The 139,700-nt window shown below is 36.8% G+C and overlaps 15 protein-coding genes, 3 long non-coding RNA genes, 1 other non-coding gene and 1 pseudogene across 39 annotated transcripts; 8 read left to right on the top strand and 12 right to left on the bottom strand.

Moving 5' to 3' along the window:
* Positions 1-10,468: 10,468 nt before the first annotated feature.
* LOC103404655 (developmental protein SEPALLATA 1) lies at positions 10,469-16,919 on the bottom strand. 2 transcript variants are annotated; one of them, XM_008343585.4, is made up of 8 exons: positions 16,234-16,919; positions 12,152-12,233; positions 11,945-12,009; positions 11,721-11,820; positions 11,315-11,356; positions 11,186-11,227; positions 10,875-11,017; positions 10,469-10,772 (listed from the first exon to the last, which is right to left on the bottom strand). In XM_008343585.4, exons 1-8 carry the CDS (start codon positions 16,416-16,418, stop codon positions 10,688-10,690), a joined length of 744 nt encoding a protein of 247 aa, XP_008341807.2. In that variant the 5' UTR covers positions 16,419-16,919; the 3' UTR covers positions 10,469-10,687.
* Positions 16,920-27,136: 10,217 nt separating this feature from the next.
* On the bottom strand, positions 27,137-28,219 carry LOC103404654 (uncharacterized). The gene is made up of 2 exons (XR_011578215.1): positions 27,986-28,219; positions 27,137-27,609 (listed from the first exon to the last, which is right to left on the bottom strand). It is a non-coding gene; the product is annotated as an uncharacterized lncRNA (long non-coding RNA).
* Positions 28,220-28,221: 2 nt separating this feature from the next.
* On the top strand, positions 28,222-28,295 carry TRNAI-AAU (transfer RNA isoleucine (anticodon AAU)). The gene has a single exon. It is a non-coding gene; the product is annotated as a tRNA-Ile (tRNA).
* A 1,611-nt stretch (positions 28,296-29,906) lies between these two features.
* LOC103404859 (MYB-like transcription factor EOBII) lies at positions 29,907-31,199 on the bottom strand (annotated as a pseudogene).
* A 4,174-nt stretch (positions 31,200-35,373) lies between these two features.
* On the top strand, positions 35,374-40,700 carry LOC103404653 (tRNA (guanine(26)-N(2))-dimethyltransferase 2-like). The gene is made up of 13 exons (XM_070816829.1): positions 35,374-35,534; positions 35,689-35,916; positions 36,691-36,993; positions 37,102-37,189; positions 37,447-37,568; positions 37,691-37,830; positions 37,924-37,996; positions 38,345-38,433; positions 38,632-38,737; positions 39,163-39,375; positions 39,463-39,657; positions 39,907-39,984; positions 40,174-40,700. The coding sequence occupies exons 2-13, from the start codon at positions 35,821-35,823 to the stop codon at positions 40,408-40,410; spliced, it is 1,740 nt and encodes a 579-aa protein (XP_070672930.1). The 5' UTR covers positions 35,374-35,534; positions 35,689-35,820; the 3' UTR covers positions 40,411-40,700.
* Positions 40,701-40,997: 297 nt separating this feature from the next.
* On the bottom strand, positions 40,998-44,133 carry LOC103404652 (probable UDP-arabinopyranose mutase 1). Its single transcript, XM_008343581.4, has 4 exons — positions 43,545-44,133; positions 42,003-42,253; positions 41,745-41,913; positions 40,998-41,562 (listed from the first exon to the last, which is right to left on the bottom strand). Exons 1-4 carry the CDS (start codon positions 43,854-43,856, stop codon positions 41,224-41,226), a joined length of 1,071 nt encoding a protein of 356 aa, XP_008341803.3. The 5' UTR covers positions 43,857-44,133; the 3' UTR covers positions 40,998-41,223.
* Positions 44,134-46,052: 1,919 nt separating this feature from the next.
* Positions 46,053-48,989, bottom strand: LOC103404651 (cytochrome P450 85A-like). The gene is made up of 9 exons (XM_029097603.2): positions 48,581-48,989; positions 48,075-48,396; positions 47,743-47,892; positions 47,402-47,647; positions 47,219-47,305; positions 47,054-47,132; positions 46,591-46,697; positions 46,353-46,477; positions 46,053-46,266 (listed from the first exon to the last, which is right to left on the bottom strand). The coding sequence occupies exons 1-9, from the start codon at positions 48,769-48,771 to the stop codon at positions 46,179-46,181; spliced, it is 1,395 nt and encodes a 464-aa protein (XP_028953436.1). The 5' UTR covers positions 48,772-48,989; the 3' UTR covers positions 46,053-46,178.
* Positions 48,990-68,161: 19,172 nt separating this feature from the next.
* Positions 68,162-71,212, bottom strand: LOC103404649 (PI-PLC X domain-containing protein At5g67130-like). Of its 2 annotated transcripts, XM_008343579.4 has the most exons (8): positions 71,001-71,209; positions 70,782-70,904; positions 70,036-70,173; positions 69,724-69,822; positions 69,307-69,610; positions 68,655-68,878; positions 68,432-68,518; positions 68,162-68,318 (listed from the first exon to the last, which is right to left on the bottom strand). In XM_008343579.4, exons 1-8 carry the CDS (start codon positions 71,088-71,090, stop codon positions 68,286-68,288), a joined length of 1,098 nt encoding a protein of 365 aa, XP_008341801.1. In that variant the 5' UTR covers positions 71,091-71,209; the 3' UTR covers positions 68,162-68,285. The 2 variants fall into 2 exon arrangements, with proteins under 2 accessions (XP_008341801.1, XP_008341802.1); XM_008343580.4 differs by lacking the exon at positions 70,036-70,173 and having other exon boundaries at positions 71,001-71,212.
* Positions 71,213-74,981: 3,769 nt separating this feature from the next.
* On the bottom strand, positions 74,982-76,224 carry LOC103425898 (uncharacterized). Its single transcript, XM_070817374.1, has 4 exons — positions 76,065-76,224; positions 75,677-75,765; positions 75,317-75,573; positions 74,982-75,091 (listed from the first exon to the last, which is right to left on the bottom strand). Exons 1-3 carry the CDS (start codon positions 76,086-76,088, stop codon positions 75,426-75,428), a joined length of 261 nt encoding a protein of 86 aa, XP_070673475.1. The 5' UTR covers positions 76,089-76,224; the 3' UTR covers positions 74,982-75,091; positions 75,317-75,425.
* Positions 76,225-84,274: 8,050 nt separating this feature from the next.
* LOC103404647 (COBRA-like protein 4) lies at positions 84,275-86,482 on the top strand. 2 transcript variants are annotated; one of them, XM_008343576.4, is made up of 6 exons: positions 84,275-84,448; positions 84,538-84,617; positions 84,809-85,265; positions 85,380-85,527; positions 85,618-85,898; positions 85,980-86,482. In XM_008343576.4, the coding sequence occupies exons 1-6, from the start codon at positions 84,397-84,399 to the stop codon at positions 86,258-86,260; spliced, it is 1,299 nt and encodes a 432-aa protein (XP_008341798.3). In that variant the 5' UTR covers positions 84,275-84,396; the 3' UTR covers positions 86,261-86,482. The 2 variants fall into 2 exon arrangements, with proteins under 2 accessions (XP_008341798.3, XP_028952997.2); XM_029097164.2 differs by having other exon boundaries at positions 84,279-84,448; positions 85,621-85,898.
* A 78-nt stretch (positions 86,483-86,560) lies between these two features.
* Positions 86,561-89,749, bottom strand: LOC103404648 (COBRA-like protein 1). Of its 2 annotated transcripts, none has more exons than XM_008343577.4 (6): positions 89,403-89,749; positions 88,893-88,972; positions 87,921-88,377; positions 87,681-87,840; positions 87,315-87,592; positions 86,561-87,150 (listed from the first exon to the last, which is right to left on the bottom strand). In XM_008343577.4, exons 1-6 carry the CDS (start codon positions 89,506-89,508, stop codon positions 86,858-86,860), a joined length of 1,374 nt encoding a protein of 457 aa, XP_008341799.3. In that variant the 5' UTR covers positions 89,509-89,749; the 3' UTR covers positions 86,561-86,857. The 2 variants fall into 2 exon arrangements, with proteins under 2 accessions (XP_008341799.3, XP_008341800.3); XM_008343578.4 differs by having other exon boundaries at positions 88,893-88,969; positions 89,403-89,709.
* A 6,736-nt stretch (positions 89,750-96,485) lies between these two features.
* LOC103425896 (uncharacterized) lies at positions 96,486-99,793 on the top strand. Of its 3 annotated transcripts, XR_011578213.1 has the most exons (7): positions 96,692-97,092; positions 97,432-97,813; positions 97,904-98,100; positions 98,603-98,747; positions 98,866-99,019; positions 99,242-99,467; positions 99,563-99,793. XR_011578213.1 is itself a non-coding variant. In XM_008363994.4 (6 exons), the coding sequence occupies exons 1-6, from the start codon at positions 97,052-97,054 to the stop codon at positions 99,265-99,267; spliced, it is 945 nt and encodes a 314-aa protein (XP_008362216.3). In that variant the 5' UTR covers positions 96,486-97,051; the 3' UTR covers positions 99,268-99,793. The 3 variants fall into 3 exon arrangements, 2 of the variants coding, with proteins under 2 accessions (XP_008362216.3, XP_017185203.3); XM_008363994.4 differs by having other exon boundaries at positions 96,486-97,092; positions 99,242-99,793; XM_017329714.3 differs by having other exon boundaries at positions 98,600-98,747; positions 99,242-99,793.
* Positions 99,794-99,875: 82 nt separating this feature from the next.
* Positions 99,876-101,445, bottom strand: LOC103425897 (probable methyltransferase At1g29790). The gene has a single exon (XM_008363995.4). It carries the CDS (start codon positions 101,443-101,445, stop codon positions 99,982-99,984), a length of 1,464 nt encoding a protein of 487 aa, XP_008362217.4. The 3' UTR covers positions 99,876-99,981.
* Positions 101,446-101,596: 151 nt separating this feature from the next.
* On the bottom strand, positions 101,597-102,831 carry LOC103404645 (uncharacterized). Its single transcript, XM_070817373.1, has 3 exons — positions 102,362-102,831; positions 102,200-102,247; positions 101,597-102,105 (listed from the first exon to the last, which is right to left on the bottom strand). Exons 1-3 carry the CDS (start codon positions 102,713-102,715, stop codon positions 101,917-101,919), a joined length of 591 nt encoding a protein of 196 aa, XP_070673474.1. The 5' UTR covers positions 102,716-102,831; the 3' UTR covers positions 101,597-101,916.
* A 199-nt stretch (positions 102,832-103,030) lies between these two features.
* LOC139193750 (uncharacterized) lies at positions 103,031-104,662 on the bottom strand. Its single transcript, XR_011578214.1, has 3 exons — positions 104,532-104,662; positions 103,908-104,003; positions 103,031-103,170 (listed from the first exon to the last, which is right to left on the bottom strand). It is a non-coding gene; the product is annotated as an uncharacterized lncRNA (long non-coding RNA).
* Positions 104,663-108,133: 3,471 nt separating this feature from the next.
* LOC103432089 (receptor-like protein kinase FERONIA) lies at positions 108,134-111,203 on the top strand. The gene has a single exon (XM_070817369.1). The coding sequence runs from the start codon at positions 108,414-108,416 to the stop codon at positions 111,090-111,092; it is 2,679 nt and encodes an 892-aa protein (XP_070673470.1). The 5' UTR covers positions 108,134-108,413; the 3' UTR covers positions 111,093-111,203.
* Positions 111,204-114,173: 2,970 nt separating this feature from the next.
* Positions 114,174-120,375, top strand: LOC103404646 (receptor-like protein kinase FERONIA). The gene is given in 6 exon segments (XM_070817372.1): positions 114,174-114,781; positions 115,508-115,717; positions 118,032-118,814; positions 118,817-119,012; positions 119,014-119,468; positions 119,471-120,375. Coding segments are annotated over 6 exon segments (2,460 nt in total). The 5' UTR covers positions 114,174-114,609; the 3' UTR covers positions 120,115-120,375.
* Positions 120,376-120,497: 122 nt separating this feature from the next.
* Positions 120,498-122,272, bottom strand: LOC139193749 (uncharacterized). Of its 2 annotated transcripts, XM_070817370.1 has the most exons (7): positions 121,944-122,272; positions 121,428-121,578; positions 121,231-121,340; positions 121,062-121,148; positions 120,871-120,940; positions 120,638-120,727; positions 120,498-120,512 (listed from the first exon to the last, which is right to left on the bottom strand). In XM_070817370.1, the coding sequence occupies exons 1-5, from the start codon at positions 122,178-122,180 to the stop codon at positions 120,929-120,931; spliced, it is 597 nt and encodes a 198-aa protein (XP_070673471.1). In that variant the 5' UTR covers positions 122,181-122,272; the 3' UTR covers positions 120,498-120,512; positions 120,638-120,727; positions 120,871-120,928. The 2 variants fall into 2 exon arrangements, with proteins under 2 accessions (XP_070673471.1, XP_070673472.1); XM_070817371.1 differs by lacking the exon at positions 120,498-120,512 and having other exon boundaries at positions 120,516-120,727; positions 121,226-121,340.
* A 5,566-nt stretch (positions 122,273-127,838) lies between these two features.
* Positions 127,839-132,619, top strand: LOC103415284 (uncharacterized). Of its 5 annotated transcripts, none has more exons than XR_011578211.1 (6): positions 127,839-128,158; positions 128,348-128,423; positions 129,100-129,138; positions 129,476-129,567; positions 129,675-129,783; positions 130,047-131,608. It is a non-coding gene; the product is annotated as an uncharacterized lncRNA (long non-coding RNA). The 5 variants fall into 5 exon arrangements; XR_003770959.2 differs by lacking the exon at positions 129,675-129,783 and adding an exon at positions 132,422-132,619 and having other exon boundaries at positions 127,919-128,158; positions 130,047-130,195; XR_011578212.1 differs by lacking the exon at positions 129,675-129,783 and having other exon boundaries at positions 127,901-128,158; positions 129,422-129,567.
* A 2,370-nt stretch (positions 132,620-134,989) lies between these two features.
* Positions 134,990-139,270, top strand: LOC108170441 (uncharacterized). 10 transcript variants are annotated; one of them, XR_003770948.2, is made up of 8 exons: positions 134,991-135,232; positions 135,516-135,655; positions 135,867-135,931; positions 136,026-136,112; positions 136,877-136,976; positions 137,072-137,224; positions 137,813-137,942; positions 138,960-139,270. XR_003770948.2 is itself a non-coding variant. In XM_029097895.2 (6 exons), the coding sequence occupies exons 1-6, from the start codon at positions 135,129-135,131 to the stop codon at positions 137,161-137,163; spliced, it is 588 nt and encodes a 195-aa protein (XP_028953728.1). In that variant the 5' UTR covers positions 134,991-135,128; the 3' UTR covers positions 137,164-137,390. The 10 variants fall into 10 exon arrangements, 1 of the variants encoding a protein (XP_028953728.1); XR_003770949.2 differs by having other exon boundaries at positions 138,985-139,195; XR_003770946.2 differs by having other exon boundaries at positions 134,990-135,232; positions 137,813-139,270.
* The last annotated feature ends 430 nt before the right edge of the window (positions 139,271-139,700 follow it).

Below are 139,700 nucleotides of genomic sequence, written 5' to 3'. Positions count from 1 at the left end.
CACAATAAATCTAGAAAATAAATATGTACATCTAAGGATGGAATCTTAGGTCGAGCTCTTTGAGCACTGCATATATTCAACCACCTATATATCAACAACTATTAAGTGTTGTTCATATTATTAACTATCCATATATTTTAATTACATAATTATCAATATCGTGGTGATATGTTTGTTTAAGAAAATTTACGTCAAAAAAAAACAAATTTTGATGTAACATCATCGTATTAGACACAATGTCCCAAGTTTTTCTAATTAATAACATAAGCGTCAAAATCATTTTGTAATGTTGAAAACTGCGGATTAGTCAAACTCAATCAATTGAAAGGGGAATTATGAGGTAACTGTGGAACGTGGGTGCTGCCCCAACTATATTTGGGAAAGTAGTTTGGTAACTATATATTTTTTTAGTTAAATAAAAAAAACAACTATATTTTGGGAAAGTAGTTTGGTAACTATATATTTGCCAAAACAAAACGGAGGGATCATTATTTCTCTTTTCTAATTGTTACCAGCTGCTGGTGGGTTGGTCTCTCTTGTCAAATTAATTAAATTGGTTTTGTTTTTTTGTTCGTGAGGTGGCTTCTTGTGTTTGTATTTGCCTTTCGGCCTTTCGAAAAAGGAAGAACTTACATGCACTCTTCGAATTTGGTCTCTTTCTTTCGTTTGGGAAGTCATGTGCCACAATAACGTTTCGAACCCATATGTAGAATTTTTTTTTAATACATCGATATTTTTACACTAAGGAGAGAGGGAGTTCGGTTAAGCCACACAATGGGCAACTTAATTTGGTATTGAATTCGTCAAACACGAGATTCGAACATAAGACCTCTCACTTCCAAATGAAGAGGAATACCACTAGACCGTAGTATTGAGTGGCTAACCCATATGTAGAATTGAATAGTTGTGTCTCGTGTGTTCCCTCATTCGGAAGGATCTCCTAGAATTGAATAGTTTTTTTTTGGGTAATTAATTTGTTTACTTTTATGTTCCCTTTTGTGGTGGTTTGTGGCCGCAGCTGGCCACTAACTTAACTTCTTCATGCATCATGTAGACCTTGTTCACTAATTTTATATTGGGTTAAACTCACTTTACACCACAAAGTTTGAGGATCATTTGTAAAATGAGCCACCAGATTTTAATTTTCGCATATTACATTACATGATTTCTGAGTTGCACTAATTTAACGCTTTTGTTAATTTCACCGTCTAATTAGACATTAAATGCTCACGTAGCAGAGACCGGGCCCACATTTGAATCATATGTTGACCTTCAATTTCATAAAATTATTGAAAGAGTGAAGTACTAAACAATGAAATTATGGTCAATGTTGCTTTAAATGTCAGCGTAGTCTATGTCACGCAACACTAAATGTTTAACTAGACGGTAAAATTCTGAAACTAATGGAGATGTTAAATTTGTGCAATTCAAAAATTACGTGGTATAATATGTGGCTAAGTTAATTCTTTTTTTTTATTATTATTAAAGAGACGAATCTTGACAATTCCTATTTTAAGGAAAGATAACAAAATAAAAAAATAAAAAATAAAAAACTTTAAAATGATAGTAAAGCATGATTTTCATTTTGTGGTCCAGGCTTAGGATAAGTAATGAGAGTTTTCGTTGGTTTCAAAACTCAGACGGAATCTATATTAGGGTCAATATCTATTTTTTTTCGAGTGTTGCTTTCGGTCTTAGTGTCACGAGATGGCTTGAGAGAAAAATAAAATAGGCGTGCGATTGTTGGAGGCTGCCAACAAACATTGTTTGTGTTTGACTGTGTGTGAAGTTGCACGTTAATATGACTTCTTAACCAAATGATTGTGCAACGAGTGAGACGCTGGTTCAGTTAAGTTCTTTTACGTGCCTCAAGCGAACGAGGACTTAAGGTTTAGTATGGTTTCGTGTATGCTTGCCTAAAAAAGTAAATAAAAGCGAAATAGAAACTAAAACGAGAAACACAATGTAATCATTCCATGATGGAGTCAAGTTTACAAAACGTTCACAAAAGTAAAATATAGGCAGATGAGTCGAGCTACATAACTTGAAATGTAAATTGACAGAAAATATAAAGAAAGCAGAAAAAACCTAGCAAGATTCAGGCTATGAAGAGCAAGATAATGCTAGAGGAGTCCAACGATGTCACTGGTGTCAGGTTGGATTTAGTACAAAGCATGCACCTCAGAGAGAAAATCAGGGTGGTTGAATTTGCACATCAAGCAAATCATACCACAGAGTGGCAGAGCTATCAAGTTTTAGATCTCAGGTATCATAGGCAATGTTTGCTTTGAAGGAAGCCTATGAGATTGTAGCTGAAAAGCTACAAGAGTTTTGCTGAAGAGCAATTGAGTTTGTGCTAAAAAGCAGTTGGATTGATTGAAGAATCACTCAATCAATCAAGTTTTTGTTTAAATGTAGAGGTTGAATTTGATGAGCGTATCGAGCTTGAAGGCTTTTGGTTCTATTCATAGGCAGGGGAGAATGAGCAAACTTGATCATATGGCTGAGCTAGATCAGGGATATATGACAGTAATTCCTAGTAGGCGACCTTCAACTGTGTCTTAAGGCGGTTAACACGATGCAATAGTGATCTGAGTGTGGCAAATGACGTGTGTGTTTGCATTTTAGGGGGCAAGATATTCCATAACCCTAGACGTCCGCGTGGCAAACACGCCTCAAAGAGAACATGTTCGAGCCCTCAGACAAGTTAGAGAGAACTAAGATGGTCGTCTAAGTCTTGGTTTGAGCTTCGAAGTTTGTGGGCCAAAAGTCCATTTGAGTAAATAAAAATAGATAAACCCCATAGCAGGTCTTATTTATAGGCCAAATGGTTTTGTTGGTAATTGAAATTTATATATATATATAAGTGGATTTAAAGATGACAATATATAATCCCTTTTTTTTTGCAATATATATAATCCTTAAGGCTTATTTTTAGGTTTGTGAGTTTGTTTTCCTATATATGTGTCTCGTTTATATCTTTTCCGTAATTTTTAACACATATTCCTTCACTTAATTTTAAATTTAGAATGGTTACTTTGCATAAAATTTAACTAAAAATAAAAAAACTGAAAAATTAAAAAAAAAAAACAAAAAACCACTGCATAAATTTAACAATAACCTCACCCAATGTAGCATTGCTGCCACCAACCCCAACCTCCCCACCATGCATTTCGGCCATATGGCTCTTCCTCATCGACGCGAAGCTTCTTTTCCTCTCTTTATATATCTCTCTCTTCCTCTCTCCTGCCGGCGAAGTTGTTTCGACATTAGTCATCGTCACGTAGCATTCAATTAAATATCCCCCAAATTTTAAACTTCACACATTGTTTGTTGTTTGACGGGATGGATCGATCATCATGATCTAGTACCAGAATTTCAAGAGAAAGAAAAGAAAGGGAAGAAAGCTTTGCCGTCTACGAGGAGCACCATCGACAACGATATTGTGTGGTTGCAGTGTGTGGTTATCGACGGTTGGTTTTTACTTTTTTTTTTTTTTTACTTTTTAATTCGTTTATAAAAAATTCAGTATTAAATTTGGTTTTAAATTGATAAAGAGGGTCAAAAAAAAAAAAAAATCAAATTGGGGCATACCCTTGATCCATTATTAGTGGTCTGGTCCCATTAGTACTAAGACCTTTATTTATTTTTTTGGCTGGACATTCGTGGCGCATCTGCTACCATCCTACTCTTGAACTTGAAATTGGTATTTATAACTCTTTCAAAGCACCGTATTCTATACCTTTTAATAATACAACTGACCTCGTACGGCCAGATGCATAAGAGAGGGGACCATTCACTACAAAACAATGGAGTCCTCCTAAAATGTCGAATTAGTAGGGTGGAGAACAAGTGCGATAAAAAGGAAGATTTCTCACTTTTTTGGTGGTTGTTCACATTTATTTATTTTCCATTATTTAGTTAGTGGCATTCGTCTTCAAATTTTTAAAAGGATGATGTTAGGAACACTAAATTTGTAGATAAAATTTACAAACTAAATGATGTGTTATCAATAGAAACAAACATATTTATCAACGCTTAAGTCATAATCCAATCATTAACTTTCATGTCATTTAATTTACAAAATTTTGCGTACAAATTTATTCTCCCTAACATTACCCTTTCTAATTAAAATGAACTTATGGGATTTGGGTATGATGTTAAATTCCGTTAATGAGTTTTGCATCCTCCGAGCGCTTAAAGTGCATGGTAGGCCTTCAAGAGCGTCTAAAATCTATGAAGTTTTTAGTATGAACCTTTGGTATTGCTACTGCCTTGTAGGCAGAGCTTCTAGCCATAGTTCATGTTGTCAATATGGCTTCGGGAAAAGGTTGACATTTTTTTTGGATTGAGTACGATTATGCTCTGACAATGCATTTTCTTTCTAATAGATCCTTTCAGGAGCTTTGGCGTAGCATGATGAGCCCAAGTTACGGTAGCTCCAAATGAAAGGAGAATAGGGGGTTTTAAGAAAAGGGATTTCCCGCGGACCTAAAACCCTTTATCGTTTGATTGATCTAATTATTAACAATTATCTTTTCCATGGGAATTTGGCTTTCTCATATATATATATATCGTGAAGGTAATCAAATGGCTAATTGTTTAGTAAACTTTGGTGTCGTGTTGGAATTCATTGATGAGATTCTTGTCTTCCGTGTGATGATGCAGCTTTTGTTCATGATCTTTCAAGAGTTCCGAACTTCAACTTCTTTTAAGAGTTGTTTTTAATGGATTTCTCATCTTCTAAATTTGAGTTTCGTTGTTGGTTTAAGCTGGGATCATCCCTTTCCCCGCGGTAACACTTTTTTTTTTCCCAGAATAACAGAGACATGATCGTTGCTGGCATGCTTCACTTTTGAGGGAGAAACTTTGGTGTTACAAATGCAACGTGCCAATGAACTCTTGCGTATGTGAGGAGTTTTTTATTTTTTTTATTTTTTTATTTTCAAAGCGTACGATGGCAAGTGCCTTCGCCCATGAGCAGTAGGTCTCGGGTTCGAGACTTGGGAGCAGCCTCTCCATAAATGGAGGTACGGCTAGCCGACATTCACCTCTCCCAGACCCTGCGTAAAGCGGGAGCCTTGTGCACTGGGTACGACCTTTATGTGAGGAGTTAGATAGGCAGAAGGGTGCAATGCATCCATGGCAGAGAACTTATTTTATATATAGCATGTGTGTCTCGGAGCTAGAAATAGAAATTATGGGGGCCCCTCCAAGTCGTATAAAAAAATATTGGACAAAAATAAAATAATTAGTGGAAGAAAAAGGTTCATTTTTTGTAATGTAATGAAAATTTTAATAAAAAAAAGAGCAACGGAGCCACAAAAAAAAAAAGAGATATCATAAGCAATTAAGTTTTTTTATAAGTTCTTACATACAAGTTGAACAAAAATTAATAATCATGGTTCAGGATGCAGCTATGAAAATTGTCTTTCAAAATAAATTCTTCATGTATTCCATACATGTGTAGTTTCATTGTAAAACAAATCATGCAAAATGGTGAACTAACTAACTAATAAGGAAGGCTAGTTCCTATAAGGTTATTTGGGAAGAAAAACACATAAGTCGAAGAATGTAGAGTATTCAACCAAAACCATACAAACAAAAGCTATAAGGTGAAGAAACTTCAGAATAGGCGCGGACCTTTCCTAGTCCTCAAGTGGCTTCGCCACTGTGTGTCTCGTGAACTCGTGATCATTGAATTTTCTTTCTGCATGCAGGTTGGTATACATATCAATGAGTGCAAACTCGATCTGCTCGATCAGGAGAAGAAACTAGAGAGGTCCGTTCAGAACTAGTCTATAAATATCAATGCGAAAATAATAATCAAAGTAACTATATATAATATCAACTATACTCTAATTATTACGTTAATCCTCGTAACATTATAATTTGTAGACCTACTCCTAGCTAGATAGGAGTATAAAGTGTTTTTTTTTCCTTTTATAAATTTTGGTTTATTATATTAACACCTCACGTATTGTTGAATAAACCTCACATACTTAATACACCATACATTTGTTTTTTTTTATTAAAAACTATCTTAATACACCCCACATACTTCCCCATAATACCCTCATACCCTGCATTTATCTCACATTTTCTCCATACACCTCACATTTTCTATACATCCCACATTTTTCAAATCTTATAACACTCATTTTTAAACTTCTTATGATTTTGTTTTTTGTTCATTTCTAAACGGCTTAGTTGGCTCATTGAACTGTGACTCGAGTTTACTGCTTCACCATCCGAATCATGTTCTAACATCTTAGAAATTAAACGTCTTATGATTTTGTTTTTCATTCTACTCTGTTGTTCAGGCAAGGGCTTGCCTAAGTAGCCTATTAATTTTCGATGATGATTTTGATACATGTGAACTTTTAAGTTGTGCTTGGATGTAGTATCTTACGAAGCAATATTTGGCCTATGTAATGAAGCCAAAAGCTCTTACGAATTTGTAGGCATTTTTCATATGAAAAATTATGGTTTGCTAACAAATTTTATAGCTATCGGATATCTATGTTCATCCAATTTGTAGTATTCATGCTTCCTAAATGCTCTGTACTTTCGATTCTATTAGATAAATCATAAACCTAGTTGAAAATAACCATAAAAAAATGGAGGGCGGGTGAAGTTTTGATAGTTGAAGAAGATAAATAATAAAAGTGATTTGTGGTGTATTTAGAAATTTTTTATTTTTTAAAACCTAATAAGGTCAAAATTGTCATTGCATAGTAGGATACATAAATCATTTAGTATTAAAATTTAATGTGGGGTGCATTCAATATTTTGTGGAATGCTAATATAAAAAGTCTAAATTTTCTAACTAAAACGATTTTTTTCCAAACAAAAGGAGAACGACTAGGTTATTGGCCATGCCATTTTTTGTTGTTGCTTATTGCCTTCTTTTTTCTTTTTTTTTTCTTTTTTTGTGTGTGTATATATCAAGATTAATATGATAGAATAATAGTAGTAACAACAACAACAACAACAACAATAATAATAATAATGTATATTCATGTTAAGATCTCTACTTATCAAGATTAATACGATTGATAGACCCACTTGGTGACTTGATTGAATTGTGGAGAATCTAGGGCTCTCGTTCCATGCATACTGAATCAAATCATCGCCAATGCTGATTTTTTCAACAGTGCTTCCTGGTCGCATCCGTCGAAGATAATGGTTTTTTTTAGGAGGGAACGATGAGTGTGCATCTGTTGTGCACATGAGTAACCAGTGCTGGGAGGTATTCAAGAAAAAAGAGATGGGGCTGCTGCAGAGGTATCTCTCCAATAATATGGTAGATGAAGGAATATTGTAGAAAGGGGGCCGCAGAGCTTTCTATTTGCCGGAATTTGGGAGATGGTGGTGGGGGGAGGTTTGGGGATGCAAATGGCAGCCCCCGGCCGGGGGGGGGGGGGGGGTGTTGGGAAAGGCAGATGAAGGGTTAGTCAGGTGATAAGAGAGAGGTGACACTGTTAAATTGGTTTAAGTGAGTGGACATGTATCACAAAATTAGGCAGGTCACACCTTTTTTGGGTACAGAAGATTTGAACTCAGTGATGTAGAATTTTATACAAAGAGATATGCAATTAATAGTGGATAATACTCAAGGATGTCGGATAAAGTTGCATAATATTATTATGAGTAAATTAGTGATGATGCTAATCAAACATTAGTTAAATAGAGTGGTCCTTCCTTTAGCATTATCCTTATATAAGTATGTACATTTTGATTAAGTTTCTATGAAAGTGGTCCTTTTTTCCAACTCGATCGTTATTTGATTGGATGTTCTGATTTAGAAGATGCGGCTATGATACCGAGGCTCAGAGCAAAATGGATAGATAAAGACGTAGGAAAACTTTAAAAGAAACTACAAAAAAATATATGGAGTCACTGGAGCTACAGGAAGACTTGAAGCAAAACAGAGCGTAATGACATTATAGGATTTCTACAGCCGACCTCACTTAATGGGGTAAGACTTGGTTGTTATTGTTGTAGTATTTGATTGGAAAAAAAAGGGGAAAAATTACGATAATTGTAAGCAAACTAAACGGTCCCAAAGAATCAAACGTTGTTAAATCAAACCTCGTAAAGCTATATGTATCTCTAATCTCTGTGACCTAGCACATGCATATACGGGACCATATCTCATATTGCTTTGGAATATGCACCTATGTATGGGGTTTATGTATCAATGTATAGGGTGGTAGATTCAATGAAGGATCCTCAAGTAACGTTACTTGAGACACTCTTAAGAGTTCACTCCGTCTTCTATTTCCGTCATTCAAAGTATTTAGCTTTTGGTCTTTCTTCAAAAATTACCAATGTAGTAAAACATCACTTAAATATGAAGTCATTTAACCATTCAATTAAATGGTTGTCATTTGAGTGGTCTGTATGGCCGCCTATATAAGAGAGTTGATCAGCAATGTAATCCGTATTGTGTGTAAAATTGTATGTTCGTCTCAATGAAAGAAAAAATATATATTGTGTTCGTCGAATTCTTTGTAAGAATGATTTTTTAACGAAAGATTAAAAAACAAACATTAAATTCATTGAAATAAATTTGGGAGCAAGCCCCACATTACTTCTCTCTCAAATAAGGTGATTTAAGGAATTTTTCAATAGAGCTCCATGATCTCTTCGTCCTCCAATATATCCACATACTTTTTTTTTTTTTGTGCAAACAATATTATCCACATACTTCTTTAAAAAAAGTTAATTTATTCATACCTATCTATTAATAAAATTTCTTTGTCGATTAAAAAGGTGTAAAAAGACAATTTAGCTATATATTCACAATTCAATACAGTGGATGCAAATTTCTTCCTCTTGATCTTGGACAAAATTGCACCTACAAAACAATTAACACCTTAGGTCAAGGCCAAGAGCCTCACACGCCCACGATGAATGGGGGTGGCTTTGGCCGAAGAACCTCCGATGTCAAAGTTAGAATTTAGAGAGAAAAAGTGTTTGAGAATTCTAGAGAATTTTAGCAAGAGTGTTGGAATTAGCTTTTGATGAGAAATGTGGGGCTTTTTATAGAGGAGTGGCCGGCCTCTTAGAGTGAGAGAGAACCGGCCACATAGCCTTGTTTGTGGGTTTTGTTCATGATTTAATATGATTTTGGGAGTTATGTGATTAATTGACTGATTAATTTGGCAAAATAGGATTATTACCAAATGAATTAGCTAATTAATGGGATGAATAAGCAAAGTATGGCCAATTCCTTTTCTAGCAATAGATGGCCGGCCATTTAATGCATATTTGGGGATATTTTGTGGTTAATTGGGATTTTATGAAATAATTAGCTAATAATTCCCTATTTATCTTAGCTAATTATTATCATAAAAAGGAAAGATATGGTAGAAAATGTGGGAAATAAAAGGAGATGGCCGGTTCCCTTGGGAGAGTGGGTAACCGGCCAAAAGAGGTATTTTTTGGATGTGATTGGTGATTTAATTGGTTGATTAATGAATTTAGGAATTAATTCATTAATTAGCCAATTAATCTCTATTTATATGGAGTAATTTATAGGTTATGAAGTAATTACCTAAAATGAGGATGGATGAGATAATTTGGAATTTGTTACCTTTTTTGGAGCATTTTTGACTTGGTTGAGGATGATTGTCCACTGCTCGCGCGTAGAAACTTGGTACGCCTCAAGGGTATTTTTGTCTTTTTACCCAAAAATCCACGTGTTGCCTTATGATTATTTTTGGCTCCACAAATACAATATTAGAAAAGAAAAACCATGGGCTTAAAGGGATTTCATACAAAAAGAATTTTACTATTTTTTTTTCTCCTCTCCCACATGTCATCAAAACATCTCTCTCTCTCTCTCTCTCTCTCTCTCTCTCTCTCTCTCTCTCTCTCTCTCTCTCAATAAAACTAAATTGACCCACATTTGTCTCCACATTTGCTTCCCATAAAATTTTTAAATTTTTTACTTTTTTATTTAAATTGGGCTTAAGTTATAATCAAATTACATTAGCTTATGAGGAAAGAAAACATTGTAAACCCAAGGACAGCACAAACATATAGGCCCAACTTTTGTTTTTCAAAAACTGACTGGTCTTAACATAATTAAGAGACCGTTGATTCAACTAAGGCCCAACAAAAGCAAACGACAAACTAAAAGACTTTTCTAAGATTTTTCTCTTCTCAATACTGAAAGATGATGTCTCAATTTCGAACCCTCCCTACAAGGTCTACCATCTTTATGTACAATATTTAATGTGCATGAGAATAAGAATATAATATATATGTGGGTTAGGATTCGGAGACACACACTTTGACATCCATTTTGTATGGCCTACTTCGTAGTGTATTTCAATGACCTGAACCGTGGATGTCAAAATGTGTAACAAGCGTGTATCCCGAATCCTACCATATATAACCATAGTCTTCTTTTGAAAAAGAGGAAAACATTTTATAACCATAGTCTCAAAGCAAGAAATGAGTTCTCAATATTGTGAATTTCTGCAAAGCCCTCTGTAACTAACGTTAAAAGGACTTTAGGCCTTTGAAAGGTCCCCTTGAAATTCAGTCACTGCTGAGTTTATGTGAAAATAAGTTACATGCATTTTATATAATATTGCCAGGAAAAAAAAAAGCATAATTGGGCATGCTTTCTTATGAGTGATTAGAGGCACTGATCAGATTCATCAGCACATGCTCAAAGCATCCATCCAGGGATGAAACAGTTCACTTGCTGGGCATTAGTTGTAGCACTCATCTGCTCTGACCCCACTGCAGAGTACCTGTAAATTAATCAAAGTAATTAGCATCTAATTAAGCTATTAATGTAGTTTAACATAACTTATTCAGATGAATAATTAAAAATTAAATACTTGTATAATTACCCCATTTGCAAAGTGGGATTGCAATCTAAAGGCTGGAAGAATCCTTGGGATTGAGCATGGTGATGCTGGGTTGCATATGCCATACCCTGGTCACCACCTTCCCATGATTGTCTAAGTTGATTTCTTGAACTAATTTCATCCAACTGCAATATATTCATATGGTAATTTTATTTCATGTCATATATTCTAAATTAATAAAAAGCGCATATTGGAACGTCGTGAGACTTGTTAGTTTTTGCATACTAATGACAGCGTCGCAATCAAAAGAGCACATTAATAATTTAACAGTGAGCCATGAGACAGAAATTTACCTTCATTGTCAAATCCCTGTTGGCTTCTATTAACAGTTGTTCCTGTAATTAGAACAAGGTATATTATTGACTTTTAAGCACATGAAACTGCAATGCTTTCATTTCTCAGCAAAACTGAAAGGCACATACCTTGTTCTGAAGGTCAGAAAGTTGGTCCAGCATGTACTGGGTCTGCAAAGCAAGATGAGATGAACGATTAATGCCACATCTCCTAAAAGAGCTGAAGGGGATAGTTCAAGCCAATACTTCATTAAAGTCTGAAGGGTTTGCTTGAGAATGCTTTCTGAATGGCTAAATGCGCTTCCAAATAACAAAAAGTGGTTATGGCTATGCTAGGCATAACTTAAAAGTTGTTTGAATCCTAAAAGCACTTTTACTAAATGATTTGTTGTGTTTCTATTGAATCACTTCGAGCAGGAGCACTAATGAGAAAAAGTATTTTTGACATCAGGAATCTCAAACGGACCCTAAAAATGCATGATGAAATCTGCCATATGGTGAATGCGTAACTCATTTGATTTTAAACTCGTGTTACCTTAGTGGACCTAACTTGCTTCAAGGAGCCCTCAAGTTGACGCTCAAGCTGCTCAAGTTCCTTTGTGTTTAATGGACCCAAGTCCTCACCAAGAAGGTTTCTATATGCAGGAATTCATCATAAGTTGAAATTATTCTTCAAAAATGTTAACTTCTAAGCGGTAAACAATTCCATGAAGACCACAGTTCATTCTGCTTCATTTATAATCACAAATGATTATTTACCTCTGAGTTCGTTGTAGGGACTCATATCTACCTTTGAGTTTCATGTACTCACGATAGCTGCTCTGCTATATATACATGCATGGCAACAAAAATGTATTAGCCAGTTTCTCCTACGCGAGAGGAATCTATAAGCCAAACATTCTAAAGGCCGAGTAAAAGGTTTTAAATTTATACACAGTACAGAAAACTAGCAATTTGAAGTGTTACCTCAAGTTCCTTTGCAGGTCTGTTAACTTGATCCACTGCACCATAACTGCATTTTTGGTACCTGTCTAGTGTTTTGAGAATGCTAAAAAAGGGAGGAGAAAAGGAGGAAAAGAAAACGACCAGTTAATTAGGATAATAAAAGATCCAAAGTTTTAGGTATGAGAAGAAACCATAGCATGCATGTTAAATCCATGTTGTAGAACTATTTTCTTCCCCACAAAAGACTAGCCAAAAATTTCCTACTCAATTGATTTAAACTTGGTCAAGGGAGACTGAAATACTTCTGTGAATTTTTCCGGCTCTCAAAATAGTGGACTACCATAACAAAACCACCAATAGGTCTCTTTTTTTTTAATTTTTTTATTTATAAAAAGATTGATATAAACTTGGCACGTTTCAAGCGATTGCTTAGGCTTAGCTAGTTGTATATACTCACTCATCATACAAACGTAGATACGATTTATAGTTACAAGAAAATAGGAACATCAAATATAATATCTTATTACTTGATGTATTATAAATGAAAAGTTTAATATATGATGATAGTAAAAGAACAAGCTTGTGAATTTCTAATTTTCCATGCATAATTCTGATACATAAAATTAATTCTACAAAGTATAAATTAATGCATTTATGACAGAATAGTCATCTTAACTAATGTATTTAGCATATCAATATGCCGTGTATTCTTTTATCATTGCATTTTTTATCATCACCCTCAAGTGGTAGTAACTCATCACTCTATCACCATTAGATTAGTTTAAATTTTGAGATTTATGTATATCCACTAACAGATTTTGAAAATTAAACACATCTAACGATGATACATAGTGTGATGAGCATCATCATCACTTGAGAGTGATGAGCAAAAATATTCCGAGATAAAATCTTTTGCACCCAAAATGGGTGTGGCCTCTCTGTGGCCCTAATCATTGTTTGACATATATTAAGTTTATAACAATAAAACTAAAAAAAGTTAAGTTTATATTATGTGTCAGTCAACAATTAAAGTCACAAAGATTGCAATATTTTAACTGCAGAAGATTTGGTCTCAAATATTCCCATTCTTTCATGCTAGCAACCAATAGTGACATAGTCAGTTACCCTAATATAACTCCATTACAATTTACAATAAAGCAAGGAGTTGCTCATTTTACTCAAGAAGGGTTAACTAACAATATATTAATACTTACATAGTTATGTGGATATATTATTTCTCATACCATTGTCAGACTTTAAAGTTGGACAACTGAACAAAAAGGTACATGATCGACAACTGAAATTGACAACCTAATACAAATTTTTTCCCTACATCCTTATAGTTAGTATTAACAACAAATATACTAGTATTTTTCTTTCATGGCATGAGAACATAAACATAAGAATTTTATTTCAAAAAGTAAAGGGCTTTCTGTTTGAAATAAATTATATTAAAAGAAAAAGATAATGACACAAACCAAATTCATCATAAGATAATGCTAGAGACACCAAATTTTTAAATCACATAACCTATTACATTAGGAAATAAATATGTTAATCAATACTTAAATAATAATTCAATTATCAATAAATTACAAAATTTGACCTTCTGAGCATTACTCTTTATCAAATATCTTCATAAAGATTGCAAAAATAGCTTTGTTGAAACTTTTTACTTAAACCAAATGTATGGTTAGCCAGTCAGTACTACGATCTGATGGTATTCCTCTTCACTTGGAAGTGAGAGGTCTTAGGTTCGAATCTCGTGGATGATGAATCCGATACCAAATTAGGCTGCCCATTGTGTGGCTTAGTCGAACTCCTCATTACCTTAGTGTAAAAATATCGATGTACCAAAAAAAAAAAAAAACCAAATGTATGGTTCTGATTGGACATCTTTTCATATTAGAAAGTACGTATATACCAAATTAATTAGTTTGAAAACTAATTGCCTCTCATTACTTGCATTGGATTTGAACCAAATTTTATGGCCATCCACTTCTTGGTTAAATCTCTTTGGTTTACGAATCCTGAACCCCCACACGGCAAAACCCTAAATATATATTTTCTCAAGAACACAGTGGAAAACTATAATTTGCACCGTTAAAACTTAACAAACATGATTTGCATGCACAACAGACATACATATATAATCACAAAGAATGCTAAAGAGAAAGGAAAAAAAAAAGTCTTTAAGAAGGGGTGAAGCAAAAAGAAAAACTTTAATTTCTCTTTAACTCATGATTTGAAAGATGTAACACAGCTTATAATCCACTGTACAATGGATAGAATTCTTCATTGATAGATGTGTCAAAATATACGGATTTCAGAACAAAAACAATCACAAGGAACTCTTTCAAAGCCATGCAAGAGAACTCTGAGTCCCAAATTCTTTAGGGAAAGAAATATAGGATAATTATGATCTCAGGCGTTTGATACTCACACCTCCGGAGCCAATCCGCCATACTTTCTTTCACTCAATCAATTCACGCAAGGAGACTAGCTAGAACAAGATAGTGCAAAAGATGAACTTTAATTTTATCTAATTAAATGTCTATATGAATTTTAATTATAGAATAATGATCTTTACACTCTCGTTTCCTCCTTTTGCACTTCTTCTCTGGTTTTTTTCCCCTATAAATCCCCTTAATTTGTTCAATCCTAAGGATAGAAAAAGAGTGAGGAATGAAAGGAGAGAAAATAGGAGTGCGAAAATCAACTTTTAATTATAGGATTTTTTTTTTTAAATGTCATATGAACTTATACACATTTTTCAATTCGTAAATTAAAATTTTAAGCGATTTGTCATACTAACTTTCCGAAAACATTAATTTGTCATTTCTTATTATCTGAGCTTCTATGTCGCTGAGCTTCTCTCTCTCTCCTCTATCTGTCAGTTTCTTTGCTTCTCACACTTGATTTCGGAAAGTTGGTATGGCAAATTGTTAAAAACTTTAGTTCAAATGACAAATCTAAAAAGGTTTATAAGTTTATGAACTCAAAAAAAAAAAAAAGGTGTATATAAGTTTATATGACATTTAAAAAAAAAAACCCTTAATTATATATATATCACAACTAGACTCTAGACATGGAAAGGGGAAGAAATTAATTGCAAAGAAATAAAAAGAGATTTTTTTTCATATAACAAAAAAAAAAAAAGGGGACAATCCTTTCTTGCAAAGAAGAAATCAAGTTAGAAGAAAAAACTCTAGAGAGCAACTAGTAAAATGGGAATATTTAAGCTTCAGATCCAGTAATACAAGAACTAGTACCCAAAAAACTGACAAAATATCAGTTTGTGCAATCTGCTGGTACATGAGATTAGATGAAAAACTAGAACCTTAATTAGCTATGCAACAATTAGTATCCCAAAAATGCAAGAGTTTGCCCCAAAAAATGAACAAAGTGTCATTTGGTGCAATCAGATAGATGGAAATAGATGAAAACCCAACACCTTAAATATCTAATGCAAGAATTAGTATCCAAAAAATGAAAATAATATCACTCTGTGAAACCAGATATCTGAATTATATGAAAACTTAAACACCTTACTTAGCTAAACAACACACACACAAACACATATATATAGCACAAAAATTAATTTTAGAAAAGGATAAGAAAATGAATCTTTTCTGGTAATGGAACTTAAAACTAATATCATCAGCCTTGTGAGACTGTATTATGAATTTTTCCAACATATATAGAACTAAAATTGATTTCAAGAAAAAGGGAAAATTTAGAAATAGATGCTTATGAAATTAATTAATTAAACATAAAAGAGAGAAAATTTATGAAAGAGGCTTTCACTTGTAGAAGCAATTAAAATCATATATATGGTTCCAAATGAAACCATGAAGAAATCAAAATTTGTATCATCAGCCATATGAAAAATAATTAATTGAACAATTAAAAAGAGAGAATCTTTGCGAAAGGCTTGCACTTATAGAGCCTAGAAGCAATTAAAGTCGTATTATATTGATCCCAATGAAACCCACGAAGAAATCAAAGAAACTAGAGAGAACAATTAACAGATCCCGACTCAAATCCCGGAATTAAAGAAGCAAACAAACGATCAGACCATATAATTATGCATAAGGAATTACCTAGAGCTGCTGCAAAACTCATAGAGCTTGCCACGGTTGGAGAAGATGATGAGAGCAACCTCAGCATCACAGAGAACGGAGAGCTCATAAGCTTTCTTCAGAAGCCCATTTCTTCTCTTTGCAAATGTGACTTGCCTGTTTATCTTGTTCTCTATCCTCTTCAGCTCCACTCTTCCTCTCCCCATGTCCTTAGTTACTAAAAATATTATTTTGTGTATCTAATCTCCAAAAGTTTTGATCTTGACAATATTTTCTTTCCCTTTCTTGTTCTTCTCTCTCTCTTTGGTACAAACTGATCCTCCTTTTCTAGGTCAGTACCAAACTGTAACCAAATTTGTGAAACACAAGAGAAAGTTAGATACTCACTCAGTTGGAAAACCCTACACAGAGAGAGAGAGAGAGGGAGAGAGAGAGAGAGAGAGAGAGAGAGAGAGAGAAAGATTAGAGCTGATTGTCTTGTAGTTCTGTCTCTTGAGTGATGGCTTATCTTCTTAACCTCAGGTTCCAATCCTGATTTTTCTTTTGGGTCAATAACCTCAGGTTCCAATCTACACCCAGAAACTCTGAAATGAACTTTAGGGTTGTGTTCTTTCTAGTTTCATATAAGGTCTCCTTTTTTTTTTGGGTACTATTTCTTTGTTTGAGAGAATTCCACAACCAATCACAGTTTGAGCGCGTTTGGCTGTGTCTGTATGTCTCCGTACTTACCATATATCTTTGTAAGAAAATATTTTTGTGAAAATGAAAACTCACATGTACTGTTCTGAAATTATGTCATTTACTATTTTGACCATTACAATTTTGCAACATGAAATCATTATTTTGGTTGTCCGTCGTGATTTTCCTGGCGAATTTGAATCAAATTATTATGGTTGGCCATTATATATCGTTTAGCCTAATTTCCACCCCTTATTTCCTGTTTAGGGTGATTACAAAATTGTAGCTTTCAACGACATCCTAAGAATGGATATTTTTTAGAGATTAGTAGTTGTATAGAAGAATGGATATGATATAGATATTGGTATTAAAATTACATCATAAGGTTTCAAAATTGTATCAATCTATATTTTGACTGCTTGGATGGTTGATCCTTTGTTAATTGAGATTTTGTCACGGTTGGTCTTTGAAATTGAAAATCAATCAATAATTGGTCCCTAAAAATGAGTGTGGAAAATCAATTAGGTTATTCCATTGCCTTTCTGAAATTTTTAGTTTCATGAACCATTTTGATCCGTGTGATTTCAGGAACGTATCGTGATTAAAACCCTTGTTAGTTAGATGTCGGGACAGATGATGTAACATTTCTGGGGTGTAAAAGCCACACTTGAAACATTATGGCAAACTATGTAACTAGTTGTCGTTTTGGGATACAAACTTAGCATGGGTTAAGAAGAAGTTGAAGCTTCGTGATGACTATTTTAGGTCCATGTAATGAAGCACCAAAAAGGTTAAATATCCACAATGCATAGATTAATATAATTTCAAAACATTTGAATGTCATGTGAGAAAATAAAAACTTTGTGGCTTGACCATTTTGAAGAACTATCCTAATCACGTCAAGACACTTGTGAACAAACATTTTTTAAAGAAAAAAAAAATCTGCAAAGAACATTAGCAATGAGCATGTCATTTAGTTGATTAAGAGCATTATCTTGATGTAAAGATACTAAGTTTGAATCTCTCATCCTCGATATTCTTAATATAAAATAAGCATTAAGAAAAAAGAAAAAAAAGATCATATTTCACAAATGATTTGGGAGGTGGTATTACACGCAATATGGCGCGTGGTCATTTGTACCTGTTCGAGTTAAATGGCCCGTTTGATATCTATTATTCTCACAAGTAGCAGAACATCGGTCACTTTGTGAGATTTTTTTTAGTGTTTAAAGAACACGGTTTGGTATACTAAGTATTATAATACAATAGTTAGAATTTTTTTTTAAGTATCCAACCACTTTGTATTATAACACTTGATGTACCGATCCATGTTCTCGGTACACTGAAAAATCTCTCGTCACTAACCTTGAAACAGGTATGTTTGTGCCTCATTGGCTTGATCTTTCTTTTTAAAAATAGAAAATAAAATTGGTGACCAAAAAATGCACCCAACATAGCAGTTTTTGCCTAATAAGAGATGTGAAAAAGAATTTGAGACACATAAAATCCTAATTATAAATTTATTAGCCGCAAGAGTAAATAATATTGTTACACGCTTTACAGTTATTGGTTACGTTGTAAGAGTTAGTTTAGTTGTATTTTTCTTCCTGCACCGAAAGAATTCTCATTCAAACTTTATTTTCTTTCAACCTTAATTTTTTAGAATGTAATACCCCCAAACAATGTATGACCATTAACCACCATAATGTAAGAGAAATAACCAATGAATTAACCACCAACATTAGAATGAAAGAACCATTTCAAGAACAAAAGGGTTACGAAAGCGTCCTTAACCTATAACTTTGACATAGCTGGCTAACCAGCCTTATATAGAAGATAAACTTTGTTTGATAGGGTTACATGGTTATCACGATTGTCACATAGCGTGAAGCCATCATGAGGGAGACCAAAATAAAGAGTTATGTGCTTGTTACTAGATCATGCATCATCCAGTTAAGCATTTTTCGCACGGAACGACATTAAGATGAGCTCATGCGAAATCAAAATACGGAGATTCTCAGGCTTGTTACCAGGTCATCATCCAACGGCTGACATTCACAGTAGGAAAGTAAATCACATCCATTGCATATAGTGGGGCCTTCAGCACTGTCAAAAGTCTAACCAGATGCATAAATAGGATGCCAAGGATTGGTTTTTCTACAAAGCTAGAAATGGTACGTTGCTTCGACCAGAGGGCAAACCAGATTTGCCGATACACGGAGGGCATTCAAATTGCATGGTTAAAAAAGAAAAAGCACGTACTCGAGGATGGGTAGTTCGGTCAATTCACAACCACATTGCCGTATAAAGACAGCCCACGTGGGTGTAGGATAATCCAATACCCAAAATGGAAAAAGATGTTGGGATTTCCTTCCAAGTTGCAACAACTGATGGAACGTATATGGCATCTGTGACAATTCCAGGCAATTTTTTGCGGTCACAAAAATAAATAAATAAATATATATATATATATATCAAAAATTAAAAAAAAACCTCTGGTAAGTTTCTCATAATCTTTTTCAAAGGCAGTAGCCTTAAAATCATCATCAACCTCCACAAGTCAAAAAATTGATCAATTATTATTAGAATTAAAGAAAGAAAAAACAATCCAAACCATAAATCATCCAATGGATTTGGCTAGTGCCTGGTTCGTCTGAAGAAACTAATTTCTTTAGTTTCTTGAGATAAAAGACATTCTAAATACTACAAATATAAAAATAAGGATTTTCAAAAGAATGAATTTTATGAAAAACCAAAACATCCAATATATAAGATGCAGATAGGTTTCTTCATAAATAACTAGCATATGGGCATACACAAAGTGTGTGAGAATTTTTTTTTTTTTTTTTGTTTTAGAAATAGAAGGAGAGAGGAAGAGAGTGATTGAGAATGTGGGAGTGGGAAGTTTTTTTTTGTTTTTTAATTTTTAATTTTTTTTTAATTAGAGATATGTTAGGGTTACATGTAGGTGAGGCTTTGAAAAAAAAAACAGTAAATTTGGTTGTGTGAAATTAAATTTCTGCTCCATATTTCTTATTCATGTTCTATTTTAATTAGAGGGTTAAACTGGTAATTTCATAAAATTTTGGTTGACAATGAGTGTTTTATTAATTAGTAGAGATTAAATAAAAAAATAATCGGTTGAAATATTTTATTTCAGCCCATTTATTTATTTTACATCTACACTGAACCTAAAAACTTCTTTAATAAAATTCCAACTTTGACCTGAAATAAATGAAAAGGATTTGAAAATAATTAGAACTTGTATATGCTCCAACCACCATTAAGAAAAACACATTGGGAGGTTTCACGCTGCCCAGGAAACCAGGACACCGCTCCTTTTTTTCCCGGTGAACACAATTGAAACTTCGACGAACCCAATCAATGCTCTCCTTTCTCTCTTTCTTGCTTCTTTATGCGAACTTGGATTCGATCAATTAGGAAAGAGAGAGGCAGCTGTAAATTGGTGTTGATGGAGAATGGTGTGGAGCCATATTTGAGGTTGTTGATGCACAAAACTGGAGGGGTCTTGGAACAACGTAAATCCGACCGTGAATCTGCAAGAAAGTAAAGAACACAAGATGTATCGAGGTTCATCCCAATGTTTGGGCTATGTCCACACTAAGCGTGAGGGGGAGTCCCCCAGAGAAAGAGAGAGTTTGAGAGAGTTTCTCTGTTTGTGAGCCTTATGGCTTTGTATGTGAGGATGAGACTTGAGGATTGTGAGGGTGAGGATGCCCTTTTATAGACTAAGGGCTCCTCCCCTTTTACATGAATCATGGGCTCAATGTCTGGAAGCCCAAGTAATGAGGTCCAATATAATATGGTACCAACAGAGGTCAACAACCTCAAACACTGACAATGTGTGGTGGTTCATATTCTTCTCAAGGTTATTTGAAGAGCGAGGAAAAGAAAGTGAAGAAAAGGAATGGAAGGAGTTAACCATCGTCGACGTCCTCGATCGGGAGAAAATTTTGCCATTGTTTGGTTTGGGTTCGTCTAAAAAGATGGTGAGGTGCAGTGGTGCAGTGAGTTTAAGGTTATTGGGTGTAGGGAGAATTCCCCATCTTTATTTTATTTTTTCTTATTTATTAAGGTCAAATTTATAAGTTTGATTTTATTTAGTTTGTGGCTAGGGGATACCGAAATATCTCTGTGAGTCTTCCCAGCTCCCACAAGGAGTAGATAATCGTGTCCTGAGGATTGTAACATGAGAGAAGCAAGGGGGTCAACCTCTTTCAAATATACAACATGGATTATGGCAATGCAATGTAGTTGGACTCTTACGTCGTTCTGAATGAATTATCCTTTCCACGAAGGTAAATCTTTGCCTGCTAGGCTAGAGAATAGCAAGTTACAAATTTTGTCTTAGTAGGACATGTATTTCTATTACTATGAAATTCATAAATGAAGTAGTTAATGTTGGGGTTACCTCCGGTTGTCCCCTTTTTTGAGAAAAAAAATTAAAAAAAATTAAATTTCCCTAAAAGATTTCAGAAATTAAAGGAATGAAAGAATATTACAAACCTCCTCACTTTTTGAGGGGAGTAGGATTCTCTCCCCTTTTTTTTCTCCTCCCCTTCTCTTCCCTCATATTTGAACGGTCACGGTTAAGTCACGTGAACATTTTATATTAATTTTATATAGAAAGGGAAAGACAAAATAGAGAATGTGAGAGGAAGGGAGGGAAGGGGATGGAAAGAGGAGGTGAGAGAATCCTAGTCCGTCTTGAGGTCCATTGTGTCCCCACAACTCGCTATCACTTGATTGCTACACAAGGGGTGATAATGTCATAGGAAGATATTTTTCTCTTCCCACGACAAAATAAAGAGGTGTGCTATCCACATATCTTATTTTACTTCACACACACCCTCTTAATTTAGGTCGTCAGATCGACTAAATTAAAGAATATCAAAAAACATAAATTAATAAAATGTGTGTGAGAAGTAAAAAAAGGTTGTGTAGATAGCACATCCCTTTAATTAGGGTTTCTTCATTTATTGACACACCTATAATATATATAAGAAGCTTTAAGGGAAGGAATCCCTTCTTTTTTTTATATAAAAGGGGGATTAGTTGTGGGGTCCACACCACAATGAACTGTAATATAAACCGCCTATTTTTCAAGTTGCACCTCATAAATCATCTTTGCAAAATATTAGCCAAATTGGAAATATTTAAGACATCTAATTGGGTTAAAAAAATAACAAATACTTTGTTATATAAAAAACAATGAAATTTTATCTTAATAATTCAATAGGCAAATGATTTTAAATTGAATTGAAATTTTACGAGGATAATCTATGAATTGAGACTTATAAAATATACGATTTGGATCAGTGAGCCCCACACCTAATTTCATTTAAAAAAAAATAAAGATCCCTTTGCATAAAGAGTCAGTATCTATATATATTTGAATAACACATATATTATCTTTACAATGTCGATTTATGAAATTATATAATGTAAAAATACTAAAATATGCATGCGATTCGTATATGTGATCTTTCACGCAATGTATCTTCGTGGTTTAGGGTTTAACTGTTAGGTCAAAATATATAATTAAGAAGAAAATGGAAAAAATTTATGGCTCGTTTGATAATGTTTTGAAAATGGTTGAAAATGAAAAAAATTAAGGCTCGTTTGATAGCGTTATTGGTGAATATTTTTTGAACTAATCATTAATAAAAATGCAAGTGAATCCTAAAAATGTACTTGAAGTCAAGTGCTTTCTACAAGAAGAGTATATATAATTGGTACTTCTTGCAGAAAACACTTCAAGTACTTTTGAAAATCAAAAATATTTTCCGATCACTTCAAAAGTACTTCCAAACAAACATTTATCTTCTAAAATATCAATAATATAATTATTTCTATAAATAAATAAATAAAATTAAATTAAAAAAAAAAAACTGGTGATATGAGAAGTGACTGAATGGCGTTTCTTTTTAGGAATATTAGAATCCATGGTACATTGCATATGGAATTAAAGTGATGTTTGGTACGTACGATAGTTTTTCTAAGTTGTGAACCACAACCATGCATGGGCATGTAGTTAAAGATGCATGAGTACAATTATTCAGTATGTGGAACCCACCTAAATTATTCCTCTTCAGATTAGACTTTAGAATTGTATATGTACGAGAGATATTTTAGTATACCACTTTGTGTTACGAGTACGCATAAAAATTTATGAGACATGTATATGTATTATGTACATACATGAATGATTTAACCTTATACATGGAGAGAGTGGAAATGCGGAGAGAAACGAAGGCCATATAGAGTAGGGCGGTGGAAGAATAGTGAGAGAGATGTAAAGAAAGGTATACCAAATAAAAAGTAAAAACAAAGGATTTAAAAAATATATTTTAAATTGTTTACATTTCAATATTTTATTCTCATTCATCTTTATTTATTATTTCTTCTCCCTCCTACACCCTTCTTTGTCATTTGCAGTGGCGGAATCAGGATTTTCAAATAATGAAGTTATATAATGGAGTTATGATTTTGACCAAAAGAACTTTATTGGACAATTTCGTTGAGCACCTAGTAGGAACAAGCCGATTGTTGTCAACATTTGCTGAAGGCTTATGCCAATGTATGTCATCAACTACTATGGTATATAGAGGCTTGTCAAGGGTGGCTACATGAATTGTAGAGTAATGTTGAAGATTGTCAAGGCTTTTCAACTGATGAAGCATTTGATGGTGCGTACAATAGAGTCGCACACAAGAAAAGAGAAAAGGAAGACAAATATGATAACAAAAATTAGAAGAAGAAGTAGGAGAAGGATGTTGTAATTTAGTTTGCCCTAACTGTTTATAGGGTTCAAATACAATATACATAGGGTTTTAAAGTTGTTGGAGTCATGGACAATCAATGATCTCACGTCGGCTCCACCACTGGTCCCTTGTGTTCTTTATCATATCTCAAATAAATTAAAAATTAAATTATTTATCAAACGTACTTTTAAGTTATTGGACCATGAAATATAACTATTGTTTAGGAATAATGATATCTAGATATGTATAGGAATGAGTTGTAGCTCGAGGTGTAATGAATTTAAAAGTGTTTATTCTTATGCTCAATGTCATATTTGAATGTCCTCTCGTCCAATCTATTTTATATGTCGTATATGACATATGTATTATAAGAATTTTATTATCGAGGAATTGGCCAACTTGGGGTACTATAGCCAACAATGAACAGTATCATTAACGGAAAAAAAAACGATGAACAATCTTATTTATCCATCTAATACAATTCTTAAATTCATGTGTAAAAAATTTGATGTTTGGAATAAATATTTTAGGAAAAAGGAAATTAAAAGATCAGAAGAAAAAAAAAACGCTAGTTTTCAAGGCCAAAGTGACTGCTGGAGTGTCTGAGCAGCACTCCTCCGACTACGTGTCGACCGCCCATTCGGGGTCAGAACAGTACCAGGTGACGGACATGATTGATGGCGAAAGCGAAACCACCGTGCCGGCGTTTACCCTCCGAACTGTGAAATGCTCTGTACGTCCACGTGTCTCGATATGACAGGGGTAAAAACAGAGTTACCGAGTGTTTACTTTTGGCTGTCGACGTCTTGTCGGACGCGTGCTGGGGAAAGATTGAAACTTGGAAGGAGTCCGTTAGCCCGTTTGATTATGCTTTTTCATTTTTTTTGAGAACTTTTGATTATGGCAAATCACGTATTCGTAAACAATATATGGTAAAAGGAAACAGTACATCATAATAGTAGTACTAGTAGTACCACTCCTAGATTTAGGGTCATGCTATCTACAAACCCAATGATGGATGCATATTGGAACCAAGTGATTTCAAGACTGCTCGGAGTTCAAAAAGACCGTCAAAATGTTTGATGTAGGTCCATTTTGTGCTCATCCAGTTTTTGATGAAATGTCTCTTGCAAGTTGCGTCAACAACACTCTTCAAATTCTTTTAATAGCACTCATCAGAATGCTTCCACATAATTCAATATATGTTAACATGGGTGCAACATAATTCGGCTGATGATAACAAACTTACTAAGTGTTCGATGAATAAATTGAATTTTTTTTTCCACGCTTCGCACTTTGTTTCTATCTGAAAAACTTGAACCCTTAACACTGAGAATCCCAATATTTGAATCCAACCCTTTACTGCACACACCCTTGTCACACACTCCTTTCAATTTTTGACCGTTCGGTCGAATGAATTGAAGAAGATCAATGACATAAGAGTGTGTGAGAAATAAAAATGAATGTGTGAACAGCACTATCTCAAAATTTATAGGGAATGAAAGAAGCATACATACGTTGTAACTTCTAAGATAATAAAAAGTTAAATGGTTCTTATTAATTCAAAGAAATATTGCAGCATTTTATTTTTCGTTCAAAAAGTCAATTGTAAATCAAATAAGTAAATTTGAATTCGAGTGTAATCTCAAGCACTTACCCTATGTCACATACGTTTTCGCGACATTCAATAAAATTGGGCATTATTAAGTCCAATTAAATTGATTTCCAGTCTCGGTGTTAAGTAGACCTAAATGCGTATTCAGAATAAAATGTAAATTTTAGAAAAGAAATTCGAGATAGAATGAAAATACATTTTTTGATCCAAACTCAAATGCAGGTCGCAACTGAACGTGACTCAAAGCTCTCGGTCCTACAAGCCCAAAATACGTTCGAACTCTGGTTTCTTTAGCTTTGTCCCATCAAGTTTGCAAGTATCTTCTTAGTTACTTATGAGAAAGGTATAGCACCTTGCAAAGTCTGCTATCCAAATTGAGTATTTACAACTGGGAAACAGAGAGTAACTTGGCTGTCCTCAGTTGAACACCGCAGCGTTTCCATACCATACGTGATGTATGCTATAAAAACACCGGGATATACATCCGCGCATAAGTAGAAAGAGGAAACAAGTTCCCTACTAATCGCAATGTTGTCCTAAAAATAGTGAGGGCTAATATAGCATAGGATACCCTATACTCATAGTGGCACATATCCAATTCACCACAGCAGAACTATCGTCTCAGTGAACTTGGTCAAATTGGGCTGCTCAGTGCACCAATAGGCAATAGCTGGTTCATGGTGCCTTGTCACTTCGCAACATCTCTAAGTTTATACATGGAAATATGCACGGCACAAGTGAGATATGATTCTTCCAACTAACACAATAGTGCCGTGCTTTAAGCTTCACCTGTAACACATATGACTAAGCTTGGAAATCAAAGCGACATAGGCTAAATGCAAGGCCATTCTGCCACTTACAATACCTCGTTATGTATCTAAGTATAGTTTCAATAGATGAGTGCTAATATAGTTTTTGCAGCAGAGAAGTGAGAGAAGTCAGAGCTATCACCCCCTCCCCTAACCAGATCAACATTTTTACTTCTCTGCCTACACGTAGAAGTTTCACTTACCATGGAAGAAGGGGTGAAGCTTGTATGAGCAGTTCCGATCATATGGAAAAGGGGTGCTTACCTGTTATCCATTAAAACAAGAACCTTCCTACCAATTTCAAAGGGTATATATACTTTCCCGTGAGCTGCTATCTTTGGCAAAAGCCTTCTCTTTCCAGCTAGCAATTCACTTCCTAGTAGTTTTGAATCAACGTCCAATCTACCATTTAATCATACAACACGTTCTCGAGATCTTAATTTCCTAGCTCAAAGAAAATAACTGGGGTGGCGGGGGGAATGAAGAAAGAGCCGTTCAATGTCACTTCTAATAACAACCAAACTTTACTAGGAAACTCATTCATAAGTTATAACAGTGCTTTCAAATGCATGCATCGGGCGCACCTTGAGAGGTGAGGCACTGTATAGACATACTGACCACATAAGAGATCAATAGCAGGAGCAGATGGAAGGATAGGAGGGAAACCGTTCATCTGACCTTCAGATGAACTTTCATATTATAGCCCCCTAACTTCTTGTATATAACATATGCTTCCTATTTGATTCTCTGGCTCCGCTATTCAACAGACAGCATAAAGGCATCAACCAAATTCAAGCACAAAACATTATATCAGGTTTGAAAAGATGAATATTCCACAAAAAGGGGAAGATTAACATAGGACCGTAAGAACATAAAACGAATTCAGCATAATATCATTATCAAGGATGAATATTCCAATAAAAGGGACAAGCCACTAGGAAATTCATCTAACTAGGGGAGCTAGACTTGCAGCAGTAGTACATATACAGCCTCTAGCACTGAGCCACTGACATGTATGGAGATAATGAATGTATACATATCATATGAACCGCTTTCGGGAAATTATTTATTCCAAAGTATAACAAGATTCACAATGTATATATGGATTATGAACCGTTATATCTCTACTGTCTAATTTGGGTTCATAAATTTCACTGCCCAATATCACCGGTACCAAACAAATATGGTGACTGAGGACGAAGAAAGCTTTGACGTTAATTAATCTTTCGAAGATGACACAAATAGCCTGATCAAGTTTTAGTTTACACAACTTAAACAAACTCAAACAGACGTTGGTTTAGAGCAATCGGGGCACGAAAAATGACCTCTAGCTTGACAATAGGTGCAAGAGATGGATCTTACTTTCGATCCTTCACCCCCAAGCGATTCATACATGTCGTCGATGAGATTTGATCCAAGCATTTCACCTTCTTTGATCAATCCAACTCCTCTACATCTTGAGCATGCTATCATCCTCAAGTTGCCACATCTCTTGCACATTCCCAAGGAACTGAACATCCAAAGGTTTCATACACACAACACATAAATCAGAACAATAATCCTCGGGTCACCAAATGGTGCGTTGGTGCATGCATCGAACTCCTTACTTGTTCTTAATAAATAGGGTTTAAAGCAGACGCTAATATTAGTCAAACACTGTCGTGTCATTTGGTTAGCAAATTTGGTGCCCGTGGCAATAGCATTGCTCAAATTAGGAAAAACATCTAATTATACTGAGGAAGTTGGGAACTTTGCATTGAAAAGTGGGTTATTAGTGAAATTCTTGGAAACTAATCAGGAGTTGGTGAAGATTATAAACTCAAAAGATTAGAAAGAAAGAATGGTGTTTAATGAGAATTAAGAAATGGGGTATTAGCAAGTGTTACCTGCGCTGAGAGGCGGAGATGAAAGCGTCGATCTTTGGGGCGGCAATGGTGGCGCAGAGGAGCAGAGTTCCGACTCCGAATCCGGCCAGCTCGCTCGCCGTTATGTTATCCATTTGCTTTGTTCTGTGTCCCTGCTTTCCTTTCCGAAGGGCCAGAAATTGCTGATAAGTGAAAAAGCGCCTTATCTAAAACTAAACTCTGATATAAATCATTATCCGGAGTCATCGAACAACAACGGCCTATTAGCTCAGCTGGTTAGAGCGTCGTGCTAATAACGCGAAGGTCGCAGGTTCGAGACCTGCATGGGCCATTTTTTAAATTTTTTTCTTTTCTGGGCTAAATTTTAGCATTACGGGTAAATCTATCTAGCCCAAGTACATTTTGGGTCTTTGACAATTGTGTTTTGCAGTCCGCGTTCTTCTCTCGTTATAATTCTACGGGCCCATAATTAATTATAACGGTATATTCAAACAATTAATAACATGAAAAATATTAAGGAGGTCATCTTTTAGATTATATATTGTAAATCACCTGATATAACGGTTGAGTTGATGACTGAACTTATCTTTAAATCACCCTAACAACTTTTACCTTTACAACTAGTAGTCTTGCAGTCGATTTCCCTCAGTTTCTTTTCTTTTCTTTTCTACATTTATCTTTTTACCAACTATTGTAAGGTAAACTTAAGAAGCGGTAAGATTTGTATCGCGGTAAAAATTGAGGAACGACACTTAATTTCCATTTAGTTTCAGGGTTAAATTGATTATAATTACATATAGTAGTGGTATATGACCCAACTGATCTGAGTAGAGTGACTACTGACTGGAACCCTCTGGTCTTTTGCCTTCACAATCAATCAGTTGTGGCTTCTACAGCCTGCCTACTTCTTGTCAATCAACTTTCAAATGATATAAACTTGTAAGTGGTCAACTCTAGGTCATTGACTAATTGACTGGTCAAGACTTTGTCACTTTAGAAGTCAATACCGGCCAAAGGAAGAAGGCCAAGGAAGAATATATGATCCATGTTTGACCTATAATCTGTTCAATAATTCTGTTCAGTGGGTTCACTATTTTCTTTTTACCAATAATATGTAGTTAAGGCGTCAAACAAGTATCCATCAATTTTGATGAAATTATTAGTTTCTTCTTATAAAAGTAGATTTTTATGGGGTCTTAATATTGTAACGAGAAATGCTAAGGAGATTCTCTAAAAAAATGAGTTTTTCTATTAACTCTCTTTTACCTCATGTTTTGGCATAATATTTTGTATCGTTGACATGAAAATTAACGTTAAACTGTGACGTGTCAGAGAGTTCACAGAGAATCCTGCTTAGGAGAGTCTCCTTAGTATTTATCTATTGTAATATAAAGCTTGATATTCTAACAAACTACAACAAAAAAGACCACTACATATTGATAATGATTAGTTTTTATTGTGTATATAGACAAATGACTTAGTCCATGATGAGGTTTTGATCAGTGCAGCTACTAATGCGTTTTCAGTCATTTTGATTGGGGTTAATAGTGATAAATCAAAACTTTTTCTCGACCAATTACCATTAATTTTCCATTTAAAACTAATTATTAATTTGTTGCAAAACAAAGTTTCCAATGTTTAGATATCAGTGCCTTTTAAAACAAGCTTAATGCATGAAACTGTGTTTTCTTTCCGATCCTTCTAGTCTGCATGCTGATTAAAAGTCCTTACATACTGTGTTTTCTTCCTCATTTCCCACTGATCACTCGTCTACAAAAAAGTTCAATGGATACATACGCTAGGAATATATAAAAGACCACACCACCGTTATTTATCATATATATATATATATATGCAAATCAAAATTAACAATAGTACAATAACGCTTTCGAAACATAAACCGACATATAGAATTTTATTGATATGCTTATAGCTAGCTAGCTAGCTGGATCAGAAGTTCATCATCGATCGTGTCAATCGGCTACATAAAAATAATTTTAGTACCAATCTAATGAACGATCAGCATTTCTAATTAGAAGATGTAGCCTCCTACGTTGGAGAAAGTGTTGGAGTGTCCTCCTCCCCTAAATAAAGCAGGTGAACTAGTTTCACTTCCATTCTGCAATGATATATTGCTCGATTCCCCTCCAGAAGATAAAGCAAGTCCTTGATTATTGATCTGCATGGCTGCTTTGTTGCACTGGCTTAAGCTTGTGTGTTGCTGCAATGCTGCGGATCCATTCGACCGCTTACGTCGTCTAAGTTCCAGAGCTTATAAAACCCTTCTTCTCCTAATAAATCTGACCAAAATTCCACACTTGCTTGGTGCATCAATTTTGGCAAGCAATATTTGTCTTCCTCCATATTTTCTTGCCATGTTGCTTGTGTTTCATGGATATCAATATTATTCATATTGCTTATTGTTCCTTGGCTGCAGGCTTCCCAATGATCGTGTGGTGCAGTGGCTCTTGCTTTCGTGTTTTGATCTTCCTCTAATTGTTGTTGTTTTGCTTTTAGAATCTCTGCTTTTCGTTTCTCTTGCTTCTGAGTGCATTTCTCTTTCTTTTTGAAATGGGTTCTCCAGAAGTTTTTTATCTCATTGTCGGTTCTCCCTGGCAAGTATCTTGCAATGGTGGACCATCTGTAAATTCATATAACAATTCACATTAGAAATAAATAATATTGTGTACTTTTGATAATTATTTAATCGAGAGAGAGAGAGAGAGAGTATTAGTTAGCTAGGCTATTATTACTTACTTGTTACCCCATAAAGCATGCAATTCAATGATGATGCCTTCCTCCTGAGGTGTTATATGCCCTCTCTTCAGTCCTGGCCTCATATAATTCACCCATCTGAGTCTGCAACTTTTCCCATTCCTGTTCAGACCTGAAAATAGTACTTTTGTTAAAGAAGAAAAAACCCTAAGTGAGCATGCATGCATGCCTAAGATGATCAGTTAATCCGAAATTAAAGCTCTCAGAAACAATATATGACATTTAAATAATTAGAACTGGTGTAAAAAAAGTAGTTAAAAAACAGTCAACAGACTAATTAACTTGATTGATTACCCGTAGACCTAGACACAGAACTCCATCTTCCCTCTCCATGCAAGGTGACATATTCACTGAGCAGCTTATCCTCCTCAGGAGTCCAAGGACCTTTCCTCCATCCTTGTTCTCCAACACCACCCCAACCCATCATAGCTACCATCTTTAACTTCGCACTTTGATCTCTTTCAACTCAACTCAATAAGTAGTACTTGTTTGTTTTCTTTGTATTCTATGGCACACTGGTTATATTGCACAATGCATGGCTATAGGTTAACTTCCTCTTATATATACACATAATACATGGTATATATCCTCCCTCTGAATCAGTGACTTGAATATTTAATTTATTTGGTTTAATGCATTTTGATGATCTCAGTCAATATCTTTGAACCGAATCTCTGCTTCTGTCTCTCGCCATATCATGAATTCGAATTGACCCTTCCCTCTACAAGCCTGAGTACACGTGTTGAGACATGGGTCTCAACCAGCTCAACACCTTCAGCCAATCACAGCACAACGGCTGGCTCGTCAAACCCTACTCCGCATACTATATGACATCACCACCAATATTCCTTGTAGCATAACCAAGGTCTAAAATATCGATAATATCCCGATATTTTTATCGAAATTTCCGTGTGTTTGGAGTACCGATATTTTCGATATCATTGATATTTTAGACCTTGATAGGAACTCTATGTGGTACTAAGTCACTCATATATCTTACCATGCAATGTATGAAGTGTAAAATATTGTATTAATTCATTATATATAAATGATTATGGTGTGTTTAAACTTCTTTCGTTAATTACTACATATTTTCTACACTCACAATGCTTGCCAGCTCGCTATATAATCAACTTAAATCAGTTAAATCTATCATGCAATGCATTTCCTTCCAAATTTTTTGTGATAAACTAATAGATAATTGACTAAATAAACATCCTGCAAAGTTTCAATAAAAATTTCCAAGTTTTTCTTACAATTTCCGTGGTTTTTATTCAATTTTAATCGATATCGATAATATCCCGATATTTCCATCCAAATTTCCGTGTTTTTGGACTCCGATATTTCCGATATCATCGATATTTTAAACCTTGAGCATAACACAAGGCCACATTTCGATAAAAAATAAAAATAAAAATAAAAAAACACAAAGCCACATTGTATAACTTGTCTGTCATTGTTATTTAAGATTAATGAAGAAGTTTCTTAATAAAAAAATGGGTAATGCTAGGAAGATTAAATTTGAAGACTAAATTTACAAACCAAATGATATGTCACCAATAAGAAAAAACACATTTATCAACGTGTAAGTAATAAATCAATCATCAACTTTCATATTTTCAAAACTTTATCCACAAATTTAGTCTTACTAGCATTTCTAAAAAAATTAAGCATAAAATCTTAACTAAGCCAAAATGAGTTAGTGGGTTGTTGATGTCTCCTTGGACAGTGGCTTTTATCCAACTAGGGTTTAACATCTGTGATAAAAGTATTTGCATGCTTAATCAGCATTAATTTTGTTAATGGTTAATGACATCTATTTTTTTAAGCACACAAAGAAGTTTCTAGGATGCTATTAAGGGAATGGGGGGCATAAAGTATTGAATGGAGAGGGGATCGATGAGTCACCTATCTTACACCTGGCCTTTGAGCTTTATCTAAGTAGCTTATTTGGAAAGTTGAGAAGTGCTTAATTGGCTTAACTCATTTGTTTATGCATTCTATGCCTAATATAGGTAATGATGTATATAGAAACTATATATTAGTGCTAATCTTTGAAAAGATTACAAAAGAGTTTCAAGATCTTGTCATGCTTAAAGATTCACTGTATGTAATGCTCGATTTGACGCGGCTGAAGAAAATAAAATAGTTTACAAAAGCTTTTGCTCCTCCTTACCCCTTTGAGTACTATTACTTCAGCAATGACCTCGAAACCATACTTTATGTTGGACTAAACTGGAAACTATCCCTATCAATCTCTAACCCATACATATCTAAACATTTTTGTCCGTCAATTAACATTTAAAATTAATTGAACCTCCTTCATCTATATATATATATATATATATATATATATATATATATTATATGATATTATTTCTGCTTAATTAAGTGGATGTCAATATATATATGGCTTCTCGAAGGATCTAGAAATTACAATTTACACCATGAATTTCATTTGGGGTAGCTAGGGTTTTGCATATTTTATATAGTAGGGAGCATAATCATAGAAAAAGGCTTTAGAATTAGTTAGTGATTAGGTAGGTAGTGTAGCAAACTTTGAACCATATAATGTTCCTAGCTAATAAGTGACATTTGTTTATTGTTAAATTTGAACGACGTAGTATTTTCTCACTCGTTTTCTTCCTTTCGATGGTGGCTAAGAACAAAAGAAGAAATGGCACCCAACTCCCCCTTTTTGGCATACTATTTTGCAGAAGAATAATCATGAATTCGACAGTTAAGATCCACTGCAATATGGAGGATTACCATCAACAGTGGATGCTTAAATCCATGTCTGTCGGCAGTACAACAAATAGAAAATTTGAGAAAATCCTCAAAGCCTACTCTTCGTTTTTCTATTGGGAGTAATATCAGATTTCATAAATCAGTTTATCTAATAAGATGTCAACAGCTGTTTTATGAGAAGAAGAAAAGGTTGGGCTGATTATAAGTTTATAAATGATAAGATGAGAGATGCAAATGCATTCAAATCAACATTTTGTATTTTTGGCTAGCAGAAAACTCTCTAATGGACGAGATGTAAAATACTTATTTCACTCAAAAAATGTAAATAAACATGTAAATTTACATTTTTTAGAGGTGAATCCTGTCAGTTAGAGGGGGAAGATACATGTTTAGGTATGGTGAGGTCAAATTGATGTTGTTGGTAGAACAAGAAGCTCACCAAAATTTGCGCCATTTAGTGGGACAGGTCGATTGAGGGCTTGTAAAGCAATTGATTAATTGGAGGCCATCTTAGGGGGACTTAGGCCATCTCCAACCGAAGGGTCCAGAGGGCCAGATAGCCGAAAATAGCCCTAAAACCGTCTCCAACCGAGGGCTAGGCCAGAGGGCTCTGGAATCTGGGAGGGCCCCACGAGATCGGAGAGGGCTGGAGGGCTGGCTGCTTTCGGCCAGCCAGCCAGCCCCGGGGCTGGCTATTTTTTTTTTTAATGTTTCCTATTGCTGTCGGTTAAAATCGATAGCATTAAAGAGCTTTTTTTTTTAAAATAGTTCTACTATTAGTGTCGGTTATAACCGACACTAATAGTTTGAAATGTTTTTTAATGTAACGGCTAGTAGCCGTTGGATTATTAGGCCTCTCTTTTTTTTTTTTTTTTTAATGAATTTAAACTTCTTTTTTTTTTTTAATGAATTTAAACTTCTTTTTTTCCCTTTTTTTTCCTTTTCATATAAATCAAATTTTTTTTCATATTTTTTTTCCTATAACTTCTATTTCACAAAATTTGTTTCATATTTTTTTTCAATTCTATTTTTTTCGTATAACTTCCTAGGCCATTTATACAACATTAAATTGTAGTTTTTAAATAATAAATTATGTTTGGCCCTATGGCCCTCGGTTGGAGACGGTTTTTTGTGACAGGGCTAAAACGAGCCCTTTGGCCCTCTGGCCCTCGGTTGGAGACGGAGGCAAATATGGCCATGTACTGTTCATTAAAATATTAATATCTTGGGGAATCTTGGAGGGCCAGAGGGCTCAAAAGAGCCCTTTGGCCAGCCCTCGGTTGGAGATGGCCTTACTCTCATCATCAAGTGAGGAAAGATATGTTTTGGAGGAAATGCTTGGGCTTGGGACAGTGGAAATAGGGGAGAAGCATGAGATGCCCGGTGGGTCGGTGGGTGGTTAGGGTTTTGTGGAGTTGGATTCAAGCCTGTGCTTGTTAATTGGGCTCTATTCTTTTTGTTGTTACCTTCTATTTTCCGTATTTTTTTTTCACTTTTCAATTTTTTTATTTGAACAAACGATATCATTTACACTAAGAGTAAATGGTCAGCTTAACCTCATAATTGACTAACAATAATGTATTTAAATTCGCTTTTAGCAAGAATTGAACCTAAGATCTCTCACTTACAAGTGAAGATATATATAGATATATACGGATTGAAAATCCTTTTAATCATATCGAAAACCGTAACCAAATAATATTCTTGATTTTTCTTTATATCTAAAAATACCTGAACTTTTATTCTGAATCCGGCCTTCACGCAGTTATTCACGATTATCGAATTTTACGGATTGAATTGCCATCCCAAGTGATATTAATTACTATAATAGCAATCTCAAATTTTTTTTTAATCAACTATATGAACAATCTCCAAAAAAAGTTTTTGTTTCCAATTTTTTGTATTTGGAGCCCCGGATTGGGAGTTACCCACCACTCTGCGCACTACCTCCATAACTTCCCGTTCATGTTAGCGAAAACCCACCACTATTTTCTAAAGTATACGGGGTGAGATTTAGGGTTTAAGCCGAAAAAGGAGAAGACGAAAGGTTTCAATTTATCCGAAAAATCAAAACTTTTATCGCGATTAGCAGGAAAAGATAGGGTTTTCAAATTAATAAGCATATTTGTTGTCTGCATATAAAAAGTCTTCAGTTTGATGGTTGTTGCACAAACTCTCAGACTCCCTTCACAAATTCGCAGACTCCACCCACAGCTTCCATAGAAGAAGAAGAAGAAGGGGAAGAGAAAGCCTCCTGCTTTTTACAGTTCTGCGTTTGGTCGCGGAAGGAAGAGATTCGGGGGTGGTTTTTGTTTGCATGAAAGTGAAAGAACATGACGACCGATCTCAGTGATTATGCCGTCATCAAGGAAGGAGAGGCTGAGATTCTCATGCATGCTAAGAACCAAGTCTTTTACAATAAAACTCAGGTGCCAAAATCTTCCAAAATCTTCTCCTTTTGTGATTTTTTGAATTGGGTTGTGAGGTTTGATGGGATTTTTAGATGCAATGTTAGTGGGTTTTTTTGTGTGTTTTGAGTTATTCTGAATTGGATGTTTGCTGGGTCAGTGTTAGTTGTTCAAAAGTTGGGATTGGCTGCTGGGGAAATAGTGTAGCAATAGGAAAGATTAACGCTTAGAATTGAAGAATTTCGATATGCGAAAGGTTTTGTTTTTTGATTAGTAATCGTTGAGGAATGTGTGTGGTGGAGCCTTGGAGTGTAAAAGTTAGTTGTGTCTCGCATTTGGGAGCATTTGGGTGGAGCATTTGTGCCAATCCATATGTTGAATTATGTATTGCTCAATTGGCTTATCATTTAGTATTTCTGCTTACGCTCTATATATGGGGCGCAAATTAAGTAAGGGCAGAATAGATGAACAAAGAGAGTATATTTGAAAGTTCAACCTAGATCAGTATTCATTCGATGTGCTTATAGACAAAGCAAGACTAGTTATAGATAAGCTTTAACTTGTCTACAGCCCGGTGGTCTTTGTTTTCGAAGAATTAATCCCGTTTTGATTATGTTAGTAGCAATTTTCTTCGTATAGTAAATATTATGGAGGGGGTGCTTTTCAACATGGGTGATTGTTCAGTTTCTAGCATGAGTATGTGTTGGTGGCATTTATTCACTTCAGTTTGCTGGCTGACTTTTAGATTTTGTAATTTAGAGGGAATGTTGATTTTTTTCAGTCTGTAATTATTAGGTTAACAACAGAGACATATCGGTTGCTGTTCTGAGGACATTCATAACCAAACGCAAGGAGGAGCATGAAGCAAGATTGTCCAAGAAAGCAAAACCTGCACCGAAGGAGTCTGACAAAGATGCTTCAGATTCTGTTGTAGAAGAAGTACCTAATGAGCCTGCTATTTATGAAAAAAAAACCAATGGAGATTGTGAAATGGCAGCAGAGATATCTCAAGATGAACCATGTAGCATTTCAGAAAAAACAGACAAGGTCACTGAGGGAAAATGGCGTGGGGAACTGAAGCCACCAAGAGTTCTTGAGGTTTTTCATGAATTTTGATTCAATCAATTAATTAGTTTCTTTAGTCTTTGCTCTTTACTCTGGAAGATGTCAATTCACATTTCTGTTTTGTATCATTTTCGTTCACAGGCCCTGTCAGCTTCTGGTTTAAGAGCTCTTAGGTATGCTCGTGAAGTGGAAGGAATTGGTAAAGTTGTTGCTTTAGACAATGATAAAGGTAAGTTTTAGGTTGTCTCTAACTACTGCACTTAAATGTATATGGCCATTTTTTGTGTTAACCTTTTAAAGATTACTTTGTTTGTCCTTAAAAGAAATGAAGAACGAATGGGCTTTAAGACCCAAATTAGATGAGATTATGGACTTTTAGTTTCTATTTAAATACATATTGAGATACGTAAGTTGTAGCTGCATATGGGCTTTTCTAATTACTTGTAAGCATCATAACAGTTATCACCAATATTTGTCTTCCTTCAGGTGCAGTTGAAGCTTGTAGGAGAAATATCAAGTTCAACGGTTCAGTTGCATGTTCAAAGGTGGAATCACATCTTGCTGATGCTCGTGTGCATATGCTCACCCATCCAAAAGAATTTGATGTGGTATGCTTATGCTGTTTTATATTCATCACTGCAGATTAATTTCTTTGGGCGGATTCCTATTATTTTGACACTTCATAAACCAGTGGCAGTAACATACTCCTTGCTGGTTATTGGTGTTTCAGGTTGATCTTGATCCTTATGGTTCGCCCTCTGTCTTCTTGGACTCTGCGGTTCAATCTGTTGTTGATGGAGGATTGCTAATGTGTACAGCAACTGATATGGCAGTGCTATGTGGTGGAAATGGGGAGGTTTGCTATTCAAAGTAAGCAGTAATATCTTTCTGCTGATATACTTTGATTGAAGCATTTTATTCTGATTCCTGGACTTACTTATCACGAACTGTTTTATGGATTAGATATGGTTCCTATCCATTGAGAGGGAAGTATTGTCACGAAATGGCTTTGAGGATCCTCCTAGCTTGCATTGAGGTATTGTTATGTCCTTGATTATAGCTTTTAACTAGAACGTGCAAACCACTTGAAAATTGTTATTAACAATTTAGCCCGTAGGGAAGTAGAATTGATACTGCATTTGCCTTGGTAATATAGTTATTGGCACGTCTTTTCTATGGCAACTATTTACAGCTTTATTGTGGGGTGTTTTGTTTGGGTAATGATGATTTGGATAATAATTTTAGGTTTTCAATCAAGTTTAGATTGAAGGTAGATTGAACTTGAAGAGTACCCTTATTGGACCATAATTGTATATTTCAATTAATAAAAATTGTATATATTTCTTTTTTGGTGCACGGATAATTTCTTCTTGATAAAATGCAGAGTCATGCAAATCGTTACAAACGGTACATTGTTCCTGTGCTATCTGTTCAGATGGACTTTTATGTTCGGGTTTTCATTCGTATCTACTCGTATGTGACCTATTTCCTTTTAATTCACTTAATGTTAGCTATCTAGGCTTCTTTCTTTTGCTGTTGCGTGATGGTTCAAATAATTGGTTGCAATTCAGCAAGTGCAATGAAGACCTATTTCCTTTTAATTCACTTAATGTTTGCCATCTAGGCTTCTTTCTTTTGCTGTTGACTGATAGTTCAAATAATTGGTTGCAGTTCTGCAAGTGCAATGAAGAACTCTCCCCTTAAGCTATCCTATGTTTATCAGTGCATTGGCTGCGATTCATTTCATCTTCAGCCTATTGGAAGGACAGTCACAAAGGTATGGTGCTGATATACTATACCTTGGGAGCTAGGTTGTGCTTATGTATTCATGACAAATATCATCTAAGAAATGTTTGTTCTCTTGCTTTCCCTGAACTATATGTAAGTGCCGTCTAAATTTTATTTGTAACGATGACTTTGAAAGTTGAATAGAGAATTATGTTTGAAACTATCTTTTAGGAGAGTTAACCTCAATTGTAGGACACACATTGACCTTCATAGTTATTACTCTATTATTAGCAAACTTTGCCCCCTTGCAGAATATTTTCATATGTGTATGTGTTGAGTGAGTTTGACCACTTTGATTTTTACGGCTTTACCAAGAGTTATTTGTCTGTTGAACTCTTGTAGCTTTAGATAATGGATTTATTTTCTCATTTTAGTTTATATCGATTCTGATAAGGAATCCCTTTACATTTTCAGAACACCAGTGTAAGATATCTACCGGGTTTTGGTCCCGTTGTTCCTCAAGAATGCAGTGACTGTGGGAAGAAATTCAATATGGGTGGACCTATATGGTCTGCTCCTATCCATGATCAAGAATGGGTTACTTCCATACTATCTGATGTGAAATCTATGAAGGAGCGGTATCCCGCTTATGATCGCATCTCTGCTGTACTAACAACAATTTCAGAGGTGTGCCCTTTGTCTTAATATTTGTCCTATTAGACATAAATTAGATGTGCTTATGCAGTTTCACTGATGTGTCTGTATTGTTTGCAGGAACTGCCTGATGTTCCTTTGTTCTTGAGTCTGCACAACCTCTGTGCCACATTAAAGTGCACTTCCCCATCTGCTGTGATTTTCCGTTCTGCTGTGATCAATGCAGGGTATCGTATATCTGGAACTCACGTAAACCCATTGGGGTTGAAATCAGATGCTCCCATGGATGTCATTTGGGACATAATGCGCTGTTGGGTGAGCAGTCTCTTTCAGCTCTCATTTGTTTCTCGTGTCATGCATGTATTAATTTTTCAATAGTAGACAGTCTTTTAAGATCCCTGCACGTAGATTCCTTCCTGCCCCCCTTTTAACAGTATGGTTCTGTTGTTGCTTGCTCCGTCTCTACTCTGTAAATTATGTAGACTTTCTATGAGATTAGTGCTATTTACTAGTTCGTTGCATTGGGTGTGTGATGGTATCTTATTGAGCCTTGATTTTGTGTAGGTGAAGAATCACCCCGTGAAACCTCAGCCAGCGGATCAGTCAGGGACCGTGATACTTGCCAAGGAACCCATCCTTCAAGTATATGTTTCTCCCATTTTTGGATACGAATAATGATTTCTTTTTTTCTTCCGATTATACTTTCCTTTTCTTCTTTTGGTATGTGCAAGTAATTTCATGGACCAAATCACCCCGTGTGTGAGTGCGTGTTTGAGAGGGCAGAGCGAGATATCTAACTTACCACTCTTTCTGACATTTTCTCTTTTGCAGGCTAACTTTGCTCGAGCTGTTGCGTCTCTTAGCAAGGCACAAACCAAGAAGGTAGCACGCTTCCTTCCAAATCCTGAAAGGCACTGGGGGCCAAAGCTTAGGGCAGGTCGTACAATCACCAGCAAACACATCTCTCTCTTGGGTCCGGAGGCTGTCAATGGACATCTTAACCATGAAGATGGTGAGGAACATGATGCCAAGCGTCAAAAGATTGAAGATCAACCCACGCCGAATTGAAGAAATGAGTGGTTTTAAGTTTGTCGACCAAGTTGACCTTGAGCTCCATACTCCCATTACCGAAACAACACACATAATCCTTCTTTCTATTCATTTTAACTTGGAGACAGCGGGTGGAGAGAGCGAGGCTTCTTGCAACCATTAATTACGCCATGAGCAACTGGAGCGGCAACTTTCTATTTAATTAGAAGCCAATTTTCAGCAACTTCTGAGTTTGATGGACGATTTTTATTTATGTTTGCATACTTTTGGAGTTTGTTATCAATTTATCTTGGTCACTTTGACTTCAATTTTGATTCCATCCTTAAATTCTGTCTGATGTTAAATAGTGCAGTTAAAGTTCCAGTTTCTTATCTCTTATGTTTGAGTTATTTCACATCAAACAATTCAAACATGAGTTATATGGGCTCTTGGAGCTCCCCTCTTGTTTATCATAGTTATTATTGAATGACGAGGAGCCGGCGGAAGAGAAAAACTTAGATGTAATCGAGCGTATATGAATGCCAAATTATAAATTGACTCAACAGTAATTCTATTTGGACACGTAAAAGTAAAATTGACATTTCATATCGAGATAGTAAAAAAGCTAGACAATGAACTACTGCATACTTTTATTGCACTAAGCTCATTGGAGAACGTTAAATAAAAATTACATCTGCCGACATGCAACTGAAAGCGATGACCGAACTGGCTCAGGAGGAGGGTAAAAAACAAAAGATTACAGTCACTAAACTAACGATAGATATAACTCCCAGAAGGTACAGTAAAAATATAAAGAGCAAAGTTAAATGAACTTTTTATCCTTTATTTTTTTCATTTGGACTTGCCGTTGGCCAGTTTGGATCCGGGTCCATTAGGGTTGAGCTCATCCCAAGCTTCAATCCATGTTACCATGGCGTCGGCGAGCTTGTCGAAGTAGGGGTCCACCTTGCTGAGCTTCTCCTTGACCTGCTTGGAGAGCTCAATGTAGCATGCTTGCACGGTGGTGCAGTCCTTGGGAAGGACAGCAGATTGGAAGAATGGGATGATCTCTTCCTGCCAGAAGATGCCTTTGTACTCCTTCCTCAGGTTCACAAATGGGTTGCTGGCTTTGCTGTGGTAGATATATGGCAGCCCTGTCTTCACTCCAAGCCCCAAATGATCTGTTATCACCTGAAATATTCATGATAATACATACTGTTAATCTATAGTATCAAGGACGATGGATTGTTCTGACCACCTGACCTAACCAATATATGCAACTAAATATATTATTCACATGAAAGAGAGAACAATGGAAGAATTCGAAGACATATGGGCATATTGTATGGTTAAAACAAGAGAAGAAAGGGAACCTTGGTGCACCAGCCAGCCCACATATCGTCATAGCGTCCAATTGGCTGACCGTCACCCATGAGTCCGAAGTACATAGCAGGGCCGATGAGGTCACGGTCGAAAGCCAAGTTCATCCCACACATTGGGAACAATGTGCCCTTTGGGATTGTCATAACAGCATCCACAAACCTAGTGAAAGCATAAGCATATAATGTTAGGAACATATATTGCACGATGCGTACAATGCAAGATAGGGTTTCTGTAGGGAGTGGATCTACCTGGTGTTTCTCTCAAGTGGCTTCACAAGCTGTGTTGGTGCATCATAATCCGGGATGTTGAGCCAGAGACCGTGAGAGACAGCGGTCGGAACACCCTCACGGAGACTGAAAGGGTATCCACGAACAAAATCCGCACCGTCTCTGAAGGGTTCATACAGCGTGTTGAAGAAAAATGGGGTCGATGGTGCAAGGAGGTTCTTGATGTGTTGCTCCAGTGCATTCACTGGTTTGCCAGATGGGTCTGTTGCAACCTAGAAGTATATACACACAGAAAATCATGATAACTTATAAATATGCCAACAATTTCGGAGTTGTAGTACAAACAAATTGAAATTAAGTGCTTCAGAATTGGGAGGGGAAAGGACAGAAGTAAGTTGCACATAAAACAAATGCATATGCTATATCTTTATCCAGGAACAAAACAAACAAATATAGATATGGAAGAAGTCCAACAGAGAAGTTAAACAAGTTCAGTGTTAAAATTATTTTCCAAATTTAAAATAGTGGGATGGATGGGAAGGAGGGATTTTCATGCAACAAAGATGTCTTTGCAGTGGCGGCATTATACACTAATTTCACTTTGATATGTATGAAAGTTTAAAGGCATGACAATGTGAAATTAGTTTGGACGCTAATCACATATTAATGTGTGAAAAGTTAAAAAACATGACAGTATGTGAGTAGTGTGAGATAACGACATAGTGTTATGTATGCAAGTTTCTCTGCATAAGGAGAGACAAATTGTTATTGAAATTGATTTAAAATAGGGATTTACCTCCACACAAATCCTACTGTGCTGATGTGCAGTTTCACGTGTTTAACTTTGCACGCATAACAAACATTATTCAATCCAGATCAAACTAGATGCCATCAGTGCTATTTACATACAATCTCTTACAAATTAAGGACGCTTATTTCATTTTATATGGGACTTTACACGTATAAGGTAAGGGAAGTGTTATTGGCACTCCAAAAATCTCATTCTACACTCCTCTCAAGTGCATTTTTCTTTCCTAATATAGAAAGTTTGGAGTGTAGAATGAGATTTTTGAAGTGCTAATAACAACTCCCTTAGGTAATAGTGATATAATTAAAATATACAAAATCAACAATTAAACATGGGCGGATCCGTGATACCATTAAGACTTTTATTTGTAGGAAAGAAAATGAGTTATACAAAGAAATCCTAAACTCTTAATCCAACAGTCATATTATTTTAGATTTGGATGATTTTTGGTAGACAAGATCTTTAAGAGAGACCTAAAAAATAAACGGTTCGGATCGTTACGATACGTTACAAAATGGGCTCCACAAAGTATAAAAAATTGGGTAAAAAAATAGTGTCACGATCAATTAAAGAAAAGAGAAATCGATAGAGGCAGAAGAACGTGCCGCATGAATTATTCAGTCATCCATATTTTACGCAAAACCATGAAATACAAGATCCAGACTTTAAAAACTCATAAAAAAAAAACAATTAAAATCCAAAAACAAAACAAAGATTGGAAAAACCTAGAAAAATAAGAAGAGGAGAAGACATACAAAGCAGTCATCGTCGATGGTGAAGATGTACTTCTTCTTGGAGACCATGTATCCGAAGCATCGGCAGGCAGAGTCCTTGAACGAAATGCAGGACGACCTCGGACCCAGAATCTTGTTAATGTCGTTGCGGTTATAGAGCTCGTAGTCGTAGCCGTCCGGGACTTTGATGGTCTTCGACGGATCACCGTCCTGGACGATGATGAGGTGGTAGGGCTGCAAGAATGGCCTCCACATCTCCAGGAAGTCGAGGTTTCTGATGGTGGGGATCACAATGTCGAGCTCATCCGTCAAAAGGGGTGTCGCGGAAGCCATTGGAGGATCGAAAGGCGCAAGGTTGACAGAGAGAGAGGGGGAGGGGGAGGAGTGAGAGGCGTTTGAAGGAGGAGAGGGAGTTTGAATAGGAATATAAATGAAGGGGGACGTGGTGGCACGTGAGGAGGCGGAGGAAGCGGCACGAGTGTGGTTAGGGAGGAAACGTGTACGAGATTTAAAGGTGTAAGAGAATTGTTCAACTCTTACAAAAGCAAGCTGAGATTGAGAACTGCAATTGCAAAAAGACCAGATTTTGATTTTATGAGTGTTTAAAAAGGACTTGATTTTAGCTTTTTGGACTCTAATTCTAGTCATCCATTTTGAACCTTCCACGTGTGGTTTACGAATAGTTTATGGTATTCGATACTAGATTTTTTTTAGCATGACCACCACACATCACGTGTTGTTTACTATTAGTATAGTTTTGGTTTGAGGGAAGAAAAACTTCAATGTGGCAGTGAGTCCCTTCTTTAACCTCATTCTTTCTACAAACACCCAAAAATATACAATTCTAATATTTTGGTTAATCTGACACTTCTCGTGTTAACATGATACATAACATCTTTATTGAGTTAGTCTACATGACTGACCACTTTTTATCGAAGATTGTTTTTTAGTTTCAGATGTATACTTTGTCATTCACATATATTATAACATGTGGATTAGTAGCAATATGTAACTGTGTGACTGTCATACTCAAAATTTTCTCTATTTTTTGTCACTGCATTAGCAGTATTTCAAACTAATAATACATTGTTAAGAATGTTAAAAGTTACGACAGGTTTTGGAATTTCTTAGTAAACTCGATGACTGAGAGTCTATCTATCCCCACAAAACAGTTACCAGCTTTTCAAATTGGTAAAAAGGTACTTTTCTGCGTTGCTTTGAACGTCTAGGATAGATTGGTTGCTTTCATGCATAAATTTGCAAGGACGATGGTAAATAGGCGCGAAGGGGAACTGTACTAATTGTGGGACTTGGATTTTGACATGACATATGAATATGCTTTGGTCCGCAAGTGAGACATCACATAACTCGTTTATGGTCGATAGAAACATAATATAACTTGTACATCACGCCTTATTACAGTGGCGAAAAACAATAATGCTTATACAGTTTGATGCAAGTTCGATTCTAACCGATTTCTCTTCCCTTTCACATTTAACAATTAAACTCTCAAACGCTATCATTTGTAAAATAACATAATATAACTTGCATTAATTACGAGTGTATTACCACAAATTAATTGAGAATGTATAAGTTAAAGGTTAATTATGGCAACCACTCTTCAACTTATACTCATTTTTTATTTTGGTCACTCAATTTAGTTCTTATATTTTATGCTCTTTCTATGTAACTTCCCATTTTAATCCTCCGATGTTACGATTTCGTGACTTTCGTTACAAGTTGACCAACCTCTAACGTAAACTGAAAAAATAAAAGAACCAAAATTAACTACAAGTGCTAAACCCATTGAACAAAGGAGCAATTGTTGAGTACATACAATATGGACGGTAAAAAGAACAAATAAACAAAAGATTCGGAGACGAGAAAAGTTTTTTTAGCATGCATCAGTGTAATGTACATCAGAATCTATGGCCTTCAGATTCTTCATTGTTGAATTCTTGGCCGGACATCTAGCTCTCTATTCACATAAGGCATGTCGTACAGCAGTGCATGATAGAATATTCGAGATACAAAAAGCATAGGGGTTCGAGTTTCTCTTTGCGTCCAATTCAATTCACCTTAATTCCTGCAATTTATTTCGGGAGGCTTAATCTTCATATTAAGCAACCTAATATGCTTCAAGAATTTTTTACGTTTTCTGCATCCATCAATACTCAATCGAGTTTTTAAATGACCAAGTACAAAACCCATATGGTCAAGAATTTCACTTGGGTACAACTTGGCCCATTAAACAATGGACATCTTGATTGCTTAGCCCATTAAATAAATTTCGGTTAATCGTTTTTTCAATACGTCTACTAGGTTTGACAAACGATATCTTGTTAGGTTTTTTACTGATGAATCGATATTGACCTGATTCGTTAACGGATTCATCATGAATGACTCGATAAATACACGTTTTGTTAACAAGTTGTCCCAGAACCTGTTAATCTCTAGTCATCTTGTGTCGAGTTAAATGAGTCGTGCAAGAAATTACCATGACTAATTTGCATAGCAAAAATTATAATATCCAACGAAAGGAAAATGCTCAAATTCCATTAGTTTTTCTAATATGTTAGCACCTTATCATACATCATATTTCTCTCACATGCCCTATATACTATTTTCTCTATTTTTTCTATGTACATATATTAGTCAGTAAGATGAAACCCTAAGGTGCAGTCCATTCGGTGCCTCTACTCGTGGAAATTTCATCAGTTTGTCTCCCCCAACTTCTTCCCACCTGCAAGCAAATAAATATTACAATCTTATCTTTAATAGTAAACAACATTTCTTTTACCTTAGGTAAAAAATCAGATCAAAAGCTACCTGTATCTAGTTACAAAGTAGTGCAGGAAAGTTGAAATTTCTGATATTCCCAGCTCCTTTCCTGGACATAGCCTAGTGCCCCCTCCAAATATAAAGAAATAGTTTGAACACTCCAAGCTCTTGTCCTGCATTTTGCATTCAAACCCAGTTTAGAAATTCCGACTTATGTTTAAATTTCAAGTTTATTTCCATTGTCGAAGCCGAGCAGTCAGACAGAAATACAAAGAGTTTCACTAACCAGCCATCTCCAAGGATTGAAGGTTAATGGTTCCGGATACAGAAAGGAGTCATAATTAATCTCTCTTGTATACACATAAATTCTCCACCCTTTTGGAATCAAATATCCTGTTTAAACATAGAAAAAAATTGTTATAAATCTTTTAAATAACATTAAAGGGTGGCTTCAAGCCAAAAAGGTTCCATGCTTTGCAAGGGTCAGTAGAAACATCTATCGTACGCAGTCTTATCCTTGCTTTACAAAAAGGTTACTTCCAAGGTTATTAACAATTTAAAATAAGAAAAACTAATGAAAAGAATTTGAGAAAACTTTAAGTTTTAACGATAAAGGCAAAATAATAGGTAAAGTGAATAGTACTTTTTAGTGTAAAAATGTGGTTTTTCGTTAAAGTGAACAATACCGAAGTTTTTCGTTAAAGTTACTCTTAAAATAACCTTGCAAATGTAAGATATATTTTCCTTACCATTTAGTTCCATATCTTGAGTCGTTTTTCTCAATACCCCATTCACAATTGTAGCTAATCTTGAGGTCTCAAATATTACCTGCAGGGTAAAAACATAACATGAAAGATATTAGCAAACCAGAGCAAATGGTAAATCCAAAATTTTCAAAGGTGAGAAATTCTCACCGCACGAGTAAACTTCATAGATTTCAAGTCGTTCCAGTCAATTGGGTCCTCTGGGTTTTTCTTTTCTCTAATTGCTAACTGCTCTTTCTACAATGTGCAGTTAAAAAGTCAGAAACAAAACTCCGAAGTTAAGCAAGTTTGGATGAGATTGTTACCAAAAGCAAAAACAAACCATAAACTTACTCTGAGTTCTTCAAGCACTTTGGGATGATCATGGAGGTACTTGACAGCCATCATGGAAGTAGTGGAAACCGTCTCATAACCCGAATACAAAATCGTGATGACCATATCGATTATTTCTTCGTCACTGAGTTTGTGTTTGTTTTCATCACTTGTCAGTAAGCAGCCAAGCATGTCTTTATGAACTTGTTTGGAAGCCCTTCTCTCTTCTATGAGTTTTTCCAACATGCTTACAATATTCTTCCTTGCCTGCATATAAAATGGTTCGCCAATCTGAATTGCTGGACCTTCCACAACAATGTCCATTGGAGATTTGGTGATGAGAAAATAAATCAGATGTATACCTGAAAACCATGGTAATAATTCGTGCCAGGAAGATCAATAGGCAATGAAAGGGTGCCTAGCACAAGCTTGAAGAACTCTGTCTTGAATGCTGGAGTAATTGAGCTTGATTCAATGCCTGCAATCTGCTTCAGAGATGATAAAAGTGCCATCTGTATAAAACAGTTGAAGAAAAACTGATCAGACCAGTGATCAACAAAGGAATAGTATCAGAACATGTTTACTATCCGGAATCAGCGAGTAAAAACACAAGTACTCCGCAATCAGGGTCGAACAAACTGCAGTTCGACTCCGATTACGGATTACTTGAAAGATGGGATGTTGGTACACAAACCTCTTTGGTTTTTTCTTGAATGTTGATAACTTGGTTGTCCCAGCCAGCGAGGTGGGATGTCATGAACTCATCAATTTTGGGCAAAATCTGGTCTCTGATCACGGTTGGGTTAATGAGGGCAAGCAATGCGCCTCTCATGTACTTGTGAGTGGAGCCATGGACTGCGGCAATGTTGCATTTTCCCAAAATATCCAACATGGATTGTGGGTAGCCAGGAACCAGCCCTTTGGCTTCATTCATTAGGATGTATCTGTTCACCTCTGGATCCATGGATACCACTGTAGGGCACCCCAATATGTGGGATTTGAAGAAACTCCCATACCTGGCAAAAAATAAATCAAAATTATACAAAAAATGTTTTGCCAATTTAATTTACGAAAAATGATACACACGACTTTTCACCTGTTATACACATATGTTTAATCACGAGTCACGACTGTTGTTTTCGTTTTACTCAAAAAACCTACTAAACTTTAACAGAGGAGAAACCCTAAAAATATAATCACCTTGCTCTCTGGTTTTTCATGAAGTTTGGGCCTTGTTTGAGAAACTCAGTGGTTTCACCAAAGACTGGCCAGCCCATTGTGCCTGGAGGGAGGCCTTTCTTTCTGTATCTAACTTCATTCCATCTGAGAAGAGCAGAGCAGATGCAGACCAAACAGAGGAAACAGATAAGCACTATCATGAAGACAGCCATTGATGCTCTGCTCTCCTCCTAGAAGCTGCAAGGAACCCTAGACAGAGAGAGCATTCAATGGTATGGGCATGCTCTAGTTTTGTGGTGTAGCCAAAAGTGTTTCATATATATATATATATATATATAGGCCAATCCAAGTCTCAACCACCATATGTGAGAGAGAGAGAGAGAGAGAGAGAGAGAGGGAGAGGGAGAGAGACCATATTTTAGGCCAATCCATGCACCCTATACAAAGTGAGGGACCTTATCTATGACCTCGAGCAGTAAAAGCTCACTTGAATGACTATAAAGTGTTTAGTTCTTTCACAAAGATCAGTCACGTGTTATTATTGATCTCTACACGTGCATATTGTTAGAGTTTTGAAACTCTTGTCCCACATTGGAGAAAACAAGATTCTCAATGACCTTTATATATGTTTTGTCCTCTACAATATTAGTTAGGTGTTGGACCACTTGGAATGGGAATTGAGGCTTGGGCCACCAATCCTATGGATTAGGCTTGATGATTATACCATAATATTAATTTATATTAATCAAGACAACGGCTTGGGGCACTTGGGGCCTAATAATTAAAATTAATTTGATCAATTAGTTTTAATTTTTTAATTAAGTTTTTAATTAAAATTAATTTAAAACGTTTTGATTAATAGACACAACTCTTTGGAAAGAGTTGTATAGCTTCAGATACATCCAAAAGGTATTTGAAGAGGTATGAAAGAACCTAAATAACTGGAGTCCTCAGTTCCATTCCAGATATATCTTTTCTTCCTCCTTTCTTCCGTACGAAATTTCCAGAGAGTAAACACACAAAGCAAATTCGCTAGAATTCTAGAATCCAATGCGGGTTGTAGAATTAGGTAGTTGAATCCTGATCGAGCAGACGTTGTTGAACCACAAGCACAAGAGTGGGACGTAAATACTGTTCGAAGGACATAACTATTACGCTAGCCTCTACCTTCTGTAATCAAGTTAGTACCATTGATATTCTTGTATTTATTTATGTATTTCATTATGCACAACAAGTATTTTGATTAATAAATATTCTACAATTTCGAGTTCTGTTATTTTTATTTATTTTTGAATTGTTCTTCAAGTGCATATATCATGTAGAAAGTTGAGATTTTATGGTACGATTATTTGACAACACGATAAATGCTAAATGAGGTTCTTTTAAAAGTTGATCTTTCTATGAATTCTCTACTACCTCATGTTTTTTGCATAATATTTTATAATCTTTGTACGAAAATTAACATTAAATTGTAAGGTGACAGAGAGTCAGCTCTCCTTTACATTTCTCTAGGCAACAAAAGTTAAGTCAATCGAAAGTTGACTAAAATTGTGTGTCCGCTTATTTATCGTCAAATACGAATCCACTCCTATAAATTAAAACAATTTAAAATAGAGAACTTTAATGAAAAGCACCCGGTACTGTTCACTTTAACGAAAAACCACATTTTTACACTAAAAAGTCAATCCTGGTACTATTCACTTTACCCTTTATTTTGTCCTTATCATTAAAACTCAAAGTTTTCAAACCATTTTCATTAGTTTTCCTTTTAAAATATTGTGTGTTAAAAAAATAAAAAATCACTTTTCCAAAACTTTTAACTTATCTTACCTCACGACCCAACAAGATTTGAATTTCCAAAGCCAAAGCAATTGAATAAAAATTGATTTGCTCAAAAGTGAAAAGTTAAAAAGTTTTTAACTATCGTATTCATAAACTAGTTTAGACTTTGGAGGAAGGATGCTGTGGAAAATTTACTGCTGTAGTAAGTTTGAAAGGCACATGCACACCACCCTCTAGGGCCTAAAAGAAAAGTGAATCCCTTTCACATGTTCGTCAACAAGATCTGGCAATGGAATTGCAAAAACCAGAAGAAGACACAGGAGCTTGGTTACCATGTGAATAAGAGAGAGAGTGTGTGTGTGTGAGTGCATGTATTCTTTTGGTTCCTTTCTAACTGCTAGTTTGAAACTTGGACTGCCCCTTGTTCTAGTTTGAAGCTGTGGGCTGTAAATTCCCACACCCCACTCTCGACTTTTGGACTTTTAATCTCAAACACCTTCAAGGGAAATATAAATAGAGTTCCACATAATCTCAAAATACCATAAATCTTGCCTCATCCATAAGTATGAATTAACATATTCCCTAACTCTGACTGAGAGTTAGATTTTGAATCTGAATCATTAGCCGAGCTAATATTTATCTAAATTTGTGATACATTCAGAGTATGACAGTATGAGTATTCATTGTGTCTAAATTATCGTTATCATATAATGAAAGCATTCACCTTCTTACTTTAGTGATAGATATAAAAAATAAAAAATAAACTTTGAGTTTTAACGATAATGACAAAATAAAAGGTAAAGTGAATAGTACCATAATTGATTTTTTAATGTAAAATTATGATTTTTCGTTAAATTGAACAGTACCCGGAGTAAGCCACAAACATTTAACATCCCACCCACCATCGTTAGCTATGTTTAAATGCCGTCATTATAGTAGGGAATCTTCACCATTAACAATCAGGTTAAGAAGCATATGCAGACTGAGCACAAGAACATCGATCCGTACATTGTAACATTGTTTTCAATCATAATTTACAGTACAGAATCTGCAGATTATATGCATTACGAGCAATCCTTTTTCCTTATCTTTTGGTCGATGGATAACGATACATGCGAGTGTTCTTTAAAATATTTAATGGTAGCCATTAATTATCTTGCAAGATCTAGTACCGTAGATGGTACATTGGTTAGTGAGAAGAAGATTGTCCTTTGCTATTAAAGTTGGAATCAGACTTTGAAGTATGATGAAGTATTTGCCTTTACGTGTTCTCACTAGGGTAGGTCTAAAAGGTAAAAGAAAACTAGGAGGAGTGATGATCTTCGTCGGATTTTCTTTGTGAGAATTTCGAAAATCTTTAAATCACATCCGGTTATAATACATCGTATGGTCAGAAATTATTATAAATTTTTTTATTTAAAATTGAATATAAACAGCATCTAACGAAAACTGACTGCATAATATACGATAAACGGATATGATTGAAGGATTCCTGGAATTCTCATAAAGAGAATCTAACGAGGATCCTGAGTGAACTAAAAGCACTCCTCAATAAATCAATATATTGAAACATAAACTTCAAATGTCAAATGTATGAAAGAGAAGTTTGATCACAAATACAACCATAAACCCTAGAGTGCTAACTAGACCTAGCTAGTAATAGAAGTTTTCCATTAACATCTTTCTACTTGTTTTTATGAATAATTTGTTGAGAAATAACTATACCTAGCTAGTTATAGAAATTTTCCATTAATTTCCTTTAACTTGTTTTTTATGAATAATTTGTTGAGACATGCTAAGGCGACTCTCTCAAAAGTGGGACTTTTTATAGACTTTCTGTTACTTCATGTTTTTTACACAATGTTTATAATGTTGACACGAGAATTGACATTAAACTGTGAGGTGATAGAAAATCCATAAAAATTTCACTTTGAGAGATTTTCCTTAGCATTTCTCTAATTTGTTTCAATAGAAGAAATGTATGATCACTTATTGTTGGGTATGATATTAAGGGTGTAGATTAAATCAATGTGCTATTAATGTTTCCAATTCAACGGTGAGTGACCATGTATCCTTAGTCACTAGGTGACTAAGAGAACATGATTGTTTTGTTTCAATACTAATTAGGCTTTTTCTCCAAAGTGGTTCCTGAGATAGACACAACTCCTTACTTTATTCCTTGACAATAAAAATTGATAGAACTAGTCCCGAAGTTTGTCCACTATAAATCATTTTGGTCCTCTTGTGAAAATTTGTCAAAATATTTGTTAAATTGTCAAGTGAATAAACCCATGACCACTTTTTGAAGGGTATTTTTGTCAAACTAACTCCTCTACGAGGATAATTACAGAGTTTTCACGGAAGGACAAAAATTATTTACGGTGGACAAACTTAGGAAGCACTTCTATTGATTTTCATTGTTAGAGACTAAAATGAGGAATTATGTCAATCTCAGAGACCATTTTGACTAAAAGGCCTACTAAACATCTATTATTTCTCTTGTGATTCCTTGCGCAAATAGTGACAAAAATAGTTAAAGTGTGTAACTAGGGTTTGTCGTGATGATCGTCATCATGAATTCATAATTCATAATTAATTAACATTCACCACATATTATCTTCGGGGGCAGGCCGTACAGTAGGTGTCGATGATCATCAGTCTGATCAACATGTTACATGAATCTAATGAGACATGGTTCGTCCTGTAATTCGCTTATCTCTTCTACTCTCATTTTGTTTCTTGACTTTGGTTTGAAGCTGATGGCTTGTCTTTGAGTGGAAAATAAGGTGGATTGGATGGTGACTTGAACAAAGGTGGGGGATACATATTGAGATCCTTGGAAAGAGATTAGACACAAAAGGGGTTTTACCAATCTTAACTTAGTTTTCAAATTAAAGATAGTCGGTAATCGTTTTGTTGTAGGATAATGAGAGTTACTACGACAACAGTAATGTTATATGTGATCTTCATGTACTTTTATGCTTGTGAAAACTATAAGATATTGTTTTGGTTCATCATTTTATGTACATTTCATATTCTAATACAAATACATCATAACGTGTTATATGATCCAAAATATATAAGATCATTTTCTGATACAGTTCATTGAATAGATACAGTTCATTGAATAGTTACTTTTATCTTTGATGTACTTGATCCAATTTGAGAATTGCTAGATTTCAAAAATTGAAAAAGATGTTGAAACTCCTTGGAGTTTCTAGTACACACGAGTGTCTTGTTTGGCAGGTGACAAATGGCATATACATATAGACATCCTTTAATTCTCCAACTTGTTATCCAATTCCAAAGTAATTTGTTATAAGATAGCATGATTAGGTAGACGATTGCATGCCGACATGAAATGCATAAAACAGATTGATTAGAACAAGCTAAAATCCAGGAAAATAAAGGCCAAAGCTAAAATAATAATAAGAAGAAGAAGAAGAAGAAGAGGAGGAGAGGAAACTAAGAAGAAGAAGAAGAAGAAGAGGAGGAGAGGAAACTAAGGGGAGAATAAGAGAAAGCGATGTGGTTTAAAAAAAAAACGTTGCATGGAATTGCAGACAGAACACATACGGTACTGGTAGGCTGCCAAAAGGTTATATTATGAGAGAGAGGGAGGGAGGGGGAAGGATGTTGAGAGTTGTCCCATATTCGTGAGGGACAAATTTTGTTATGTGCTTATATGGTTTTGAGTTACTCTTCATATTGTTAATTGGTTTTATAGTGGAACCCTAATTTCATCATGATATCAGACCAGGTTGTCTCGTGTGAAAGCCCAAGGGCCACACGTGCTCACGCGTACTCAGTTGTTGTCCACATGTAGGCTTGAAAATCCACCACACGTGCATGGTGTGTTGAGAGTTGTCCCACCTTGGTGAGGGACAAGGTTTGCTATGTGCTTATATAATTTTGAGCTACTTCTCATATTATCAATTGATTTTATGGCGAAACCTCAATTTCATCAGAGAACATGAGGGGCCATATGGCTGGCCGCTACAGGTGGCAGAAAAGAGAGAGATGGAAGAATGTCTACCCTCCAGTTGCACGAGGGCCTCTAGTTTGTTCTCTTCTACTTTTTTCATGCCAGAGCGGCAGAGATGGGTACCCAACCAATTATTTCCTCTAAATTATTGATCTCATACAACGCAGGGGTGGATGGAGAGCTGTGTGTACGCACACAATTCATCATGATACTAATTAAGTTCTAATTAATAACTTAATTTGTTTTAATTCAAAAGCAGAACGTTAGGCAGATGTAGGATGTGAATGGCCATGATAGTGTGGTAGTCCTCGTGAATAAATTTGAATCTCTCTTACCATATAGTTTAGATTTTCGTTTTTTCTAAAAAGAAAAGCCCCTAAAGTCATGTTTTATTAGAAATGGAGCTAAAAATTAACCTCAGGGATCCTAATGTTGAAACAAACCTCTTTAGTTGTATAACTTGGGCGTTTCGTCATCCGCCAAGCCATGATGCTCGCATGTTGACATTTGTCAAGTTTGTCGATAGGGCCTATAGAATTATGTTGAGTAACGTTTCTAAGTTAGTCTAGACCTCATGTCGAGTGATACTGACTCATTCTATTGAAGAATGTTGACGCATCCTACTAGGTGCCATCAAGATATGTCAAACATGCATTTCATCAACTACTTGATGGATACAAAAAGGTTCATGACCAGACATTTCAAGAGTCCATGAAAGATCTTAATCATCGTATTTCCCAACGTCGAACGGCTCTAGGACCACCCGGATTCCTATGCAGCCCCGCCCCTGATTTTATTCAACTAACCTCTCGTACGGGCGTGTTAATGAAGTCTTCTTTTGGTGGACGTAAACTCTCATTTCTTGTTTCTTTATAATTTTAAATAAGATTATGTATTTGTTCGTTTAATAGAAATTAACTTTTGTTTGAACAAGTGAAGGTAATTTTGGATTATTTTGTCTTTCACAAGGCGATTTGATAGTCAACTGCCTAAGGTAATTTTGGGTTATTAAAAAGGACAATGATTGTGTGAGAAAATCACAATACAAAGAATATGTAGACATTTAAACTACTAATATCAATAGCTGAAATCGTACCTTAGCAAAGAATTTTCCGAACAAAAGCTTGGGCCCAAGTCGATCAAATCTAGTTTGTGAATCGAACTGACCACACCTCCATATTACTTATATACGCACGCATAATAGACATTTGCATGAGATGTAATCTTTATATAGAAAATATTTAGAAAAATTGATTATATTGGAACTAAATCCAAAACGGTGTATTCAATTGGAATATTAAAGAATTTTCTGCCACTCAGTATTACAGTCTGATGCTATTCATCTTCATTTGGAAGTGAGATGTTTTATGTTCGATTCTCGTGGATGGCGAATTCGATACCAAATTAGGCTGCCCATTGTATGGCTTATCTGAACTTCCCATTCCTTTATGTAAAAATATGTATTAAAGAAAAAAATAGTTTAAAAATTCAACACATTCAATAAAAAATTTGAATGTATTTATAAAATTTAGGGATATTTAGTAAGAATTTTAAAAGAAAAAATAAAAGTACATACAGTGTATTCAGTCTTGATCTAGGTGTATTCAATCATGTTTTGGTTTTAAAAGGTTGAGGGTTCTTTCAAAAGTATATAATTTTGATGGATTTACGTATATTTCATAGTATAGTTTAGGCTTTAACAAATTCAACACGCTTCTTGTTACTTTGAAAGAATTTACTCAAAATTCAAATGACATATATGGAATCCATTCAAATTCATAAAATTAAAGCTCTTCTAAAATTCCAATTAAATACACCTTAAGATTTTATATGCTTGAAATGGCCTATCTACTAACATATTTGGTTCGCTGGATATGAATTATAATGTTCAAAGCTTTAGGTTGATCACCCTTTGTTGAAAGATTGTTTTCGTGTGACGCAACATGATCTCTCCATTATATGTGGAATGCATGATACAAATTAATGAGAAAGATTAAGTGAAATCAACATGAAGTGCGGGAAAAAAAAAATTGAAAACCCTAAAAATCAATATTTTGGCCAAACTTTCTTTTTATGACAGTAAACTGAAACAATCGGTGTAAAAAATTTCAAGTGACAACTACATGCTGATGCCACAGAGAAACGTCTTGAGACTCACAAATCTCAGCTCAGTTCCCAAACTCTGAACTTGAAAAATAAATAAACACAACAATTATCAAACAAAAACATAAAAATTAAAAAATATGAAGTTAAAATCATTTGTGCAGAAGTAGTACACGCTGGTTTGATATTGTTATGCTTTAAAATAAAAAATTGTTTCTACTGTTATATGAGAATAATCTTATTTTTGCTGTTTCATGTTTTTAGTTTTTTTTTCACCAAAATTTTTAAAAATAAGTTGTTTTTAAGTGTTTATCAAACACTTTTTTAAATTCAACTTTTTTTATACTTATTTTTTATAAAAGAACATCAATATCAAACCAGTACTAAAGATGTCTGTTTCTTTGTTTGTTTTGTAGTTTCTTGACGTCTTTATCCAAACCACAAACCCACTCCCCATTCCCATAAAATGATCGTGTGCACGTGTGGTAGGTCTATCCAAGTGCACCTGTTTTATTCGCTGAATTGATTGATTTCTTATTTTGCGTCTCAATCTCTCTCCCAACCCCCCCTTCTTCCTGACCTAGCTTTCTGATATTTTTCCCCATTTGCTTCTGTCTCTTTTTGCAATCTGTCACCTGTTTCACCCACACTTTTCTATGCTTCTTTACTTCTTACCTACTGGGGATAATAACAATTTTCTTTGACCTTGCAATTGTCACCCCGGCATACCGACGGTAGGTAAAGATGTGAGGAGACCATAACCAATATGTAGTTTTTTTTTTTAAAACAAAAACTTCACCGACAGAATAAAATTTTACAAGTGATAAACTTAAGAAAGATGCTAGCAAGCCAAGTGAACAAAAAATCCTAAGAAAAACACATGATGGTCATTAGACTACGTTGCTGACACAAGTAGTCATCAACCATTTAACCATCATGATTTGTTAGTCACTCATAGCTCATTAAATCCCTTTGTACAAGTCATACCTTTTTGTTTGTTTGAGAAATTGTCGTAGCTATAGTATACTTTCGTATATATAATCTTATTGTCTTTTCATTTATCGGATCCCGTGATGATTTATACATAGACGTTACAATACAATTTTCCTTTATCTCTCCTTAAGAAAATAGTACATCTTAAACTAGTTTTAGTTCCTACAATTTTCAGTTAAGGAAATAACATTTCAAATCAAAAAAATCCTCTAATATGTCTTAGGTTAGAAATATTACCATATATAAACATGCATGTATATAGAGACAGATATGTAGTATCACCTTCTTACATAACTTTTTACACATATTTTTGCAGAGCTTGCTTTGTAATGTATTTTAACATTTTGAATTACCTATCTTTTATGTCTTCACTCAAAGATCATGTTTATCAAATATCATTCAAATTTGAAACCATATAACCGTTAGATTAAGCGTTTAGGATTTTTTTGTAAAACCGTATTTTTCTATTTTATTCACTACAAATGAATATCTTAATAATTTTGAATTTGTCTAACTTTTTGCAAAAATAATCTATAAACAACGTTCCAAAAAATAAATGATCTTAATCATTAAAACACATTTCAAAATAAACTCTACAAAAGCGTGTATATATAAAAAAATTATGTAAAAAAACACTATCCGCTGTGTATACATATACACACATAATGCAGAAGTGACTAGTTGAATTCAATTATTGTTTCTTTGTCCTTTATGCTGAGTGAGTGAGTGATTAGACAAAAAGCAAATTATGCTCTATTGGGATTACAACACGTGTCTTTCCCCCAGAAGCAATACCACCTAACAAAACTTGATTATTTTTCATTCACAATAAGTTTCAATTGTTCCTAAATATATTTGGAACCCACTATCGTGCGGTCATGGATTCTATGTAATATAAATGGCATGAATATTTACTTAAACAATTTCCATCGTTAACTACTAGGTGTTAAGTGTTAATACAAAAATGAAAGGTTATACATTTTTTTGTTACATATTTAACATCGTCTTACCTTTTTTATGAAAAAACTGTGTCCAGATAGTTAGTTGGTAGTTGCTAGAGGCAGTCGGTCCTGCAGATAAGAGGCCAGGTCACGCGTGGTCTACGGCCAATTCAGATAGACGGGTTGAGAGTCTGCTCCAACAATATCGATATTATCCCTACTTGATTATCTGCTCAATCTGTCAAGTATAAAATTTTATTACAAAATATTTTGATGTTAGTTAGATTGAAGTAATTCTATTTAAACTGATTTTCTTCTCTCCATCTGTCCGATGCGAGACAATGGATTCCAACAGTGGGCATGGACGTACGTACGTCCGTCTGCATAACTAGGGTTTCCTGTCCTATCTTACTCTAATATACTTTCGGCTACTTAATGCCAATAATAGAGGCCTTGCTACATTATTTCAGATAAAATACAAAAGAACCCCAAACCCCAATATTATTGGGAGGAGGATTTTCTTATTTCCTAATTTCTCTTCTATTCATTCTCTTCTTATTTGAAAGGTCACGGTTTTGCACATCAACATTTTATATTGATTTTTTTTATAAAGATAATAAGATATAAAATAATATGTGAGAAGAGGGGAGAAAAATAGATTGAAATAGGAAGAGAGATAATCCTCCTCTATATTATTGTACTCCATGCAAACTCGTGCTTGCGATGCGTCTCTTCTCTTTAATTTTTACGTGCTCTCTCTGCCCTAGACAGACAATCTTCCAATTTATAACTATATTACACATCTAGGTATACCAGCTTTTAGTTTTGAGTATATATAATTAAGAAACTAACAATTGATAATATATATATATATATATATATCTATATAATTAGGGTTATATTATAAGTTGGACAGATTATTATGAAACTGATGAAAAGCTTGGAGGCAATAACCAATAAGTACGTATGTGGTTCCAAGCAACAATTTTGGAAAGATTCTGATAAAACATAAGGTAGCTAGGTTGGCTCCACAGCAGAAGGGGAGCACCCCCACCCCATGTGTGAAAGGGTCCCCAATTGCAATTTGTATTGACGCATAATTGCTTGTCTTTGCTGTTGTTTCTTTCATTCCCTCCCACTATTGTATTATCAAGTTATATTATTTATGTTGCTTGAATGTGTGTTTGTGTGTTCATGATCTCATCTCCATCTAGAATAGTAGTGTACGTACTCTCTTGCGTTGGAGAGAGAGTTCTGTATATTTTTTTTTTGTCTACAACACTCATCGTTTAGCATGAGTGACGAATTTGATGAGTCCTGCGCGTGAAGAGATCATACAACAGATTACGAGGTTGACTCGCTCGTCATGCATGCATTGAGCTTGAGGTGCTTGGGTGAGTTGAGTCCAGTAATCCAGATTAGGTAAGCTTATGACATATGGGCATAGGTACCAAAACCACGTGATCGGGGGGCTGCTTGGCCAATACGAGCGAGCAAGGATGAAGCTTGTGGTGGGGTTCTCCACACACATACAGGGGTGGTCTAGTCTTGTAGTGTAGTTTTGTGCATTAACAAACAACAATGGAATTATCAACTACGGATCAAACGATATGCCCAATTTCATTTGCATGTTACCCCCTCGTGGGTGTATCTTAATCGTCCTTGGTACCTTTGTGGAATATTTAATATTGACAAGTACCAGACACTCAGCTACTAGTGATCGATCGATCAATATTCATCATCCCACACACCGTCCAAAAAAAAAAAAAAAACAATATCCAACCATCGGTTCATCGTTCAATCACAAAAACAAACAAACATTTTTTACTTTAAAAATACTACTCTTACCATATTTTTCATACCACATTTGTACCACTCTCTAATAATATTAATTATATATAGTATGCAACATGTTAGTTACTGTGACAGCCCGTCCCGGAATTTTGTAATATTATTGGTATCGAACGTGGAAGTTACTAAAATACCCTTGGACGTTAAAGTGTGTTGTGTGTGTTGTGTGTATTGTGTACTTAGGTTTTGGATCCATCCATTATTTTCCTAAGCTTTTAGAACTAAGGGAACTAAAAAGGACTTAGTTTTTGTTTGGTTTGTGACCAACTAGGACCACACACACAAAAACACCCATACCCTTTCTCTCTTTCTTCCGTTGACTCTCTCTCTCTCGGATTTTTCAGTTTTTCCCTACAAATGTACGGACAAACACCAAACTAAAACTTTTCTTCACATATCGACCTTTTGGAGACCAGGTTTAAATTCCTTGCAAGCTTTGAATCACAACCATAACTTTGGTTGGACGTGGAAGCTCGGAAAACCCGAGAACCAAAGATCTCCGATTAGAGTACTGTTCATGCAGTCGTAAATGCATGATCTTTAGAGGATTTCAAGCTTATAGGGAGCTTAGGGACCTCTCCACGAAGCTCGAAAAAGAAAAATGACATGATTTGGACGTTGGGAAGTCGAGATCGATGCATTTGAAGTTTGGCCGGATTATCGAAGGTTCCCCGAAAAATTTTCATGGATTTTAGGTCCCAAAACAGGTATGGTTGTGTTCTACTCGTCCTAAACTTCAAATTGGTGCAAGTTTTACTGATTTTGGTTAAGAATTGGATGAGATATGAAGGTTTTTGTGTTTTCCCAGTTCCTGGTGAACGTAGCGGCGACCGGCGCTGACTCCAGCGACCCAAGGTCAGAGACGAAGAATATTCCGTCAAGTTGACGGAATATTCCTAACGGAAGGTAATGGCGTCAGGTAATTTGGACAGAATATTCCTAACGGCGGTTAGGGATTCCCTTAGGATTCCCTGCGCATGGCCTTGCCTGTTGCCGTGCACTTGCCGGCGTGTGGGACGTCGGAAAATTTTTCTAAAAATATGAGGATGTTCGTGAGGTTGTGTAGATCATGTTGGTATATTCAAACATCCAATTTGAGCAATGTATGAGAAGTTATTAACTAGTTTTGTCTATGTACTTTAAATAACGTTTATTCAGTTATTTCGCATATATATATATATATATATATATATATATATATATATATATATATACTCTAAAACCTGGAGGGGCGCAAAACAGAAAGTGTGAGAAGTTATTAACTAGTTTTGTCTATGTACTTTAAATAACGTTTATTCAGGTTTTAGATAAGCTTGTTCGTTGGTGGCACACGAGTACTGATTGGAGGTTCTAACAAACTATCACAAATGTAGGGCATCTTTGGGTGTCGTTTAATTAGTGCTTGTTTTATGGACTGAACTTAGGCTACTTACGCTCTGATTGTGTATTCACACATATTCTGGTACTTGTCTTAATTAGTACTCTTATGAGTTAGTTTTCATTTATTGGTATTCTTTATTATCATTATTGCTTCTGCACTGTGCACATGGCTACGTCACCCTCACGTGACGGCTAGCATGCCCTGATTCGGGTCGAGGTGTGTCAGTTTGGTATCAGAGCCTAGGTTTAACAGTCCTGTATAGTTCGTGAATATTCTAATCATTGTGATGTCTTCTGTCAGAACTATGCCGCCTCGTAGAGAGCCACGTTACTCAGCTGAGCCTAGTTTCCTTTATATTGCTCAGTTAGGGGAAACTATAGCTAATGTTATTCAGTCTTCGCTCCGTCCTCCTCAAATGACACATCTTGAGACTATGTATAATCTGAACTTGAATTATTTGATGGGTAATGAAGGACATGAGGGAGCGGAGAAGTGGCTTAATCATGTCGAGAAGACTTTTCTTGTGATGCAGAGTTAAGGGAGCCTTCCTCCTAATAGATGGGTTGAGACGACTACCTGATTTTTAGGATAGCAGCCTGCATCTTGGTGGGGACATGAGTCTTATCAGATACCATCAGAGGTAGCAGCTGATTGGGAAATGTTTAAGCAGTTGTTTCATAAAAGATTCGTTCCTCCAGCGTATATAGATCGCAAGAAACAAGAATTTACGCATCTGAGACAAGGAAATATGACAGCAAATGAGTATTACAGGAGGTTCACTAATTTGTCTCGATATGATCCGGAGGTTGCTGCGAATCCGGTTGAGATGCTTCGTCGTTTCAGGTTAGGCACTAAAAATAAATGGCGTTCTATAGCGACATCGACTCCTTGTGCCACTTACTAGGAGTTTTATGAGGTTTTACTAGCGGATTGAAGATTCATAAATTATGCCCAGTGAGAGTGAGAAGGAGGAAGAAAAATATGGAAATCAAAGAAATGATGATAAAGGCAAAGGTCAATCTTCTCAAGGGCCTCGTAAAACTCAGAGTTTTAAGAGAAGTGGTGTCAGTTCCAACTCTTCTAGTGGAGGTTTGAGCTCTAATGTACAGATGAGAGGTGGTAGATTTTCTGGATGCCCTAGATTTCAGAGGTAGAGGGATTTTGGTGGTTTATGTGCTCTTTTATGCCGCATGTGTAAGGCATTTTGGGGAGTGTAGAAGAGGTAACAATGGATGCTATACTTATGGACAGATAAGGCATAGGGCTGCACATTGCCCTCAGAATCAGCAGAGGCCCCAACAACCTTCATTACCACCACCTGCGCCAATCCAACAAGCTTCAGGACCTAGTGGTTATGCCCAGACTGGTCGTTGTGGTGTTTATCATTATCAGGGTGATGCCGCTCCTTATGTTATAGGGCAGTATTAGTATTCGCATGACCCTCATTATCAAGGTGGCTACCCACAGTATCCGAGAGGTTCTATGCCATATCAGCCACATTTAGCAGGTGGATTCTAGTGGTACCAGGGGGGACAGCCCCAGCAGGTAGAGATTGTTGCTAGCAGTGCGGGATCTTCGAGGCAATCTGGTCAGCCAAGACAAGGATGAGGTATTCATGCTAATAGAGGTCGTGGTAGACGACAGCAGGCTCAGGGACGTATCCACAATATGACACTGCAGGATGCTCAGAACAATCTTGATTTAATTATGGGTACGTTGAACATTCTTGGTCATTTTGCTAAAATATTAATTGATTGTGGTGCTACGCATTATGTTGTTTCTTATACATTTTCTTAAGTGACGCAACCTCATCCTACACCTCTAGGATATGATTTAGAGTTTTCTATGCCTAAAGGGGAGAGATTTTATGTTGATTGGGTATATCCAGGATGTCCAGTGATGGTGGAGGATATTGTTATGCCAGCTAACCTCATTCCGTTAGACATTGTTGATTTTGATGTGATTTTGGGCACTGATTGGTTACACTACAATCGTGCCAAGATAGATTGCTATGGAAAGACAGTTACTTTCCATCGTCCTGGATTACCCGAAGTTACATTTATAAGAGAGCCTAGCGGGGTGAGGCATGGTGTTATTTCTATCATGAAAGCCAAAAGATTGTTGTCGAAGTGTTGTCAGGGATATTTGACTCATGTGGTGTTGAATGATGATGCTCCTAGTAGTGTAGAGGATGTACGAGTAGTCATACATTTTCCTGACGTATTTCTAGATGATTTACCTGGATTGTCGTCAGACAGAGATGTGGAGTTCACTATTGATCTGCTTCCAAGTACGAATCATATATCTTTAACTCTTTATCGAATGGCTCTTGCTGAGTTGAGGGAATTAAAGACTCAGTTGTAAGAATTGGTTATAAGGGATTTATTCAACCTAGTACTTCACCTTGGGGAGCTCCAGTTTTATTTGTGAGGAAGAAAGACGGAACTTTGAGGCTATGCATTGATTACAGGCAATTGAATTGGGTAACAATTAAGAACCGTTATCCGTTGCCACGTATAGATGATTTGTTTGATCAACTCCGAGGTGTCTGTGTGTTCTCTAAGATTGACTTGAGGTCTGGTTACTACAAGTTGAAGATTAAAAGTGAAGATGTCCCTAAAACAGCTTTCAGGACTCGATATCGTCATTATGAGTTTTTTGTGATGCCATTCGGGTTAACTAATGCACTAGCAACTTTTATGGATTTAATGAATCGAGTATTCCTGCCATATTTGGATAGGTTTGTCATTGTCTTTATTGATGATATTTTGGTATACTCTAAGTCTAGAGCAGAGCATGTTAGACATCTTAAATTGGTGTTGAAAAGTTTGAGGGAACATCAGTTATATGCTAAGTTTAGCAAATGCCAATTCTGGTTAGATCAAGTTGCATTTTTGGGACATGTTATATTAGCTCAAGGTATTCGAGTAGATCCTCAAAAGATAGCAGCTGTGGAGAATTGGGAACAACCACGAACCGTCACTGAGGTACAGAGTATTCTTGGCTTAGCAGACTATTACAGGTGGTTTGTTAAAGACTTTTCAGTCATTGCATTGCCTTTGACAAGGTTAACCAAGAAGGATGTTCAGTTTGAATAATGATAATTGTGGGCAAAGTTTTCAGCGGTTAAAGTATTGTCTCACTCATGCACCTGTTTTGACGCTTCCTGATGATAGTGGTGATTTTGAAGTCTACAATGATGCTTCCTTGAATGGGTTGGGATGTGTGTTGATGCAGCATGGTAAGGTGATTGCTTACGCGTCACGCCAATTGAAGCCTTATGAGATGAATTATCCTACTCATGATCTTGAACTAGCGGCGATCATCTTTGCTTTAAAGATTTGGAGACATTATCTTTATGGTGAGAAATGTAAGATCTTCACAGATTATAAGAGTCTTCGGTATCTTTTTACTCAGATGGATCTTAATCTTCATCATCGAAGATGGATAGAATTACTAAGTGATTATGATTGCATGATTGAGTATCACCCTGGTCGTGCGAATGTGGTAGCAGATGCACTTAGTAGGAATACTCCAGTTAGGCTTAATGCCATTTATGCTTGTCATGTTCCTCTTCTTACAGATTTGAGGTCCACTGGAGTGAGGTTAGGATTGGAAGATAAAGAGGAAGCTTTGTTAGCTAATTTCCAGGCCAGGCCCATATTAATTGATCGAATACTCGAGGCTCATATATATATATATATATTTATTTATTTATTTATATTCCATTTCTGGGAAAATTATACATGTTTTACAGCGAGGCGTTAGCGGAATTGATAAATGAAATGGTTTTGAAAAGCTTTGTTTTTGCCCACTCACACTTTCTATTTTGCACCCCTCCAAGTTTTAGATAAGCTTGTTCGTTGGTGGCTCACGATGATTGATTGGAGGTTCTGACAGACTATCACAAGTGTAGGGCATCTTTGGGTGTCGTTTAATTAGTACTTGTTTTATGGACTGAACTTAGGATACTTACGCTCTGATTGTGTATTCACACATATTCTGGTACTTGTCTTAATTAGTACTCTTATGAGTTAGTTTTCATTTATTCGTATTTTCTATTATCATTATAGCTTCTGCACCGTGCACATGGCTACGTCATCCTCACGTGACGGCTAGCATGCCCTAATTCGGGTCGGGGTGTGTCAGTTACCGTCTACACACCTTATAATTTTTGTCTTTTGATTATTTTAAATTCATTTAATTTGACAACTAAAAACATAGAGTGTACAGATAACACCATCCTTAAATACTCATACATATAAGATTCACTCATAATTAAAAATCACCAATACTCACTAATTAATATGGTATATGATGAGATATGATGGTATACAAACTACTTATGTTTTATAAAATATCTTGTTTCATATAACAAAATGGGAGTTTTAAACTTTTAACAAAACACTCCAGTTCACTTTTAACGAAAAACCACATTTTTACCTTTTCATGTTACTATTCACTACAACTTTATTTGTCATTTTTTTCATTAAAACTAAATTTTTATTGAATTTTTCGTTAATTTTCCTTAACAAAATAGCTTCTCAAAATATTCATCGATATATATATATATATATATATAGATGCTAATGTTCCTTTGATATTTCCGTCAAAATAGATATATAAAACTTTGGCAGCTATTGAGTAGTGCGTTGACGACAAGAGTACTCCCCGAACACAATAGTCAAAATGATATAAAATACGATTAGTAATTTAGTATAGTATTAAACTAATCACAACATGCCCATTAAAATGTGAATTTAAAAAGAAAAAAATATTTTTCTATTGTTTCATTCATGTGATGATACACCAATGACATGAAGCCCATTATTCTGGCACAAAAGCAACATCGAAGCATGTTGCTGGTGGATGTAATATCAAAGTAGGTAATCACAAGTAGATATGATGTCCTCTATTATTCCTATTGTATAATTGAACCTAATGACATAAATATTTTTATTCCTTTGCTCAATATTGCTGGCATGTGTTTGATGCCTCCTAACCTACCAACTCACATGCTCCACACCAATTGAGAGATCCTTGAGAATTAATTTGGTACATAATATTAGCTACTCGATTCTAATTAAACTACTGGGAATGCATCCATTGTTTGACTCTGGATTCATCAGGTTATGATTTTTTTAACTTCGGATCCCTTGGTCACATTCATCAGATTATGCATCCATTGGTCACACTTACGAGTCATGAATTTGACCGAATCTACCAGCCATTAGCCTTTTAAAGCATCTCCACAGGAGTTGTCAAATATAATATTTTAAAATTTTATTTGATTGCTGATTTGGCAGATTGAATATACATATTTTTATTTTAACAAATAATATTATCTATACTAAAGGGATGGGGAGTGGGCTTAGCCTCACAATGGATTTGTAATAATGTGGTTAAAATTCGTTTTTGGCAAAAATCAAACCTAATACCTCTCACTGACAAGTGAAAAGAGATACCACTAGACCGTAATACTAAGTGACAATATATATGTTAAAATCTTTTGCATTTTTAATAGACGTGTCAAATATTTATTTTATTAATATATAGGGTTCCATGTTGAGAATATATCTCACATTGATGGGAGAAGGGACCTTGCATGAGTTTATAAGAGGTTTGGCTATTTTCTATATTGTCAATTGGTTTTATGGTGGAATCTCAACTTTCTTCGTGGTATCAGAGCAGATTATCTCACATGTGAAGCTAAACGGTCACATGTGTTCTACGTCACCCTGTTGTGTTGTCCGTGAGCGGGCATGTTAAGAATGAATCCCACATTGATGGGAGAAGGGACTTTGCATAGACTTATAATTGGTTGGGCTACATAGTACATCCTATGAATTGAAAGTCCTTGGTTACAAGGCAAGAAAAAGAATTTAATGTGGACTTAACTCGTCCACGACAATCCCTTGATAACAAGAAGTCTGAGTAACTTGGGGCGCAAGCAATCGACTAAATACACTTGTTCTACATCTGCTATATTGAGATAGCAATGGCACGCCTAGCACTCAATTAGTTTTGATTGCAAGCCTCAAGGCTTACACCTAAGGCCCTAGAAAGGCACATTTCAAAACTAACTCAATCCTCTTCTTGTAGTACATTAGCAAGTAAGAGCCCAACTAAATATTCAAAGTGCCAATCCTTTGGGAGCTGTGCTGAGAGCTGAGGAGCCCTCTTTGATAAAATCTTCGTCCGAACAGGTATATTGCCATATCGTTAAAAAATAAGTAATGTTAATCTGGAGTTGCAAACATTTTTAGAATGCGGAGAAGCCACCTTATCCGATCCACTTGGATCGTGCATCCTTAAGGGCAATGCACCAATGCTTAGCTATATGACATACACTATTTATGACCATGTTTTTATAACATCAAGTCTATCCTATAGAGGTGCTCAAATTGGATAAGTGGATAGATTTCATTTTTTATCGGACTAATTCATTAGCACAAACAGTTCGTGGGAGAAGATCGAGTTATCGAGGCTCACAAGATTGACAAGTTGAACTGCCATTTTTTAAGTGACAACATATCTTTCATCCATTAAGAATGAAACGACAACGATTTTCAATATAAATAATTTTTTTTTCTAAAGATAAATCAATTACAAACTGTATGCCGATTCATCGAAATTCCCACAGTTCTCTTAAAGATTTAAGCTTCATTACATGAATTTGTATTGTGTCTCCTATGGCTGGCAAGACCCTGGAGGTGATCCTGGCTGCAATCAAGCACATAAATTGTTTATAAAAAACCAATATATATTTTTATGAAGATACTTTGCTAAAAATGCAAAAATTATTTTGGTGTTCGAACCAAAATTTCTTAGCTTACCACACATGCATGTACATCGTTACATCCACACAAGAGCTCCCCATTGAGATTGTCCAAAGCTTGAAACGATCCTCCCCCTTCACTCCTCTGCATCACAACCCAAGCACGTATAAATAAATAAAATTTCAAAAGTTACAGAAATTAAATTTGATTATTTTTATTTTTTAGTATACATTAAATCTGACTTTTCAGTGGTTATTAAGCAGGGGAAGAAAGGGCGTGCCTTGTAAAAATCAACAGCAACAAAGTTAGCCCATCGGTTGGCAGCAGCACCATGACAAGTGTAAAGCATGTTAATCAGATTCCCAGAGTTATTTTCGCAACTTTCTAGCTTAAAGGGAATAGAAGCAAAATAATTCACCAAAACCAAAGATTTAGTTTTGTCATCAAGAGGTGATGATTCTCCTCTATTTGAACAACTTCCTTCCTTCATTCCATCATCCCCATCTGCAAAGTTCGGTGTTGTAAGGTAAGACATTCATTCATACATGCCCCTTACAAAGGTAGAGGGATTCATATCGACAATTGTGTACTCAAAGTATCGATAGTTTATCAATAATGCAGATAACGTTACCACTAGTAGGTAATGCCATATGATTGTCGATGGATCCAGCTCCAGGCAATTTAGTAATAGACGGCAAATCATATGATAAAGGTCGTACCCAGTGCACAAGGCTCCCGTTTTACGCAGGGTCTGGGAGAGGTGAATGTCGGCTAGCCTTACCCCCATTTTATGGAGAGGCTGCTCCCAAGTCTCGAACCCGAGACCTACCGCTCATGGGCGAAGACACTTGCCATCGCACCAAGTGCGACCTCTACGGCAAATCATATGATAATATTAAAAAAAGAAATATAGCTGGGTTGTTGCTTCTTACATTGGTTTTCAACCATGTAGTTCCACTGGTAGGCGATTCCTTCGGATTGTTCCTTCTCACTTTTTGAAGTAAACACAAGTAGCCTCTGGTTATTGGCAACCATGTCACTAACTAGTGGCCAGTCCTGGCCATTTTTGGGCATGCTTGTCACCGGAAACCAATAGTTCTTCAACCCGGAAGCGTTGAAGACGTTTGTCAATCCATTTGGAGCTTCCACATAGTCCTCCAATATCAATGTCACAATTTCTGATGGGTTGGCTGATAAAAATGCTTCAACTTCCTTCAGTGTATCTATAGCTGGTTCCTGTATATTTGGGAAGTAATGTTGAGGCAAAATACACTTTGTGTGCAAATTTCTTAGTCTCAAAGAATATATAAACAAGAAGAAAACGAAGTTGGGCAGATGGTATTGCTTACAAATGCAGTAAAGTCGTGGCATTGCCCATTAAAAGAATGGCACAACCACACATCGTCCTTAAAATCATATGTATCGAGCATCAAGGCTCGAACTCCATTCTGCAAAATGTCAAGGATTAAACGAGATATATGACTAAACCCTACATATTAGCACTCTAAAAAGTCATTATGCACTCGTCTTCCGTAACACCATCATGGAGAAATTGCACTTTCATGAGTGCATGATGATCTGTTCCTGAGTGCTAATAACAACTTTCGAACAAAATTGAAGAGGCAAGGGGCATGCGTGTATATGATTGAAGGATGCCATACATTTAGTTGTTGAGTAACAGTATCTTCTTGATTGTTGAAGGTAACGCGAGGAATTCCAGTGTGAGATGGCTCTCCCTCAATTGCAAAGGCATTGTGGGTTGTCAAAAACGCATACTTGTTGAAAGGTAGAGAATTGTTCTGTGATAATAAAAAAAAAACACAACTAATCTTTTACCCCAAATTGACATAGATGAGTAAGCAAAGTCCTCTGCCAGTATTGGGCCTCAATGGGCCTACACAAACCACTCTCCTTAAGCCCAACCAAGGGCATAGAAAACTCTAAACTTCTGTTCATTGGTTGTGACAGCCGAAGGAGCCGGCAAACCAAAAGTCATGCTTAGATTCCACGGAGTCAATATGTCATTGTGGACCCCTCTCCCCCCAATAATCTGCCCTTTTCCCTCTCCATGGTCAGTTCATGTAAAGTTGGAAACTTCACAACATATGCGCATGTCCGTGTCTCTATGTATGTGTAAGAGAGAGAGGCGAAATATTGATGTTCAAGCTTTTTATCTCAAAATTTTCTCCATTTTTAGAATTTTAACTACTCGAGGGCGTCGATTATACTCAATGGGGGTTCGAGTATTGCTCAAGAGGCCTCAAGAACTGCTCAAGCGGTCTCGAGTGGTTTTATTTTTAAAATTTCTAAATCTTTAAAACATGGACAAATCAAAATCTTGAATGTGTTACAAGAAACGTTAAGCTTTCAAAATTTCTAGAGGGAGAGGGGTAGGTAGGTCACGTACCAATAGCTTGAATTGATCTGTAATGGCTGATCTTATACATCTAGAGCCTGAGAAGCCTTGTGGGCAACATCCGCAGTAAAGCCCGGCTTCACAATCGGCATCCATTGAGCATTCGTCCAAAAGCTACACATTTGAAAGCAAAATAAATATCACTCTTCCTTTTCCCAGTCACAAAAAATCATAATTTAGATACACACACATGAAAAAAGAGGCACGAACCTTGCACTGTCCGTTGGAGCAAGCTTTGGCGACGCTAAAAACCGCTGCGACAACCGTGAGTAACAAAACGAAGTTCTGCCGAGTCTTCATATTGCAACCCAAAAAAGATGAAGGGAAATTGTTGTTGTTGGGTTTTGACGACCAAACTTGGGTTTCTCAGTTTTGGCTGAGAAAACTAAGTCCGCAGACTTTTGGACGCAAATTAAACTGACGAGGAGTTCTTATGGTTACGGATATAAATGCTAAACCCAAACAAAACCAATCACATCATTCACAACATGGATGGAGACGTAGAGGAAAAGGTTAAATCACTCGCACCGTAACGGAACTTTCATTAACCTTGGACCTTCACTGCCAAGTGAAAAAGATTGACTGGTGGCTAAGCACTGATGAGAAAGAAACAAGAAATATAATTATTTACTTGAATGCTATTATGAACAATTAGGATAAGGAAAAGAAAAAAACTCCATGACGGTATATCCATCCGCATTGACCATATTCCCATATATGTTCAACTTATATATAATATACAAATCCATTTCAGTGTGCCCGAGATACGGAACAGACACTATGTATATGTCACTATACCCTTAGAGGAACACTTGAAAAAAAAACTTTCCTCCAATTGTATAATAATATGTTGCGTACCACCCCTTGTTCCTAGTACACTAAAAAATCTCTCCCATTTTAGAATAAGCTTTTTTAGCCAAAATAGTCTCTGAGATTGGGATAACTCCTCCTTTTTATCCTTAAGAATTGAAATCGATAAAAGTGATTCATGAATTTGTTCACCATCAATTATTTTGGTCATTTCGTGAAAAATTTTCATTAAATAGAGGATAAAATAGCAAAAATACCTTTAATTTTTGTCAAATTATTTTGGCCTATTGATTATTAAATTGAGAGTGTTTTTGTCATTTTGGTCCTTATTTAACAAAAACTTTCACGAAACGACCAAAATAATTGAAGGTGGACAAAATTAAGGATCACTTCTATCGATCTTAAATCTTATAACTTTGATCTAACAAAGTTAGAGAGTCTTTTGACTAATGTATTTAAGGGGTCAATTTATGATTTTCACTTTGTCCATGTAGTTTTGATTTATGCAATTTTTGCGTTTTAGTTTAATGATTGTTATAGTTTAAGAATAATGACTTTATCTTTATCAAAATTTCAACGCAATTAGTACTTTTAGGGAAGGGGAGGATCTACATTGGTCTAAGGGAGAGTAGCTGCCCACACTTGCATGTAAAGTTCAAGCACTCAATTATGATTGGTACCCACCAATTAACTAATTGATTGACTTGTTAACACATAAAGTTAACGTTAAAGGAGCAATAGCTCATAACGTTTTCAACAAAAAAAAATTTAAGTTAGGTCAATCTCTATCACACAATGATTTTTCACAAAAAATTAAGCGTTAAGGAGTAAATAATTTTTCATTTTGAGTTTATTACATGTGAATAAAATTTATCCCGTCTAATCTTATCATTTCAAATAGTTGGAAGGGACAAATTTCCCTAATGAATAATTCTTTTTTTTTTTTTTTTTTTTTTTAATCTTCAAAATGGACAAAAGTTTTTCATTCCTTTCTTGAGGCTTGAATACAGAGATATCCAATCTAATTTCATCTATGCCCCGAAGAACCAAAAGATTAAACATGTATGTGGAAAGAATTTGTGGAGCGACATTTAATTCACGTGTTGTTTCAATTTGTTTCAGGTGGAGTGACACAAAATTATATTCGTTGTGTCAATTTGATTTATTTAATCTAATGGTTAGAAATTAAAAATGAAGTGTATGAGAGATTAAAAACGATGTGTGAAAATCAGCTCCCGTTAAGACTCTCCTATCCCTTTTTGTCACCAACATTGTGCTTTTGATATGTGGAAAGAAATTCAAGAGAAATAAGAAAGTAAATATTAGATTTATAGATAAATTTTTATTTTTATTTCTTATTAGGGATAAAATTGAAACAGAAAAGTTGAGTATGAAGAGTTCTTATGGACACAATTGAGTTTTCAATATTTAATAAGGATAAATATTGTCCTAAAATAATATAATTAATGTTAAAAGTGCACAATAAATGACGGGAGAAGACGGGGAAATGCAAACTGTCACATCCCGGCCCAGACCCCCACCACATCTCAGGCTCAACTCCACCACAACACGATATTGTCCGTTTTGGGCCCCCACCACACCCTCACGGTTTTGTCTCTGGGAACTCACACGAGAACTTCCCAGTGAGTCACCCATCATGGGATTGCTCTCACGCGAACTCGCTTAACTTCAGAGTTCTTACGGAACCCGAAGCTAGTGAGCTCCATTTCCAAAAGGCCTCGTATTAGGTAGAGATGAGAATATACATATAAGGCATAGATGATCCACTCCCCTAGGCGATGTGGGATGTTACAATTCACCCTCCTTAGGGGATCGACATCCTCGTCGGCACACTTTCGGCTAGAGATTGGCTCTGATACCAAATTGTCGCATCCCAGCCCGGGCCCCCACCACGCCCTCAAGGTTTTGATTTTGGGAACTCACATGAGAACTTCCCAGTGAGTCACCCATCCTGGGATTGCTCTCACGCGAACTCGCTTAACTTCAGAGTTCCTATGGAACCCGAAACTAGTGAGTTCCCTTTCCAAAAGGTCTCGTATTAGGTAGAGATGAGAATATACATATAAGGCATAAAGGATCCACTCCCCTAGGCGATGTGGGATGTTACAATTCACCCTCCTTAGGGGCTCGACATCCTCGTCGGCACACTTTCGGCTAAAGATTGACTCTGATACCAAATTGTCACATCCCGGCCCGGGCCCCCATCACATCCCCAGCTCGACTCCACTGTAACACGATATTGTCCGCTTTGGGCCCCCACCACACCCTCAAGGTTTTGTTTCTGGGAACTCACATGAGAACTTCCCAGTAGGTCACCCATCCTGGGATTGCTCTCCCGCGAACTCGCTTAACTTCGGAGTTCTTACGGAACCCGAAACTAGTGAGCTCCCAAAAGGCCTCGTGTTAGGTAGACATGAGAATATACATATAAGGCATAGATGATCCACTCCCCTGGACGATGTGAGATGTTACACAAACTCTCCATTCCTCATAGGTTTTGTTTTCCCATCTCATTTTCCGACATTAATTACAATTGTTCACAAGTTTGATTTTCAAATATAAAAAAAAGGAAGTAATTTCTCATTCCCAATCTCATTTTAATGCTACTTAATATATTATGTGTAGTGGTATTTCTTTTTATTTTTAAGTGAGAATTCTTAAGTTTGATCGTAAATGACATAACAATCTGTTCACCTAATTTTTAGTGTAAGTTATATTGTTGCATCAAAAATAAAAAATTCAAAGCTTTAATCTTAAAATATATATATATATATTCATGGTCTCACATGGGCCGATCCTAAACAACAAATTGTTTTTTTTCTATGATCCAACAAGCCCAAACAGTTTGGCATGTATTTCCCAATATCATTTGTCATAATATTTTTCATTTTCTTTTTTGCCAACGATTCTCCTGTTTGGAAATGTTTGAAGTTCATTGCCTGCGTGTTAAAATGGTTTCTCCGTAATTGGCCTAACTGCATTTTACACTCTTCGGATTTGAGACAATTTGAAAATGGGTCATGAGGTTTTATTTATTTTATTTTATTTTATTTTTGCATCATGAAGTTTTATTTTTTTATCCATTTATATTTTTGTCTCTTTGGACATCTAATCATCCATTAAATTAATTTTTTTGTTAATATGGTGCAAATGTGTCTTACATGTTAGAATATACAAAGGTCTCAAACTCACCAGATAATCAATTCAATGAATAAGCATACAATTAATCAAACCGAAAACACATATTAAAACAATTTCAACACCTGTGACGTATGAGAAAATTAAAATTTCATGGCCTATTTAGAAAATCACACCAAACTTAAAAGGTGTAAAATAGCATCCAAAAACAAAAAATAACGATTGATTGTTTTAATACGATGAATGACAGGCTCATCATTAAATTATTGTTTATACAAAATGGGGAAACATGAATGACTGCTGTGGAATTTCATAAAACATGATAAAAAAAACTGGACAAGGATTGTCTACCCTCCTATTTTTGGTGCCTTTCCCTCCTGTTTTGTGTGGTCACGGTTAAGCCACGTTAATATTTTATATTATTTTTTTATAGAGATAATAAGATAAAAGTAAATAGTAATATAAAATATTGACGTGGCTTAACCGTGACCACACAAACAGGAGGGCATGGAAGGGCACCAAAAATAGGAGGGTAGACAATCCTTGTCCAAAAAAACTGGCCCAAAGCAAAATAGTATAAACTGACATGAAGAAGTTGCTATAAAACTCTTAAAAAATAAACCCCCCCCTGCGCTCACAAGTAAACTTTCACGAACATGTCCGATATCATTTTTCTTGAGAGAAGAAGTGGTTGATGGTAGGCATGATCTCCGGTGGCCGTGTGCGGAGGAACTTCCGGAGGCCGTGCTCGGCGTACTTCTCTCCCTCTTCTTCGTTTTCAAGCACCGCCATTCGACGGTGAGCTTTGTTGATTCTGCAAATAAAATAACTAATTAACACGTTTATAAACTTAGACCTTTAAATTATAAATATATATATATATATATATGTATATGTATATGTATATTAATTTGTACCTGACTTCAGGGTTGAGGAACATGTTCCTTGTAAGCTGAAATGCGCACAAGCTTGTCACAAATGTCATTGCAGCCATTAACGGGTACACCTAAAGATATGTCAAATAAAAATTGGGATTAATTATTTGCTTAATTGGATTGTTTTGTTGAGAAAACTAAAGGACCTTCAGAAAGTATTTTCGTGCTATCGTTTTTCTCCCATCAACAGACAAAAACGAAGAGATTCGAATAAAAAGTAACCAAATTAATTTGAAAACTTTATTCTCGACTATTTGCGAGGAAGAGATCTGAACTCAAGATCAAAGGTGGGACATATGTTGTTGCAATCAACTAGCCTACCTGCTATTGAAAAGAGTAACCAAATTAATAAAAGCCAAAGCTTGCTCACCTCAGGCCTAACCCAACGCCCCATCTGAAATCCAGAAATTCTCCTTCTCTTAATTAGTACTTTGATTTTCTCTAACAAGATTTGTGAGAGGAAAGTAATTTGCTTTGCTTTCTTTCTGCTTCTTGCTTTTGACTGTTGCGTTTGGATTTCTATGGCCAGGTATAAATAGTGTTACGTGGATTGGTATATATGGAAGAATGGAAAATTATGAGCTACTTACTGTGGGCAGCAATAAACTTTTGACCACCTAAAACCAGCGGCTTAGCCTCTGGATTTTCTTAAACGACCCAATAGGAAATAGCATTTTGCATTCGGGGTTGACAATTTTAGACTTTGACCTTATCACTAGAATGTTCCATGGCGTCAAACCAATCTAACATATCCAAAATATGAAATAGACGAGCAAGTGATCATTTACTAGAGTGGTGGAAAAGTATTGAGTTTTTGTATGAAAATATGGGTTCAAATTCTGTTGGTGACTAATTTAACAAAATATATCGTTTGACAAAAAAAAAAATGAAATAGACGCAAGTGGCCCTTAACTACAATGGTGAAAAAGTGTTGAGTCCTTGTATGACGGTGTGGGTTCAAACCCCATCGATGACTAATTTAACAAAATTTATCATTTGACAAAAAAAATGAAAATAGACTCCTTATGAATACTAGAATGGTTTGGTTAGATAAAATGGGTCTTGATTCTTTCTAACCGTTTTGTGTAAGTTTAGAGATTAACACCTCTATCATGCTTCTAATTAAAACGTTTATAAGCAGAAATGTTCCCTTCTATATACGAGGAAACATTTTTGCTTATAAACGTTTTTATTAGAAGCACGTTAGAAGTGTTCTTCTTGTTTGTTCAAAAATCACTGAAAATTACTTCTGTTATTGGCAATTACTTTTTAAGTTATTTTGTCAAACCCTTTGATAAACACATTTGGTTGAAACTTTGCCGCTTTTGTTTGTGCTTATAAATTAGCAATTCAGCTTTATGACCCCATGCAATAAATATTACACTTTTACACATAAAAACCAGTTGATGTTTACGCATTCGACCTTTCCAAGAACTAATTCTCAATAGTTAATTAGCTATCAATCCTTTTCCAAGCCAACTCAGGCCTTTAAATTGCAAGCACTTGAGTTGAGTAGTCTTTATTTCTATTAGCAAGGGACTCTTATCCCTGCTCAAAAGCAAGTGTGCACATGCTAAAACTATTATTAGGTTGCCATGCAGAAATAACTTGTTTTGTAGAATAATTATATAACAATAGAACAATTACAACACTTTTGGCATGCTAAATTTCTTTTTCTTTTATAAAAGATGATACTAGAACAACAACAACAAAGCATTTTCTCACTAAGTGGGGTCGGCTATGTGAATCCTAGAACGCCATTGCGCTCGGTTTTGTGTCATGTCCTCCGTTAGATCCAAGTACTCTAAGTCTTTTCTTAGGGTCTCTTCCAAAGTTTTCCTAGGTCTTCCTCTACCCCTTCGGCCCTGAATATCTGTCCCGTAGTCACATCTTCGAACTGGAGCGTCAGTAGGCCTTCTTTGCACATGTCCAACCCACTCATTCCTAATCTTATCCTTTCCCGTGAGCCCACACCTCCAACGAAGCATCCTCATCTCCGCTACACCCATTTTGTGTACGTGTTGATGCTTCACCGCCCAACATTCTGTGCCATACAGCATCGCCGACCTTATTGCAATCCTATAAAATTCTCCCTTGAGCTTCAGTGTCATACGATGGTCACACAACACGACGGATGCACTCTTCCACTTCATCCATCCCGCTTGTATTCTATATATTCTGTCTTTGATCGGCTCAGGGGAAGACCTTTAGATTCCAACACTTCTCTCCAAAGGTTAAGCTTCGCATTTACCCCTTCCTGAGTTTCATCTATCAACCCTATATCGTCTGCGTAAAGCATACACCGAGGAATAACATCTTGAATATGTCATATTAACTCATCCATTACCAATGCAAAAAGGTAAGGACTTAAGGATTGTTGATGCACAAAATCAGTGAGGACTTTGGTACAACAGAAAGTATTAAGTTTGTGACCTTCGCTAGATTGCTCCGGTCATTAGTGTGGATAAGTATGTAAAAGGATAGAGACAGGAGAGCAAACACAAGATGTATGTGGTTCACCCAGATTGGCTACGTCCACGAAGTATAGGAGTTCTTATTAATTGTGAAGGGTTTACACAAGTACATAGGTTCAAGCTCTCCTTTAGTGGGTACAAGTGAATGATTTAGTACAAATGACATTAGGAAATATTTTGGGAGAATGATCTCCTTTTATAGAAGAGAGTTTCTAGCCTTGTTCTGACATTGACACTTGTCGTGTTGTGATTGGCTTCCGATGTTGACACGTGTCGCGCTATGATTGGCTTCTGATGTCGACACGTGTCGCTCTGTGATTGGCCTCCTGGTTGGAGGAGACGCTCCTCGGTTGGGGACTTGCAAGATCCAAGCCACTGAGTAATCACAAAACTTCTAAGTACCAAAGTGTGGTATCGTCTTCACTTGCCTTATCTGTCCCATAGGTAGATGTGGCATCTTCTCTGGAAGTACTCTTCATCCGTCCACAGGTGGTATCTTTAACTGATGGAGATGCACAAGGTAATGTATCAATTTCACTTGAAGCTTACTTGTAGTTTCAGGCGTGGTCAAGTGCGATACAAACCATGTAGTAGGAGTCCCCCAAGTCGCCGAGCTAGGGAATCTGCTGAAAGAGGTGACAGACAAGGTAAGCAATCAGAGTTCCAAGCAATCAGTCATAGATCAGAAGTTTGATTTCGAGTTCCGGCTGATTGTTCTCATTCTCCTTATCTTGCAGGCAGCATGAAGGATAAAGAGAAGAAAAGAAAAAGAGATGATATGAGATAATTTTGCTTTTGAAGAAGTAACTTTCCACATGCTTATTCTTGAATTAGGCTGGAGGGTTTTCTGGTTACCTTCAGAGTATAAGGCCGACTGAAGAATTTGAGGGTCAAAATAAGTCCATTAAATCTAGAGTACGTTCGACCCTGCTGATATGGGATACTTTTGCTGTTGACAAAGTAGTGGAAGTATCGGCACGTGTTCTGTTACGTTTTTCTCCACATGCTTCCTTGTATCCTTCTCACTGGCCCTACCTGTTCCTCAAGCAGATGTGGTATCTTCTCTGGAAGCATAAGATGTTGAAGATGAGTACTCGAGAGCAATGTCAGGTAAGTAATCAAGTAAGGGGTTCCAGGCAGTTAGTTCCTGACTGGAAGTTTGATTCCAAGTGCTGACTAATTGTTTTCTTTCTCCTTGTCTTGCAGGTAAGAACAAGGCCAAAGGAAAAGACAGGGAAAAAGCATGATAGGGGATACTCTTGCTTTTAACCCTGATGATATAAGATATTCTTGCTCTGGTGTAGCTTGTTTGTAGAGGTATTATCGGGGGGAAAGAAAGATGAGTATTTCAAGAGGCTTCGTTGGGAGTGCCCTTTCAGATATGAAGAAGGGTTGAGCATTTTTGCAGGTCTGCCTGTCCGTTGAGGATGGAGGTCAACATATATAGGAGTCTCCCTAACAACAAGTAGTAATGTTATTCCTTTACCCTTCTTGGTCATAGCATTGTAGTAGGAGCTGCCCACTTCACGTGTTTTAACTCTGTCAGAGCACTTTGAAAAAGTGGTCTGTGGCATTTGGAAAGCTGATGTTGCGTGTGAAGATTACAGACAAGCTTTATCCAAGGAGATCTGGCTCTCGAAGTTGAGAAAGCGATGCCTCTTCGGTTTTTGAACAAGCGATCCTGTCGGGGATCTGGCTCTCGAGATTCGAATAATGGTGCCTCTTCGATTTTTGAGAAAGCAATCATGCTGGGAGTCTAACTTTTTAAATTCGGAGAGCGGTGTCTCTTCAATTTTTTAGAAAGTAATCATGATGGGAGTCTGGCTCTCGAGATTCGGAGGGCGGTGCCTCTTCGAATTTGGAGCAAGCAATCTTATTGGGAGTGTTTTCTCGAATGTGAGTAAAAGTTGAGCATTTTTGCTAGTCTACCTTGCCACGGAGCATAGAGGTTGACACACAGGGACTTTCCAATTATCCAGCAGTGGTGTTGTTCATTTACCCTTGTGAGTAATAATATGGTAGCTAATAGGGGTGGGTTCAAAAAACCGAAAATCGAAAAAAACCGAAAACCAAACCGAACCGAAACCGAAAAAATCGAACCGAACGAAAAAATCGAACCGAATTGAAAAAATCGAACCGAACCGAATTCTTTTGGTTCGGTTCGGTTTTAGTGATCTAGAAACCGAACCAAACCGAACCGAACCGAATTAATTAAATTAATTTTTTTATTTAATTATTTGTTTTGGGTATTATTTTCTAAACCCAATTTGTAAGTTAAAATGTGCTAACCCAATGTGTTGCCAAACTTTAAGCTCAAAATATTAAAAAAAAGGCCTATAAAAACTCTAAACCCTAACCTATTATTTCTCCCCCATATAAGGTTCCGGAACCAAACCTCTTCCCGAAGTACCTACATCCATTTCCATAGCACTGTCTACTTATGCGCCAGCTTTCTTTTCCAAATCTACTCTCATATAACATGTAACATAATCCATAAACATTTATTTCGGGTAGATTACTTGGGTAATTTGTGATGGAAAAGAATCCAACACACACTAAATAAATCCACCCACGCATTACCTTTACTAATCAAGTTGTCAACATGCAGTTACAAGCAAATAACATTGATCTTTGAACAACATCATACAATTTAACTTTTCTAAGTCATTTGTATGATTTTTGTGTGATTTTTGTGTTGTGAGGTTGTTAGTTTGGACTTTGAAAGACTTGATTGATGATTTTAATTCAACTTTAAATGTTTATTTTCATTGTCTTTGATTCTAGTTAGAATGTTTATGTTATGATTGTGTTGGATATGTTAAAATTTAAAATTTCAATGTTTTTCATTTTTTGAAAAAAAATAAAAACAAAAAACCGAAACCGAAGAGGAAAAAACCGAACCGAAAAAAAACCGAACCGAAAAAAACCGAAAAAAAATTGAACCGAACCGAACCGAACCGAAATTTCGGTTTGGTTTCGGTTTTGGCAAAAAACCGAACCGATTTAAACCGAACCCACCCTTAGTAGCTAAACCTTCAAAATTTATGTGTCTAAACTTTGTTAGTGCTGTTTCTTTGCTATTCTTTTACCCTTCTTGGTCATAGCGATGTAGTGGGAGCTGCAAGCTTCACGTGTCTAAACTTTGTCAGAGATCTTTGACAAAGTTATCTGTGGTACCCATGAGCTGATGTTGCGTGTGGAAAGTGGATGATTGAACAGTAAGATTCGCGTGCTTTCTACTTCACCAGAAATCTTCGACAGATTACCCATAATTTTCGCAAAACTGAGTGTGCATGTGACAAGTGCTGACAAGGCTGAGAAAACAGGTGCCTTTTCGATTTCTGAGATCGGCCTTCGTGGTCTCTGAGCAGCTCAGCTTTTGAGAAAGCAAGCGCCTCTTCGATTTTTGAGATTGGCCCTCGTGGTTTTTGAGCAACCCAGCTTTGGAGAAAGGAAACACCTCTTCGATATCTGAGATCAGCCCTCGTGGTCTCTGAGCAGCCTAGCTTTTGAAAAAGCAAACGCTTCTTCAATTTCTGAGCAGGCGGCTCTTCGATTTCTGAAGCTCCGTCGAGTGCAGATTTTTATAGAGGCTGTCATTAAGTTCCAAAGCACACTTGAATCTCCACCAGTAGAAGCTCCTTTCTTGCACTTCTAAGATCTTGATTTGTCCGACCTCTTCTCTCTTCAACACCTTTGAAAATGTCTGGCCCTTCCGACCGTTGTTTTGACTTGAACCTTGGTGAAGAGGCAACCGCGCCTTCTCCAGACAACATACGGCGCCCATCCTTCTTATCCCTTACTAGTCATCTTACCGTTGAGGATTCCGTGATGAAGAATGATATGACCGCTGCGGTGGTGGCCAGGAACATTCTCACTCCTAAAGATAACAGACTTCTTTCCAAACGGTCTGATGGGTTGGCTGTTAAGGATTCTCTGGCTCTCAGTGTTCAATGTGCAGGTTCTATGTCGAATATGGTCCAACGCTTATTTGCTTAAACCCGCCAAGTTGAATCATTGACGGATGAAGTGATGAGTCTCAAGCAGGAGATTAGAGGGCTCAAGCATGAGAATAAACAATTGCACAGACTTGCACATGACTAAGCTACAAACATGAAAAGGAAGCTTGACCAGGTAAAGGAATCTGATGGTCAGATTTTACTTGATCATCAGAGGTTTATGGGTTTGTTCCAAAGACATTTATTGCCTTCGTCTTCTGGGGATGTACCGCGTAATGAAGCTCCAAATGATCAGCCTCCGATGCCTCTTCCTTCTAGGGTTCTGTCCAGTAATGAGGCTCCGAGTGATCACCCTCCGGTGCCTTCTCTTTCTGGGGCTCTACCGACTGCTGAGACTTCTCCTAAGCAACCTTTGTGAATGCCCCCTCTTGTTTGTTTATTTTGACTCATGTATATGTACATATTTGTAACTTATCGGAGATATCAATAAATAAGTTTTGCTTCATTTTAATGTATTGTGTTAAATACACCAAAGCCTTCTTCACTAAGTTCTTTGATTTTTTCTTTTGTTGAAGCTTGTATGTTGAAGCTTTGTGAGTGAAATATGTAGGTTGAGGTAGTGTTCCCTTAATTTCTCAAGTGAGGAAAACTTCTCAGTTAGAGACTTGAAAAATCCAAGTCACTGAGTATGATCTGCTATATGAATCTTAGAACGCCATTGTGCTCGGTCATGTGTCATGTCCTTCGTTAGATCCAAGTACTCTAAGTCTTTTCTTAGAGTCTCTTCCAAAGTTTTCCTAGATCTTCCTCTACCCCTTCAGCCCTGAACCTTTATCCCGTAGTCGCATTTTCTAACCGGAGCGTCAGTAGGCCTTCTTTGCACATGTTCAAACCACCGTAACCGATTTTCTCTCAGCTTTCCTACAATTTCGGCTACTCCTACTTTACCTCGGATATCCTCATTCCTAATCTTATCCTTTCTCGTGTGCCCACACATCCAACGAAGCATACTCATCTCCGCTACACCCATTTTGTGTACATGTTGATGTTTCACCGCCCAACATTCTGTGCCATACAGCATCGTTGGCCTTATTGCCGTCCTATAAAATTTTCCCTTGAGTTTTAGTGGCATATGTCGGTCACACAACACGCCGGATACACTCTTCCACTTCATCCATCCAGCTTGTATTCTATGGTTGAGATCTCTATCTAATTCTCTGTTCTTTTGCAAGATAGATCCTAGGTAGCAAAAGCAGTCGCTCTTTGGTATTTCCTGATCTCCGATCCTCACCCCTAACTCATTTTGACCTCCATTTGCACTGAACTTGCACTCCATATATTATGTCTTTTATCGGCTTAGGCGAAGACCTTTAGATTCCAACACTTCTCTCCAAAGGTTAAGCTTCACATTTACTCCTTCCTGAGTTTCATCTATCAACACTATATCGTCTGCGAAAAGCATACACCAAGGAATATCATCTTGAATATGTCCTATTAACTCATCCATTACCAACGCAAAAAGGTAAAGACTTAAGGATGAGCCTTGATGTAATCGTACAGTTATGGGGAAGCTTTCGGTTTATCCTTCATGAGTTCTTACGGCAGTCTTTGCTCCTTCATACATATCCTTTATAGCTTGGATATATGCTACTCGTACTCCTTTCGTCTCCAAAATCCTCCAGAGAATGTCTCTTGGGACCCTATCATACGTTTTTTCCAAATCTATAAAGACCATGTGTAAATCCTTTTTCCCCTCTCTATATCTATAAAAGATGATACTAGAGAAGGGGAAAAATCAAACACAAGATTTCACATTCAGGGTTAATGGTTAATACTTTTAATCATGAGTCAAGTCAGAATTTGGGTTGTATAGCTCCCATTATTTTTAATCACTTGAGCTACAAACCTAATCATCAGCTGTAGTGGAGGACCGTTGAGATGTTGTGTTCGCTGCAAATATGTTTCAAATGCCTAGCTAGCTAGGTATTATTAGCAGTTAATTTACGACATGGAAAGCTCAACAGAAGTCTTCAGATGAGAAAGACTAAGAGATCAGAATTGAACATGCAATTATAACTTTTAAGTATGCAACAACCATTAGGTAATCCATCTGTTTACAAAGCTAACGAAATAGTCCTTTGCACGATCTCTATCTTTCTTAAATACACACACTTCCATTGGCTACTAAAAAGCTCCTGCTCATTGCTTAAGCTTACGATCCAAACTCTTATCACCGGAAAGTTAAAGATTAGGGTTTCGGACCGGGGAGATGAGAACTTTGGTATCAGTTCTCTTCTTTCTTGCTATCTTTTCATGTGCTGGTAAAACTCTTTAACTCCTTTAGACTACTACGCATTGGATTGAAGAAAGAAAAATAATCACTTATCTGATGTTTTCTGATTTGATGCAGCTGCATATGATCCGTTGGATCCGAATGGAAACATAACTGTAAAATGGGATATCATGTCTTGGACACCAGATGGTTATGTGGTGAGTATCACTTTTTTCCTGTACTTAACTTGATTTCTGACGTATTCCATTTACGTTACTCGATGACGTTAGTTGTACGAATTTCACCTTCGTCATTTATCTAAGAAGATTGTTCTTGAAAGACTTAGAGGGTACATACCAAATGTATGAATGATCGATTCTGCCTCTATTGAATGAATTGTATGTTTCAGGCGGCTGTTACTGTGAACAACTTCCAAATGTACCGGCACATCATGAGCCCGGGGTGGACATTAGGGTGGACCTGGGCCAGAAGAGAAGTGATATGGGCGGCGGTGGGAGCTGAAGCCACGGAGCAAGGTGACTGCTCCCGGTTCAAAGGGAACGTACCTCATTGTTGCAAGAAAACCCCCACCTTTGTGGACTTGCTTCCTGGTGTTCCTTACAATCAGCAATTCACAAATTGCTGCAAGGGTGGCGTGTTGTCCGCGTGGGGCCAAGACCCCTCGACCGCTGTCTCATCCTTCCAGCTCAGTGTTGGATCAGCCGGCACTACAAACCGTACAGTGAGACTTCCTAGGAACTTCACTCTGCTAGGCCCTGGAACAGGGTACACTTGTGGCAAGGCAAGGATTGTGCCTCCCACAATTTTTTTGACATCTGCCGGACGCCGCAGGACTCAAGCTTTGAGTAAGTTCCTCCGTGTCACATGATTCAATTTATTTCGAACATTTTTAGATTATTGGTTCGTTTTGATTAGCATGTGAGATGTCAAATGCGTAACGGTTATCCGATTTTGTGCAGTGACATGGAATGTGACCTGCTCATATTCACAACTTCAGGCCAGAAAATACCCAAGCTGTTGTGTCTCTCTCTCGTCCTTTTACAATTCCACAATCGTTCATTGCCCCTCTTGCACTTGTGGTTGCCAGGACAAGAGAAATTGCATCCAGTAAGTCCTCGACCGAGTGACGATATATTGCACAATCTGTGCAAACATATATACATAAATCACATGGTCATAATTTTGATTGTGTTGCAGAAGTGATTCCAAAATGCTTAGCGTGGTTGAAGATGACGCTAAGCGGAAAGGCAATGGGCTGCCGCTACTGCAGTGCACACGCCACATGTGTCCGGTGAGAGTGCACTGGCATGTGATGCTGAATTACAAGGAGTACTGGCGCGTGAAGGTGTCGATTACAAACTTCAACTATCAGATGAACTACACGCATTGGACTCTGGTTATGCAGCATCCTAATTTCAACAATGTCACACAAGTTTTCAGCTTTGATTACAAGCCTCTCATTGCTTACAGCTCCATAAGTGAGTTCAAATCGATTTCCTCTTCCACGTTATATTCTCGTAGTCATATGTAGGCTAACATAGCTGCTACGTTATATGCAGATGACACTGGAATGTTTTATGGCATGAAATTCTTCAATGACCGATTAGTGCAAGCCGGGGAATTTGGGTTCGTTCAGTCGGAGATGCTGCTTCAAAAGGACAAGAACACCTTCACTTTGAGGGAGGGGTGGGCATTTCCTCGCAAAGTTTACTTCAATGGCGACGAGTGCCAGTTTCCTCCACCTGACGTCTACCCGTTTCTTCCCAATTCTGCCCAGAAAATTCTACTTTCCTTCTCAGCTTTGATTTCGTTGTTCTTTTTCTTGTTTATAGCTATCTGATGATTTGGTTCCGTAGCTTCCACAATCGTGATCGATGCCCTAAAATTTTGAAGCTAAGGTATGAAGGATATTTTGCACAGAGAATTGGAGCACAGATACTTCAAGTATTCTTTGAAGAAGCAAATTTAACTTATTTGCATGTATCTTGTGAAGAGAGACTGGACGATTCTGGTATATGAATTTCTCTGTTCATATAAATAAGTACATGATTGGCAAATGAAATCTTTAATTTAATGCAGAACTGCCACAATTTGATTGAACAACGCGATCATATGATATATTAAGTAAACAGTAAGAACAGATAAAACTCTGATCAGATTTTATTGCTTGTTTCGGATTTACCATCATGACTACATAATCTGGTAACTCTACAAGCAAGAGGGTCTGGCTACATGAACAGTCATACAACACAATAGCCAGAAGCAACCTACCCTTTACAGTAATACAAAAAATGAACATCAGCAGCACATTTGACTCTATCTAATTTCATGCCGGGAATGCTGATCATGACGCATCAGAACATTGAGTGGCTTCCATATATTCCTATCTTAACTATACCTTTTGAAAATCATTGATCGGAACATTTTCGAGCTCAGATTAAGCATAAGCATGCATGACTGCAATGGTCGATAGACAAGTCATGATTAGAGTGAGCAGAGAGACATACTGCCGGAAACCAGAATTTGGCAACCATGGATAGGCATCTGGAGGTGGCATCACACAGTTATCACCATTGAAATAGACCCTTCGAGGGAACGCCCAACCCTTATCAAATGTGAAAGTTGCTTCATCCTTTTGGAAAAGCAGCTCTGACTGTACATTACCAAGAGGCCCAGCTTGCATCAGAATATCATTGTAGAACTTAATTCCCCATAACATGCCAGTATCATCTGTTTGAAAGAAAGCCAGATCAGAGATTCGCAACTTACAATGAGGAAGAATAACATATGCAGTTCTTTTAGAAAATCATAAAACACTACAAGTTCTAGCCAAATCATGTTAGAAAAGAACTGAAGAACATATGAAAAGTAACAAGAAGTCAGGATTAACTTACTTATTGTCGCATAAGGAGTTATCGACTTGTAGTTGTAGCTGAAAATCTGGGTCAGATTGTCAAAGTTTGGGTGTTGGACAACCATGTTCCAATCGGAATAATTCATCCTGTAATTGAAGTTTGTAACTGTAACCTTCACTCGCCAGTATTGTTTGTAGTTTACCTTGACATGCCAGTGAACTCGGATTGGGCACATGTGCGCAGTGCATCTAACTAGAGGCGTGTAGCTATTCTTGTTGGAGGCTGAGACAACTGAAGCCAAGTAGGGGGAATCTGGTCTGCATATTCACAGAGAATATAAATGTCTTAATGAAAAAGCTTGAGTTAAAAGAAGTTAAAAGAAGCTGATTTCAGAAGAGAGCTCACTCTACACAGCTTCCTGGATGAGTTGCGTTTCTCTGGCAACCGCATGAGCAATTTGGGCAGGGCACTATAGTGTCATTGTAGAACGATGAGAGCGAGACACAACATGTAGGAGTTTTCTGAGCCAGTATTTGCGAATATGTGCACGTCACATTCCATGTCACTGTCACGAACAAGGGGTAAGAATGACTGACAAACTTATTAGCGCAAACATTTATGTTTAAAAAGATTCATAACACTTACTCATAGCTTGAGTGACTCTCCTTTTATCCGGACTGATAAATTTAGTTGGTTTGACTACTTTGGCGCGAGCACAAGTATACCCAGGACCGGGTGTGTTCAGGGTGAAGTTTTTAGGCAGTCTGACGGTCTTGTTTGTGGTTCCTGCTTGACCAACGCTTATTTGAAAAGAACCTACAGCCTTTTCTGGATCTTGCACCCATGAACTAAGTACCCCTCCTTTGCAACAATTTGTGTATTGTTGATTGTAAGGTGTTCCGGGCAATAGATCAACAACTGTAGGAGTCTTCTTACAGCAATGGGGGAGTGTTGTTTTGAATCTTGAACAATCCCCTTGCTCTGTGGCTTGTCCTCCCACCATGTTCCATATAACCTCCTTCTTTGCCCATGTCCACCCTAGCGACCATCCCGGTGCCTGAATGTGCCGATACTTTTGGAAGTTAAAAAGTGTAACAGCAGCCTGTGTATTCAAAGAGAACACTAATTAGATATTCACTCAACTCTACCATGCTTCAGGGAAAGGTAAAACGAATCCATGTTTAATGTTGCTGTCAACAACTAATAGAGCTCTGTTTTACTAAACCAAAAGCCGAATGTCTAACTTTGAGTGCAGCTTGCGATTGAGTTTTTAATGTAGAGGGGACCATTAAACACTCATTCTAGTGACTGAAGTTTCACAGTTTTCATTCCCGAATATCTCGAGTAGGAATGACATTGTGAATGACAAAAAGTAACTGAAACTAGAGCCACCGTGTAGTTTTTGCAAGCAAAAATCCAAATGGAAGCATGACATAAAGATGGTGTTCAGTGTTAGGCAACCGATCGATGCTTGAAGAACTTCGACAAGCAGCTCTTGTTATTCCTCGGAAATCATATTCATGTTTCGGTATTAACTTAATATTTCTTCGAACGCAACCATTTTACGCATTCTGTGCAACTAGTGACAAAAGCAAACAGTTCTCAAATAATACTTACAACATAGCCATCAGAAGTCCAGCTTAAGATATCCCATTTGATGGTGATATTTCCGTTCGGGTCGAGTGGATCATACGCTTCTGGCAATAAACAAACAAAACAATCAACAATGTGATGATTTGAATCAATAAAAAACTATGTCAAACAATAATTGCAGAGCCTTGTTTGCCACAACTTCGTCTGTTAAAATTCAAAAAATTCGAATTCATTCGAAACACAAGAACTTCATAACGAAATACAATTTTTCCATGAAAACCCATCTGCATCAACATAGATAAAACCAAAACCAAGAAGATTAAAAGTTTTGAAACATTAAAAAATAAACAAAAATAAAACCTCATTCCCTCGCTTGCAGAAGCGAAAACCCAAAAGCCAAAACCTCACAAACATTGAAGAAATAACAAACGTTGGGCCAAGAAAATTAAAGATTCAAACTTCGAAGAAATTACAAATTACCAAGTAAAAAAGATTCAAACTTTGCAAATATTGATCGAGCCTGAGCATATATACCTGTTGCAATGAAGCTGGTGGTGCAAGAAAGCACAAAGACAAGAATGGTGGCGAAACTGATGAATTGTGGGACTGATCGACTCATGGGCAGGAACAGAAACCCCATTTCTGGCAATTAGATTTTGTTCTGGTCGGAATGTTTGTGGTCTAATTTTTCTTGGGTGCCACAAACTTGCATACTTTTTTCAGAGGTGGTGGCACACCTTTCGTCTGAACACAGAGAAAATGTATTCGACCAAGAAAAACAGAGAAAACGAGTGTGGAAAGAGAGTGGGGAGAACGCGGTAGCGTGTGCTACTGCGCACTTTCCAAGTCTGCAAGTCAGTTAAATGTACGAATTTCCTTTTCTTTTGTCTAATAAATGTAGCCAATTTTTAATTAACTAATTTTATTAAAAGTCGGAAGTTTTTTAACTTTAAAGATGGTGATTGTATTAAATAATAATTGTTTTCTTTTTAAAAATTGAGACCAGTTGGTTTGTTCTTTAATTGAAGGTTGATGTTATATACATACTCATTTTTTATTTTTTATCTATATTTTTCAATTATCAACTATCATATCGAGTTAATTGAAGATGATTAAAGAACATAAACTAACAGGGGATATGGAATGTAAAAAATATGTGTGGATAGCAATACCCTAATTAAGTTATTATGGTTAATTCGTACAATGGAAAAAAAATACAATGAATTAACGAGTCCAAAGCTTGTGTACCCAAAATCATCTGTGGCCAATTTCATTGAGTGACACATGTTCATTCATTTAATCCTCAACAAAAAGTTAAAAACTAAAGATAAATTGAGTCAAAATAACATATGTCGCTCAATAAAATAGGTCACAAAGAGACCACAAAAGATTTTGGGTGCAGAGAAATATATGTATACTCTACAATAAAAATATTATAAGGATGTTTTTTAGTACTCATCAGTGTCTAGTATACATTATAATTTTTTACGATTAGATTTTTGATTGTTGAATCGTTAGCCGCATATCTAGTCGTGCATTTATCGGTGTATGTCATACACTAGAGATAATAAAAATATCGTATTATAGAAGATGAGTTCTTCAAAGGAAATGATTATTAATTTGTGGGGTTTTTTATGGTAAGATTTAATTTGTAAAATGGGTTAAAAAAGATTAATTGACTGTTTCAAAGTAAATAAATGCTTGACAGTTGTGATGATCACAAATCAAAATCAAAGGTTTGACAATTGGTAATTGGCAATTTGGCATCTCCTATCAGAGTCTAAGCAGACCAAAAATGAAATTGGCAGCTTCTAGACTTCTAGTAGTTATCATGCTCGTTTGGAGCTTAATTTTGTATATTTCAATTTTTTTTAGTTGTTGCCAAATTTCATATTTCAATTGGAAATAGATCATTAATTCCCTTTTTTGGTCATTTAGTGTTGTGGTGCTGTGATAATTTTTTGCACTGGTAAGTGAAAGATTTTAAATTTAACTTCTGAAAATATTGAGTTTGATATTAATTATGACAGACTCATTATATGGTTTAGTGCAACTCTCCCACTCTGAAAAAAAAAAGAGTCACTAAGACCATCTCCAACCGAAGGGTCAAGAGGGTCAGAGGGTTGAAAAACACCTGAAAACTGTCTCCAACCGAGGGCTAGGGCAAATGGCTCGTGGGCCCCACTGGACAAAAAGGGGCCAAATGGCCAACCAGCTGGCCTAAATAAGCCAGCCAGCCAGCCCCTGGCTGGGCCAGAAAAATTTTCAAATGGAACGGCTAGTTACCGTTGGATTCAAATTTTTTTTTTGGCCAAATTTTTTTTATGAATTTAAAAAATTTAAGTTAATATTGTTTTTAAATTTAATCTGTAGTTTTTAAATTTAAATTGTAGTTTTTAAATATAAGTTGTAATTTTTAAATTTAAGTTGTTGTAGTTTTTAAATTTAAATAATAAATTATGTTTGGCCCTATGACCCTTTATCCTTTGGTTGGAGACGGTTTTTTGTGACAAGGCTAAAATGAGTCATATGGCCCTCGGTTGGAGATGGAGGAAAATACGATCATATACTGTTCATTAAAATATTAATATCTTGGAGGGCCAGAGGGCTAAAACGAGCCCTCTGGCCAGCCTTTCGTTGGACATGGCCTAAGACCATCTCAAACTGAAAGGTCCAGAGGGCTAAAGCGCCGAAAAAATGCTCGAAAACCGTCTCTAACCGAGGGCTAGGCCAAATGGCTTGTGGACCCCACTAGACAAAAAAGGGCCAACCGGCTAGCCCAAATGAGACAGCTAGCTAGCCCTGGGTTGGGCCAAAAATTAGAGCATTTCTGTCGAATACAACCGACAGGAATATATTTATTAAATATATTCCTATCAGTTATAGCCAACAAAAATGCTAGGCCAAATTTTCAAATGCAACGGCTAGTTACCGTTGGATTCAAATTTTTTTTTTGGGCCAAATTTTTTTTTTATGAATTTAAAAAATTTAAGTTAATGTTGTTTTTAAATTTAAGTTGTTGCAGTTTTTAAATTTAAATAATAAATTATGTTTCCCTTGGTTGGAGATGAAGGCAAATATGACCATGTACTGTTCATTAAAATATTAATATCTTGGAGGGCCAGATGGCTAAAACGAGCCATCTGGCCAGCTTTCGGTTGGAGATAGCCTAAGACCATCTCCAACAGAAGGGTCCAGAGAGCCAGATGGTCGAAAAATACTTGAAAACTGTAACATCCCACATCGTCTAGGGGAGTGGATCATGTAAGTCTTATATGTATATTCTCATCTCTACTTAGCTCGAGGCCTTTTGGGAGCTCACTAGCTTCGGGTTCCATCGAAACTCCAAAGTTAAACGAGTTCGCGCGAGAGCATTCCTAAGATGGGTGACCCACTGGGAAGTTCTCGTGTGAGTTCCCAAAAACAAAATCGTGAGGGCGTGGTCGAGGTCCAAAGTGGACAATATCGTGCTACTGCGGAGTCGAGCCCGGGATGTGGTGGGGCCCGGGCCGGGACGTGACAATTTGGTATCAGAGCCAATCCCTGGCTGGATGTGTGTTGACGAGGACGCCGGGCCCCTAAGGGGGTGGATTGTAACATCCCACATCGCCTAGGGGAATGGACCATGTAAGTCTTATATGCATATTCTCATCTCTACTTAGCTCGAGGTCTTTTGGGAGCTCACTGGCTTCGGGTTCCATCGGAACTACGAAGTTAAACGAGTTCGCGCGAGAGCATTCCCAGAATGGGTGACCCACTGAGAAGTTCTTATGTGAGTTCCCAGAAACAAAATCATGAGGGCGTGGTCGGGGCCAAAATCGGACAATATCGTACTACTGCGGAGTCAAGCCCGGGATGTGGTGGGGGCTAGGGTTGGGATGTGACAAAACCGTCACCATTCGAGGGCTAGGGCATATGGCTCGTGGACCCCACTGGACAAAAAAGGGCCAAAGGGCCAACTGACTGGCCCAAATGAGCCAGCCAGCCAACTCCTGGCTAGGCTAGAAATTAGAGCATTTCTGTCGGATATAACCGACATGAATGCTAGGCCAAATTTTCAAATGCAACGGCTAGTTACCGTTGGATTCAATTTTTTTTATGAATTTAAAAAATTTAAGTTAATATTGTTTTTAAATTTAATATGTAGTTTTTAAATATAAGTTGTAGTTTTTAAATTTAAGTTGTTGTTTTTAAATTTAAGTTGTTGTAGTTTTTAAATTTAAATAATAAATTATGTTTGACCCTATTGCCCTTGGGCCTCGGTTAGAGACGTTTTTTTGTGTGACAAGGTTAAAACGAGCCATTTGGCCCTCGGTTGGAGATGGAGACAAATATGACCATGTACTATTCATTAAAATATTAATATCTTGGATGGCCAAAAGGTTAAAATGAGTCATCTAGCCAGCATTCGGTTGGAGATGGTCTAAAGGACCATGGTGGTTCTAAGCCCACCTGGCTACAATGTAAAATATTTAGGCGCCCCAATCCTGCATTTGTAGAAGAAAAAAAAAATTAATAGTTTTGTTGTTTTCTTTATGTTTGCAAAGCAGGGAGTTTTTTTTTTTTTTTTGGTGAATAAACGATATCAATTGAATTAAAGTGGTGGGAGAATGGGCTACGTCTCACACTGGGCTAACAATAATAACACGGTTCAAATTCGTTTTTGGCAATAACCAAATCTAAGACCTCAAACTTACAAGTAAAGAGAAATACCATTATATCCTACTACTACGTGACAAGCAAAACAGAGAGTTTTAGGAATCAAGTTTAAAATAGACTTTAATGTTATTTATAAAGCAATATAATCAACTATTATTTGCAAACCTTCATTTTTCTATCAAACGAGATTTTTTCGTACTTTTTTCTATGTTTTTTAATTTTTAGTGCGTTTTACCCTCCTCTCTACCTCTCACTTAGTTGTATGGTTTTGTACATTTCTCTCGGTTCTCTCTATTAATTTTAAAAGGACTTTCTTTTAGTTTTGGGAAGATTACTTCACTTGCTCATGCTATGAATTTAGAATTTTTTTTCCTCAATACACATATGAAAGGTTTTCCCTCACATATAATTCTGGTTCCGCCAGTGTCCACTCATAACATAAATATATTATTGATTTGTATTCTAGTAGTAGACCTTACTGAAATATTCATGTATTTTTTTTTGAACAAATGATATTATCTACACTAAGGGGGAGGATGAGGTTTTATCATCACAATGGACTAACAATAATGTAGTTCAAACTCACTTTTAATGAAAATCAAACCTAAGACCTCTCACTTATAAGTAAAGAGGAATACCATTAGACCGTAATACTAAGCAATTCATGCTTTCTTATTTTGTGGTTTAATGAAATGAAATCTTTCTGTGGTTAATAAGCTACGAGGATAAAGTCAAGTCCAAATATTTATAAACCGTTTTCCGAGGATACAGATCTAGACCTTGTCCTAATTTTCTTGCGTATAAAATGTGCATGGTATTGGTCAAACACGTGGATGCCAATTAGCAGTCTCTAAAATCCAGTTTTCAACATATATTTGTAAGTTAATGGCGTGACGTACGGTTCATTAGACAAGTGCTTTTAAATGATTAAAAGTATTTTTAGAGAATATTTTTGAATTGCACTAAAAGTACTTCTAGAGAAAATACTTTTGTTCCTAAAGTACTTGAAGTGTTTTCTGCTAAAAATACATGTTATGTGCTTTTTGCTGTTTTCAGAATTAACTTGCATTTTTACTAAGATTTGGTACAAAAAACATTTTATTTAAAAACGTTTTCAATCGTTTAAAAGCACTTGCCAAATGAGCTTGTAGTCAAACAATATAGTTAGGCACATACTATCTCTCTTGTGCAACCTTCTATAGCTATTAAAAGACTTTTTTTTTTTGGTAAAATTATTAAAAGACTTACCAAAGACGAATTTGAACCATATTATCCCATTGTGAGATTTAGCCCGATTACCTACCCCCTTAGTATAAATAATATTGTATAGTAAAAAAAAAATTACGTCTCTGGAAATTTGATTGTGTTGTACTTTGCATTTATAACTCAAAAATTGTTATTTTACTATCTGAAACTCAAAATTTGTTCTACTTTATCATATTTTTTTTTTATAGAAAACTTCATTTTAATCTTTGACAAAGATGACTTTTAGATTAAAACTATGAGTAGGATCTAAATTTAATTTTTGTCTCTTGATATATTAATAACCTCATTTATTAATCATATTTTGATTTTTTAATTATTTCTCATTTTCTTCCTAATTTTTAATGTATTAATTTTATTTTGTTGTAAACATTTAGATAAACTAATTTTTGTATACAATATATTTCAATGTACTTTGTCCTCTTCATATACGTACATTAAATTCATTATAATAGATTTCGGTGCATACATTTAGGTACACATATTTCGGTACATACATTTCGATATAAACATTTAAGTACATTAATTCAATATAATACATTTTGGTGCATACATTTCAGTACACACATTTAGGTACATTAATTTAATGAAATACATTTTGGTGTGTATATTTGGGTACTAACATTTAAATACATTAGTTCAATATAATACATTTTAGTACATGCATTTCGATACTAACATTTAGTTACACTAATTGAGTTTTTCAAGTTTGAAGAATGTTAAATAAAATTAATAAATTAAAAAACTCTTTTTTGGTCAAAAAATAAATTAAAATTGTATATTTATAAATTTAAATATTTAATGCGAGACATTAAATAAAATACATATAAATTATTTTGAATTAATGACACATATAGGAATTATAATCAATATGTAATCTAACACCAGATTTATTTTAAATTTCAATCTTCTTGAATGATTAAAGTTAAAAAACCTTTTTTTTTTATTCTGACAATTTTAAAGTATAACACATGAACCACATAAATCAGGTGACATAAAGCATACGTGGACTTGAACTTTACACGTAAGAGATCCTGCTCTAATATCACAAAACAAAGTTAAGATTAACCGCAAAACCAATTAACTATACAAAAAGTGACTTAACTACTTATAAATATATAAAAAAATTATATATTTTTCTAATGTGAGATTTATACTTTAAACGGTTACTTTTTCACAAAACATAACTCAAAAAAATAAACGTATTGTGTACACGTGTTTTCACTTTTCAGAACCATCCATTCAAATCAAACGGGCGACCATGGACATGCATGGGGTTCGCTAATTAAGTTAAAGCCCATTAATTTGTTCAATAAAAAAAAGGAAAAAAAAGCCAATAATTTGCTAATTGACCAACTTGTTACAATCCAATTTCAAAAGGAAGGAACGGGATGGGACCAAATAGAATCTACCCCATTGGGCTATCTGGTTGTTCAATTATAATAGCAATCCCGGCCCGGACCAAATTTATCGTCGACCCGGACTAAACGGAATCAAGTTTTTGAAATTGTATTCAATTGAGATTTTGAAAGATTTTAATAGATTTATAAAATATAAATTTTAATGAAGTTCAATGCATAAGAGAATGACAATGGTTTTGAAGGCTATTCATGGCAGGAAGTTTCGTTTTCACAAGAAGATTGGATAAAACAAGGCGAGAGTAGCAAAATAAATAGCGACAAGACAATGATTTCTTGTGTCAAAATCTTAAATAATAGCTTAAAAAAAAATACTCATATCATGGCACTTCGAATATTACTAGATGCTTCAATTTTTTTTTTTTAAACAAACGATATTATTTTTAGACCACTAACCGTATCTTCGAGAAGAAGATTAGTCGAGACTGAATGGTTAGTTGTCAGTTGGTAAAATAATTATTAAATGATTTTTCTGTTGGAATTAATTAAATGAATAAGTAATTAATGTGTTGTTAATTTTATGAATTTTGGGAGAAGGACGCCACACACCACCCTGCAAAGCAAAAACAACCTCCTGACCCGCGCTGAGCCGCCGCCGTAAGCAGAACAAGAGTCGGCCGGTTGAGTTTTCTCCAATTCCTCCTCCGCCAAGCAATCAAAGTTCTCCCAAATCCCAAATTCGAGAAGAAAACTCCTTACATTTCCACGCGCTAATCATTTCAATCAAACTTCGTACCCGTTTCCCAAATTCTTGGGGGATTTTTCGGATTCGGAAACAAGATGCGTTCTTGAATCCCGAGTCGCCGGCTTCCTCCTCCTTCTCTTCGATTTCGAGCGACCTCCATGGCGGCCTCCATTGGCAACACCGAGATTAATTGGGACAAGTATGTTCTTTATTCGATCAATTTTTATTTTTGTGCATTAATTGAGAAAATCCCATTTTTTATCGCTTTGTTTTTGCGTTTTGTAGATGTTTCTGGGTGTGAATTCATTGACATTAATGCTACGAAGTCTTCAATTGATCAATGAATTCGATAGGAAATTGGAAACCCATATATTGGTCGAGTGCTCAAATGAGTGAATTTTGTGCTCCATTGAGTTTTGATGATGCTATGAATTCTTTGATTAATTGAAGAGTTCGAAACAAAATCCGAAACCCGTGATTTATATATAGGTTGGGTGTTCAAATGAGTGAACTTTGTGGTGTATTGAATTTTATGCAGGCTTGATAAGACTAAATTTTATGTGGTTGGAGCGGGCTTGTTTACAGGGGTCACAGTGGCACTGTACCCAGTATCCGTGGTGAAAACCCGGCTACAAGTTGCTTCCAAAGATGCTCTAGAGGGAGATGCATTGTCTATGGCCAAAGGCATTTGGAAAGCAGATGGTATTCGTGGTTTATACCGAGGGTTTGGCACTGTGATCACCGGTGCAGTTCCTGCCCGGATTATATTTCTCACTGCTTTAGAGGCCACCAAGGTGGCTGCTTTCAAGATGGTTCAACCCTTCAACTTATCTGAGGCTACAGAGGCAGCTTTGGCTAATGGAGTAGCTGGAATGACTGCCTCGCTTTTCTCTCAGGCTGTCTTTGTTCCCATTGATGTGGTAAATAACTTTATAGGATCTATCAGTTTCATTTGAGTACTTTTGTACTTAGGGGTTTGAGATGCTAATTTTGAGTAATGGGTTTTCTAGATTAGTCAAAGGTTGATGGTGCAAGGGTACTCGGGCCATGCAAAGTACACCGGGGGGATGGATGTTGCTCGTAAGGTTATAAAGTTGGATGGCATACGAGGACTTTATAGAGGGTTTGGACTTTCTGTTATGACTTACTCTCCATCTAGCGCCGTATGGTGGGCTAGTTATGGTTCAAGCCAGCGCTTAATCTGGAGGTGAGAAATGGTAATTTGTTGTCCATTAACTCTAGTTTTTTTTTTATTCTTAAAGTAGGTCAACTAATTGATAATTCGTTAATCAGTAAATTTTATATCTTTCAAATGAATGTTGGCCATACATAACTAAAGATTTTCTGTTGAAAATTCTATTTATCATTTTACAAGGGCATGAAAAGTTTGGAGGTGTATCTTTTTATTGTTCGTTTTAGGTGGTCTCTGGTTTGAGTGTGTTAGTGGAACATGATAGTTATGTTAAGAAGTAATGAATTGTTGGACATAATCATCAGTACTGCGACTTTGTCGGTTGTTAGGTTGGTTAGCAATTCTAAAGTCCATCAAGCCAATGAATATCTATAATTAGGTAAATGAACTTTGTTCCTCTTAGATGAAGTTATAAGGCGAAGGAGTTTAGGTGAATCAAATACCCTTTTGTCAACAGTTTATCTTTATTGCCTGAAAAAAATATCTCAGTGTTACATTATCCTGGTTTATGAAGCAGTTTCATAGGCCGCGGAACTGGTTCTGAAGAGGCTGTTCCAAGCGTGGGGAAAATAGTGTTGGTTCAAGCTGCTGGTGGAATTATTGCAGGTGCAACAGCATCCTGCATAACAACTCCATTGGATACCATCAAGACACGACTGCAGGTATTCATATAAACAGTTAATGTATCTGGTTACTTTGCTGGCTTGCAGCTTGCTCATCTTCATTTGATCAAGTCGTCAACAAATTTGTGTTTAAAATAATTATGTCGCTGTATTGTAGACAATGGGACACGATAAGAGACCCACTGCAAGAGAAGTTGTTAAGAACTTGATCAGAGAAGATGGCTGGCAAGGTTTCTACAGAGGGCTAGGTCCAAGATTTTTCAGTATGTCCGCCTGGGGCACCTCGATGATATTGGCTTATGAATATCTGAGTACGAACTCTTACCCATATTTTGGGTCCTCTTCTCTGTGTTTCCATCACGTAATGTTTACCCAACTTCTAGGTTCAATCTACTTTTGGTGACCTATCTCGAAATCTATACATGCAGAAATTTTAAATTCCTGCTGTTGAACTTCTCAAGCAAAAAGCATTGGACTTGCGAATACCCGAAATTGTTAACTGATTTCTTTTTTGTTGTTTCCTTTACTTTCAGAGCGCTTGTGCGCAAAAGATGAATAGCTGTTGTCATTCCTCTTCCATCCACAACCTTTTCTTCTTGCCATTGAGCGACTGTGCAGCGACAGAAAATTTGGCTATGAAATAAACTGGTACCGAACATTTCGAGGAATGCTAGAGATTGTGGACAGTGAAGCCTGTTTTGTTAATTTCGATTGGGCAGTTTGATCCCAATATATCCCAATATGCATACTTTTGGAAAGGTCCTCCGAATTCGTTCAAGAATTTTTCTGCTACATAGTTTTGATATCGTTCTTTAAAAATTTAATTGAACTCATTTGAATTTTTTGTTCTATAGCAAGTGTACCTTCACTCTGAGCGGGGAATTTCTTCTTGTTAATGCAACAACAAAGTTTTATCCCACTAAGGGGATTCGGCTGTAGAAGGCTGTAGAAATCTTAGAACGTCACTGCGCTCGGTTTTGTGCTAAGTGTCACCGCGCTTGATTTTATGTCAAGTCTTCCGTTGGCTCTAAGTACTTCAAAATGTATTATTAATACAAGTTGTATAATAATTTCATGTTGCTATATATTGTTCTCTTTAAAATATCAATGTAATTGCAAACCTTACAATGTACAATAGAATGCTTAATCCCTGCTGCTAACGACGTATTACTCGTTAAAATATCACGGGATTCATTAAAACACAAAGATAGTGAGAAATTTACTCGTTAACAACGGTTATTAACCTCTGGAATTTACTCGTTAACGACGATTATTAACCTCTGATTGGCTTCTCCAAAACAGCTGAGAAGAAGAGCTCATCTCCAAGCTTATCAGTCTTGGGCACTACCCTCCATAGCAATGGCTTGTAGCCTAACCTCTTAAACTCGTCCAAATACAACTTCATGTCTTCCTTGTGACAGAAGAACCTGTCTATCCAAAGAAGACCCTTCGGCCGAAGGACGCGGTCCCAATCAAACAATACAAACTGAAGGAGTTCAGCTCCAATCCAGCCATCCAAGAACAAAGTGGAATGGATAATGTCGAGGGTGTTGTCGAAGAAAGGTAGCCTCGAACCGATTGATGTGTAAAGAGGAAGAAGGCCTCTTAAGGCGATGACCTCATTGAAAGGAGCCCCTAAGTTTAAGGTACTTGATGCAATGGTAACGTTCTTTACCCTCATGATAGCAGCAAATGTTCCTGTGGTCGGGCTAAAATCTAGGCCGATTCTTATCTCCCCCGGCTTTAAGCTTAGAACTTCATCGATGGTGAACTCTGCCGATTCAGACTCGTTTGTTGGTGTGTCCCATGCTTGTTTCGAAAGGTTAAAACAGTCCGAGCATTTGAAGAAGCCTCTTCGGTCCTTGGTTTCTTTCGAAACAAGGCAAGAGTAGTCTTTGCACTTGTAACTGTTCCATAAGATGTTAGCATTGCTAGGTTGAGTCCAAAGGGAGAAGTTTATAGGAAGTGGCTTGGTGGAATGTGGCGGTGATTTTGTGAAGCATCTTCTTCTTGGCAATGGATCACATCCATGAACTAAAAGCTTCTGAGCTATTTCCGAATCATCTGGGCACATGCCGTGGATCTTATAACTCATAAACCGGTCTAAATTGGTTGCCATTCGGGCACAAGCCAACCCAATTGATGGAGTTATTGCTTCTACCCCAAGAAAATTTTTCTTCCCAATCTGCCTGTTTTGTTTTGGTGAAATGTAAATACGAATCTCACCTGAAGTGAAGATTGTGCCACCTGGAGCCTGTTCTTCAGCTTCAGCTTCACCTTCCTCTGGATTTGTGAAATCTTCATCCACGGTGCTTACTTCATCTTTGTCCGGTTGATGCTTCTTTTCAATGCTATCAGCAAGTTTGTCTAAAGAAATGGCGATGCGAAGCACCTGATCCGAAAATTTCAGAAGTACTTTTGATTCGGAACTTTCATTATGCAGCTGCAGCAACAAAAGTCCCAGCTGGATCTGCAAATGAGAGACATCCGTGTGCAGGGAGTGAGGCAAAACAAATTGGTCGTGGGAGATACTGGCGTTGAAAGAGAAAAAGGATTGCGGATATGAGATATGGAAGCCGAAAATGAAGACTGTAACGGGGCTGACAAGGAGAATGGCACATAGCATCGTCGCAAGAAGGCATCTGACTGGCTTAAAACTGCTTTCCCTCTGCATTTCGTAAGATTGGCTTTCTTCTTCCTTCCAACTCGGAGAAATAACAACCATTTGAAGATTCATTCACTCTCGAAGTTGTTGACTTGAAGAGTGAAGTTGGATCTCTCTTATTTTTCTATTGAGCTTTCGATCTTCCCCAGGTGCCTAGCATACTTTATTGGCAGGTTGCTTTTAACCTAAGAAACCCCCAAAAGCAATGCAACTTGATCTGTGATAATATTAAACAAGACCTACTTCATTGATAATTAAAAACAAACAAAATTTCAAAGTTTCTGTGCATAAGCACTTGTACAAAATTATGCGTGGACCACTAAAACAACGAAAGAAACATGAAAAAAAAAAGACGTTGATCAGTTTACTTCTTCAAGACCTTCTTCATGGTGTTGAAGAAACGAGGATATCTTTGCCCAATTTGTCAGTACAAAGAGATGCAAGCGATTTCGAACCTGCGTGCAAAGGATGGGCACACTACACGATCATAGCCAACGGGCCTAATCCACATGTTCGCTACTGAAATACTACTTAGTACCTCTTTTAATTGCAAACATGTGCCTCATCTTCTTCGCCTTCACCATCATCACCATCATCACCGTCGTTTTCCTCATCATCTCTGCTTGCCTCTGCATATTCTTCGAGTGACGCAGACGGGAACAGGTCCCCCGCTTTGTCTCCTCCCTTCTCGCTTGCAGCTTTCGCTACACCCGTAGATTTTCCAGCATTCATCTGTTAAAGTACAATCCGAGATCACAAATTATGCAACTTTTGATTCACAATCCAATACAAGAACAAACAAATGTGCTCAAATTCGAGAACATACCGCACGCAATAGACTCCTCCTATCTCTTTCTCTTGCATTTTTGATCGCCTGTGCATTACAATTTCCACAAAACAAAACAAACCCATCAATTTCCGTCAATTTTCGAATCGAAAACCAGTTAAAAACTGGAAACTTTACAAAAACAACATTAAGAAATCAAACCTCTTGAAGCTGCTTCTGCTCAGACTCCACTTCCGCAAGGTCTTTTCCGACAATTTGCTCGACACGACTGCAACACTTCGCACAAACACGCTGTTCCTTAGCACAAGCAGCACAGAGCTTATGGTGGGACTGACGGACGGCGCGTTTGGTACAACGTTGGCACTTGGCGGGTTCCGTCAGGGTCTTGTACTTTCCGTAACGGCGCTTCCACTCGATCTGTTCCTTGCAGCGCTGGCAGACCCCCGTTATCTCCGACAGCGGCCGGAACCGGCCTCCGACCTCGGTTTCGTTGATTTTGACGCCGAGGTTTGGCTTCCATGCGAATTTGTTTTGGTGCCGACCGCCGTTCATCATGGTTCCTTACGATTTTCAAAGATTGAAACTTTTGCGTTTTCTGTGACAACAGAGTAAAAGAAAGTCTAGGGTTTTAGGGGAAGACAGACAGAGAAGACTAACCCGATTTGAAATTTGGGTCTTTTCTGACCCGTGTTTGATTTGGATGTGGGTTGTTTGCAATCTGATTGGGCTTTTGATTGGGTTGATTTGGTATGGTCCATTTAGCCCTTTGGGAATGTGCATACCAACTAGCCTACAGAGCTTGAGAAAGGTGTGAGGTTCATTTGACAATTGGGTTTTGGGTTGGAACTGCTTGAGATTGTCCAGATCGTTACGTCTTTCGTACTGTGTTGGGGAACTTGAAATTTATTCGACAAGAAATTTTCTGACTTAGGACCGTTATAGTTATGATCGCTTCTCACTGAAGTTTTAATTGCCGGCTCCCATGGCATTAGGCCATTAGCTTCCTTGACCTTCCAACACAGGATATGCATTAGCCCCCATACATGGTTTTACGATATGCGGATTCCATACAATATAAAGCGAAGTTCAAGTTATTGATTACAATATTAATTACAAAACACTTATGTTGATCAACAATATGTTATAATTTAGGAAATGAGAAATGACACAACTTAGAAACATGACCTACGATTACCATGGCATTTTTTGTAATATTATTGAAAAAAACAGATTGTGATCAATAACAAGATAACTAATTGATTGGTCAAGCAAGTGACAGATTGCTTGGTAGATAGAGCGTTTCTCTTCAACCCACTATTTTTCTAGTTTAAATTTTCTCCCATCCCCATAGTTAGAAAAATTCAGTGCAGATTATTCTCCCATTTGTCAAAAAAAAAAAAAAAGATTTATCAGTAACTAAGTATTTCTCTTTGGTTTATACCTAGGTTAGTAAATGGAAATTACCTACGATTACAATGCTTCATTAATACATTAATTGGTTGAGATAAAACTCTAATTCAACAACCAATATGACGAGGGTTATCTATGCAGCAATGTCGTAAGCTACGATTTGGACACCGGAAGATGTCAGACGTCCTGGCACATGCATTGAAATTATAGCCCAATTCATTAGACCGGAGCTCGAAGCCTTGTTCGATAAAACTCCTAACGAGTTTGACAGCTTCGAAGGTGTGCTTCAACTCCCCGTTGCCTGAATTTTTATTCAAAGAAATCGGAGACAACATACCTGCGGAGATGCTCAAGGAAAATTTCCGAACTGATGGTGCACATCCTTCGATTCCCAATGCCTGAAGTGATTACAGGTTGGTTTGGAGTTGTGATGCTTTAAAAAAAAAAAAGCTTATTAAAAAATTTAGAACATCAAATGTGAAAAGCATAGAAACGCGGAAGCAGAGTCTACCATCTGAAAAAGACCTTTTTTTTTTCTTTTTTTTTTAAGCATGGTGATCAGTTTTAGTCATTTAATATGCTCATAGCAATTTTATACAAAAGTTTATAAACATTGTTTTTTTAGTTAAAAGTACTTTTATAAAACAAATTTATGAGACACTTAAACAATTTTATTTTATTGATGTTTATCTTCACAACTAAAGTCATGAAGGGCCATTTCTATCACGACGGACTGGGATCACCTACGGATCCCATCCTGCGGAGCCAACTGACCACAAGATCGCATCCTTCCATTTTCATCTTGCCTTGTTTTGCGTGAGAATTTTTCATTATTCCTGGCCACAAGATCAAAAATGGAAGGATGAGATCTTGTGGTCAGCTGGCTCTGCAGGCTGGGATCCGGAGGTGAACCCAGTCCTTTCGTGCGTAGCCACCCAAACCGGATCAAGTTTGTTCTTACTTGGAGGCCTCAAACCAGATCGAGTTCGTTCATCTGCATCCAAGTGCAGCCTTCCATCCGTGGGAGCAAAAGCATGGTCCAAAATTCCACTTGCCCCATCGAATGAGATACCGTCTCCATGATCACGACGTTGAAAGCTAATCTTGAAGTCATCCGGCGAGCCTAACCCAACCTCTTGAATTTGAATTTGGAAACCTCAAGCTCCCAACAGATTACAAAAAATATTTGTGGCCATTTGTCTCTCAGAACACCACCCAAAATGGATATGGAAAGTATATTTTCCACTTCTGTCGTTTAATTATTTATACTAATGTGTTTTGAGAGTAGATTCATGGTTTAAAATGTTTCACATTAAAAAATAATGGTTCATATTGTTGTATAATATATAGGGTGGTGCCTATACCTCTGTTAATTTTGGTCTTTTGATTTTTTCAATTCGTTCAACCTAACGGCTAAGGAAAAGTAAAATGGAATGTGTATGGATAGCATCACCCAATATATTGTGTCTCCCATTCATTAATCACATAATTATCACTAATTTTTATAGATCTTAACTAGTAGAAGTTTAATCATAAATTTTAGTCAAATAAGGGTTTTCTTGTAACTTGTTGGCTTTATTTTACTTCCATTTCAAAATAGATGAACATAAATTCTATGAAGACAATGTGCTTTTTGGTTATATACACTATACACCATGTTAACATAAACTTAGCTAGGCAGAAGCTCAAAACCTCAACTGATTGAGGATATCCCCTAATATTATTGTAGCCAAACTATATTATATAAGGATGGTCGAGTATATTAAGTATTAATTTGTTCAAGTACCTTATAAGAAGAGGGTATGTCAGTTGTCTATGTGCACTTAGAATCAGTTGTGTGTAGGCACTTAAAATCAATAACACATCTAAATCGCAAAACCTCAACAGATTGAGGATATCCCCTAATATTATTGTAGCCAAACTATATTATATAAGGATGGTCGAGTATATTAGGTATTAATTTGTTCAAGTACCTTATAAGAATAGGGTATGTCAGTCATCTATATGCACTTAGAATCAGTCGTCTATATGCACTTAAAATCAATAGTACATGTAAATCACAAAATGCATCAATGCTAACGAAAATCCGTGTGTGTATTATCATCATCTTAACTCAAAAATCACATCGTAAAGACACATGCTTGTTAAAATGACGTATACCAACTCATACCTCGATACCATTTGACGGGTTGGTTGTTACTTGTTAGTGGTGAGACGTTTCTACCTAGCATTTTCCTTAAGACTATATAACAAGTTAACAACACAATCTCTACTTGTTGTTTGGAAAAGTATACAAGCAAATCACTATGCATAAAGACTTGTGGCAAAGATTTTGGATATTTCGTCGACTACCCTTTGTATTAAGTCTACTAGCAGAGAGTACAAGTGTGTGTGTGAACAATTTCTCTTACTAAATGCATATTTGTTTCCTATACTATTATTAAGAGAAGCCTCATTGTCAACTTTTTCCCCCCTTTTGTTTTCCTATTTTGCCCTCCTATTTGTCAATAGTGTGTATGAAAAGTGAGGGCAAAATAGGAAAAAAGGGGAAAAACCGCCCACCACCTCCCACATTCTCCTCAAGCGCAACCGCTTCAGTTCATTCAAACTATCATAAAAACATTATGATTTCACTTACATGTATGAAAAAATGATGGAGGGATAATTTCTCTTAATAAATGCATATTTTTTATCTTATGTAAATATTTCAATATAAAAATACTATTTTGCCCTCCTTATGTAGATATTGTGTATCAAAAGTAAGGGCAAAATAGGAAAAAAAGGGGAAAAAGTTCAAAAGATACAAAATTACTATTTTGCCCTCCTCATATTAACATTGTGTATTCAAAAGTGAGGGCAAAATTGGAAGAAAAGGGGAAAGAGTTCAAAAGATACAAAATTACTATTTTGCCCTCCTCATGTCAATATTATGTGTTCAAAAGTGAGAGCAAAATTGGAAGAAAGGGGGGAAAAAAGTTGACAAGCCCTATTCTCTTAATAATATAGATAGATAATATGGATTAACTTTACTCTCGATGATAGAGACATGCAACCAATTATTTGACATTTAAATCTTTGGCGGGTATTGTTTGGTCATCTTTCTGGATGATGACCTTCCTTTTAAAGCCTTTGATTCATCTCGTTCGAAAAAGACTTAAATGAAACGAATTCAATATAATTGTGGCGTATTGAACCACTAATACAAGGTGATATCAGAAAAAATTCCACTCATGATCATATATTAGTTAGTGGTTTGAGAAGTCATTGTGCCAATAGATTTTTTAGTATCAAGAACATAACCCAGTATACCAAGTGTCATAATACAATTAATTAGACTCTTGAAAAAAAAAAATTTAACCAATTATGTTATAACACTAGATATACCAGTCATATATTCCCGAACACACTAAAAATTATCTCCATCCTGATGAATCAACGATGAACTCCTCCATGAAATCATGTCCCACTACTTTTGTTTTGCCCTAGATTTTCAATATTTGTGCATCCAAACAATAACATAACGGAAAAGGATCCGGTGGGAATCATGTGATCGTGACCGTTCATCGTACATCATGCGATCAATTTTTGTTAGGTACTATTTATATTTACTTTTTAATTTTTAATTTTGAAATGATTTCTAATTACACGATATACAATGAACGATCACGATAACGGAATCCCCATGATCCATAGAAAAAAGATCCGGCGATGATCATTTTCCTAACATAACAACTCATAGTAGAGATTTAATCATAACCCTACACGTGGCTGCAGACTCAGCCTCCGTGTACACTTTGGTCGATGACATCACCCTTTAGTGTGGCTTTTCCAGCGACAAGTCAACATAAACCTCTTATATGTTAGTCGTTTATGTGCACTTAAAATCAATGATACATGTAATCCCCAAATGCATCAATGCTAACAAAAATCTGTGGGGATAATATCATCACCTTACCACAAAAGTCACATTTGAAAAGAGACATGCTTGTTAAAATGACGTTTACTAACTCATATAGCTGGATCCCATTTGACGGGTTGTTTGCAACTTGCTAGTGGTGAGACTTTTCTAACAAGCACTATCCGTAAGAATATATAACAAGTTAATCTATTTGTTTGGAAAAGTATACAAGCAAACGACCCACCATGCATAAAGACTTGTGACAAAGACTTTGACTCTTCAAGTCCACTACCACTACCCTTTGTGCATAGTCTATTAACGTTACTGTTGATGATTGAGAATCTTTGAGAATTTAGACCACATTCAAAGTCTTTGATCCATGAGAGAGAGATTTAAATGAGACAAATTCAGGGTAATTGTGGCATAATAAACCATTAACAAATTCAGAGAACTTTAACGAAAACTTACAGTACTGTTATTTTAACTAAAAATTATATTTTTACACTAAAAAATTAATCATGTTACTATACATTTTACCCTTTATTTTATCCTTATTATTAAAACTCAAAATTTTCAAACATTTTTTATTATTTTTTCTAAAGCTTGATCCTTTATAAAGTGCCGGGAAAAGTCATTCCTCCATTAAATTTTCATCAGAAATTTTGTTTTGCCCCTAGATTTTCAATAATTGTGCATTCAACAATAATATAACAACTAAGAGTAGAGGACAAGACAAGCTGCTTTAATATTCATCAGAAATTTGGTAAAAAAAAAAAAAAAACCTCTGAATTTTCAAGCACCCAGTTTTCAAATTACAACTGAACACTTCACCATTAAAGTATCCAAAATCCAGTTAGAAGTTTAATTATAAATGGAATTTTGATAAGCTTACGATAATAAGCAGCAACAGATTCCCCCGTTTCCATATGCAGCAAACACCTTACCATGAAACCCAATCTTGCTCATCTGTTCCTTACCCTGTTTCTGCAAATCATAACCCTACACGTCGCCGGAGACTCACCCTCTGTCTACAAACCGGTCGATGACATCACCCTACAGTGCGGCTTTTCCGGCGACCAAGTCAACCAACAGGACGGACGAACTTGGAGTGGCGATATCAACTCAAAATTCTCCCCCTTCCAAGCAGCTGGCAGCTCATCCGTATACAAAGCAGCAACCCCGATCTCCTCCTCCAGCCAAGTGCCTTACACCACAGCTCGGCTCTCTCGCTCCGAATTTACGTACACATTTCCGCTCACCAGCGGCCAAAAGTTCATCCGCTTGTACTTCTACCCCACTTCCTACGCCGCCGAGTTCGACCGATCTAAATCCCTCTTCTCAGTTGAAGCCGGCGGCTTTACCCTTCTCCGCGATTTCAACGCCTCCGTCACCGCCGACGCTTTCTCGTCGGAGACAGTATCCAGGGAGTTCTGTCTCAACATTGCATCCGAACAGAGCTTGAACATCACGTTCACACCGAGCAGAGCAAGTCCAGATGCCTATGCCTTCATCAATGGAATCGAAATCGTGTCCATGCCCGACAATCTTTATTACACTTCACCACAAAGCGCAGATGGGCCTGTTTCCGTAGGCAGCATAAACCCGTCTCGGATCGAAAATAACGCCGCCATGGAGATGGTCTACCGGATCAACGTCGGCGGATCTCAGCTCTCGTTCAATCGGGACACTGGAATGTACAGAAACTGGGATGGTATTCAAGTGGAGTACAACTATTTGGACGATTTGAGTAAAAACTTTAGTGTTCTGCCGCAAAACAGTAGTATTCAGCCCGACTTTTCGGAAATTCCGGAGTACTCTGCTCCGGAAGAAGTTTACCGAACCGCTCGGTCGATGGGGACGAACAAAACCATAAATAAGATCTATAATCTCACCTGGGGGTTTCCGGTAGATTCTACGTTTTATTACTTTGTTCGGCTTCATTTTTGTGAGTTCGAAGGTGATGTTACATTGCCCAGGGACCGGCTGTTTCAAATCTTCATCTCCAATCAGACGGCGGAGCAGATGGCGGATGTAATCACGTGGAGCCGCGGTAATGGGAAGCCGGTGTACAAAGACTACGTCGTTTTCGTGCCTGCAGGCGCCGGAAGTAAAAAGAAAGTTCATCTCTTTCTTGCACTGCAAGCCACCCCAAAAGATCGGTTGACGAATTACAACGATGCAATCTTGAACGGACTCGAGATCTTCAAGCTCAGTGATTCAAATAGGAATCTCGCCGGACCAAACCCCGACCCGCCTCCCCCGCCAAATATAGCTCAGCCGGAGAGCCCCAAAGTTTCAGACAAGAAATCTATTCCTCTGCTTGCGATCATCGCCGGTGTAGTTTCAGGTGTGTTTGTTTTGGCCTCTGTGTTTGGATTTTTGGTTTTCCGGAGAGGAAGAAAAGTCAAGGACTCAAGCTCCAGGCAAGGAACAAAGTGGGGTCCATTTTCTTCTGCGACGACCAAGTCAACCAAGACTCACCGCTCTTCTTTACCGTCCGATTTGTGTCGCTACTTTTCACTGGCGGAGATCAAAGCCGCCACCCAAAACTTCGACAGTGTTTTCATTATTGGCGTCGGCGGTTTCGGACACGTATACAAAGGAAATGTCAACATGGATGGTGGGTTGCACCCTGTTGCAATCAAGCGGCTGAAATCGGAGTCGTCGCAGGGAGCTCACGAGTTCAAGACGGAGATCGACATGCTATCCCAGCTCCGCCACGTCCATCTGGTGCCGCTCGTTGGGTACTGTATGGACGACGGTGAGATGATCTTGGTGTACGACTACATGGCGCGTGGGACTCTCCGCGACCATCTCTACAATACCGATAATCCACCTCTACCGTGGGATCAACGGCTACAGATTTGTATCGGGGCGGCGCGTGGGTTGCACTACCTTCACACAGGTGCGAAGTACACAATCATTCATCGAGACGTAAAGAGCACAAATATCTTATTGGATGAGAAATGGGTGGCCAAAGTTTCGGATTTTGGACTTTCGAAAATGGGGTCCACGAACGTGTCTCAGACCCATATCAGCACGGTGGTGAAGGGTAGTTTCGGATATTTGGACCCTGAATATTATCGCCGTCAACAATTGACGGAGAAGTCTGATGTATACTCATTTGGTGTAGTGTTGTGTGAAGTACTGTGTGCGAGGCCAGCTTTGATTCGTACGGCAGAGAAAAAGCAAATGAGTTTGGCTGAGTGGACTAAAATTTGTCACCGGAATGGGAAACTTGATCAGATCATAGATCCAAGCTTGAGGGGTAAGATTGGAAATGCATGTTTGAAAAAGTACGTTGAGATTGCGGTGAGTTGCATGCATGACAGTGGGATCGAACGGCCGTCAATGAATGATGTTGTGTGGGGGCTTGAGTTTGCTCTGCAGCTTCAGCAGAGCGTTGGAGGGGATTCAAATTCGAACGATGAAATGGGCGGTGGAGATGACATTGAGAGTGTGACTGGGAGCGATGTAGGGTTTATTAGCTGGGAGGAGTCGTCGGAATTGAAGAAGAGCAGGGTGAGCAAGACTAGTAGTGATCATAATTCTACTACTAATGAATCGATTAAAGGAATGTCTGGGACTGTCTTCTCTGAGATCAACGATCCCAATGGAAGGTGATGATTGATTGAGCAACGTTTTTAATCCGTTAGTGTTAATATATTAAGCTTGGACTCGAACTTATAAATTGTATTAATCTGATATGATATATACTATAATTTGTCAACAGAATTCGTGCGTAGTTTTGTTGTTTCTTAAATTATCCGCAATTAAATTTCGAAGTAGTCTAAACAATTAGGTATTGGTCGTATGGTACTTCTCTTTCAAATGTTGATGGAGAAGTTAGCTAGGTTGTAGTTGAGAAAAACTCGTATTTTAACCTAAAATATTGAAATTCCGATAAATATTGAAAAATCATTAAACCAACACATATGAAGCACATACAAAAAGTGAGTGGCCATTTACTACTGTGGTGGGAAGATATTGAGCTCTTACAAGACGGAGTGGGTTCAAACCTCATCGGTGACTAATTTAACATCTAATCTAATAAAATCTATCGTTTGACAAAAAAAAAAAAAACACATACAAAAGCAATTAATACAACAACAATTAATACATCAATTAGCATAATTAATACAGTAACAATTAAGACAAATTGGAAGAATTATAAGAGAAAAGTGAGTTTTGTGTGGATGTTTGATCAAATACATAGATATTTATAGAGTTTTTTGATGAATTTTGAGTTAAATAATTGTTTTTTAATTATTTAGATGTTGGATTTAAATTTGGGCTATTAAATTTTTTTTACTGTTAGATTTGATCATATTCGATTTCAGCCTTTAGATTCTATAAATTTATAAATATAAAACAAAAATATTAATCAAATTAAATGTGGACCGTTCGATAACCAATAATCCATTTAAATTTCAACTGTTGATCAACCAAAAGAGTCATTGAGCTCAATTTTCTTAGCAGAGAAGGGGTAGATACACCTACGTGCTGCACTTTGCAGCGTTAATGTTGGCTGTAGAACGTGCCTCATGTGGCAGGCATGAATTTGGCCGCTTGTCGTCCAACTTCCTGTCTTCAACTAGCACAAGTGGGTTCCCCACTAACCCAAACTCAAGCTGGCCGGAATTTTGGCCCATTTTTGAATTTTAACCCACAACTAAAAATTGGCCCAATGGTTGGAATGAAATTTTTTGGTTGGGGGAAAGGGGTGGGGAGAGGGGGAATAAAAACTAAATTTTGAGACTTACTTCAAGGGTTGGAGTTAGGGATAGGCAATGATTATGGTGGGCGGATAACAACGGTTATTTATCCATAATATTTTATGCTCATACTTGCATAACCATTTACCCGTTGGGTAATTACCTAAACGATTATACTCATACCCATAACCGTTTATAAACGGTTAACCATATCCACAACCGCGTACCTATTTAACCGTAACCATTTTGTTTATCCGTTTATCTTTCTTTTTTTACCTTTTACCTCTCTTTTTACCTGTCTACATATTTTTTTAACCTTGAAAATTAAAAAAGTACTTACAACATTTAATCCCAACATATATGTTACAATACATAACAACATATTTTTGACTTGAAGAAAACCTTAATTTATACGTCTCGCTGATCATGTCAAAACATTTAAAAGGTTTACCTTTTTTAATGAACTCTAAATGTTTGATGATGAACCCTTAGGTCGCTTTTAGTGTTTAAAATCGAATTAGGACATCTTCATAATTATTTCATCTTCTACGATTCTACTTTTAACTCGCACAAATTTTAACGTTAGTATCCATTTCTTTCTTACACATGCAGCGAATCTAAATAAGGGAGTTTTAACGAAAAATTCACGGTACTGTTCACTTTAACGAAAAATCATATTTTTACACTAAAAAGTCAAACCTGGTACTATTCACTTTACCTTTTATTTTATCCTTATCATTAAAATTCAAAGTTTTCAAACCCTTTTCATTATCCAAGGAACAACTTTATTTGAGAATAAAAACTACAATGTCTTACAATTCATAATCAACCAAAATAAAAAAAATTTAAATTTAAATTCAAATTACTGATTTGCCTAAATCGTGAAAGTGATTCGAGTTTGTTTACTAGATGAAATTTTTTTTATTGATGGTTGATCAAAATTGCGTTTTTATGCCTTTAGATGAAATGGACATTCACTTCTGAGCTCACCGTTTATTTCCGCAGATTTTTTTTTGACATAGATAAGGTACGTGTTTAGTTTATAAAAGGAGAACCAATGATATTTGTTTTTTTAGGACATTTATATTTTTACACTAAGAAGAGAAGAAGTTCGGCTAAGCCACACAATTGACAGCCTAATTGAAAAGAAATTATGAGCATTTATCAATATGAATTGGAAAAGAAATTATGAATTTTCACAGAGAAAGAAGTGGAAGACAATTCAAGAAATATGGACAAAGAATCGCCTTGATAAATTAACGGTATCAATGGTGGTTTTAGAGACCAGACCGTTGAATCTGGAAGTTTGGTGGGCTAGTTCGACATTTTCCGGCAATTGGTATGCGACTCCCCGGTGTGTCCCTCCCTCTTTGAACGAAGACTCAGAACATAAAAAAGGTTTTGATTTTGGGTGTAATTGGATTTTAATTTTAAGGATGTTTGAAACTAGAGATCAGATTTTGGCTATTAATAATAAAAATTCTATTATATACTTCCGCTACGATGTTAGTGAAGTTACGTACAAAACATCAATAGGCAAAATTCATTCACTATATTCAAATGTATGTCGGCGGAAGAATAGAAACAATCTTTCAAATTTTGTTAAAATTGAAGATAAAAATGAATTAGTCGTGAAGGAATATTATCCCCTCCAAATTAAGTTAAATATCTCGATCAATACATTAAGGATGCTTAATTTTCAAGTGTGCGGGAAGAATAAGTGAAGCACAAATATCTCGAGTGCATACTTAAAGATCATGCTTAATTTAGCATGTAGTAGAGGTTTGACATCAACGACATGCTAAAAACTTAAAGATCATTTTTAGGTGGATGCTATATTAATGGAAGAGATTGAATCTCTACATGTGGTTGATAGACCATCACTCCTATTCTTGTACTCCTAGGGTTGAGGTACTCGGTTAGGGAGTAGGATTCTATCCTCTCCTGTTCTCACCAAGCAGCAAGTATCACATCCATATTCAAAGAAGCACCTTCGGCATCACCTTCCATCCGCAAAGTTCCATGCTCCACACATTCACAGATTTCTCACTCCGATTTACTTGCAAATATTTAACCTCACTACTTCCGGCCAAAGCTATTTGTGTCGTTCACTGGGAATCAAACAAAATATTAAAGTCGGGTCTGTTATCCCGTAGTCAAGAACACAAGTCTTAAGTAAAAGCATACACATCCAATGACAGGAAGATACATCCATCCAATGTGATAGAGGAAAGGGAAGGGAAATTGCCCAAGTGATGCTTCAGCGCAAGTCTTTTCTATGCAGAGACTTTGAACAAACCCTGGCTGACTCTTCTTGTTTACCTTTCCTTGTTTGTGTTTGCACACCATTGTCACCCCTATTGTACGTCCACCATGTATGGACTTGTAAATAAGTTGCTTTATTCTCCATATTACCAATTGGTTTTATGGTAGAACATCAACTTTCTTTAGGAGATTCACCAACGATCTACATTCCGGTGAAAGATATCACCATAAAATGTGGCTATTCCGGCAGCATATTCTATCAGTATGATAAACGAAATTGGAGTGCATATATTACTCAAACATTTTCTCCTTTAGAAGCACACCAAGCAGCTGGTATCACGTCCATATCCGAAGCACCACCTTCAATGTTGTCTTCCTCCATCCGCCAAGTGCCATACACCACAACACATCATTCTTGCTCCGATTTTACAGAGGAGGAGCTGCTTATAGAGCTGAAGCTAATAACAATCTTGGTTAGCACAAAAGTCGTTCTTTTCTACATCAAAGGCCAACGCTGATCTGAAGAATCTTATGATGATGTGACAATAAACACACAAGTAAATAATAAGAGATTTTACTGTATTTCCAGAATGGTGGTATTATTTCTCCAGTCACATCCTCTAATTGAATTGACGAGAACCATGTACTATGCCACATCGAGTGAGTCATTCTTCACTGCACAAGGACTTTGTGTAGACTTGTAGCTAAGCAAGATATTTAAAGTGATCATTCACAGACATACAATGCGAATAGGCAGTGTAAATGGCCTCATCAAGAGACTCCAAATTCCAGTGAGAAAATGAGTTAAACAGGCAACACCTCACCCTTTCTATTTTTTTCTTACAATCATGAAGAATCCCAACAGCAAACACCCTAATAAAACTCTCACTCCTCTTCTCCTTCCCCTTTTTTTCCACATGACAACCATACACATGGCCGGGTACTACGTTCCATCTGACCAAATCACCCTTCAATGTGGCTCTTCCACTAACAAACTCGGCCAAGACTCCCAATATTGGGATGGAGATATTGACTCACCTTTTTTTTCATTCGGAGCAGCTGGTAACAAATCCATATTCAAAGAAGCACCATCTGCCCCTTCTTCCGGCCAAGCGCCTTACAGAACAGCAAGGCTTTCCCGCTTTGAATTTACCTACACATTTCCACTCTCTTCCGGCCCAAAGTTCATCCGCTTGTATTTCTACCCAGCTTCATACGCCCCCAACTTCAACCGATCCCAAGCCCTCTTCTCAGTCAAAGCCGGTGGCTTTTCCTGTTGTGTTTGGCTCATACATTTGTGAGTAATTATGAGTCATGTGTTAACAACAATGAAGTGACCTGTGTTTGCTTTCGGTGGAAACATAATGATGATGTTTGTTTTTTGCTTTAATGATGATGTTTGTTTTTTGCTTTAATGATGATGCAAGACACAATGATGAGGGCTTGGCCTTAATGATGATGGCTTTGCCTTATATTGAGAAGGCTTGCCGAGTTAGGGAGAGAGAGAGAGAATTCGGCTCTCTCCTGAGAAGGCATCAGAGAGCATCCAATGGGGAGAGCATTCGGCTCTTCCATGGGAAAGCATGGGCATGGGTGAGAGAAAATCAAGAGAGCTAGAGTGAAAAGTATTCTAGTGAAAGAACTATTGGGGTAGAGTGAGGCTCTTGGGAAAATTCTATGAGTGGGTGTACAAGGGATTTGGGGTTGGGTTATGTCGATTTAACTCATGTGTACTTGTACTGTTATTCTCATAGTGAAGAGCAATATCTCTCTGGGGACGTAGGCAGGATTTTTGCCGAACCTCGTAAATTTCTCGGTGTCTTTATTTCTTGTATTATATTCTGTTCAACTGAGTGTGATTTTGGTGAGGTTATAATCTGAATCTCGTTTCCGCACTAATGAACGGACCAAGGCACAACAATTGGTATCAGAGCATCGTTGGAGGCTTGGTTCGTTGGAGATCCAGATTTGTTGTTCACCATGGAATTTTCAGTTGAGCAGTTTAATGGGAGAGGCGGTTTTACTCTTGGTAAAGGAGAGTAATGGAAGCCTGAAGAAATTGAAGCTATGTTCAGGAATGCTTAGATCAACTGCGAAAGTTGATGTTAAGGAAGAAGACAAAGGCCTATTTCTTCTTCCCTCACTTTCAGATTCGTACGAGAACCTTGTGAAACTTTACTGCATGGAAAATTACAGTAAGTTTGGAGCAGGTGCAAGCTTCTTTGGTGTGGAATGATACACAAAGGAGACCATGGATGATGGTGGGCACAAGACTGCTTAAGTTATTAAAGGTTGGAATCATGGAAGAAAATTGGAAAGAGGATCTGAGAGAGACAGCAGGTTCAGATCCGGTTCCGGAGGCAAGGGTCCACAGTGCTACGAGTTCAAGGCTGGGTTGTAGCAAGGTTGTGGAGGAAGACTTTGAGTATGCCCTCTAGGTACTCTAAGCAACACTTCTCCTGGTGATTTTTTAGTCTCAAGTGTTGCAGGGGTTTTGCAGCAGGTGGAGCTATGGGATTCACAGGTGATAAGATGGTCCTGAGGTAGGAGGAAGTGCGGGAATTTTGTCTGGCTCGATGGGTTGTTGCTGGAAACGGGCGCGCTGACAAGTTTCCAGGTTGCAGACAATGAAGAGGAGGAAAACCTGTTGGAGGAGACGAGGATGTGTCGAGATCCTGTCTGAAGCTAAATTGTGATTTTTAGCTTGCAGCAGCTGCATATGCATTGGCAGTGACTGAATCGGAACAGGACCAACGAGGTGGATTCAGAGTGTGCATGCTGGTACGTAAGGCCAATGGACTTTGGTGATGGGTGCAAGGATTTTTGCATGGTGTATTCGCCAAGGTGGAGATTGTTGTGTTTGGCTCATACATTTGTGAGTAATTATGAGTCATGTGTTAACAACAAAAAAGTGACCTGTGTTTGCTTTCGGTGGAAATATCACATGGTGTGCGTTGCATGGAAGTTGCAGACAAGTGCTGCAAAGTAAAAACAAAAGTTTGGTGGACATCATCATGAGTAAAGACATAATGATGATGTTTGTTTTTTGCTTTAATGATGATGTTTGTTTTTTGCTTTAATGATGATACAAGACACAATGATGAGGGCTTGGCCTTAATGATGATGGCTTTGCCTTATATTGAGAAGGCTTGACGAGTTAGAGAGAGAGAGAGAATTCGGCTCTCTCCTGAGAAGGCATCAGAGAGCATCCAATGGGGAGAGCATTCGGCTCTCCCATGGGAAAGCATGGGCATGGGTGAGAGAAAATCAAGAGAGCTAGAGTTAAAAGTATTCTAGTGAAAGAACTCTTGGGGTAGAGTGAGGCTCTTGGGAAAATTCTATGAGTGGGTGTACAAGGGATTTGAGATTGGGTTATGTCGATTTAACTCATGTGTACTTGTACTGTTATTCTCATAGTGAAGAGCAATATCTCTCCAGGGACGTAGGCATGATTTTTGCCGAACCTTGTAAATTTCTCGGTGTCTTTATTTCTTGTATTTTATTCTGTTCAACTAAGTGTGATTTTGGTGAGGTTATAATCTGAATCTCGTTTCCGCACTAATGAACGGACCAAGGCACAACATTACCCTTCTCCACGACTTCAACGCTTCAGCCACGACTGATGCTTCTGCCTCGGATACTATATACAGAGAGTTCTGCCTCCACACTAAGTCAGGACAGAATTTGAATATCACGTTCACTCCAAGCAAAGCAAGCCCAGATGCCTACGCGTTTATCAATGAGATTGAAATTATCTCCATGCCCCCATATCTTTATTACACTTCACCCCAGAGCCCGGATGGGGTTGCTTATGTAGGCAGCGAAAACACGATTCGCATCGAGAACAACACTGCTCTGGAGATGGTGTACCGAATCGATATCGGTGACGAAAGGTGGATCTATTCCGATCAGGACACTGGTATGTACCGCAAGTGGGATAGTTCGGAACTCGAGTCTAACTACCTAGACGATTTAAGTAGGAAGTATAGTGTTTTACCGATAAACAAAAGCATTGAGCTTAACTTTTCTAAAATACCAGAGTACTCTGCTCCGAAAGAAGTTTACCAAACCGGCCGCTCACTGGGCACGAACAAGACTAAAAACAAGAGCTACAATCTCACTTGGGAATTCCCTGTAGATTCAATGTTTGCTTACTTGGTTAGGCTTCATTTTTGTGAGTTTGAAGGTGATATTACGATGCCCAGAGACAGGCTACTTCATATCTACATCGCCAATCAATCCGCTGAGCAAATGGCAGATATAATCACGTGGAGCGGTGGAAATGGAAGACTAGTGTACAGAGACTACGTTGTGTTCATGTCGGGGAACCCTGCAATCCCGAAGAAAGTCAATCTCTTTCTTGCACTTGAGCAAGCAAGAAGGATTGGTTGACTAATTACAACGGCGCAATCTTGAGCGGACTCGAAATGTTCAAACTCAGTGCAAATCAGAATCTTGCCGGACCAAACCCCGACCCACCCCCAGCAAAGGGGACATCAAAACCAAGCACCAGGTCAAGAACTCCTTTGCTTGCCACGGTCGTTGGTGTAGCTTCCGGCATACTTGGACTCTGTTCTTGGGTTCTTGGTTTTTAGGTGGAGGCAGAAACTCAAGGACACTGCCTCAGATGGGTCGTCATCTTTACCCCCACATTTGTGTCGTTGCTTTTCACTGTCGGAGATCAAAGCCGCCACCCAAAACTTCAGCCAGACTTTCATTGTTGGTGTTGGTGGCTTCGGTCACGTGTACAAAGGGCATGTCGACGGCGGGGTCGCTCCCGTTGCTATCAAACGGCTGAAACCCGAGTCATCACAGGGAGCCCGTGAGTTCAAGACGGAAATCGAGCTGCTCTCACAACTCAGACACCGCCATTTGGTGTCTCTTATTGGGTATTGTACTGATAAAAATGAGATGATTTTGGTATACGATTACATGGCACGTGGGACCCTCGCCGACCATCTCTACCACACCGACAACCCACCTCTCTCCTGGGGACAACAGCTCCAAATTTGCATTGGAGCTCGCGAGGGTTGCGCTACTTTCACAGCGATGCCCAGGGCACTGTCATCCATCGTGACGTGAAGAGCACAAACATTTTATTGGATGAGAAATGGGTGGCCAAGGTTTCGGATTTCGGATTGTCGAAAGTGTGCACGACCACCATGTCCAAGATCCACATCAGCACGACCGTGAAAGGCAGTTTCGGGTATCTAGACCCGGAATACTACCGACGTCAACAACTAACGGTGAAGTCTGATGTGTACTCATTCGGTGTAGTGTTGTGTGAAGTATTGTGCGCAAGACCAGCTGTGGTGCATGCAGCGGAGAAGAGGCAAATGAACTTGGCTGAGTGGACCAAGAGCTGCCATCGTGATGGGGAACTTGATCAAATCATTGATCCGAACATGAAGGGTGAGATTGAAACTGATTGTTTGAACAAGTTTGTGGAAATTGCTATGAGTTGCATCAGTGATAGTGGGATTGAACGGCCGTCAATGGACGACGTTGTGAGGGGGCTTGTGTTTGCATTGCAACTACATCAGAACTACGGTGAAAGGAACGACGATGAAGCCTTTGCTAGCGTACCAGGTTGCGCTATGAATGAATCCGTTCAATGCATATCTGAGACGATCTTCTCAGAGATCAACGATCCGAATGGGAGATGATGAGCAACATTAGAGTAATCTGGCTAGACTTACATGATGTGTTAGCAAGTCAGTAACTATTTCTTATCAATTGTGTCTGTACCCAAATGAATGCTGAATTACTTGCAGGTGCCTCACATTGCGGCGTTCTGCTTCTGGAATAGCTAATAGCACTTTCCACTAACTAACTGCACGTATGACTACACGAATGCTCAAGCGTCCGTATTGCTTGTGGTCCAATAAAAGCACTTATCAACAAAGCCGCTTACAAAAGCAGTTTCATACCATCCCTAATTGGGTAGGAATGATAGATCCAAATCTTGTGGAAAGAACTATAAAAAGGGTAGACTATCGGGTCAAGAAATATCACCTGGGGCTGGAAAATGCTCCATTACAATTTCCAGACGAAGAGAATTTTCCTGTTAAACGCAACAGAAGTCACTACCAATATAAGCTCATTTCACAAGAGTACAATGTTCTAACATTTTCGAAACATTCGATCCAATTCCAAAATAACGGGGAATCCATAACAATTTCGTTCAACCTCCCATAAGTCAGTCAAGTGCACTGCCTGTGACCCATCGTCAGCCATCCTGTTAGCTCGAATGGTGCTGATAACATTTGCAATATTACCCTGATAATGAGAAACTCTGTCAGTATACGATTGTATAATGAAGATTTACAAACAACGCAATGCAAAGAGTGGTTTTTCATACGGTAGCAATGAATCGGTCCTTAGTGAGCAGTCAATAATGAAATGCGGCTGCAGTTACTTACCCTCCAAGTTGCTAACTTTGTTCTTAGTGTAAGCCATTGTTCTTCCCCAAATACCCTCTCAGTACAGCGGCTGCAGATGAAAGGCCAATTCAGTTCAAGAACAAAGAGGCCTAAAAGAATGAATAAACAAATATATATGCATCTTTGTGCGTATGCAGAAGGTACGAAACACAGACTAAGCTCACAATCACCATTTGATTCATCTGGTCCATTTTACAGTCCATCAACTTGGCAATTAATGCCTTTACCACCCAAAGTTCAACTTCGTCAACATTAATCTGCCAAAAAAAAGTGCATAAGCATAATTAACCATGATGTCAGATTAAAACTTCTGGGACGAGAAAGGTAAGCCAACCTAACGTGAAGAGTATCTCTGATAGCACCGTAAGGAATCCGTCCAGATTCATCAGAACCAAGATCCATCAAGGAAATCAACCTCATCTTAGTTATGCTGTCTTCATGGACAAGGCCTATAACATTTCAGAAAGCATAATTTAGACAAACAGAAAAATGTATATAATCCGAAGAAAACACAGTCAGATGAAACTAAACCTTACAGTAGCTTTTCAGTAAATCAGGATTTGCAGCCTGAAACTCCAAGTAAGCATCCAGCCTCTTAGTCAGAAAGAACTTCATAAGCTGATATGCCAATGCATGCTTAGCATCCTTCTCCAGTTGCTCTACAGCAGGCATATTTAGCAAGTCGCACTGCAGCATAACAAAACCAACATATCAGTCATCTAAATGCCTAATGGAAGGGGGAAATTTGATCATCAGAGCCAAATGCCAAACACCCAGTTGTTTTGAAGTGATGATATAAAACCAGCACTCCGTCGTGTTTATACAGATATTATATGTAACTGCGGAGGAAGCATAGTAGCTTCTTCAAAATGCCGGAAAAACAATAATGTCTATAAAGATTCGATTCTAAACTCCACCACATAAAAATAGAATGTTTTTTAACAAGAAAAAGAAACATACTTTGTAAAGGATGAACAGTCACCAAAGAGAAACATGGACTAAAGAATTAGTTTAAAAAATCTTTGAAATTCCACAGGATCCTACAAAAATACCTGAAACATGTCTGAGGCCTTCACAAATTCCACAATTGTGCGTACAGCTTCCTCTTTGGCTTTACTCAATGTATGCACATCTTCACCAGAAAAAGTCGCCAAGTACTTGGTCAGGAATTTGAAAGACTCCTTTGCCAAGCTAAAAATACAACAGAAAAAAAGGTCGTACCCAGTGCACAAGGCTCCCGCTTTACGCAGGGTCTGGGAGAGGTGAATGTCGGCTAGCCTTACCCCCATTTATGGAGAGGCTGCTCCCAAGTCTCGAACCCGAGACTTACCGCTCATGGGCGAAGGCACTTGCCATCGCACCAAGTGCGACCTCTCTAAAAATACAACAGAAAATACAATTAATTGTTCTTAAAACAAATCGAGGAGAGACATGTCTATATGGAAAAAAGATCACAAAGCACATTTTTTGTGTTCTTTCAGAACATTAACGATGGTCAGAAATAACTGCCTCTGATCAGAGATCCCAATATTCCACTCTTTCAAAAAACTTTCCACATTTTTGAATGAAGGGATGACATGTTCAGTGACCTTCCCATGGATAGCCAGATTAAGAGCAGGTTGTACAGATTGAACAAACTGTAAAAAAAACGACAATGGTCAGAAGTATATTAAAAAAAAAAAAATGTCAAAGTCATGATCACAATGGTATCATACATCTTTAAGCGCAATGCAGGCTTGTCACTTGATTTTTGAGGAATCTTTGAGGATATAAGTTTTGCCATCTCCAGTGCTTCATCTGGACTTTCAGACTTTGTAACAACATTGCAGATAACAGCGAATATGCAGTCAAGATCTGGAAGGAAAAAAAAAATACATGAATTTGTGTACGATGAGCATTGACAAAACCGTTAAAATGGCATTTAATTGTCGTTATTAATTGAATAAGTTGACACTAAGTCCATATCATCCAATATTGATAATAAGAACATTTTAAAGAATATTAGCGATTTCGATTTCTACAATGGTAAGCATCTTAGTAATTGACCAAAAACACATGCAGTATTTTGAAGGAATTAGGCTAAGGAACTTCAAGCAAACATTGATATAATAGTGGATGAACGAGTATTGGAAGAAAAACCTCTGCACCGTCGTGCAATGCAATACTAAGCCTCTTTATCCATTTAAAGAGCACATAACATCTAACACTACAGATTGTACCTTTTCCCGAGACCTTTGACAATATGACTTCTGTTTGGGTTAATATTTGAACATTGGGCTGCAAGTGTGTGGAATCCCAGAGATGCCAATTAAAAGAAGACTTGCCCGAAGCCCAGAGATGCCAATTAAAAGAAGACTTGCCCGAAGCCCAACATTAGGCTCAAAGACAAATTGGCGCCTCCCCATTAATGCATAGGCCATGTGCCTATGATTTAAATGTCAAGTGATGGGGACTAATTCACAATCAGCCAAAAAGCACTTTTCAGTGGCAATACAAGTAAAAAGTGATGTTTCCATGCTTCTCCAAGATTCCATCCATGCCTATAAAAGGAGAAGACATCCACACCATTTGTATCAACCAATCAAGAGTAAGTAATCAAGCAAGTAGGCAACCAAGTGAGAGTGAGAAGTACGAGTAGTCTTGTAAGAGTGTGAGTTGTCTAGAATATGTCTCTAGAAAGAGTGAGTGTCATAGCTTCTAAGAGTGTCCTTGTGAGTGTTGTACTATTTTATGTGTCTAATACAAGTAATTTGTTTACTTGTTTTGTTTCTCCAACACTTGTGTTAGAGTTGTGTGCTCTAAGTTTTTCCCAACAATTGGTATTAGAGTGGTGTGATTGAAGACCGTCTCTAGTGAAGCTTCCGAGAATCATCCACGACAATCCTTTGATAACAGGAAGTCCGAGTAACTTGGAGCGCAAGTAATCGACTAAACACAATCTTGTGCTACATCTGCTATACTGAGATAGTAGTGGCATGCCTAGCACTTGGTTAGTTTTGATTGCGAGCCTCAAGGCCTACACCTAAGGCCCCACAAAGGCACATTTCAAAACTAACTTTGTCCTCTTCTTGCTGCACATTAGCAGGCAAGAGCCCGACTACACATCCAAAGTGCCAATCCCTTGGGGAGCTGTGTTGAGTGTCGAGGAGCCCTATTCGGAGAAATCTTCGCCCGAACAACCTCAACCGAAGTAAGCATAAGGGACACCAAATTGAACCACCCATGTCCATTACCATGCATTCTTGGGCTTCGGCACATAGTCTAGCAACTTGTGGCTCAGCAACCTGGCAAATAATCATGACAAAGATAAATCTCTTCCTTTATATGGAAATCTAGGAACAATGGCCATTCCCTTGACTCGTACTGATGAAAATTTTACTCCATATGAGATTGAGCAAAAAGTTGCCGAATTGGCCTACAGGAAATAGTGATATGCATATGTTTAGGTAGATGTCAACTTCAGCGACTAACTTCATCATGATTCATGTTGATTATTCATCGTTCGGGGCGTATCTCCATCACACTCTCTCGATAGCAAATAAGAAGATATACATCCAATATGAGTGATAGGAAAAAGAATGGAAACTGCTCTAGTGATGCATCAACGCAAGTCCTTTTCATTTCTTTGTTAACTTTTTTTTTCCACGACGACTTTGAACAGACGAATCGAAATACTTCACGATTTGCATGCAACAAAACAATAACAATAATTGTACTCATGCAACAAAACAAAGCCAATTGTATTTGCCAAATGTATATTAGTGAGTGACATGTAGGCTTGTATTATTTCCATGTCAATATTTGTTAGGTACGGTCAGTTTTCTAAATAGGCTAACCTACTAACTTTCTAATGCTTACTGTGCCTCAACAAATGCTGACATGAACATACATGCTGCAAACAGAGGCAACAGACTTTAATACAACAAATTCCAATCAAAGATTAAATTTGAGGTCCGGGAGATCCTCAGACCAACAACAAAAACAACCAGTGTGGAAAGGCATATTGAGTTAAGCGGTCAGCAATGGTGTTGGCTTGGCGGCGCAGATGGGAAGGAGAAACTCCAGCAATCGTAGCCATTGTTGATTTGGCATCTTCAACAATTGGAACAGCATTGGACAAATTAAAGGACTCCTTCAAAGCAGCAACAATCTAGGGCGAGTCGCTCTCAGAGAATCAAATTTTGTAAAGCCTTCTTGGCTGCCAAACCCAAACCCTCTCTAGCCACGGTGCCTCCACGAACAAAGGAGAAAAAGCGTTCACCACCCCAGAAATAGAAGCAGCCACAAATTCTCCGTTTCCGTCTCAAATTATTATTCCAATACCTCTAACCTTCATGTCTATATCCCAAGCAGCCACAAATTCTTCATTATCTTCAATCTTCTTGAAAGTATCGTTTCTCTTAAAAAAAAAAATCTGTACATGTCACTAATGTACATTTGGCAAGTAAATTGAACCGATATTCACTTCTATCCTACCCTATCCAACTCAAGGTAATTAATATTAGATTAAATTACAACAGTGGTCCTCGAATTGTATAGCGAGTTTTGTTTTGGTTCCTGAACGCTAATAATAGTTTCGCATGTCTTTGAATTAAGTTTGATGTTATATTTCACTAAAGGTCCGTTTCATTATCTCTGTCAACTTTTCCATTAACTTAATGTAAAGCAGGAATTTCATTTAAAAATAATCAATAATTGGAAATAATACTATGTTTGTAAAAAATCTTGAATTATCGATACTGGCCCGCGTCGTTATCAGAAGAAAAAAAATGTTAAATAAAAGATAAGAAAATTATTTAGATTAATTTCCAGGAAGTTACTTCAAAGTTAATTATGACAAAAGAGAAACAAGTATATTTCTCATGTTGACACACAGTTCATAACGAAAAACAGGACAAGAACCCAACCAGCTTACGTATTATAACCAATTTTCGAGCTTCATCCTCCATCGCCATTAGTTCAACCCCTCACCCTCATCCATTTCATCTCTCTCTCTCTCTCTCTCTCTCTCTCTCTCTCTCTCTCTCTCTCTCTCTCTCTCTCTCTCTCTCTATATATATATATATATATATATATGTATATTAGGGGTGGGCACTTGGAACCGAAAACCGAAACCGAAACACGAATCGAATCAAACCGCACCAAACGGTTTGATTTTGCGGTTTTGAAACGGTTTCGGTTTCAAAACTGAACCGCAACACACAAAACGGTTTGGTTTCGGTTTTGGGTTTTCAAAACCGCACCGAAACCGAAACCGTACCATATAATAAATAAATGTTATATAATTTATATTTTAAACTTTTCAACTAGGTTATAACTTATAGGTTAGGTTTGGTTTTGCCGTGGGTTTGCAAAACGGTTTGCTTCTGCTTGCATCTCTACTTCTGCCCTTGCGACTGCGAGTCTGCGACCTCAACTCTGCAAATCACTGCCTCTGCGACTACCTGCTTGCATCTCTGCCTCTGCGACTACAACCTCACAGTCACTGAGTCAGCTTGCCTTGCATGCCCATTGCCCAGATCCCCTTCATCTAATCTAATTTCTGCAAAAGCTCTGCAATATGGTAAGAACTTAGAACTTGTATCATTCATCATTCTACAATATTTGATCTCTATATATAGCTAGTAGTACTAATTCCTCCGCCCCTGCTTCACCACCTCTTGCTACAGCCGCCAAAACCCCTATTCCTCCCGCCCACTAATTGCAATGCCATCTCTCTCTCTCTCTATCTTTCTGTCTCTGTGACCCTTTTGATTTCAAGTTGATCAAAATTTTGATGGAAGAAAATTGGTGAAGTGGAAATATATTGAGGGAGTTGTCTTATTAATACTCAGGGAGAGTGATGGAAGAAAAGAAAGAGTAGGGTGAAAAGGCATATGATATTTGTCCTCATTCTCTAATGTTTAAATTTTGTCAACCCACAATTGTTGTCCATGACGCTTGAATTGAGACTGCTCAAACAATATGTAATGTTTTAAGTTTGATTTTTCTTTGCCAAATGTTAGTGAACTGCTTTTCGTAAGGACCTTTTAGTTTTCGATTCTGATCAACGTTTAGAGTATGTTTACTTAAATGAAACATCGGTTCGACATTAACTAGGAATTAGATTAACTAGGGTAGTTGATCTCATTCCCATTCATTATTTTCCTTGTTCGAATCATTGACTTATTTCATTTCAATTAAGTAAACATAACATTAAAATACGAGAAAACAAAGTGCAAAAACAAGATTTGAAATTGGACATTGTGTACATGCTGGGAAAAAAAAACAAACCGAATGTGCTTCAAAGGCACTGCATTTATATGTTACATATTATAAATGGGGCATATATGGTTTTGGTGAAATTGTTTATATGATTAGCGGAAAGTGTTGGAGCCATTGCAGTTCTTTATGTCCTCTTGCAGAAATACACTGCCTTTATCGCCACGGCACAATTCTGTGTCTGTTATAAAATTAATCCACCTTTGTTGAAGAAGATCAAAGATCTCTGCGTCTCTGTTTTGGTGTAGTTTTTGGTGCTGTTTTTTTATGCAGTTTTGGTGCATTATTTTTGGGTGCAATTTTGTGCAGTTTTGTGCAGTTTTTGGTGCAGTTTTGCTGCTGTTTTTATGCAGTTTTGCTGCAATTTACTGCATAAATAAGTGTATATTTTAAATTATACATTTTTTTTCTCTCAAAAACCAAACCGAAACCGTTTGAAACCGTACCGCACCGAACCAAACGGTTTGGTTTTATTTCGGTTTTGACTTCAAAACCGCACCGCACCGCAAAATGTTTTGGTTTCGGTTATGGTTTCACTCGAAACCGCACCAAACCGCACCGCGCCCACCCCTCATGTATATATTACTTTAGTCTAAAGTAGGAGGAAGAGTGGCACTGTGAAATTTTGGGTTGATTTCAGTTTATTTACAAAATTGCCATCGGGCTGATTTCAATCCAATTTTCGATTTATTTACACGATTACCACTGGGCTTAAGAACGGTTTTTCAGTGTTTGGGCTGGATCTGGACTTTGAGTCGGGGAGAGAGAGGGAAGGGGGACAGAAGGGTTGACGGGTTAGAGGGAGAGGTTCGCCGGGATTTAGAGGAGAGGGGAGAGGGGAAAGGATTCGGCAGTGAGGTATGGGTTTAGGGAGAGTAAGGGAGAAGTATGGGGTAGTTTGATTTCCAGGGATTTCTTTTCACCCCTTCACTATGGAGGTATGGGTTTAGGGAGAAAGAGTGGGAGCAGCTTCCGATCACTTCACTCTCTCCTTTCGAAACAATCAGTATGTCCCTCTCTCTCTCTCTCCCTCCCTCTCTCAGTTCAATCAATTACACGATCTGTATACTTATAAATTCTTAGCTGATATACATATACTCTTAAATTCTTGATTTAATATCAAATTTGCTTTTGAAAAACGATTTCTTCTTTTGTTTGGCGATGAATTGTAATAAATTTTCTGTATTTTGGGTAGGTTTATAATCCCATTTAGCAGAGTCGTGTCGCTTCCAAATGAAGAAAATGATAAGTCCTCTTCTTCTGATGCTCAGGTTTTTTCCCATTTACATTCAAAGCAACACCCTTTTGTTTCTTTTTGCATTTGGGTTTTTGCGATTTCTGTTTTTTTTTCTTTGTTTTGTATTTCTAATTTATCGTTTGATGCCGGACAATGGTGATTGTTTGTTTTAGTTTGGATGTTTTTCTGATTTTGGGTTGGTCAGTTTTTTTGGGCTGCTTGAGAAAATGTGATCCCATGTTTTGATTGAGTGAAATAATTAAGAGATAAAAAAGAGTGGAGAATTAGTGTCAAGAGTAGTGATGAAAAAAATGAGGAAAAAAGATAGATGTGGAAGAAAGGGGGGGGAGGGGGACTGGAAATCGAGGAAAGTGAAGAGAAAAAAAAAGGGGGTTAATGTGGGGAGTAGGCAAAAGAGAAAAGCAAGAGAAGGGAGACAGAACAGGAACAAGGTGTGGTTTTGTTGTTAGTTTTATCCAAATTTTTTATTTGGAATTTGATTTGAAGCTTATGTCTTATTAGTTTAGTCTAATTTAGTGTTGGTTTATCTAGGTTTGTAGCTAATTTAATGTTAATGTTGATCTAGGCGTTTTACTTTGTTGTGAACTTATATGGGTTTCGTTTTTTAATTGTTATTTTACAGTTGCTAGGAAAATAAATTACTATAATACACAGGAAAAATTGGATTGATATTATTGGTTTGTACGCAGAAATACAAAGTACCCAAAAATCTGAAGTGGAAAAGAAAGGTATCCATCTCCTTTTCTTCGACTTTTGCTTCGTTTTTACATCTTTTTCCATTTTTGGGTGACGTTTTGTGCTTCATAATTGGCTTTAATACAAAATTATTGAAGCTACTAAACCCCCAATAGGTTCTGTTTGATTGATTGTCTATTTAGGGTGTTTTTTAGTTTTGCTTGCTGGGTTCAGATTCATTTGGGTTTATATGTGATTTCCAGTCGATTATTTTTTTATTAGTTGCAGATCATATTTACTGTGGAAGTTTGAATCTTTGTGGTTGTTTCAGTGTAGTTCTTGGGTACACACACATTTATCCAATAAATAAGTTCATGAGATTGTTTTTAGGGGATGGACAGAAGTCCCTGGCAGCAATCTCTCTATAATCATCGCCGGGAAAATATCGTGGTCATTTTGAGCTCGGATTCAGCCAGCATGTGGTAAGCATTTCTTTTCCGATTACTTTCATTTGTTTATTTGTGAATCAATAACTTTTTTAGGAATAATGAATGTCACAATTGCTGATAAATTGATACTTTGTCTGGAGCTTGAACTGTGGATCTGTGCAATTCTCAAGGACCTGCATCTGGTCCTCTCCCTGATCCTCCTAATGATTATGACACATATTACTCAATGAATCAAGCAAGATCCATAAGGTTGTAGTTGATTATGTTTCTTTTCTGTTTACTAACAAACACTCATTCAGTTACTCCCTAAATTTTGATGGCAATGGTAATAACCTTCATACGTACAGAAATTGCTTACCTTATTATCAGTGTTGTCAGTCATTAACCTCCGACAAAACAAATTCTTTTTTCGTAAGCGTTTGTTTTATATTAGAGTTGCAATAATCTTTCCATACATGTTGTCATACCCCCCTGAGCTTTTGCCAAAGGCACTGACTGGTTGCTGATTTCAGGTTCACGTACAAATGTGACTAGCAGGTAAAGTTCCATAAGGAGGTGGAAGCAGAAGAAGAATTGGCGTCACCCTTCAGTTTTTCAACCAAAAGGAGCTAACCTTTATAAATGATTGAGTAAACTGTCATTTAACCCCCTAAACTATCACGTGAGTGTCAATTTCCTCCCTAAACTATTTTTTTTTAGCCAATTGACCCCCTAAACTATGTTAAAGTGGCTAATTCACCCCCTACCGTTAAGTATCTTTAACTCCATATAATTTTCTGTTAGAAAGTGTCATGTGCTTGGCACATGACCACCTTTTTACCTTTTCTGTCTAAATTTTTACAAAGAAAACATATAAAACAAATATTAAAAAAAAAAAAAACATACAAACCCTAAAATTAATCATTCAAAATAATAGAAAAAGTAAGGCTTTTTATATTAACACCCACAAAATGTTGAATGCATCCCATATTAAAATTTAATATTAAATGACTTATTTACTCCACTATGCAATGATAATTTTGACCTTATTAGGTTTTAAAAAAAATAAAATTTTATAAATACACCCCAAATTACTTTTAGCGTATTATTTATCTTCTCATCTATTAAAACCCTCTCATCATCCATTGTTGAACAAAACCCTAACCAATGAAACTACAAACATGTTGATTGAGAAAAATTGTTTTTGACGAATGAAACACGAAATCGATGTTTCTGAAGCTTCACATGAGGTAAGACTTCACATTTTTCATTGTTTTAGTGATTTCGATGACATCGATAATTATTTAATCTTGCGTTTGTTGCATTATTTAAACTTCTATATTCATATTCATCTTTTAGGGTTCATATTGAAAAATAATGCATAGTGGAGTAAATAAGTCATTTAATATTAAATTTTAATATGGGATGTATTCAACATTTTATTTTTTTAATACAGGCAGAAAAGAGAGAATATAAAATTTTATTTATTTTTAAACCTAATAAGGTCAAAATTGTCATTGCATAGGGGAGTAAATAAGTCATTTAATATTAAATTTTAATATGGGGTGCATTCAACATTTTGTGGGGTGTTAATATAAAAAGCCTTACTTTTTCTATTATTTTGAATGATTAAGTTTAGGGTTTGTATGTTTTTTTTTTTAATATTTGTTTTATATGTTTTCTTTGTTAAGCTTTAGACAGAAAATGTAAAAAGGTGGTCATGTGCCAAGCACATGACACTTTCTAACAGAAAATTAGATGGAGTTAAAAATACTTAACGGTAGGGGGTGAATTGGCCACTTTAACATAGTTTAGGGGGTCAATTGGCTAAAAATAGTTCCCCAGGGGGGAATTGACACTCACGTGATAGTTTAGGGGGTTAAATGATAGTTTACTCTAAATGATTTATACAAGCTTCTTTGTTTTGTATCTCTGAAATTTGAGTTCTTTGACTAAAACTATGAATACTGATTGGTAAATATTTCGTTTTCTATGGGCCATTTGTGTTCTATTTGGGTTGTATTTTGAGTCATGTAATTCAAATTGCAAACAAAAGGCTAAAGAAGATAAATATATTACAAGCTCTCATGGGAAATGTGAAATTGAAACTACACTATGGAATGTTAAATATTTAATCTAAATCTGAAGACCAAAAATAAAATAACTACTTAGTAGAGTTAAATTTTTAGCCTCAAATATCCTTAGGCAGACACAAAATTTTGACCCCAACATCCAATTTTGATAAGAGTTAAGAGTTTTTCTATGACTGTATTACTGTGCTTGATAAATGAATGACGAATTGGAGATAGTTTCTTGCTTATGTTTTTCTTAGGTGTGTACTAAACTGGATGTTGGTTTGGTTATTTCCGAACTTTTCACATGACTTTCATTACCCAATAGAGAATATGAAAAGGAAGTGTTATTGACACTCCAAAAATCTCATTCTACACTCCTCACAAGTGTATTTTTCTTTCTAAACATAGAAAGTTTGGAGTGTAGAATGAGAATTTTGGAGTATCAATAACAATTCCCATATAAAAACCCTAACCTTAATTTTGTAAATTGATTTTGGTACCTGCAAATGAGAAAAGGGTAAAGTTTCTTATCCCTTTAGTGTTTGATCCTGAAATTAATTTATCTGTGAGTCCTGGATTTCTGTACATTTTGGGTAAATTTCAACGACTTACTCTTTTTTAATGCGTTTTTATTTTCTATTTTTGTCTTTGAGCTTCTGCTTTTTGGGCATTTTGGGTTGTATTTTCTATTTCCCAGTCGACTGGAAATATTGAGGGGGAGAGAGAAAAATTGCTCTTCAATAACTATGCTTCTATATTTCTTAAGGTCTGGTATTTGATTAATTAGAAATGACAGCTTTACTCGATTGCTGCTTTTTTTCTATCAATTTAAGGTACTATGAATTGGGACTCGACAATCCACCATATGCTGCCAAGTTCTACGACTTTTGTGGGGCTGAGGATCTTGGGCACTTTCTCTTTGTTTATTACTAATTAGACATTCTAATTTGAAAGTTTTTCTTTTAATCATCTCTTTAATTTGAAGTGATACAGATATAAGATTTATGCAGATGACATATGCCCTTCAGAAATTTTTGCACAGTAATTTGTTTCTCACACACTCATGTTTAATCTTGTACGTCGTTTTTGTTTGATTTTTTTTCATCTGATGGTTAGAAATGAACCAAAACTGTGAAAACCACCTTCCTTTACCGGAAGAGAAAAAGTGTTGAATCCCTTAACAAATCGAGGACAGTTTAATCTGGTTTTACATATTCGATCAAAATTCTTGAACACCGTGTTACTACACAAAAAGAGTAAATAATAAGGATTAAGTATCTAAAACTCCTCAATTTTTTAGTGTAATTCCAAATTGATCTCAATTTTTTTAAACATTCCAAACAAGTACTTAATCTATTGGAAATGTCACATCCATTAAGCCCTAGTTAAAAATCTGTTACATTAACTCGAGCATATTTTGTCTTCAAAATCAATAAAATGTCATGAAAGCATATCATCCACCAACGAATGGTCACCATCAGCCTCATCATGCCATCACCTCCAAATTGATCTCAATTTTTTTAAACATTCCAAACAAGTACTTAATCTATTGGAAATGTCACATCTATTAAGCCCTAGTTAAAAATCTGTTACATTAACTTGAGCATATTTTGTCTCCAAAATCAATAAAATGTCATGAAAGCATATCATCCACCAACGAATGGTCACCATCAGCCTCATCATGCCATCACCTCCAAACAAAACACAAACCCACTAACTCCACCCTACAACTCTTTAAATTTGTTTATTTACTTATTAATTAATTGGTGAGAGGATGAAACATTTCACTGCTATTACTAGAAAACTAACAGAATCTGACATAAGAGCTTTTGTTTCTTTTTCTTTGCTTGCATTAATTTTGTATTGTTTTTTTTTATTTGGTTAGAGAAAGAGGAAGAATATAAGGAGAGGAGAATTATATCCTTCGAGTTTCTAGAAGTTTTAATGTGTTTCGCGTCCTGCATTTTCGTAACGTCTGTACAAGTTGTCACTTAGATCTTTTGGTTTTTGGCTACTTTAGTTTTTCAGCATTGAATTATAGGATTAAAGTTTTTGATTGAGTTCTTATTTAATTCCAGATTGGAATGGGTGCAATATGAGCACTCCTAAAACTGAAAAGTTCTCTGAAATTTGATGGTTGTGTCAGATAGGTTTATCGTCCATGCAAGGATGACGTACCACAATGGAGGATGTTGTGAGTGCATTAAACTTTTCTCTTCCTATTAGAAGTTTTCAGAACATAAAATCCTTTTATGTCTATTCTCAGAAGTTTCAATTGTTGTATCCTTTTTTGTCTTTATTTAGCATGCTATAGTTTGGATTCAATTGAATATGATTTTACTTGACATGTTCAATTGACTGCATATATCTAATTCCATTGGCGGATTATTATCTGTCCTTAGTTTGAATGCATCAGTAAACATTGTTTGTTTCACCACCAAGTACGATTACAGAAAACATATATAATAGACAATTTATTTACTTTTTGATGGACATACTAGAGGATTCGTAAACATGCTAATAGAAAATACTCTTGATAAGCACTAGAGAATGATGTTATTCATGCAATTACGCCTGAAACAGTTGATTCCCGCCGCAACGCATGGGCTTGTTATCTAGTAAAACATATAATTGGAGGAGAAGTTTTCGCTCAACCTTGGAATTTTATGAAAAGAGCTTCCTTTTTTTACATCCAGCACCACAAAAGTGATGGTCCATCCCCAAAACAATTTCTAGGCAGTGAGGGTTCAAACTTAAACCACAAAGAAAAGTCAGTGGTTGTCAGGCATGCAGATAGCAATAATTGTTCTACTTGAGTTGGCAAAGAAACCCAAGCAAGACAAAAAGAAACCCAAGCAACACAAGCCTTGATCCAAACCACAAGAAATGAGAGAAAAAGGAGCATAACAAGTTCTTCTTTGACGGCCTAGCAATGGGCCACAAAAGTGTCGCGTTTTCTCAATTTATCTTCTTCAATGGTAGACTGTGAAATCCTGTCCCTAGAATTTCACTATTAATTATATATCTTGTTATTTAAATTCGTATTACACGTTTTCACTATTTTCATTAGTTAATTTTAAATTCCGTTAATTTAGAAATTAAATTGAATAGTTATCGGTTTGAAATTTGGTATTGAATCTTTAAAATTCGTTGACCTGTCAAGGTCACAAGTAACGTTTTCGAATAGATCTCGAAACCACGAGCACATAGGCGAAAGCCATTTACGAGTCCGGATTATGACGGTATAGTTACGGATATTTGAAGTCGTTTTACTAAACTTTAGATTATAAATTTAATATAACTCCCACTTTGTTGGGGGAGGCCCAATGAAAAAAGGAGAGTGAAAGGCAAGGGACAAATCAGAAAAGAGAGAGAGAAGGTGAGGGACAAAGATAGGGGAAGGGTTGGTGGAGTCTTCTTCTTTCCCTCAGTTTTCTTTTTTGCAGCTCCAAAACGAAGGAGGAAGGAGACGAAGAAGGAATTCGTAAAATTCTGTTTGTTGAGCTTTTGGTGACTGAAGAAATAAACAAAGAAGGAGAGATGGAGGACACAATTGCAGCAAGATTCGATGGACTTCATGTTGGTCCAGTCATTATGATGTCCTTCAGATTAGCAAGATTACCAAGAGATTATACATATAAATGGTGAGTAGCATAACAGACGGAAGGCTTTAAAATGTGTTTGATATTTTCTGGTTTTGTTGATTAATTTTTATAATTTTGAAATCCATGGGTTAATTCCACATGTCCTACAATATCTGTTGTTCTTCGTTTGTGTGTGGTGTTTGTTGATTAGATTCAATGAATGAGCATGAGGTTCTTTTCCTTCAATTTCTTTTCTGGTTTTGGTAGGTGTTGTCGACGCTTGCTACATATATATTTGAATTGAAACTGCCACGATATATTTGGAGTTCTTGGTTTTGTTTAGGGTTTTCTACCATTCAATGAAGCAGTCTGAACATGAATCAATGGTGAGATGCATGTCGTTGTCTAACTCATCTTCAGCTCTGTCTCTTTCACTCTTGAGGTACCTGCTGTTGGAGTACGTTTGCTGTTGTCGATCTACAGGTAAAGCTTCAATTTCCATATTGGGGTTCCATTTTTCTTCATTTCTGGAATTTGGGTTTTAATTTCAGTAATTTATTTCTATTAATTTTGGTTCTGTGTTTAGTAAATTTTGTTCTTAATTTTACTAAGATTTTGAGTTTTTTTTTCCTCTGCAAATTTCGATTAAATTGCTTGCACTCCCTGTATATTAATTATTTGTTTCCAATAGCAGGTAATCAGGTATTGCATATTTTGAAAACTTCGATTAATTTTTTCATGTTCTTTTCTGGTGAGAAGGTTAGCGATAAGCTCTGCACCCAAACTCGAGAGTGACCCACCCTGTTTGCTCTGTTTTTGGATTTCATTTTTAAATTTGATATTTTGTTTGCAGCCACTGGAAAGAGGCCGCATGAAAATTTCTCTTCTGGGAGTTATGAAGGAGTTAGGGAGGAAGAACAGAGTCTTGCCGTCAGATTTAGTAAGTACCTGCCAAAAGCCATGGGATTTGGAAATATCAATTTCTTTCTTGCTTATTAGCTTAAACATCTAAGAACCTAGGTAGTCTTTTTTTTTTTTTTTTTTCCTACTGTCTCACTGCATACAATGTGTTGATTTACACAACAAAGTCGTTCCCCACATGTGTGAGGATCTGTGCGTGCAACCTCATTGGTTAAGCAGACGTTGGTGCTCCATTTTGTGATACCATGGACAAGCAAGAGAGTAAAGAGGAGTTTGATTGCATAATTACTCAGAAAAATGTGTTTATTTTTAACTATTCTGAAGTGAAATCAGTGGTCATCTACTGGTCCAGTTCAATGTTGTCCGAGTTTACAAGGGACGACGCAACACTTATATGATACTTTTCTTATTGGCTGTATGTGAATCATCAATATCTTATGGATTAATATGCTTACCATTTCATATACGTATGTTTTGATTCATGTTAAACTTTGTTTGTATTATTTTTGTGTTTGTCATTGGCAGTTGAATTTGAAAACATTCATAGTTATCCATAGGACCTTGAGGGAGTATGCAATTAGTATTCATATAGATGGTTATTCATGTTAACGATAAAAGCATCTGGTTTAGGTTTGTCCTCAAAATTTATGCTTAGTTGTAAGAATGCTTTTGCTTAGTTGTTCATGTAAAAATGGAACATTATTTTTGTACATATATCATTTTATATTCGTTTAATGTTTGAACTTAAGCTTATTAACTTGGTTATTGGTAAGGCTCTTCTAGAGGCAGTGTTGGCGTTTAGATGATGAGGAAGTAGGCGCTGAGGAGGAAATGGCGAAGTTGGAGGACCAAAAGGTCCATATGAAAGCCGAAGAATCCAAAGGTAAACCCCTTCGAAGTCTTCGATTATGGTGTTCTTTAGTTGATTGCAAGACTAGAACTTGAAAAACTAACACATGCATATAATTTTTTGTGAAGGAACTGCGGTCCAGTGGCTGGATAGAAGAAAAGGACAATGCATGCTCTCTCTCTCTCACGGTAGCTCCGTGTTCCTCTCCCCCCAAACCTAATGGCTTCGGCCCAATTCGGAGCCTGCTCGGATCGGGACCTCTTGGAGATTCGGAGCTCCAGGTGAGGTAATTTTCCCCAAATTGTATTCAATCTATGTTGCTTCATTTCATTTTCCATTTTAATTTGGAATTGTTGATATTTTAGGCGGGTATCGCATGTATAACCAGAACAATTTTTGTGTTGGATTGGGGTCAAATTGTCCAGCTTTATTATCTATTTGGTCGCCTGTGTATTTGTAATCTGAATAATATGAATTAGGGTTTTTCTATTAGTGTCCTATTAGTCAAGAAAGGATGCTTTTTTTTTTGTTTTTTTTGTTATCATGCATATTTAAGCTGTAAACATCTGAAAAACTGCTTTATTGAAGTGAGATTTCCAGTTTTTGAGCTCAATTTCAGGTCTTGAGCTTTGAATTTGTTTACATGTAGCCCAACTGAAGCTATCTACGTCGTAGTTTGAAGTATTTGTATTGGTGACTATGTGTTTTTGTTGCGCAATATGAGTTGCCCCAATATCTTTTGTATGCAATTTGGTGTAGACAAGTAGTTTTTTTGGGAGGGTATTGGAAAAAAAATATGAAATTGATTTGCGCTCAATGCATAGTTAATCTTAAAATGCGGTTTATTAAATTGGTTTGATGATTTATAGATGGTAGCAAATTTGCTATGTCAACTCCTACAAGGAAGAGGCTGATGAGAGACTTCAAGAGGCTGCAACAAGACCCGCCCGCAAGGATTAGCTGGGGGCCTCAGGATAACAATATAATGTTGTTGACGAGGTTAGTTATATTTTAGGCTCTACTTCTGCAAATGTGAACTCTTTACGTGGATACCTAATTTTATGTGAGTTTTAATAGTTATATATCAAACTCCACTGCACTAAACTCTGTGAACAATTATAATTAGAACTTGGATGAAATGGGTTCCATCCAGCAAAACTCTTGCCCTATTAAAAAAATATAAAAAACTTAAAGAAAATTTGATAATTTCTCATAGTTTAGGCCATTTATCCAAGTCAGAATGAGAAACACATATGTTTTCTGTATCTTTAGGCTATATTTTTAGCTGTAAATCGTATGGAGTAAATCTCTTGGTGTCATTCTAAATAGACTGGAAATATGTCTCAAGCAAAATTTACGTTGATGTTTATCAATGGAAATAAGTTTTGAAGTGATTACCTTTCTTTATACAAGTTCTCTTCACAAAGAAACCTATATTATGGTTTCACTTTTACTTGCTTTGGCACGGGGGGAGGTGTCTGGTCATGTAATTGGCGTGTCATTACACACTACATTTTTATTATCCTTATCTTCTATATTAATATCACCATTCTCACCCGAAGGTTGCCTCTTCCAAGTCGGTATTTGATGATCTCCAATCCCTTTTGTGTGATTTCTCTGATTTGAATCTCGGATGGTTCCTCAGGGAGGGCAGATTTTTGGGTTTTTGGTTTTTAGGACCCTTCAATTTTGTTTTGTTTTAACTTTTGAGGTATGATTTTATAGAAATTAACGGTTGGAATTAACTTTGGTAATCTTGATTTTGGTTTGGTTCAGCTAGGGTGTAGTTGAGTCCACCTGTTATGGTGAAGATGGAAGATGCTAAATTTTGCTAAATTTTACTTATTCGTTATTAAGAACTTAATATATATGTAGTTGTCCTGTTTGGCTTTGGCGTTTTGATTGGGTGTTTGTTTGGATTTTGGGAATTACCATTGATAGATAGCATTCAAGCAAGATGCATAACTCATACCCACATTTTTTTTTCATATTCCTTTTCTGCCATCTCTTATTTAGATTTGTGTAATTGGTTGGCTCAAAGATGGTTTACAAGGCAAGGCTCTATGTTCATCTTCAGATTGGTCCATATATTTGTTCAGAATGGAATTTTGGGTAATGATCATTTTCCTCAGCAGTTTGTTGTTTCATCAAAGATATAGTCCGACAATTGCTCGGGTGACAATGTCCTTTGGTGACTGGTTGGATTAGCCCACTTTTCTGTTGGTATATATTTTCTTATGTGGCTTTCTGTACATATTAGACTTCTTCTACTGTAATTTAACAGATTTAATAGTTACTTCATTCAATGAATAGCTCTTCGGTATCCATTTTGAAATCAGCATCATTTACTTTCATATGGATTCACCATCACCTAACAAGGTTTATTTGGACCCAAAACAAATCATAATTAATTGTCACTAATCTGCTGCTTTATTGTCAATAACCCTTTAGATTGGGAAGCACCATACTGTTTCCAATCAATTAGTTTGATGGGTGTTTTAACAATTTCCTAGGGTGGGAAGCACCTAGCTTTTTTTTTGTGTGGAATATTAGTACCATGCTACCATGATAGCTATTATAACTAATAATCAATATGTTGTAAAGATGTCTCAATTATTGAGAACGACGTATATGTTCTGTTAGTTTGATTGAAACTACAATTGGTCAAATTACAAAGAAAATGAAACATTCTCTCTTCTTTTTCTCTCCTATTGCATTTGGGTTTTCTCCTGTTTCTATTTCTATTGATCTAATTTT

Source organism: Malus domestica, chromosome 17 (genome assembly GCF_042453785.1).
Source record: "Malus domestica chromosome 17, GDT2T_hap1".
NCBI lineage: Eukaryota > Viridiplantae > Streptophyta > Magnoliopsida > Rosales > Rosaceae > Malus > Malus domestica.
The sequence above is the reverse complement of the archived record's forward strand: the minus strand, read 5'-3'. Positions and strand labels throughout refer to the sequence as shown.

Coding starts and splice junctions, on each gene's coding strand:
- LOC103404655 (XM_008343585.4), bottom strand. CDS start 16,418: ATGGGGAGAGGAAGAGTGGAGCTGAAGAGGATAGAGAACAAGATAAAC. Junction 12,234..16,233: donor GAGTTTTGCAGCAGCTCTAG/GTAATTCCTTAT, acceptor TCCCTTTTTTAG/CATTCTCAAAACACTAGACA. Junction 10,773..10,874: donor AATCCCACTTTGCAAATGGG/GTAATTATACAA, acceptor ATTAATTTACAG/GTACTCTGCAGTGGGGTCAG.
- LOC103404653 (XM_070816829.1), top strand. CDS start 35,821: ATGACGACCGATCTCAGTGATTATGCCGTCATCAAGGAAGGAGAGGCT. Junction 37,569..37,690: donor ATCCAAAAGAATTTGATGTG/GTATGCTTATGC, acceptor TTGGTGTTTCAG/GTTGATCTTGATCCTTATGG. Junction 39,985..40,173: donor CCAAGGAACCCATCCTTCAA/GTATATGTTTCT, acceptor TCTCTTTTGCAG/GCTAACTTTGCTCGAGCTGT.
- LOC103404652 (XM_008343581.4), bottom strand. CDS start 43,856: ATGGCTTCCGCGACACCCCTTTTGACGGATGAGCTCGACATTGTGATC. Junction 42,254..43,544: donor CCATCGACGATGACTGCTTT/GTATGTCTTCTC, acceptor ATATACTTCTAG/GTTGCAACAGACCCATCTGG. Junction 41,914..42,002: donor CCACTTGAGAGAAACACCAG/GTAGATCCACTC, acceptor TGCTTTCACTAG/GTTTGTGGATGCTGTTATGA.
- LOC103404651 (XM_029097603.2), bottom strand. CDS start 48,771: ATGGCTGTCTTCATGATAGTGCTTATCTGTTTCCTCTGTTTGGTCTGC. Junction 47,648..47,742: donor ATTATTACCATGGTTTTCAG/GTATACATCTGA, acceptor TTTTATATGCAG/GCAAGGAAGAATATTGTAAG. Junction 46,478..46,590: donor TCAATCCTTGGAGATGGCTG/GTTAGTGAAACT, acceptor TGCAAAATGCAG/GACAAGAGCTTGGAGTGTTC.
- LOC103404649 (XM_008343579.4), bottom strand. CDS start 71,090: ATGAAGACTCGGCAGAACTTCGTTTTGTTACTCACGGTTGTCGCAGCG. Junction 69,823..70,035: donor CTGTTACTCAACAACTAAAT/GTATGGCATCCT, acceptor GACATTTTGCAG/AATGGAGTTCGAGCCTTGAT. Junction 68,519..68,654: donor TTGCTGTTGATTTTTACAAG/GCACGCCCTTTC, acceptor GTTGTGATGCAG/AGGAGTGAAGGGGGAGGATC.
- LOC103425898 (XM_070817374.1), bottom strand. CDS start 76,088: ATGGGGCGTTGGGTTAGGCCTGAG. Junction 75,766..76,064: donor GGCGTTGGGTTAGGCCTGAG/GTGAGCAAGCTT, acceptor ACATATCTTTAG/GTGTACCCGTTAATGGCTGC. Junction 75,574..75,676: donor TTCCTCAACCCTGAAGTCAG/GTACAAATTAAT, acceptor TTTTATTTGCAG/AATCAACAAAGCTCACCGTC.
- LOC103404647 (XM_008343576.4), top strand. CDS start 84,397: ATGAGAACTTTGGTATCAGTTCTCTTCTTTCTTGCTATCTTTTCATGT. Junction 84,449..84,537: donor TGCTATCTTTTCATGTGCTG/GTAAAACTCTTT, acceptor GATTTGATGCAG/CTGCATATGATCCGTTGGAT. Junction 85,528..85,617: donor GACAAGAGAAATTGCATCCA/GTAAGTCCTCGA, acceptor ATTGTGTTGCAG/AAGTGATTCCAAAATGCTTA.
- LOC103404648 (XM_008343577.4), bottom strand. CDS start 89,508: ATGGGGTTTCTGTTCCTGCCCATGAGTCGATCAGTCCCACAATTCATC. Junction 88,973..89,402: donor CACCAGCTTCATTGCAACAG/GTATATATGCTC, acceptor GTTTATTGCCAG/AAGCGTATGATCCACTCGAC. Junction 88,378..88,892: donor GGACTTCTGATGGCTATGTT/GTAAGTATTATT, acceptor TTGAATACACAG/GCTGCTGTTACACTTTTTAA.
- LOC103425896 (XM_017329714.3), top strand. CDS start 97,052: ATGGCGGCCTCCATTGGCAACACCGAGATTAATTGGGACAA. Junction 97,814..97,903: donor TCTTTGTTCCCATTGATGTG/GTAAATAACTTT, acceptor TGGGTTTTCTAG/ATTAGTCAAAGGTTGATGGT. Junction 99,020..99,241: donor ATTGGCTTATGAATATCTGA/GTACGAACTCTT, acceptor CTTTACTTTCAG/AGCGCTTGTGCGCAAAAGAT.
- LOC103425897 (XM_008363995.4), bottom strand. CDS start 101,445: ATGAATCTTCAAATGGTTGTTATTTCTCCGAGTTGGAAGGAAGAAGAA.
- LOC103404645 (XM_070817373.1), bottom strand. CDS start 102,715: ATGATGAACGGCGGTCGGCACCAAAACAAATTCGCATGGAAGCCAAAC. Junction 102,248..102,361: donor AGCAGAAGCAGCTTCAAGAG/GTTTGATTTCTT, acceptor TGTAATGCACAG/GCGATCAAAAATGCAAGAGA. Junction 102,106..102,199: donor GGAGGAGTCTATTGCGTGCG/GTATGTTCTCGA, acceptor GTACTTTAACAG/ATGAATGCTGGAAAATCTAC.
- LOC103432089 (XM_070817369.1), top strand. CDS start 108,414: ATGAAACCCAATCTTGCTCATCTGTTCCTTACCCTGTTTCTGCAAATC.
- LOC139193749 (XM_070817370.1), bottom strand. CDS start 122,180: ATGGGGGTAAGGCTAGCCGACATTCACCTCTCCCAGACCCTGCGTAAA. Junction 121,579..121,943: donor AGGCCTCAGACATGTTTCAG/GTATTTTTGTAG, acceptor GTTATGCTGCAG/TGCGACTTGCTAAATATGCC. Junction 121,341..121,427: donor TGATTTACTGAAAAGCTACT/GTAAGGTTTAGT, acceptor GAAATGTTATAG/GCCTTGTCCATGAAGACAGC.
- LOC108170441 (XM_029097895.2), top strand. CDS start 135,129: ATGGAGGACACAATTGCAGCAAGATTCGATGGACTTCATGTTGGTCCA. Junction 135,233..135,515: donor AGAGATTATACATATAAATG/GTGAGTAGCATA, acceptor GGTTTTGTTTAG/GGTTTTCTACCATTCAATGA. Junction 135,656..135,866: donor TTGCTGTTGTCGATCTACAG/GTAAAGCTTCAA, acceptor TTCCAATAGCAG/GTAATCAGGTATTGCATATT.